This window comes from Tursiops truncatus, chromosome 11 (genome assembly GCF_011762595.2).
Source record: "Tursiops truncatus isolate mTurTru1 chromosome 11, mTurTru1.mat.Y, whole genome shotgun sequence".
In the NCBI taxonomy this organism is placed as follows: Eukaryota; Metazoa; Chordata; class Mammalia; order Artiodactyla; family Delphinidae; genus Tursiops; species Tursiops truncatus.
Window position 1 is genome coordinate 24,782,286 of NC_047044.1, and position 121,896 is coordinate 24,904,181.

Here is a 121,896-nt window from a genome sequence, read left to right on the forward strand (position 1 = left end):
GTAACATCATGGAAATAAACTCCTATACTTTCTTCAAAGAGTTTTATAGTTTTGGCTCTTACATTTAGGGCTATGATTTAATTTTTAAATGTAGTATGAATGGGGTCCAGTTTCATTCTTTTGCATGTGGATATCCAGTTGTCCAGCTCCATTTGTTGAAAAGACTCTTCTCTCCCCCATTGAATTGTCTTAGCATCCTTGGCCACATGCCTTTCTACTTCCTCAAACAGACAAGCAGATTCCTGCCTCAGGGCCTTTGCACCATTAGTTTCCTTGGTATGGAACCTTCTTTCCCTGATTTTCACTGGCTGGCTCCTTCTCATGCTGCAGGTCTCAGCTCAGAAAGGCTAACCCTGAACACAGTGCCCAAAGCAGCCCATCCCCCACTCACCCAGCCCCTCACCATCTTTATTTTATTTTATTCTTAGTACTTAACACTGCCTGAACATATCTAACTTTTTAATAAAGTAGAGTTCCTTAAACCCTTTAAGTGGATGGATTTTCAAATCAAGGTAGTCCAGGAGTAGATAGTAGACACTGAATTTAGAAACAAAGGATTCATGTAACTGTTGTGTGTATGTGTTTGGGGGGTGGGGGTGGGTATGACTGAGAGAAAGACCTGTGGATGAGGGTGAGAAATGAGTGGGTGAGTTCCAGGGCAATCTGGGTGAGCATCAGAATCAAGGAGCTATTCCTACACATTAGTCTTGGCAATGATTTCTCAGATTTGACACCAAAAGCACAGGCAACATAAGCACAAATAAACAAGTGGAACTAGATCAAACTATAAAGTTTCTATACAGCAAAGGAAACAATCAAAAAGATGAAAAGGCAATCTATGGAACGGGAGAACATATTTGCACACCATATACCCAATAAAGGGTTAATATACAAAAAATATAAGGAACTCATACAACTCAATAGCAATACAAAACAAAACAAAACAAAAACCCACTGAAAAATGGGCAAAGGGGCCTTCCCTGGTGGCACAGTGGTTAAGAATCTGTCTGCCAATGCAGGGGACACGGGTTTGTGCCCTGGCCCGGGAAGATCCCACATACTGCGGAGCAATTAAGCCTGTGTGCCACAACTACTGAGCCTGTGCTCTAGAGCCCAGGAGCCACAACTACTGAGCCCATGCTCTAGAGCCCAGGAGCCACAACTACTGAGCCCATGTGCCACAACTACTGAAGCCCACAAGCCTAGAGCCCATGCTTCGTAACAAGAGAAGCCACCGCAATAAGCCCATGCAACGCAACAAATAGTAGCCCCTGCTCGCCACAACTAGAGAAAGCCCGCATGCAACAACAAAGACCAAATGCAGCCAAAAATAAATAAATAAATTTATTTTTTTAAAAAAAAGTTTAAAAAAAAGAAATGGGCAAAGGACCTGAACAGACATTTTCCCAAAGATAGCAAACAAATGGCCAACAGGTATATAAAAAGATGCTCAACATCACTAATCATCAGGGAAGTGCAAATCAAAGCCACAGTGAGATATCACCTCACACCTGTTAGGATGGCTATTATCAAGAAGTCAAAAGATAACAAGTGTTGGTGAGGATGTGGAGAAAAGGGATCCTTTGTACACTGTGGGGATATAAATTGGTATAGCCATTATGGAAAACAGTATGGAGGTTTCTTTAAAAATTAAAAATAGAAATACCATATGACCCAGCAATTCATTTCTACATATATATTTAAAGGAAATAAAATCATCATCTCCAAGGTATACTTGCATTACCATGTTCATTGCAGCTTTATTCACAATAGCCAAGATATGGAAACAAGTGTTTAATGACAAATGAGTGGATAAAGAAAATGTGATATATATATATATATATATCACACATACAATGGAATATTATTCAGCCTTGAAAAAGAAGGAAAGCCTGTCATTTTTGACAACATGAATGACACTGGAGGACATTATTCTAAGTGAAATAAGTCAGTCACAGAAAGACAAATACTGCATGATCTTATTTGTATAAAGAATCTTAAAAAAAAAAAAAAGTTGCATTCACAGCACAGAGAGTAGAGTAATGGTTACCAGGGTCTGGGCAGCAGGGTGGAAGAGGGAAGGAAAGATGTTGATCTAAAGGTACAATTTTCAGCTATAAGATGAGTGAATAAGTTCTGGAGACCTAATGTACAGCATGGTGACTATAGTTCATAATAATGTATTATATTTACTTGAAATTTGCTGAGAGTAGATCTCAAATGCTCTCACCACACACGCAAAAAAAAAAAAAAAAGGTAAATATGTGAGGTGACAGATATGTTAATTAGCTTGACTGTGGTAATCATTTCACAATGTATATGTATGTCAAAATATCAAGTTGTACACTCTAAATATATATAACTTCTGGTTGTCAATCAAACCTCAATAGAGCTGGGGAAGAAAGGTCATCATGTTATACTTGATTCAGAAAGCATCATCAATTGGATTCTAAAATTAGTAAAAGTTTGAAGAGGAAGTACCTGACACTTATTAATAAGTACCTGCACTTATTAATTACAAAGAGAAAAATAGTTATTTTACAGTAGAGAAACCTGGCAGACACCATCTTCATGATCAAAGTTAGTATCACCAGGAATGGAACAAACAGACATGATGTATCTCATGATACTGAAAAGAAACAGTATCATTTCTGTGGTATTCCTGCCAAAAATACATTGCCTGAATGGGAACCAGCAGAAAAGCTCAGACACACCCAAACTGAGGAACATTTTACAAAGTAACTAGTCAGTACTCCTAAAAAATGTCAAGGTCATGAAACAGAATCTGAGGAACCCTTACAGATGAAAGGAGACTAAAGAGACATGATAACCAAATGCAAATTGTGATCCTAGACTGGATCCTGGACCAGAAAAATAAATTGTTTTTGCTACAAAGGAAATTACTGAGACAGTTGGTGAAATTTGAATACGGACTGTAAATTAAAAGCTAATATTGTATCAATCTCAACTTCCTAATGTGAAAACTATACTGTTATCACACTGTGAGAGAATGTCCACATTCTTGGGAAATACACACTGAAGTATTTAGGAGTGAAGGGGCATCATATCTGAACTTACTCTCAGAAAAAATAATATACACACACACAGTGATACAATGATAAAAACAATTAGGTAATTATTAACAACTGGGGTTTCTGAATGAAGAGCATATAGGAGTTCTTTGTATTTTTGCAACACTGTTATAAGTCCAAAATCATTTCAAAATAAAAAATTTCAAAACTAGAAATGAAAATGGGTATCTCACGTCTCGTTAATCCCATATAGGGATCTCCACGTTGGTGTCTGTCTTCCACAGTTCATGGAAGATTTATGATTACTTGGTAAAAATGGGTTGATGATTGTTGATTGGCAATCAGAGTGCTTTACTCATTCTCTTTCAAGTCTTAAGGGATTTTTTGAAAAGCAGCTACAATTTTTAACATATAAAGTTAGATGCTGGGACAAAGATTGTCCAAGGAACAATAAGTAAGCAAAAATTGGTCAGCTGGAACTGAAAGATCTCCACCAGCAGACCAGCCCTTCCTCTAGTGGAGTTTATTACAACTGGTGTAAAGTGAATCACAGCCCAGAGGTTGCAGTAAGGGAGAATGAAAAGACAGCTGAGAATAGAGAACGTCATGAGACCCTGAAATTCAATACTGTTAGTTAGAGACTCTGGGTATGGTTAACACCAAAAATGAATACGTGCTATTTTGCCTTAAAAAACATTTTTTTAAAGAAAAAAAAAAGATATTTATTTGCAATATAAACAAAGTCCCATTGCTGCTTCAGGATATATATGTATATATTTGTATATTTGTAAGGGTCACACATTTTCCTTCATAAGATCATAAAACAAAACTAGCTACTTGGGCTTCCCGGGTGGCGCCGTGGTAGAGAGTCTGCCTGCCAATGCAGGGAACACGGGTTCGTTCCCTGGTCCTAGAAGATCCCACATGCCGCAGAGCGGCTGGGCCCGTGAGCCATGGCCGCTGAGCCTGCGTGTCCGGAGCCTGTGCACCCGCAACGGGAGAGGCCACAACGGTGAGAGGCCCGCGTACCGCAAAAAAAAAAAAAAAGAACTAGCTACTCTCTCATCATACCCTCATTTACACAAATCTGATGCACCTTTCTGGGTTTTTTTTTTAGCGGTACACGGGCCTCTCACCGTTGTGGCCTCTCCCGTTGCGGGTGCACAGGCTCCGGACACGCAGGCTCAGCGGCCATGGCTCACGGGTCCAGCCGCTCCGCGGTATGTGGGATCTTCCCGGACCGGGGGACGAACCCATGTCCCCTGCATCGGCAGGCGGACTCTCAACCACTGCGCCACCAGGGAAGCCCTCTGGGTTTTTCTTTTGACAAGTAAAAAAGAAAGAGAAAGAGAATCACATACAGCAGGGAAGATTTTTGTCAATTTCTTGACCATAGCAAGATTTTAATCCAGTGTGTTAAAAGAATCCCTGAAAACCACCCCTGCGAGGTAAGATGCAGTGCGGCAGAATTTGATTTGCTAATTTTACTTAAAATATTCAAATTATATGAGAAAATTTTAAAGATTATTACATAAACCACGTTTTTTTACATACTTCCAGCTGCCTCCGTTTAAGTTTTTTTTTCTAAATCAATACTCTCTGATATTAGTTTTGAGTTTAGCTCAGATATATCTAAACATGAACATTGAATTTCTATTTCCTTTTCACATGAAACTTGTTAATTATATATTGTACAAATATTTTTCTCATAGATGGACCCTGAAGGCATGTTGCTAAGTGAATAAGTCAAACAGAGAAACACAAATACTGTCTGATCTCACTTATATGTAGAATCTAAAACAAGCAAACAAACAAACAAAAACCCCACCAAACTCAGAGAAAAAAGAGATCAAACTTGTGGTTACCAGAGGCATGGGGTACCAGAAGTGAGAATTGAATGAAGGCAGCAGAAAGTTATGAACTTCCAGTTATAAGATAAATAAGTACTAGGGATGTAATGTACAACATGATGATGATAGTTTACACTGCTGTGTAATATATAGGAAAATTGTTAAGAGAGCAGGTCCTAAAAGTTCTCATCCTAAGGAAAAAATTTTGTTTTCTTTTTATTGTATCTATATGAGATGACGGATGAGAACGAAACTTATTGTGGCAACCATTTTATAATATATGTAAATCAAACAATCATGCTGTATACCTTAAACTTATTCAGTGGTGTATGTCAATTATTTCTCAATAAAACTGTAAAAGCTTTTATTTCTATTGTGTCCAAAAAAAGAAAAAAAAAATCAAGGAGCTGTTCTGTTGCCCAAGGCTGGTTTTGTACATTCTCTCCACAATGGATTGAGCGATATAACTACTTCCATTTCCATCTCATATTTGTAATGCTACAATTCTAGCCTCTATTTCCATCAAATTCTAAAATTGCCAGAGGTTCTCCCTGCCCTGACCCAGTGGTGGGGATCTGGACCCCTCAGAAACTCCTATCCCTTGGATCAAACTTTATCTCCCTGTTTAGACCTAAGCATTCTTCACGAGGCCAAAGCTCAAGGGGCCCCTGAGAGCACTAGGAGGCAGCCATTCTCTTTCCCTGAAATGCTGGTGACAGTCATTCTTTCTCACCAGGAAGTTGTGAAATCCTGTTGATCCTGCAGCACCTGGGAGTTGGAGGGAAGTGGATGAGTGAGGGGCAGAGGATGTCTGGCCCACGTTATTCTATCTGCTGAGCTCCTCACCACCAAGACACAAAGGAGCGTGTCCGAGCGCTTTTCTTGGGGGCTGTGGGGGAAGACAGTGATGACAAGCTCTAGGAAAACAATCCAATGGAAATTTTGTTTTTAAGGTTCTTGAGTGAGAGTTTGGCTTTTAGTTCTTGTTTTCATAGAATAACTCCTTGGAGGAAGTTTTAAAAATCATAAGGTCATGGGGCTTCCCTGGTGGCACAGTGGTTAAGAATCCGCCTGCCAATGCAGGGGACACGGGTTCGAGACCTGGTCCGGGAAGATCCCACATGCCGCGGAGCAACTAAGCCCATGCACCACAACTACTGAGCCCATGAGCCACAACTACTGAGCCTGTGTGCCACAACTACTGAGCCCATGTGCCACAGCTACTGAAGCCTGCGCACCTAGAGCCCATGCTCCACAACAAGAGAAGCCACCACAATGAGAAGCTCACGCACCACAACGAAGAGTAGCCCCCAATCGCCGCAACCAGAGAAAGCCCACATGCAGCAACGAAGACCCAACACAGCCAAAAATAAATAAATTAATTAAATTAATTAATTTTAAAAAATCATAGGGTTATGAAATCAATGTAGTGGGCTATAACCATCAATTTTTTAAAAAATTCTAATAGAGGGACTTCCCTGGCGGTCCACTGGTTAAGACTTCGCCTTCCAATGCGGGAGGTGCAGGTTCGATCCCTGGTCAGGGAGCTAAGATCTCACATGCCTCATGGCCAAAAAACCGAAATAAACATAAAACAGAAGCAATGTTATAACAAATTCAATAAAGACTATGAAAATCATCCACATCAAAAAAAAATCTTAAAAAAAATAAAAATGTAATAGATTGTATTAGAATAGACAATATCAAAGTGCAATTAACCACGGACTCTGGAGCCAGACCTGTTGAATGTGAACCTGCACTGTGTGGTCACTTACTAGCTCTGTGGCCTTGAGCAAATTATTTAACTTCCCCAAGCCTCAGTGTCCTCACCTGAAGAGTAATACCTACATACTTCATAGAGTTAGCGTAGGATTAAATGAATTCATATACATAAAGTATTTGCTCGCTCACCTGTGGGTCAGTTGAGGATTGGGTAATTTAGGTTGGGCTCAGCTGGGCAGCTTTGCTTCAAGCTGCAGGTCCTGCCAAGTTTGGCCCCTTACTGCTGCACGCAGGTCTGTTCCACCTGTTGTTCAGTTTGGGGTCCAGGCTAAAGGGGCAGCAGCTGCCTGGGAGTAGTCCTTCTCATCATAACGTTAAAGGCACAAAAGAGTAAGCCTCATCCCATAAACACATCTGAATCCTCTGCTTGCCTCATGTCTCCTAACATTCCACTGAAAGGCAAGATGCAGTGAAATGCACAATCCTATCGACCAAAGCCAGCCACACGACAGAGCCCAACATCAGTTAGGCAGGGAACAATAATCTACTGAACTAAACTGTTGAAAAAAAACCCAATAGTCATAGTGGAAAAAGCTTGAGGAGCACTGCTCTAAAGCAGGCCAAATCTGACCTACTACATGTTTTTTAAATAAAGTTTTATTGGAACACAGTCATGCCCATTTATTTGCATGTGGCAGCTTTTGTGATACAACGGCAGAGCTGAGCAGTTGTGAGAGGCCATATGACTTGCAAAGGTTAAAATATTTACTCTCTGGCCCTTTATCCCAAAAGTTGGCAGATCCCTCTTCTTAAAAATGAAAAGTTTAGGAATTGAGGAGAATTCAGCATCAAATCAAGTTACATAGTCACTGCACTCTTTCTACGCGCCAGACACTGGCAAGTGCTGCCCAATGACTATGCGGTTTGACCTGATGCTTGATTCGTAACCACTGCAAGAAGCGAGTACCTTCCTGGTTTGCAACAACTGTGGTGTGGTAAGAGACAGCCCCGTCCAGCTCTGGCCCTTGGGTCTGTAACAGAGCCTCATAGCTGGAATTTATACACTCACTTTCCTATTCCTGTCCTGTCAGGAATTCAGTATTGTGACTTTGGTTAGAAGACATATTACCTTTGGGGTAACGATCCTCAGGATGCTCCAAAAATTTAAGCCTAAAGAAAATGATGCCATCGTCCAAATAAAACAAGATATTTTAGAACTTCATTGGACCCCAAACCCTCAGACCCTGAAATCGTAGGCAGAAGCCCCCCACGAGTGCATGATCTACATGGAGCTGCTGAGGCTCAGCGTGGATGGGAGGAGGCTGGGCTCCGGGCCAGCCCGCTGAGTGGGCTTCTTCACTCTCTCACACCACAGTCCCCTCAGAAGCCCAGCGGCAAGTAGAAAATGCCAGGGCTCCTTGGAAATTAGTTTTGTCTTTGTGAGTTTTCTAATACACCAGAGGACAACTTTGTTGTACAAAAAAGATTGCTTTGGGGCTACTTTTTTTTTTTCCTTGTAAGCCATATTTGATTTACTGGAGTAACAAATTTGAATCCTACTCCTTCCTTTAAGCTTTTAAGCCACTTTTATAAATCTCATTGTGTTATTTATCAGGAAAATCACAACTTATTTTATGGGAGGCTTTAATTAGGGGTTGGTCTCAATTAGACTTAGTTAATTAAACTTTAAAGGTGTTTAACTGCATTTGTAAATTTGATATATTTGATTTGCTTTTCAGTGACAGCTAACACAGCCCTTACTATGCTCAGAAACTGTTCTAAACAATTTACATTGTTAACTCGTTTAATTCTTACAGCAGTTCAAGCAGATATCTCATGGTATTATCATCTTTGTTTCAAACACAGGGAAACTGAGGTACAGAGAGTAATTTTCAAAAGGTCATGTAGCTAATAATACCTGAACTACTTTGTGAAACATACAGTTTGGCTTCAGAATCCAGGTTTTGACTCTTATCCTCTATGTTAATTAGCTAACTCTGAATTAACCAACTTTAAAAAAGAAAAACAAAAAGAATCCTGGCTGCTTCAGTCATTCTTGTAAAACAATAAAATTAAACTTATAAATGTAGTGTATGTAACAGGTTCAGAATTCTTTTAAATGTTCCATAGTTGATTATAAACTTACATAATTGATCACTCTTACAAAAGCCTCTTAATATAGCAAATTGTCCTCCAATATACCAAATATACCAAATTCATTTAAATGAATATCTAAAACATATCTAAAACATCAAACACAGATTATTTCCAACTTAACATAAAAAACTTAATGCTACGGATGTGATTTACTTCATCATCTCTGTATTTAATTCCAAACCTTCCCTCGGTTGAAGACATTACACCACCAAGGAAACAACCGTGCTCCCCCGGGCTGTTGGGAGTGTGTCAAGAGGGAAAGAGCCTTGGGATCGATGCTGCCAAACGCCTCAATGAGGACTGAAAATTAACCATTGGATTTGGTCAAGTGAAGATCACCATGACCTTGACAAGAATAGGTTTTGGTGGTTTGATGGGTGAGAGTGTAAATAAAAGGGTTCAGGATAGAGGAGGAGGTGGCAACTCTTTTGCTGTATGGTAACTGGAAACTGGGGCAACAGTTGAAGGGAGATGTAAGGCCAAGGAAGCTTTTCTAAAAAATACCGAATGTGTCGTAAGTAAGTTTGATAGAAATAATCCAGTTGAGGGCTTCCCTGGTGGCGCACTGGTTGAGAGTCCGCCTGCTGATGCAGCGGACGCAGGTTCGTGCTCCGGTCCGGGAGGATCCCACGTGCCGCGGAGCGGCTGGACCCGTGAGCCATGGCCGCTGAGCCTGCGCGTCCGGAGCCCGTGCTCCGCAACGGGAGAGGCCACAGTGGTGAGAGGCCCGCATACCACAGAAAAAAAAAAAAAGAAAGAATCCAGTTGAGGGAGTGAGGGGAGCATGAATCCAGGATAAAGAAGCAACGATGTCCGTGTGCTGGCAGAGGGGGTGGAATCTAAATTTGGACCCGAGTGACTGGAAGGAAAGAAGGGCAAAAGGATACAGATGCTGGTATATGTGATGGAAGCGGTGGAAGTGTCTTCTGATTGCTTGTTTCCTCGGGGAAATAGAAAGTAAGGTCATCAGTCTTGAGTGATGGGGAAGGGGATGTTGGAGATTTGAGGAGAAGGAAGATGTGAAATGATCCTCCAGGGAAGCAGGAGAGTCAAAGGACTGGGGAAATGCACTGGGATTGCCTGTTAGCATGAAGGGCTGCTGGTCTGTGGAGAGGATGAATGCCTCGGGACTGGATGAGAGCACCAGGCAATGAGTGAGGACAGCGGAGAGGACGGGGTGGGCAGAGCTTACTGTGGAGAGAGCCGAGACCATCGGATCTGTGAGCGACATTATTGATCCAGGGAACCACCAGGGTCAGAGTCCCCACTCCTCCAAAGTGAGTTAATAATTAACCACTTTCTAAGAGGATCAGAGTCAGTGTCTAACCACTTGGATAGAAAAATGCTTTAGGTGCTGCATTTCCCCACCAAAATGGATGTCTGGTACCTGCTCCCTTCCAAGACTATTATCTATATTTCCTGAAAGTCAAAGCCACAAGGGGCTTCAAATGCTGTTACTGGCAACACTGCAAAGTCCAACACAGCTGTAGCTACTCTTGCTGGGAGCCTTTCAGAACCAATAAATAAATTTTAATATCTCCACAGAGCTAATTTAAAATAGGCAAATTGCATTTGCTCATGAAAAGCGTTATTTTTAAAATTCTGGTTTTCATTCTGATGCCAAATCCTTCTCAGCACAGTTGCTTCTGGTGGATCTTTTCCTCAGATCAGTCATCCCCTCCATCATGATCCTGTCCACACAGATTCTCACTCCATTCACTTCACTTCACTTTCTCAGTCAGAGGTTCCCATCTACACCAGGATCTCTCAGCCTCAGCACTACTGACATTTGGGGCTGGATATTCTTTGTTATCCGAAGAATTGTGGGCGCTGTCCTGTGCGTTGTAGAATGTTTTGCAACATCTCTGGCCCCCTCCCACTAAAGGCCAGCAGCGCATCACCACCACCCCTCCACACACACACACACCCAGGCTGTGACAACCAAAAATGTCTCCAGACATTGCCAAATGTCCCCTGAGGGTCAAAACGGTCCCTGGTTGAAAATGATTTGTCTATTAGGACTGGGGAGAGTGGGACCCACTGGTAACCCAAATTAGAGTTTCATATGATAACCCTAACAGCATAAATTAAGTCTCTGGTAGAACAGGACAGGATCTGACAACCTCAGAGGTAAGAAATTAGATGCTCTCACTTCTGTACAGAATGTACAATTAGCTGGTTAATCCTTCTTAAAAAAGAAAAAAAGAACTTGTCACATTTCCAAACTTCTCACCAACTGATGTGAAGATTCCCAGGAGATGGTAATTAGTTACCAACTACATGAAGGATACAATGCATAGAATTTTTGAATTGAGAAAATGCAGGGAGAAAGTAAGAGAGAAGGGAGATGGGGAGGGAGGGAAGGAAGGGGGGGAGGGAGGGAGGGAGGAAGGAAGGAAGGAAGGAAGGAAGGAAGGAAGGAAGGAAGGAAGGAAGGAAGGAAGGAAGGAAAAAACGCATAGCCCAAAAGCAAAGTAGGAGTTCAAGTTTGTACCAAATTGCACTTTGTACTCTTGTATTCCTACATTTAACTGTAGGAGTTCAGTTAAATACCAAATCTTAATCTACGACAGCAAAATGATGTCAAATCAGCCAACTCCCCATCGCCAACAGGATAAAATTCAAATACCCCAGGCTGGCAAGCAATGGCCCTAAATAATCTGAGAGTCTGTAACCTGCTCCTGCTACTGTGAATGCTTTACTCTATTCCTTCTTGTCCACTCACATTTCTACAGAGACACCTGGCTAATTCCTGCTGCGGGGCCTTTGCACACACACTTGCCCCATCCTCTCCAATATTTAACCTGCGAGGCCCCATCAATCCCTATCTCATTCATTTGCCCGCTCACTTTCACACACCTCAGAGCTGGGCTGGGGGCAAGAATGATAGCTGTTTAATAGTTCTACTGCGGTCACCACGGACCAGACACTGTTCTAAGCCCTCTTTGCTCTGGACGCTGAAGAGGATTTCCTACTTTCCAAGGCCACCCAGTGTACCACCCACTGCTACCCCCACGAAACAGACACAGACCTACTGGGGCCAGTGCACATCTGCCATCCTGACAGTGGCCTTTGGTTCCCTTTGAGAGCAAAAGTGCAAAGACCAGACCCCCCAGCCAGGACAGAGATGGGTCTAAAGACTGGCCCGATTCAGCTGAGAAGGGACAGTGAGGACAGGGGTGGGGCGAGGGGAGCCGGACTCAAGTCACAGGGTGTGGGGGGAGCGCTCGCCAGCCCACAGTGACCTTCAGGGCTGGAGAGAGGAGGGAAGAGGAAGCACATTTTTGCTGCTCCTTGCTCAAGGCTTCCTGAAGGCGGGGCTCCCTGTCCTTTGCCGCAGGTCGAGCTTTCCTCTGGGCACACGGTTCTCACATACCCGCACGTGGGCGAGGTTCAAAGCTTGCAGCACCCAAGACGCCGCTAGTAACTCTGTCCCCAGATTCTTCTGGATGCCGAAAATGAGGCCTTGATTCCTATGTTGAGACGTTGGCTTCATAATAACTTCATTTCCCAGACTTGGAACCAAGCTGTCAGAACTGGCCCCAAACCCCAGCCTGCGTGAATGCCTCTAGAGTTTCTGGCTTCAGTATCAGGATTCACTTGAAATATAAAACGGCTTTGTTGAATACAGAATTGTCTCTCCTCAGCTTCCTTTCCTCTCTCCTCATTTCCTGTTTCTTCTCCTCGTCTCCCTCACATCTGCTCACTTATCAGAAAACTACAGCACTACTTTCAGGACTGTCCTCAGGCCCAGCCAGTGGGATGAGCCCCAGGCCTGAGCGTTTTGGGGTGTCCACAGCCAGGTCGCACCTCTCTCCCCAAACCGAGCATGATAACCTTGACCTTTTAGGGCAATCCTAATCCTCTTATAAAGGAACCTTGTCTGTTTGGGTTGTATGTGACTTTGCCAATCTGGTCCAATTCCCACGCTCCGACGAAACAAGAGTAAGAAATATTAACCCTAAGATTGTGGAGGTGTAAGTCCCTGGAAACTAGCATCTCTGGCAAAATCAATATCCTTTTATGGACCCAGTTTCTGACTCTGTTCACTTTCCCTGCCTGCCCTCCCAACCCCTCTCGTCCCCAGATCCAATTAGAGTGGTACTGCGAAGCAGGATAGAGTGGCTGAGAATGCAGATTTTGGATTCAGACAGTGTTGCTCTTAACTCTTAATGCCATCACTTGGGCTACTCAGTTTCCCCATCTGTAAAATGGGGACAATGATAGCTATGCTGGAGGTTTGCTAGGAGGATGAAATGAGACGATGTATATGTAAAGAGAAGAGCATTTTATTCATCAGAATTCCTCTTAGGAAGGTAGAGCTGTGTTTGTTGAGAAAATACTTTGCTAGAAGTAAAAAGTGAGATCCTTAGGGCCGGAGGTGGGTGGAATGCTCCCAGCAAGACAAAGGGAGGATTTTGTTTGCAGCTCCAGAGAGGAAGTGTGTGGGGGGGGGGGGAGGGGCGGAAACCCTTTGCTCCAGAAGTGACCCCTCCTCATGACACTCACCTCCATCCACCAAAATCTTAAGTCAGGTTTACCAATCCATGGAATACTTGAAGTAATGAGGAAAACAGAGAAGGGGCTGAGTCTTGTCTCCAGGGAGCTGTGGGGCAAAACTGTGATAGCATTTCAGGATGAGACAGGTGAAGGCAGAGAACACCTGAAGACAGAAGACTCAGGGACCCTCTTGGGAAGGGACCATCAAGGGCCATGAATCTCAGAACCAGACTTCTCAGGGGTAGGGGGTACCCACTGACAATCTGGTTGAGCAGGCAAGAAATTGTAGCTTAGTGTTATTATTCCCTGGGTCTTCCCTTGCTGACCTGCAGTCTCAGTTTAGACATCACTTCCTTCAGGAAGCCCACTCTGATTTCCCAAATGTGGGTTACAGTCTTTAACTCTGAGCCCCTCCTGTGTGTTCTCATCATCGGAGTTTTCACCCTGAGTTATAATTGCTTATTTGGATGTCTGGTCTCCTACAACACTATACACTCTATCTGGTTAAAGCTAAATCTTTTACACCACTGTGTTCCCAGACCTGGCATAGCACCTTACACATTGTACGTTCTCAATCTGTGTGCAGGACATGATGGTATAGTAGAAAAAGCAGAGTCTTTGGTAATCCTTCAAAAACTAGGTTCAGATCCTGACTCTAATACTTAAAAGCTGTGCAACTCTGGGCATGTTACCTAACCTCTCTGAGCCTCACTCACCTCCTCTGTAAATAGGATGGAAGGTCAGCGTCAGCGTGAGGATGGAATGGGAAGAAATGTAAAAAGTGGTGCCTGGCCACACTGGGTGCTTAGCAGATGCTGGTTCCTTGATTCAGTCTCTGACATTTGGCCCGTCTCTTCCATCCAAACATCCCCACCAAGTCAAAGCCCTGAACACCTTACAAACTCCTACTTTGTCCCCCTACTTCATACTGTTTCTCTAGGATTTATTAAGCTCTTTCTCTGTACCAGACAATGTTCCAAACTGGGAGTTAGCAAACTATAGCCTGCAGACCACAGCTAGCCCAGCACCTGTTTTTATACTATCCTTAAACTAAGAAAAGTTTTTACATTTTTAAATGGGGGAAATTTTAAAAAAGGGATATTTCATGACACATGAAAATTATTTAAAATTCAAATTTCAGTGTCCATAAATAAAGTTTGATTGGCACCCAGCCACACTCTTTTTCCTATTGTCTGTGGCTGCTTTTCACAAGAGTGTCAGAGCTGAGTAGTTGTGACAGACTGTATGGCCCACAAAGCCGAAAACATTTACCATCTGGCCCTTTGTAGAAAAAGTTTGCAAACCTGTGTCCTAAGCAGTTCCCACACTAGGTGATTATTAAGCCCTTGTAAGTGCGACATGAAGTCGGTACTATTACTGCTCTCGCTGTGCAGTTGAGGAGCATGAGATGGGGAGAGGTCAAGGGGCGTGTCCAAGGTTACACAGCATGTTATTAGAGTTGGGATCAAACTCCTACTGCCTCTGCAGTGGTCAGGTGACTGGGGACAACTGTAGACAGTCTGTATACCATGCTGAGGAGTCTGGCCTTGAAGGTTCTTGATCAGGGGAGTGACAGGGTCCAGTGAAACCTGAGGCAATCACTCTGGCCAATGAACTGAAGGAGAGGGAGGGATGGGAGAAATAGCACAGGGTAGGGATTAAGAATTTGAACTCTGGAGCTGAGCCTCCTGGGTTTGACTGCAGCCAACCACTTATCTGCGTGACCTGGGGCAAGTTACTCAAACTCCTTCTGCCTAATTTCCTCATCTCTACAATAGGGGGAATAATAGAATCTAGACTCTCCCCTAAGGAGTTGTTGTGAAGATTGGAAACTGTTTTGTTAATCTGCCTTTGAGGCACAGAGCCGCCCCTCAGTGTTGGCTGTTGTTATGCCTATAATTCATCCCAGCAAGAAGCTGCTGTTCCTACTCTGCTCCAGGCACCATTCCAGGCAATCAGGATACAAAGAGGAAGAAAGACAAAATAATCAGACCAGTCTCCAGCCCATGAGGAGCACCCAGTCCACTGAGGGGGACAGGAAAGTAAATCAATACCTGGGAGGAGGGTCACGGTGGGCTGTTAATGGGAGCAGAGACCAGAAGCGCCTCATTCTGGCTCTCCCCTCCAGGGCTCAGGTTCTCACTCCTTCCTGGACACGCTAGGCATCCTGCTGGGTTTGCCTGTCCCCTTCTCCCCAGGCTCTCGAGCTCGCCTGAACGGGGAATACTATGAGCCCAGGCAGCCATCCAGCGCCCTGGCACGGGGCTGCATCTGGAAGACGGTAACGCACAAATCAGCTCAGGGTACAAGGCCACTGGGAGAACCTGGGCAGAAAAACAACTTGGCCACTTCCACCCACCAAATCACAAAGCAACAAATTCACAGCAAGAGCGATTGATGCTGAAAAGCCTACCAGGTTCCAACCTGGAAACTGTCTCACTGATGTGCCCTGAAGGTACAGTAAGAATCCAGGGTAATTAGGAATTTTATCATATTATGTGCCGGCATCTCTTGCTTGCCCTGGTATTTGTTTTTTACAACCATTTGTTTTTGATTTGTCATTTATAAGTGTGTATTTATGTGTATACATATGTAGCTATGCATAGAAAAAAGATTGGAAAGACACAGTAGTGGCTTTCAGTTGGAATGGAGGTGGAACATTTGGAACGTGGAAGGGAAGAGGGGAGGCTGTTTATTTCAGTATCACCTAATTTTTTCCACCAGATCTTCATGCTTGCCCCTCCCCCTTGGGTAGAATACTTCAAGCATATGCGTTTTTTTAAAAGCTCTCCAAATAATTCTGATATATGCCCCTCCCTTCCACCCCACCCTCTGCCTGATTTATAATCATTAATATACACCAAATGTTAAAGTAGTTATATCTGAGTGTTAGGATTATACTTAAACATTTTTTTCACCTTTTTGCTTTGCTGGTGTTATTAAAATTCTACCTCGAACATGTAGACTAGCGTAGTAAAGTGTGTTCGTTCTGAAACAAAACTACCTGAATTTAAACCGAATGGAGGCAGGTCACTGTGCCTCAGTGATGTCATCTGTAAAAGGAGAAAAATAATAGTAGCTACCTAACTGGATTGCTGTGAGAAGTAAATGATTTAATAAAGTTCTTAAGAACTACATATAAAGACAGCACCTGGCACATGTGATGTTCAGTATGAGTTACCCATTATTATTAAGACATAAGGAAAGAATAGCAATACAGCTTTTAATTATAGAAAATTTTAAAAATAAAACAATGGAATACTTGAGAGTAAGAAACACTGGCAGAAATAGATACTTGTGATACTTAGGATGAGTGTGTGTGCAGAGGTCTGTACTCCGGGAACCTGGCTGGGGAGCGGCTAACAGGTATCCATTTATCCAGTTTACTGTTACAAATATTTTTAGGGTCTAAGATATGAGGTTTAGTACTTTTGTTTTTATTTGACTGTGACTTTGATACAAAGTATACCTCTAACTAAGTTTCATAAATTTCCCAGGTTCTAGGTCAATGGGGGCATCCACCAAATATGTTTACGTTGACCCTCTGAGAATCAGGGCAGAAAAGCCAGCCCCTAGAGAAATCAGGTAGGTGTGTAGTTTGCAAACCATGCCCTAGGAAACTCTAGGGCAGTAATTAGAAAGAAAAAAAAAATACACACACACACACAATAAAGGGGCCCTGAGACTATATATATGGTATATATATATATACTATACATATATATATGGGGGGGAGAATTCACGATATTTGCATGTTTTAAATATTATTGAAGCTGGAAGGCGAGCCCAAGCCTTGTTCTCCCCATCTGTGAAATGGGAAAACAATAGACTCTACCTGATTCTGTTTTGAGCATCATTTTGGAAGGGCTCTGCAAACTTTAAAGTGAGGAATGTAGTTATGATTAGGAGGAGGATTAACGCAGCATAAAAGAAAAGCCACATAGGCTGCTGGCCGCAAAGTCTATAGCGGCAACAGGAAGGAGGTGGCTGGGCTTCCCCTTCCGTCTTGTTGGTTCCAGCCCAGAAACTCCACCCTGGCTGGAGAGGGAAGATTGAACCTTGTCGAAAGGCACGCCAGCCACTCTCTTTTTTGTCAGACATTCAGCGGTACTCTCTGCTTCCTACATGCATTTCTGTTTCTTCTCTCCCAACTCATTTTGCTTTGGTGTCTCTGCATCATTACTTACTAGCAAGTTACAAGCAACCTAATAGCTATTATTCGTGGATGCCAGGCACTGTTCTAAGACTGCCTGTAATAACTAATTTCTCCTCCAAGTAACTCTAGGAGATATAGTTGGGTTTTTGTTTGTTTGTTTTTTGGGTTTTTTTAGGCCACGCCGTGCAGCATGCGGTATCTTAGTTCCCTGACCAAGGATCGAACCTGTGCCCCCTGCTCTGGGAGCGCAGAGTCTTAACCACTGGACCACCAGGGAAGTCCCAGAGATAGTTTTTTATTATCTCCGTTTTACAGAGGAGGAAGCTGAGGCATGGAGAGGTTAAGTAATTTGCAGTCTTTCGCGGTGGATCTAAGATGCAAACTCCAGCAGTCTGGCTAAAGGCTCTTGATGCTTTCGGTCACTACACTAGAATTCCTTTCAAACTTGATGACGAACAAGACAATTGGGGGGAACAGATTCCAGGAAGCCCACCATACAGCAGTCCTCTGAGATCTCAAGCTAATACCCTGTGCAGAGGATTTACTGAGACTGGAAAGTGGGGCCCCTATCTGCCAGCTGAGCTCAGCCTTGAGACCCCTTTTGGGTTCACCAGCCCTGGGGAAGCAAGGAGGGCAGCCCAGGTAGCCTCACTCCACAGCCTGTCCTGCTCATCGTGAACCTAAACTGTATTGAAAGGAGCACAAATTGGTAAAAGATTTTCAGAAACAAATGTTGAAGCAGGATGTTGGTATTCATGGAGACTCCCCATTCAGAATCAGTTTCCACCCACTGCTTCCGGCAATTGGTGAATATGACCGTAAACACATCACTATCCAGAAGCAAGCTGCCAAAGACCCTCTGTTTCAGGAGGAACGCCCGGCCCCCACCGCTCAGGGAGGAGCTGAGGTCATCGGATGCCCCGTGATGTTGACTGCTCTGACAGTTCCTGGGATCCATTCCTCCAGGATTTTGGACAGCGTATGCTCTGAAGGTGGCCTCTCCTCCTCAGAACATGATGTAACTCTCCGACCCTAAGCCTCAAATGGTTTGCAGGTTTTCTGGGGTGACTATTTCCTGTGTTCTGAGATCCCAGGTGGTGAGAGCATTCTGCCTGAGAACTGTGGACAGCGTTTACATGGAAAGCGGCTCGTGTCAGTCAGGAGGTGCTTGGTGGCCCAAAATGATGTACACAAGAAAGGGGAGTTTGTTGGCTTGTGTAACTGAACATCTCTGGAAAGATTTCAGGTGAGGATGGATATAGTGGCTCAAACAAGTAACAGGAAAAAAACCCAGCTTTCTTTTTATCTCTCTTCTCTGCTTTCCATGATGTCAAGTTCATTCTAAGGCTGGTTCCTATCAAAGGAACAAGAGGACTACTGGAAGCCTCAGGGAGCCAAGTTGCTTCCTCGTTCATTTCTAGCAGGAACAGCTGTCCCAAATTATTAAATGAAAGCCCTGGGCCTCTGATTGGATCATCTAAGGTCATATGCCCAACACTGAACCAATCACTGTGGCCATGGGCAATAAGCAGACCGTGATCTTTTGAAAAATTGTTGCGTGTGTGCGTGTGTGTGTGTGTGTGTGTGCCCGCTTGTGCACCCGTGTGTATTTTAGTTGAAGGTCCCTTGCAGGTCCTGCTTCCAGGAGAGGCTGCAAACATGGGAAAGGGGGAGGGATCATCTCTTCAACTTTCCCTTTATACACAGAACTAAACAGACAAGCACAGCATCACTACTGTGGTTAGAGGTTTGCAGTATGGGAAGGGGGAGGAACAAGTGGGGAGTCGGGGGTGTCGCTGAAAAAATACAGACCCTCCCTGAACTGCAGTGCTGCGGAGGCATTTGGTTTGCTTCAACTCAAGAGGAATCAGAAGATCAGAAGTGGTTTAGGATGGCCAGATCACCAGGGATGGAGGGAGGAGGAAGGTCCATGGGGTGCGGGGCCGTTTGCAGCTGAGTGAAGAGACTGCCCTCCCCCTGCTGGAATCCCCCAAATCCCTCGGGTCAGGAAGGGGGTAGCCTGAAACCCCAGTGGGTAGGTCTGGGGCTGCCAGATGCTCCAGGCAGGGGGCCGGGGTTCTCACAAAGGCTGTCCTCCAGGGAGAAGCAGTACCGTCCCTCCACCCCCAACCCCGCTGCTTCTCCGCCAGGGCACAGCGGTCCTTGACTTCCTGCTACCAGTGTGCTTGTATTCATACTCGATACCCTTCAGCTTCTTCTTGATGGGGACCTTGGAGCTGGCATAGCTCATTCTGCTCTTAAGGAGTACAGACTCAGGGGTCCAGAAGATCAGTACCAGGTCCTCCTTTCACTCTCCTCGGTCTCCTAGTTTACGTCATAGAGGGCATAGCGGCAGTCCTTCTCCGGTGGTGCCCTGACGAAGTTGGCAAGGGGTCATCGTCAGCCTGGCCCTCCTCCCAGAGGATCTTCCTGTCCTCACTCAGGCAGAAGAGCACCACCTTCTTGCAGTTCTTCACCTTAGCAGCTTGCGCACCTGCATGGCACTGAATCCCTGATGCCACCATCAGAGACAGCCACGTGGGAGGTCATGTTTCCAGAAGGGAGAAGGACGCGGCAAGGTGAGCCAGAGAAGGTGAGAGCCCCTGCACTGCTGCAGACATCCAACTCAGACCATGATTGCTTTCAATCAACCTACCCCTGCATCTGGGAAGCAAGCACCACATCCCACCCCAGGACACTGTTCCTTTAATTTCTGACATGACTTTTTCTGAAGTCATTAAAAATACCAAATATGGTTCATGAGAGCAATAAAGTAAGTGGCAACTGCATTCTTCTATCTGCTCAAGTCAGAACCTTGGAATCATTCTTGACTCCTTCATTTCCCTCACCCAGACCCATTTCCAATCAAATATCAAACCCTATTAGCTCTACTACAAAATATATCTGGAATCTGACCCCTTCTCACTTTATCCACGGTGTTACCCCAGGCTAAGTTATCATCATCTTCCATGAAAATATTGCAATGGCCTCCTACTCGGTTTCCTCTTACTTGCCCCTGCCCCCACCACCTCATCCACAGAGAAGCTACAGCAATCTTTTTTAAATAGTAAGTCCTATCATGTCACTCCTCAGCTCAAAACCCTCCACTGGTTCCCATATCACTCCAAAGAGAAGTCAAAAGGCTTAACAATTGCCTGGGTGACCCTACATGTTCCAGCCTGTTACCTCTTCAACCTCATCTCCTACTACTCTCCCTTTGCTCACTCTGCTTCAGCCAGACTGGCTTCTTGCTGCGTCCTCAAAATAACAGGTATGCCCCTGCCTTAAGGCTTTTGTATGTGCTATTCCCAAAGGCTGCGACATCCCTCTTCCCAGTATCTTCTTAGTTCATTCCCTTTGTTCAAAAGTGATATTATCAGAAAGGTGCTATATGACCACCCTGTGTGAAAACATACCTAGCCTCTCTTTAAGCCACTGACCTTGCTTTATTTTTCATAGCACTTACCATTATCTAAAATATTTAAGCATATGTTTACATGTCATTTTTCTCCCCTCCTAGAATAAAAGTTCTATGATAGCAAGGTTATTCACCATGATAGCCCCAATATCTAGAACAGTGAAGGCATTCAATGAATAGTTATTGAAAATGAGTGAAAGATTTTGAACAAATAAGGCAGAAAAGAGGAAACGGCTAACAACAGATGAAAAAATGTTCAACCTTTCCAATAAGCAAAGAAATTGGCCAATTTCTTGTTGGCCAAGATAATATTTTTGCCTATTAAATTGGCAAGAACAATCAAATAATAAATTCACTGCTGTTGATAAAGCAACTGGTTTTTTCATGTATTATTAGCAACCAGCCTCTCTGATTTATTTACAAGATTTTTATTGGGTACCTACTATATACCAACCATTGTGCAATTTTCCAATATATACTCTAATCCATAATAAGGTTCAAAGTCTATGTATTGGTCAGGATAAACTAGGTTAGCTGTGGTAACAAATTAACTCTGCAATCCTAGTAGATTACCATAACAAATTTGACATCTTGCCCACTCAACAAACCTACCCCAGATTGGGAGAGACGTAGTATTTACATGTCACTTCCCTTCACATTTCATTGGCCAAAACTAGTCACACAGCCCTACCCAACAGCAAGGAGGCTAAGAAATGAAGATTCCCACATGCCCAAAAGGAGAAGAGAAACAGATATTGGTAAATATTATTAATATCTACCATAACTTTTGATCAAGAAATCTTACCACCCTACTGGAATAATCTAAAACAGTTAAAGAGCCACATTAAGAAAAAATGTTCATTGATGTCTTATTTATTATTTTGATAGATTGAAAGAATCTTAAATGTTGAATACTGAGGAAATAGATAATGGAACTATGGTTCATCCATATAATCGATTATTATGCAGTCATAAAAATGATAGTTAATGAAGAATATATATATAATTATTATAAAAAGTAAAAATTAGGAAGTAAATGAAATGGATAATGTGATTATACCACCATAAAAATATACCGAATAAAGAATATTCTAAACAAATACAGTAAAATGTATTCATTTAACAAATATTCATTCTACAAATACCTCCTAGATGTTAGGTTCTATATATTCAGAGATTAAACATACATACTGTTTGGCCTGGAGATGCTACAGTCTTATAAGAATATTTAGGGTGGACTAAAAGAAACCCCTGCCTAAACTCAGAACAGTTATTCTAATAATGTTATGGTTACACCTAAGGATGAATTTTTATTCCATTTGACTTGACATTTTACACACACACACACAGAATGAAATATTACTCAGACATAAAAAAATCTTGCCATTTGCAATAACATGGATGTAGCTAGAGGGTATTACGCTAAGTGAAATAAGGCAGCCAGAAAAAGACAAATACCATATGGTCTCACTTATAAGCGGAATCTAAAAAACTAAACAAAACAAAAACAGACTCATAGATACAGAGAAAAAATTGGTGGTTGCCAGAGGAAAGGAGTGAGAGCTAAATAGGTAAAGGGGATTAAGCGGTACAAACCTCCAGTTATAAAATAAATAAGCCTTGAGAATGTAATATACAGCATAAGGAATATGGTCAATAATATTATAACAGCTTTGTATGGGGTTACTAGACTTCGTATGGTTACTAGACTTATCATAGAGAGCATTTCATAATGTATGCAAATATCTAATCACCAAGTAGTACACCTGAAACTAACATAATATTGTAGGTCAACTATATCTCAATATAAATAAATAAGGTACAAATTAAGAGAAGGTAATCCATAAGAAAATATGTATTTTAACATTCAGGCACAACTACAGTGGAAGTCAAAAACATCTCCATGAATTCCAAAAACCATTCACTATGAGATGGTACCACCCCACTGAAAACCAGTGACCTTCACCATCTGGTCTCTGACCTCAGCACCAACTAGCACGCACTTCACTCGCTCTGCTCCAGCCATGCTTGTTCTCCCTACTGTTTCCAGACCGTGCAAGCCATGTTTCCAACTGAGGTCTTTGCCATTGGACTCTTTCTTCAGGGAGCCTCGTGGCTCACTCCCTCACTCCTTCAGGTCTTTGCTCAAGGGTCTCTCTCTCAATGGAGACCATCCCTGACCACCCTCTTTCAAATACCAACCTCTCTCCCCACACAGCACTCCTGTCCGCCCCCTCCCTGCCACGTAGTTTTCTCCATACCACTTATCATCTGACATACTAGGTATTTTACTTATATGATATTGTCTGTGTCTTCTCCATGACGTCAGAGATTTTTACTCTACTATCTCCCCATTATATAAATGGGTATCTGAAACATCGTGGGTGTTTAATAAATATTTGCTGAAGGCATGAAAACAATGAATGAGGGGTATACATTGAGCAGTTGAATGGATTGCTAGACTCTTAGCAATCACGGCACTGTTCCTGGATGAATGACTGGCCTCCACGCCCCTGTATCTCACCCCTCCCCCAAACTTCTCCTCTCCCACATGCTTTCCACTGGGTACTTTCTCCATCCGTCAGTTTAATGCTTGATCTGGCTTCCTTCAACCTTGGCATCACATCTGGGTTACGGATTTGTCTCACTCCTGGGTATGATCATATTGTGACAGCTTCCTGGCAACGCCCATCTTGTCCTCCTTTCACCTTCTGTCCTGTCTCCCTCCCCTCCACCTTCCCAAACACTCCATAGCTCTGTCCACAAATGTACTTCCCTTAATATGCCCATCCTTCCAGAGTAGGTTCAAATGCCTCCTTCTTCCTCAAGGAAGCTCCACCTTCCTTCCAACTTCCACCATTCAGAAGTTAGTTTCATGTTCCAGAGACCTCATCATTATTTGTAACCCTTCTGCCCCCATTATAGCCTGTGCTGTGTAAAATCTTGGATTCACCTTATCCTTCCTGCCAGAGTTTAAATTAAGGGCAGGGAGTAAGTCTTACTTGCCTCTTGCTTCTCCCATGGAACATGGTAGACGGTCAATGAATATTCAGTGAGATAATTTATGTCAAGCCCTTATTACAGTTCCTGGCACAGGATGAATGTTCAGTCAATGCTGGCTGCTAATACTAGTCTGTACATGAGGAAGGCAGAGTTTGGTCCCACCCAGAGGAGAGATACGATATTTGAGGTCCACTAGGTGGGTTTTGAGAGGCTGTGATATGTCTGGGTCCTTATTTCTCACTCCTTGTGCCTCTTCCCACCTGTAGCAGGTACCCCAGCTTCCCTGGGTCACCCGAGTTCCCCGGCGGCTGTGGACAGCTCCTGGGCCAGCTGACAGCTTCCCATCTCAAGTGCCTACAGATGTCTTCTTCTATGCCTGTCAACAGGAGCTTGCTAGGCTATATGTAAATACAGCCCATAGGTTGGGGAGAGGGTGCTTGATGCTCCTGGGGCCAACCATCAACCAACACAGATGGGGGTTGTTGGGGAGACGCCCCAGCCTCCTTGACTTCCAGAGGGACAGTTCTGAAGCATGTTCCACCTTGTTTCTCAGAAGGTCCCCACTGGGATTAAGCTGCCCCTGACAGGAACCTACTTCTGGGTTTTCTCTCTTCTCTGACCTACCTCCCCTACTTCCTTCAGTGTGCCTCCTGGATCACTCCCCCAAAGCTACATATGCCCTCAAGTCCTGCTATGGGGGAAACCACCGCCACTCAACGTTTCTGAAGGAATGGCTGCCCAGCCCCTTAGTCTGACAAAGCCGGAAACGCCTCGCATCCTGACACTCCTTCCCTGTGGTCTATCAGCACCAGCTCCCTGGCGCCAGACACACTGATGGGCGGGGGGTGGGAGCAAGGAATCCTTGGGTTATCTGCAGAGACGAAAAGTGGAGGCAGGAGGTACATGTCGAGTTTACCCCAGGTTTGCCTCTATCCTTATAGAAATTGTCCCCAGGAAATGGTTGCAGTGACCTACCATTAAAAAAATAAAATTAAAAAAACCCAAAAAAAACACCTTACTCTCACTCTCAGGTGTGATCAAGCACTTAGACCTCTGTAAGGACACGTCTGTACCTTATGGAGACTATCATGCTATGAAGATGCAAAGGACTTCCTGGTTTGTGGCTCAGTTTTCTTGGTGTTGTATGTGTTCGTCAAAGAGGCGGTCATGTGTTCACCAAAGCCCGGTCCTTCTCACTGAGCCCATGGCTAGATTATATCCCTCAGCCACCTCTGTGTTAGATGTGGACGTGACTGAGCTATGTCCAATGGAATGTGAACAGAAGTGATGAGTGTCACTTCCAGGACTGGCCATTAAAACCCTCCTATCCTCTGTGTCTTTACTGATCTACTGACTGGAAGCAAAGGACTCCATGCCCCCAGGGCATGGCAGGCCTCCAAGTGGCATTAGCCTGAGAGCGTGAAGCATCATGTAGAGGGTGCCTACACTGGCTTGACTGTGAGAAGAAATAACTTTCATTGGATTAAGCTACTGAAATTCCAGGGTTTGTTATAGCATCTAGTTACGCCAACCAATGCACAATTGGCACCTATAAGTGGCATACTGCCATAACAAAACCCGAAAATAATACGGCATTGGTGAGGAAAGTGCTAATAAACTTCTGGGAAGGAGACTTGTTTCTATAAAGTGGCAAAACATCTGGTAAAACTGTTGTCTTCAGTGGCAGACAGCATGCCCACTGAGCCTTTAGTTTCAGGGGAGGCTGTTAGGAAGAGTCAGAGCAATAGGGTGTGTCGACCCTTCCCAGGGTGGGGACTGGGGTGAGCTGAGGGAGGCACCTGAGGCCCAAGATTAAGGAGGCAGCTACTTGCACGACTCTGCTCTCAGCAAGGAATGACGGGGAAGAGGTGAGTTCAGAAAATACTGGCTGGTTTTCAAAAGAAGTAAAAGAGGCTCGAGAGTCCAGAAACACAGGATTGCGAGGGTTATAAAAGCCTACGACTACTCCTGGGTCCCACATGGTAAGATTATTTGAGAGGCAAAGGCCCTTTATGACTCAGACCTGCTAACGAAGATCTGAGTAAGAATGTGATTTTCCCATTTGCCTATTATTTCAGATGCTCTCGAGACAGGCAATCACGAGAGAGGCATGCATGAGAAAGCAAATAAACAGACGAAACTTGAAAACTATGTGTAGGAAACAGCTTTGGGGATGAACCTCTGCTCATGGAATTGCTGAGAAGCAAAGAGTAGAGCTTTCTAAGTTTTTAGGGAATTATATTGCCAAAGAAAACATGAGCCTAGATTTAAAGGCCTTTGACAGTTAGAACCTGGAACCAAACCTTGAGTCTCCAGACTTACTCAAGGAGGAAGCGGGCTTCAAAAGCCGCGCAGCCTTCTAAGAGAACGGGCTCCCCAGTGCCCCCACAGGCTCATAGGTGGTCACGGAGGATAACAGTTAAGGAAGAGCCTTCCAGAGTGCAGAGGTGGACCACAGACAGTAAAGGACAGGAAGCTCTTCCTGGAGGGACAAATCAGGGCGCAATAAGAAGGGTGCAGCGGAGGAACTTACTCCTACTCCTAGGACAGGGTCATCACGTAACGTCGTCCCATTAGGACTCCACCATCGGCCAGGTGTGTGTGCTGTGTGTCTCCATTCTTCCCTTTCCGAATGGGCGTGTGAATCACTTTATCCCATCCTCGCCCAATACCTTATATTGGGTATGAATGGAGTAGAGATGGCAGCTTGTCCTTTCAATTCAGAGGTCAGTGGACAATGAGACGAACACCCCAATCTTGATGGAAAAAGCCCCGTATCGCCCAGAAATCCTGGATTTTTAGCTGAATGTGATAACTGTAAAGGACATTGGGTTGTCTCCTTTGGGGAGGGGATGAGTGTTTCATCTTTGCGGGAAGAAGGGTTAGGTGAGTGAGGTTATTTGGTAACCGAAGGGCAAACTGTGGCAGATATACAGTTCACCAAAACTATTTCCTGTTTTACCTGGAAATACAGCCAGACCGTATTTCTTAAACACTTGCAGTTAGATGAGGCCATGTGTCTGAATTCTGCCAAATGTCATGGCAGAAGATGTGCACTGCTTTCCAGCCTCACCAACGGAAAGTGGAAAATCCTCCTTTTTTTGTTTTCCAGTTGCTGGCTGGAAGAGAAGGACTTTGGGGCTCCTAGGGTATCGGAAAGCTGCAAGATGAAAGGAGTTTGGGTCCCTGAACCTCCTACCAAACACCTGCAGAGGAGTTATATGGGAGGAGAAATAACCATCTCTTGGATTAAGCAAGTAACATGTTAGGGTTTCTTTGTTACAGAAACTATCATTGTCCTCATACAACTTACAGATTTGTTATCAGGATTGAGTGAGTTAATATGAAAAATGGTGCCTGGTGCCAAACATATGAAAAAGGGTGCTATATAGGTCTTGGCTACTCTCATTCACTTGAGAACAGGCAAACATTTGTCATGGACTATGGCTTGGCAAACAGCAGCAGCAGCAATGGAAAGCAACCTAATTCAGCATAGTATTCCAGCTTTAAGTGGAAAGTCCTGGAGTCTACGAGAGCCAGACCCTAATCTGGGGGCACATTCGGGTATTTATAATACCTAGTCTAATCCATCTCCTGAGTCAACCCTAATTTCCACTCCTGTAGTGCCATGTAAGTTTGAAAGCCAAAAAACTGTTTACTTTAGAATCCCTCAAACAAACCCAGGACAATGTGTGTTATGCAAATATAGAGGTAAGTTAAAGCACTTAACTTCATAGAACTAAAAGAAGGGTGAACACTTTCAATACTGCCTGCCACTGCAGCAGAAAATGGAAATCCATTTCTACCTGTAGCTGCCGAACTTGCTGAGTTTGGTCCCTTACCAATCTAAGAAAAAAGGTAAGGCGTGCTATAATTATTTTGAACACATTCTAAAAGGAAAGTCAATTATTGACACATTTTGCTTACATTCTGAAACAAGTTTTTAAGGTAAAACTTGCTATTTCATATCAGAATTTGTAGCTTTGTGATATTTTGAGAAGTTTCATTTCATTCAGTTTGACAGATACTTACTTATTAAGGGCCTAGTATGTGCATGGCTGTTCTTATGCATTTCTGCAAAATGTCATGATAATTACAGAATATATTGTTTTTAATATACAATATGCTTACAAGTGCTATAAGGAATGTTGTACCATGTGAATAAGCAGAAAGGGAACCATTACAAAAGAAACTACTGGCATAAGAAACAAGAACAATGTTAAAGTCCTGTGGTCTTATCAACCAATGACAGCTATTTGTGGATCTAAAATTATTTGAATAATCAGACCCCAAGGTATTAACTTAAAGACTCCAGTTCTATGAAAGGACAAGATTATTGTCAGCATCCAAGGCCTTCTGTAGGCCTTTGGACAACCTCTCCCAATTCACCCAGCCGTCAGCTCTGATCTGGTTTATTTACTGCCCTTTCCAGTTAGGATTTCAAGGTCAGAGATGAGCACCACTTCAAAACATCATGACCCCTTGACTTCCTACCACACTCCCCTTCCCAATTCAAGTGACAGTCAAAGTCATTCACTGCCCTCTTCTCCTGTTTAGGTTTCAGAAATATAAATGACCTAGTCCTTTGTAACATAATTGAATGACAAAAGATTACTAGCCTTACTAAAGAATTCCTACTAATCAATAAGAAAATGAAAATATTCCTAAAATATGTAAAAGACCCAAACAGCAAATTCACAAAACAATTAACACAATTAGTGAATAAACATTTGAAAAAAATTGCCTTTACTGGTAATCATTAAAGTTAAAATAACAGATATGATCTTTCTCCTCTCAAAAAGAAAAAATTTAGAAGAGGAAAGTATATAGTACTATGAGGGAGTTCAGAAATGGGCACTTCTATAGATTGCAGAAGAAATATAAATCAGCACAAAATTTTTAGAGGTCAGCGTGGCTATATAAAGCAAATGAATTTAAATAGCACATGTCTATGACATAACTTTTCTTCACCTAAGAATTTTTTTCTAGGGAACAGTCATGGCTATGAGAAAACTTTAGTTAGAAAGAGGGTTATTGCAGAGTTGTTTATCTTTGTTAAAAGTTGGAAATATAGGTACACCTCAGAAATACTGCAGGTTCAGTTCCAGACCACCACAATAAAGCAAATATCGCAATAAAGTGAGTCACATGAATTTTTTGGTTTCTCAGTGCATATAAAAGTTATGTTTACACTATATTGTAGTCTATTATGTATGCAACAGCACTGTTTTTAAAAATGTACATACCTTAATTAAAAAATACTTTATTGCTAAAAAATTCTAACCATCATCTGAGCCTTTAGCGAGTTATAATCTTCTTGCAATAGTAATATCAAAGATCACTGATCACAGATGACCATAACAAATACAATAATGAAAAAGTTTGAAATATTGTGAGAATTACCAAAATGTGACAGAGACGAGACATGAGCAAATGACATTGATAAACTTGTTTGATGCAGGGTTGCCAAAAACTATTAATTTGTAAAAATAAAAAAAGAAGTATCTGTGAAGCTCAATGAAACAAAGCACAATAAAACAAGGTATCCCTCTAAATTAAGTGTCCAACAAGATCAAATAAATAAATGAAGCTACGTCATTTTACAGACTACCATGCAACCACTCAGAATAATGTTGTAGTAGAACACGCAGTGACCAGAAAGGTGTTCATGGTACATTACTAAGAGAGGGAGAAAGCAGAGTAAAAAGAGATGTGTCTGCTTTGTATGTGTGATTGTGTCTGCTTTGTATGTGTGATTGTGTGTGTGTTTCTAGCTATAGGTTAATAATCTTCACATCCATATTTAGAAGGATGTTCCCCAAAAGTTAACTGGTTATCCTTGGGTGTTAGGATAGGCTCATTGATATTACCTTATTTAATTCTCACTACAACTCTATGAGCTAGGTTCTATGTTCTCCTCTTTTGCTGTTAAGGAAACCAAAGAGAGGTTTAGAAACTTCCCCAAGATCACACAGCATGTAAGAGGCAGAGCTAAGCTCAGATTGTTTGACCCTAAAACCTGCATTATTGTTGTATGAAGGAAGATGCAGTGAGATATCTGTGATTACTAAACTTATTCAATATAAATAATAAGTACTATACTATTTGAGATCAGCTCCTTCCTGCCTTTTTGAGATTAAAATAACCATTCTTTAATGAAAAGGTGGAGATTATAAATAGTAACTTTCATCTTTTAATATCTTTAGTTAGGACAATTAAAAGTTGATAACCTGATGTCAATCCTTTCCATTCTATTTTTAATTGCACTGGTACTGAAATTCAAAAGTTAGGGAGCCATGGATGAATACAGGGGGTCAGTATCTGTGAACCTCATGAAACTAAATGTAAAATGATGGTTGTGTAGCTACATGCTTTTTTCTGGGGAGAGTCTCCATAGCTTCCTGGCTGATTTTCAGACGCACCCAGATTGAAGAGATTAAGAGCCTCTATTTGATTTTTTCACCTTTCATAATCCAACACACACTTCCACCAGGCCATGGCATCTCATCCCCTCTCCCTTTTCTGAAACCATCCTTCATGAATTATCTTCTCTCTCTCCTCTCTCTCCCCTTTATACCCTCTTTCTTTCTTCTGGTGCCGTCTCGTTATCCTACAACTATTCTCTAGTGTCCCTAATTCTTCAAAAAATCCCCCTGAGATCCTACCTCTCCCTTAAACTATCCTCCATCTCTTCATACAATAAGAACATACTGAGTATCTACACAGTATTCAACCCCTGGAAACATAATCATGAACAAGACAGACAAGGTCTCTGTCCTTATAGAAAATCATCTTTAGAAGAAGATATGAAAGAATTACCTTATCAGTTAAGAATATTTTGAGCTGCAAGCACTGGAAACCCCACTAGGTATGGCTTAAGCTCTTCTCACATGACAGGAAGTCCAAAGACAGGCAGTTGTTGGCACCAGTTGCCACCAAGGACCCAAGCTCTTTCTGTTTTTCTGCTCTGGCATCTTTAGCATATTGACTTTTTAATACCGTGCTTGTCACTCATAGTCATGAGAGGCCACAGCAGCTCCAGGATTCCACTTTCAAGGTAGAAAGAAGAAGGAAACAATAGAACAACAGTGTCTATCTCTCTTGTGAGGAAAGCAAACGCCTTCCCCCAAACATACCAGACTTCCTTCTGTTTCATTGCTAGGAGGGAGACAGGAAAATAGGCCTCTGACATTCCTGCATCTGCCTGGAAGCAGCAAGTAAGAAAGAGGCTGAGAGTGGCTGTGGGATAGCCCAGAATGGTGTCATCCAAAATGCAAAATTGAATAAATAAATACAACAACTTAAAAAACAACAAGGGCATGACGTCCCACTCCTTAAGTGTGGGCTGTGCACGATGACTTCCTTCCATTCCTATCAAAATGAGGGGAAACGAGTAATTTTACAGAGAACCTGACAAGCACTACCTCAGGCAGGTGATCAAAGTCAACATCAACATTCATAAATCAAATCAGATCATAAGTCATAATGTGATGAAAATGACACTTACCTCCATGGTCTTTCTCCCCAAAATCCAGAACCCCAGAATGATGAGAAAAACACCAGACAAATCTCAATTGAGGAACATTCTGCATAATACCTGATGTGTACTCCTCAAAACTGTCAAGGTAAAAAAACAGAACAAAAAAAAACAACTGTCAAGGTCATCAAAAACATTCTCACAGCCAAGAAGAGAACTAAGTGTACTGTGGTATCCTGGACTGAATCCTGGAACAGAAAAAGGACATTAGTTTAAGATGTATCAATACTGGTCCATTTATCATGACAAATGTTCTACATGAAAGATGTTAATAATATGGGAAATTGGGGACAGGAGCAGGAGTAAGGGGAACTCTTTGCACTATCTTTGGAATTTTTCTGTGAATCTAAAACTATCTTAAAAAATAAAGTTTTCTTTTAAAGTAATAAAGGCTATACGTAAATAAAATAAGGTAATGGGAGAGAGGAGGGTAGGAGGGCGACCTCCTCTTGGTAGGAGGTCCAAGAAAATCTCTAAGGAGGTAACATTTATGCCAAGACCCAAATGCTTCAGATAAGCTGGCTATGTGAAGAGTGGGGCAAAGTGCATTTCGGGCAGAGGGAACGGCAAATCAAAAGCCTGAAGAAGTTTAAGGAAGAAAGAAGACCCAAAGTAAGTGAAAGGAAAAGGTCAGGTGATGAAGTTGGGTGGGCAGACAAGACTGATGGAGTCTGCAACCTCCTCAGGTTGAGTTTTGCAATCGACAGCATACAAATATTAAATAATAATAATAACTGTATTGGTCTCCTATTGCAGCCATAACAAAGTACCATATACGTCAAATTAGTGGTGTAAAACAACCCAGATTTATTCTCTTGCAGTACTGTAGGTCAGAAATCAGACACGAGTCTCACTGGGCTAAAATAAAGGTTTAATGGGGCTCTGTTCCCTCTGGAGGCTCCAGAGGAGAATCTCTTGCCTGTCCTTTTCCAGTGTCTAGAGGTCGCCTGCATTCCCTGGCTCATGGCCCTTTTCTCCACCTTCAAAGCCAGTGATCCCGGTATTCCAACCTCTGTTTCCATCATCACATCTGCCTCTGCCTCTGCTTCCCTCTTTCACTTATATGAACCCTTATGATAACACTGAGCCAAACTGGATAATCCAGGAAAATGTCCTCATTGTAAGACCTTAATCACACCTGCAAAGTCCCTTTTGCCATGTAGTGCTCACCTGCTGCAAGAATTCAGATGGCCATATGATCATCTCAGTAGATGCAGAAAAAGCTTTTGACAAAATTCAACACCCATTTATGATAAAAACCCTGCAGAAGGTAGGCATAGAGGGAACTTACCTCAGCATAATAAAGACCATATATGACAAACCCACAGCCAACATCGTTTTCAATGGTGAAAAACTGAAACCATTTCCACTAAGATCAGGAACAAGACAAGGTTGCCCACTCTCACCACTATTATTCAACATAGTTTTGGAAGTTTTAGCCACGGCAGTCAGAGAAGAAAAAGAAATAAAAGGAATCCAAATCAGAAAAGAAGAAGTAAAGCAGTCACTGTTTACAAATGACATGATACCATACATAGAGAATCCTAAAGATGCTACCAGAAAACTACTAGAGCTAATCAATGATTTGGTAAAGTAGCAGGATACAAAATTAATGCACAGAAATCTCTTGCATTCCTATACATTAATGATGAATATCTGAAAGAGAAATTAAGGAAACACTCCCATTTACCACTGCAACAAAAAGAATAAAATACCTAGGAATAAACCTCCGTAAGGAGACAAAAGACCTGTATGCAGAAAGCTATAAGACACTGATGAAAGAAATTAAAGATACAGACAGATGGAGAGATATACTATGTTCTTGGATTGGAAGAATCAACATTGTGAAAATGACTATACTACCCAAAGTAATCTACATATTCAATGCAATCCCTATCAAACTGCCAATGGCATTTTTCACAGAACTACAACAAAAATTTTCACAATTTGTATGGAAACACAAAAGACCCTGAATAGCCAAAGCAATCTTGAGGAAAAAAACAGAGCTGGAGGAATCAGCCTCCCTGACTTCAGACTGTACTACAAAGCTATAGTAATCAAGACAGGATGGTACTGGCACAAAAACAGAAATATAGATCAATGGAATAGGATAGAAAGCCCAGAGGTAAACCCACACACATATGGTCACCTTATTTTTGATAAAGGAGGAAAGAATATACAATGGAGAAAAGATACCCTCTTCAGTAAGTGGTGCTGGGAAAACTGGACAGCTACACGTAAAAGAATGAAATTAGAACACTCCCTAACACCATACACAAAAATAAACTCAAAATGGATTAAAGACCCAAAATTAAAGTTTTATAGGCCAGACACTATAAAACTCTTAGAGGAAAACATAGGCAGAACACTCTATGACATACATCACAGAAAGATCCTTTTTGACCCACCTCCTAGTGTAATGGAAATAAAATAAAAAATAAACAAATGGGACCTAACAAAACTTAAAAGCTTTTGCACAGCAAAGGAAACCATAAACAAGATGAAAAGACAATCCTCACAATGGGAGAAAATATTTGCAAATGAAGCAACTGACAAAGGATTAATCTCCAAAATTTATAAGCAGCTCATGCAGCTCAATGTCAAAAAAAGAAACAAACAACAAAAAACAAACAACCCAATCCAAAAATGGCCAGAAGACCTAAATAGACATTTCTCCAAAGAAGATATACAGATTGCCAACAAACACATGAAAGGATGCTCAACATCACTAATCATTAGAGAAATACAAATCAGAACTACAATGAGGTATCACCTCACAGCGGTCAGAATGGCCATCATCAAAAAATCTACAAACAATAAATGCTGGAGAAGGTGTGGAGAAAAGGGAACCCTCCTGCACTGCTGGTGGGAATGTAAATTGATACAGCCACTATGGAGAACAGTAGGGAGAGTCCTTAAAAAACTAAAAATAGAACTACCATATGACCCAGCAATCCCACTACTGGGCATATACCCAGAGAAAACCATAATTCAAAAAGAGTCATGTACCACAATGTTCATTGCAGGTCTATTTACAATAGCTAGGACATGGAAGCAACCTAAGTGTCCACTGACAGATGAATGGATAAAGAAGATGTGGCACATATATACAATAGAATATTACTCAGCCATAACAAGAAACAAAACTGAGTTATTTGTAGTGAGGTGGATGGACGTAGAGTCTGTCATACAGAGTGAAGTAAGTCAGAAAGAGAAAAACAAATACCATATGCTAACACATATATATGGAATCTAAAAAAAAAAAGGTTCTGAAGAACCTAGAGGGAGGACAGGAATAAAGACTCAGACATAGAGAATGGACTTGAGGACATGGGGAGGGGTAAGGGTAAGCTGGGATGAAGTGAGGGAGTGGCATGGACATATATACACTACCAAATGTAAAACAGAAAGCTAGTGGGAAGCAGCCGCATAGCACAGGGAGATCAGCCCGGTGCTTTGTGACCACCTAGAGGGGTGGGATAGGGAGGGTGAGAGGGAGATGCAAGAGGGAGGAGATATGGGGATATATGTATATGTATAGCTGATTCACTTTGTTATAAAGCAGAAACTAATACACCATTGTAAAGCAATTATACTCCAATAAAGATGTTAAATAAATAAATATCTTAAAAAAAGAATTCAGATGGAACATATTTGGGGGGCCATCGCTCAACCCATAAAAATAACAACAACAACAACACAATTCAACCCATAACATTGCTTTTATGGAGATTATCGCTTAGGCAGGAGCTGTATGGTAAATGTATCATCATACAATTAAGTATGAAAATACCATTTGTGGTAAATATTCTAATGGTAACAAGAAGAATAAGAAATTCTAGGGCTTCCCTGGTGGCGCAGTGGTTAAGAATCCGCCTGCCAATGCAGGGGACACAGGTTCGAGCCCTGGTCCGGGAAGATCCCACATGCCGCGGAGCAACTAAGCCCGTGTGTCACAACTACTGAACCTGCACTCTAGAGCCCGCGAGCCACAACTACTGAGTCCACGTGCCACAACTACTGAAGCCGGCGCGCCTAGAGCCTGTGCTCCACAACAAGAGAAGCCACCACACTGAGAAGCCCCTGCACTGCAACGAAGAGCAGCCCCCGCTCGCCGCAACCAGAGACAGCCTACGTGCAGTAAGGAAGACCCAATGCAGCCGAGAATAAATAATTAATTAATTAATTAATTAATTAATTAATTTTAAAGAAAGAAATCAACTCCTAAGAAAAAAAAAGAAATTCTAACAGGAGAAGCTGAGCTAAGGTTGAAGGAGGTGGTCAGCAAAAATTTCTGAGGAAGGAACACTTAAACTGAAGCCTGAAAATCCTCCAGGCTGGAGCCTTCCTGGGCAGGGGAATGACAGATAGGGAGCCCCAGGCTGAGGAGAAACTTGACAAGAGGCACATAAAACACCCTCCACAAAGGCTGGCTAGAGAAAACCTGAGAAGAAATAGTCTCTCTTGTATCACTTCAGAAATCTGAATTGTGTTGAGTAGGAAATTCAGTTAGTCCAGCGGAGCCTCTGAAAGAAGGAAGGTCTGTCTTATCATCAGGTTCTCCTACTATTTAAGGGGTTGTTTTGTGTAGTCGTTTTAAGGACCATGTTGAGTGAGTCAAATTTCACTTACACTCTTCTCCCCTCGGGATCTGGCTGAGGCCGACGGGTGTTGTGTCTGACTGGGCAGATGTGATAGAGTCACTTCCAGTTTGAAACATTTGAGAAAAACATGTTGTATTGAAGAGATTTCTGGCTTAGTGGAAATCGATGCAAGAGTAGGATTTCAGTCGCTGCTGTTGGAATCACTGTGAGTTTTCAGCATAACACCGTTCTGTGAGCAAACCTCTGAAAGTATGCTTTTATACTTCCCACCACCCCCCTCAAAAGTCTCCAAAACTCAGCTATCCTAAAGGGAGTTAAGACTTCCTGAAGCAGGAGACAAAGCATTGAGTGTTAGGAACCGCTAGGCCAGGTTCGGATTACCTACGACGGCGACTGGGTCACAGTCTGTGGCCTGTATTTTCAGAGCTACGTGGAGAGAAGGCACGGCCGTTGGCCCTGGAAATGCTGTGCTGGGCCTGGGTGTGGTGGGAAGTCACCCTCCCTCTTTGGGGACAAAGTGTCCCACCCTAAGCCGGATGGTGGCATATCACAACTCGGCCTCCCAATTTCACCCACTGGCCCCCGTTTTCCATATCATCTGAGGTCAGAGAGACCCCAGCCAACAGACATGACTGCACAGCCTCACAGGAAGCGAAAGCTGTGAGCGTAAGGCTGGGCCGCCCCCGTGCACGGACCGGAGGAGCTGTCTGTGCACCTGGCCGGGGCCGCTTCCGGGCCAGCGTCCAGGTCTGCTCCTGAGGCCCAGGTGGTGTTGGAGTTCGCCCACCACCCCTCCTGCGTCACACTTTCCAGGAAGGGGCGGGTGGGGACGGGTGGTAGGTGGGGACATTGTCGGCAGCGAATGTTGGTGGGTTTTTTTTGAGCCAGGGCCAAAGCATTGTGTGTTTCAGGGGGTCTGGCCAACTGCCTCCATGAGGGAGACATCCATGACAAGACTGCTGCCCCAGGCTGCTGCTTGAACTTCGCAGGGGAGGCTGGGCACGGGTGTGAGCTCCATCATGAGAACCAAGCCTTTTTTTTTTTTTCTCCTTCAATCTTCAAGCAAATGAAGCACCGGGGCTGAATGGTGGACTTGATGAAGTGGGAGGGTGCTGTTTATTACCAGTCTTGCCAGCCATTTGCAGGGGTTAGAAGCCGACAGAGATTTCTTCTCTTGCTAGTGTCTGGTACTGGGGTCTAGGTCTGAGCCGAGGTCACTGGGCCTTCATAATGGCTGTCCGTCCAGCTTGCAGTCAGGGGAGCGTCACCAGGCTGTGCTGAGTTCCTAACTATTTAAAAGAACTTTCCAGCGCGGTTAGACTTCTTCCTGACATCACCTAGCACTCATGGCCTAAGCATAACCAAGGAGGACAAAAGCAGGAGGAGAGTGTCAAAATCCAGGGTGCCCAAGTTGCAGCAACTTTCTGGGAAGTTTTCCACCAGAAACTGGTTGGGCTACCACAGAGCTCTTCTTAGGAGCTGCGCTGCTGCTTAGAAGTGGGTTGAGCTTGACCCCCTTCACGTCCCACCTGATCACAGCTTATTTCCATTTGGAAGGTTCGTTGCTGCAGGCGGCTTCCACCTGGTGCAAATCGTAGGGGCTATTGCTGCCAGCCATTTGTTACAAATTTGAGGCTTGTGGTACTTGAAGCTGCATAATCACTGGGGAGCCTGAGCTGGCGGGGAGATTGCGTGTCCCTGGAGGAGACTGTCCATTTTCTGAACACACAGCCTGGGTCGTCTGTAATCCCATCAGTTGGATTTAGCAGATTTAGCAAATAAAACTGCAGAACGTCCCATTAAATTTGAAATTCAAATAAATAATGAGCACCTTTTTTTTTTTTTAGTATAATTATGTCCCAAATACTGAACTGGAGATACTTACACTTAAAAAGTATTTTTTCTTGACCTGAAATTCAAATTTGACGGACACCCTGTATCTTCTCTGGCAACTTGAACCAGATGCAGGATACCTCCAGAAGCTTCCACGGAAGGCAGAAGTGGAAGGCAATCCTCTGCGAATTCTGCCTTCTTATTTGATAAGCAGCCTTTAAACTCTTCTAGGGGCTGGTTCTCAGACTCCAGAAGTGTTTGTTTATGGGATGAACGATTTAATGCAGGGAACCCTAATGGCTGGTTATCACCAACCCAAAGGGACTCTTCACAAAAAAGAAATGCTGTTGTCATTCTATAATGACGAAACCTTCAGGTAGCATTATCTCAACAGCAAGCTGAGGCCTGAGTGATGAAACACGCAGCCCAGCCCAGTCCTTTCTACACCACGGGGCTGTACGTATGCCTGGCAGGCGGCCGGCTGTGTTTTCTCTGCTTTCCTTGCCCTCTTAGCCTCTGCCTTGGAGCCTGAGAAGGGCAAGCCCCTCTAGCTCCCCGTTCCTCCATTTACAGTATTTCCCTGAACCTGTTTGCCTGAGAATCTGGGCCAATATTTGGTGGGAAAAGCAATTTAATTTTTTACTGAGGTGAAATTCACGTAACATAAAACTAGTCTTTTTAAAGTGTACAACTCAGTGGTATTTAGTATATTCACAATACTCTGCAACCACCACCTCTATCTGGTTCCAAAGCATTTTCATCACCCCCAAAGAAAACCCCAAACCCATTAAACAACCTTGGCAACTTACTTTTGGTCTCTTCAAAAATGGTGCGCTTCCCCCGTGAGGCTTGGGTGAGGGGAAGGAGGGAAATGCGAGAGCCGCGCACAGAACCGGCTTACGAGCCTCCTCGCACGCTTTTAATTGGCTTGCGCAATGGAAGGCTTCACAATTAAAGGGCTCTAGAGAGACAGGTGTGAGGATGAATGTGTCTCCAGGTGATGGAAGAGGCTGCACATTAGGCCAGGGCTCACCAGGTAGCAGGCAGGAGCTGCCAGGCTGTGAATCAATCGGGAAAGGAGTCACCGGGCACCAAAGGGTGTCTTGCGAAAGGTGTAGACGTGCTTCTTGGGGAGAAGGGGAAGGGAAGGCCTCCCAGGAAGGTGCCCACCTTCCGGGTTCAGTGGGAGCAAATAAATCACTCTGGGGAGGTACTGGGCCTCCCCTTGGCCAGTGACTGCTTTGAGGTTTCCTGATTTACGGAGGGAGTTAGTTCCTTCTCAAAGGAACCCTTGACTCTCCTCTCTAGAGGGGCTGACCCTCTTTATTGTTTAGAAAATCTGGTGCAACTGCATTTTTGGAGACAGCTGCTATTTCCTGCAGTGACTTGCGGCAGTTTTATTTTCCAGCTGGTTCCCGCTTCCTTTATTCTTTTGCTGCCAACAGGGGTCCCCAGCTCACCGCTAAACTAGAAGCTTCCCAGCTTTGAACAGAGGTGGGAGGGTTGGCCCCTTTGTTCAAGATTTGGGGGTCAGGTGTTGAGCTAATGCCCCTTACAGTAAAGGACGCAAGAAAAAGAATGAATAAGAGGAAGATTCTCCTGAGACTGTTGGAGCTGCCAGGGTGGCACAGAGTTTAACAGTCACTCATTCAGCAAATGTGCATTGAGTGCGTGTTTGCAAGGAGGCACTGCACTAGAATGCAGGTGGTAACCGCTGCGCTTTGGGCATCGCATCCTATGTACCAGGCACTGTTTTAATGGCCTCACTTTTACGAACTCACTGAAGTACAACAGTCCTGAGATTTTATTTGTGTGAAAATGGGCTTGCCTCAGGGTGGACTTGTCTACAGTGTGGTTCATCCTGGGTCCAGGTCTAATCCACCACCCCAACTGAAGCTGAGTCCCCCCAGAACCAAGTTCCCTTACTGAGTTTATGATTAATCTCTCTATCCCAAACTTTATTCCCTTTCTTGCCCCACCCCTGTTCCCCTCAGGATTGAGAAGTATCAAAGAAAACGGGGGTTTGAAACCCAACAGGACCCTATGGGGCCTTCCTGGGTACAAAAGCACCTCCGTGTTCCCCATTTCTTGTTTTCAGAAAAAAAAAGGCTTTAGTCTCCTAGGCCTTGCCTGAGTTGCAAAGAGCAGGTTCAAGCAGTTAATGATTAGGACAATAGAGTCACGGGACTCCTAATTCCTCCTGCAGGGATATAGATGACAATTGGACGCACATCTCTGAGTTGTTCTGCAGAAACTAAGACCCCCCCACCACCACCGCCCCTCAGGTGGAGGATGGTGACGACATGCTGACCACAAGCCTGTAGACCCCAGACTGGTTGGAACCAGAAGGTTGATGATTGAGATTCCCAGAAACATCACCCTGTTACCTCCCCACCACCCCATCAGAAGAAGGTCCACGAATTGATCACTCATCCTAAAACTGTCTTTAAAAACCCTTGCCTGAAAGCCATCAAGAAGTTCAGGTCTTTTAAGCATGAGCTGCCCGTTCTCCGTTTGGTGCCCTGCAAATGAACCTTAACTTTGCTGCAAACACCCGCCGTCAGGGTTTGGCTTTCTGAGCCTCGGCACACGAGCCGCTGCTCTGCTCGGTAACATAACCATCAAGGGGAATTCAACCTCCCTTCACTCTTCCCCATAAACACTAATCATAGAATGCAAAGAAGTTGTGGTCGTGACAGCAGAGAAGTGGTGGAACACAAATACACTCACCGCTCTGTGCACAGAGCCCGCCCCACAGAAACCTTCACCCTCCAAACACCTCTCCATTGCCCACAGGGTCCACGGAGTTGGAGCATCTGTCCACTCGGCCCAGCCTATGCTATGGACATTTTGCTCAGGGTATCAGAGAAGACACAGCATTCAAATGGATATCCTGAACAAATACATCTACTTCGGCCATCAGGCAGATGTAAAGGTGAAAAACCCTAGTACAAATCACAAGGTTGTGTTTCCATAAACAGAACTGGCCCAGCCTGAAGGTAATCATTCATCCTGGGTTTGGGGGATGAAGGATCTCACAATGTAATTATACTCCTTTCTAATAAAGATAATTTGTTAAATTAACAATTGGTTAACTTAACAATTTGATTTTATGCTCATGAGATTTCTTTCATCCTAACAAATCCATAAATTATAAAAAAGTCTTTATTGTGTCCTGCAGTGAGGATCAGGAAATATAGGTACTGTGTTTTTCCTTTCACGCTGTACTTAAATAGAATTGTGTTCTCTTTAAATTAGAATCCATCTGAAATTATGTCTCACTTTTAAGTGCATTCTTGAATACTGCATCCTCTCACCTTGTTTCCTCTCTTGGATCAGGTTGTAAATGGGGTGTGTGTGTATGAGTGAGTGTGTGTGTGTGTGTGTGTGTGTGTGTGTGTGTGTAATGGAAGTCTTTCAAGGAAGGGTTAAAGAGTCATGTGCAAATTAGTTTCTCCCCCAGGCGGGCACTTAGAATCACAGAGTTTAGAAGAAGTGGGATAATGAGGGGGTCACTGGTTGTGACATTGCTTCCCTGAAAAGTTTCAGGAAGGGTGAGGAGACTAATTGGCTGGTCTGGCAAACAATTCGACATGAGTCCAAAAGGAGGAGCCAGCAGCTGGCAGGAAGTGAATGGAACTTCACCTCCGCACTTGCCCTTCAGTGGTTGGTGCACAGATGGTGAAAAGCAGAACCCCTGGGGAGAGAGCAGAGGCCTTTCTCTAAATCATCTGTCCAGAGGGGAGCAAAGGGATTTGCCTTCCCCTCCAGGGAACAGCCTTTGCTCTCCTTTCAAGATCATCTAAGGAGTTTGCCCACCTCGCAAACCTGTTAGTATAAACTTAATGGCTTCAGGGAGTGTCCAGGCAGTGCAAATGAAGGGCTATGGGTGAGGCTTTAGTGGCAGCAAAGTAAATGGAAATAACTAGTTTTAGACGCTGTGTGGGCACCCTCTAATCTGGGATGACCCAAATTCTTGTTATGCCACTTATTACGTATGTAACCCTGGGCAAGTTACTTTCAACCCTCTGAGTTTCGTTTTTCTTGTCTATTAAGTGAAGCTATTAATACTATCCACCTCTTAGGGTTATTTTGAGGATTAAATGAGGTATACTCCTTAGCTACGCACCAAACACATAATTGTCTCTAAATAAGTGTTAGCTGTGTTACAGCAAAAAGCGCTGGACAGCGAGTCAGAAGTTTTTCATTCAAGAAACATTCGTTGCGCATATACTATGTGCCAAGCTCAGTTCTAGATACTGGGCATTCTGGAGAGTCAGATAACTAAGACATACACTCTGTCCTTAAAGGGACAAGTTCAAAGGGGTGGCCCTGGGGTGCAGTGGGGGGGAGTGGGAAGATGAATATAACCTGGGTACAAGTCCTGGTTTAAGCCTACAGTTTTCTTTTCAGCTTTTGGATCGATGCCTGGCACATAGTAGATGCTCAATAAAATATTTGTTGAATGAATGTCTCTATATAGTGAGAATAAAAATTTTGACTCACAAAAATGTTTTGAACTACAAAATCCTATGTAAATGTCAGTGAAGTCAGGAACACTGCTAATCATTTGTCATTATCAAAATAATTGCTTTATATGCAAATTAACACTATCAAAGTTTCTTCAAGTGCTTGGATGCCGTTTGACTTCTTAAATAGATTGAAATCTTATTTACATTATTTTCCTACTAAACTCATTCCCCCATGGACTGGAAAAGAAAACTTTGAACCAATTAATATCCAAATCATGGCAGATATAGGTAGGCTCCAAATGAACAGGATTCCACTAGGTAATTTTTCTGTGTTTTAAATTTCTTTAAAGTTATGTTAAATTCATTGATTTCATCTACAAAAACAGAGTCAAATTTGTTAGAACTTGTTTTGGTTGAAAAAGTGGAAGCAGAGTAATAACAAATGACAGTCTAACAAATTCTAAAAATTATTGGTGACAAAATTGAGTCTGTTCTCCCAATTTCCTTGTAATTATGTTATTCTGACTTTTACTATATATTTTTTTTAGAGAATCAAGCTGTTTCCACTTAAGTTACCTCTAAATCTTCAAATGTAGCTGCATTTAATATAAATCAGGGGGCAATTGAAAGTTTGAGAGAAAACAGAGGCCCAAATTAATGTCATGCTGTAGGGGAGGGCTGCAGGGACTATTATCACATGCCTTGTTTCTCTAAAATGTTTAATTTAAATCTGGGAAAATAAAAAAGTAAAGTGTTGTTGAATGCCCAAGGCCAGAAGTGGAAAAAGCAAAGGTAAGCTATACAGAGAACTAAAGTTGGCAGGAAATTGCAAGATGAGATTTGGCTTGAAAATGTAAGTTTATTTACCGAGAAGGAAACTACGAAAAGATCAAAGCACCCATTCCCCCTTGCACATTCTCCCAGTTGATTCTGGGTATGATTTGTGAGATTAGGGTAACCACTACTATATTAAAACTAGAGGAACTTTGAATTTTCCCCTTGCTACTTTGCCTGAAATATGGGTCACTGTCCCGAGGTGTACGGCAGTGCTCAGTTTATAGCTTCTGCCAATTAGATGGGTTTTTGCATGCATGGATAACTGCATTTCTTTTTTTGCCCTATGCTCCATTTATATGTTTTTTATTCCATTAAAAAGATCTGTTGAAAGAAGAAGCATAAATCGTAATCACTAAGAGTTTTTTACATATTCAAAACAAAGTAAAAGCTAGATCAAGGGTTAAAGTCACACAAATGAACAAGTCTAATGGAGTTCCTTCCTCATTAAGTCAACTGTTAACATTATCTGGTTGGGCCTCAGAGGATGAGTTAGGAATTCATTGTGAATCTCTGGGACAGAAGTCTTTTATGAGAAATTCTTCACCATCAGAGATTATTATATATAACAGAAACCTTTGGAGGATTTGCCACCCATAGCCCCACCTTTGTGGCCACAGCTTCTGTTGGGCGGCCTCTTTGTGACCCCAGCTCTCAGTGGTCTCCAGTGACACCTTGTCCTTCAGGCCTCACGATGGTACCAGCTTCCTGCTATTATTAATCCCTTAAAGCGTCCTCATCCCTTTTTTGTGCTCTTACCCCTGCCCATACCAACATAAAATATAATCTTTAAACTTTTGTTACTTAAGCCCTATATGTATGCCACTTGTTTCCAGCAGGGACTCTGACAACCACATTCCTTGTAGTATTTCCTACTGCTGTTCTAACAAATTCCCACTCTTTTGGGTTCCTGGACCCAATTTCAATGTGTGTATACCGGAGGGAGGGTCATTCTCCCACACCAACAAGCCATTCTCCAGACACCTGCTGGGTGTCCTACAATTCAACTCAATTCTGACACTATCTACCCAGAAATAGAATCAGGTCCCACAGGTTAAGGGCTCAGTCCCACAATACTGACCACCCCTCTTCAGATACCAGTGGCAAGCTCAGGTTATCACCTGTGCTTCTGACCCACCGGCTACAAATTAGAGATTCCAACGGCTCCCTTCTTGGATTTGATTAATTTGCTAGAGAGGCTCACAGAACTCAGAGAAACATTTTTCTTACTACATCACAGGTTTATTATAAAAAGATATAACATAGGAAAAGCTAGATGGAAGAGATGCATGGGGTCAGGCATGGGGAAAGGGTGTGGAACTTCCATGCCCTCTGCAAGCACACTGCCCTCCCCAGTCTCCCACGTGTTCACCAACCCAGAAGCTCTCTGAATCACACCCTTTTGGATTTTTATTTTTATGGAGGCTTCATTACATAGTTGTGATTGATTAAACCATTTGCTGTTGGTGATCCATTCACCCTCCAGCTCCTCTCCCCTCCCCAGAGGTAGGGTGGGACTGAAAGTTCTCACCCTCTGATCACAGGATTGGCACCACTGGCTCATCCACAGGTAGAAAGCCGCTCATTAACACAACAAAAGACACCTTTATCGCAACACTTGGGCAATTCCTAGGGTTTGGGGAGCTGTGAGCCAGGAACTGTGGAGGAAGACCACAAGTATGTGAGAAATATATTTTGCTGATCTGAATGCCCAAATATACATTTTTCTTGTAAATCTCAATATCACAACCATAAAGTTGGTGGAATTTATTATCTTACAGTTCTGGAGGTCATAAGTCCAAAATGGGTTTGACTGGGTTAAAATCAAGGTGTTTTATTCCTCTGGAGGATCTAAGGGAGAATCTATTTCCTTGCCTTTTCCAGCTTCCAGAGACTGCCCACATCCTCACCTCACGGCCCTTTCCTCCCTTTTCAAACAGCAGTGTAGCATCTTCAAATCTCTCTCCCTCTCTCTCTTGACGTCTGCCTCTGTTGTCATATTGCCTTCCCTGACTCCCATTCTTTTGCTTTCCTCTTTCCCTTATAATGTTAGGTAGCTAGTCAGACATGTGCGTGTGCTGCCCGCCCCATCCTGGATGGGGTCATCTTTCCCTCCCCCACCTGGACACTGGTGATCAGAACATGCCCAGAGATCCTCCCTCTCGTAGTCACGGACCACCACCGCTAGGTTTCCAGCCGTATCAGCACCAAGCAAGATAAAACCGCCAGCACAGGCTGGTGCAGGCGCATCAAGACCTAAAACATGACTCAGAGTGACCCAGGGTTCATTATGCCGTAATTATAATAAATTAGCATTGCAGTTATGTGCCTCCCACCCCCGTGGGTTTCACTTGGATGCTTATGGGTGAGCGCCTGTGCACTAGGAGAAAAGTTACGTAACTTAAAGCTGTCAATCAACTTGTCAGTCAAATGATGCAGGATACAGGGAGGGACCACCACTCTGAAAAACCCACCTCTACCCCATTGCAGGGCTACTTCTGGTTTCCAGACAGCTCACTCTCATCCTTTCTCAGGAGTGTACTTTTGCTCTGCTTAATAAAACTCTCGCTACTTAAAACTGCTCTATGTCTCTCTACTGAATTCTTTCTCTTTGAGAGGACAAGAACCAAGGAATCGCCGTTCTGCTGGTGACAATAAGGCTCACTGAGATTAGGTTGAGTCTGTCCAAATAATCCAGGATAGTCACCCCATCTCAAGATCCTTAATCTGCAAAGTCCCTTTTGTCATGTCAAGTAACATATTCACAGTCTGGGGATTAGGACATTGCCATCTTTGAGGTGGGAGCAGTATGATTCTATCTACCACACCTTCCTTCAAGGCAAAGTTTCTCTCTGTTTTCTTTCCCAGTAATCTGTTCCCCCATACTCTATTTTACCTATCTCCCTCACAGCATTCCACCAAATTTTATCTGTCCCGTGTCTTAGTGCCTCAATGAAGAGAACAATAATGGGGCTTTCAGGTAGTCAGCGAGGAGATTATACAAATGGTGTTTTAGAGCCCACTTGACTGTCCTTCAAAGCCCAACATAGGATGTTGTCTTCCTGGAGATTATGAACTTTTGCAGGAATATGACATTATTGTCCAGTTACTGGTTAGGAGTTTGGGCTCTGGATTCAAATCCTACCTGAGTTTAAATCCTTTTATTGCCACTTACTAGCTGTGTGGTCTTGGGCATGTTTCTTAACCTCTCCATATTAGTAACAATATAGGCTAAGCTGCTGTAACGAAGACACCCCAAATACATTGGTTCAAGTAAGATAGAAGGTTATTTCTCATTCACATAATAATCTAAAGGTAGCTTTAGGGTAGGCATGTGGCTTTGTCCCATAAAGTCACCCAGGGACCAGGTTCCTTTTATGCTCTTCCCAGCCTTGCTCTCATGGGCAAAGCTGGCTCACTACTGCCCCATCCTTGTCCAAGCCTGGGAACAAAGAAAAGAGGACGCAGAGAGCAACCAGCTTCTTTGAAGAATGGAACCCTAAACTCGTAAATGTCATTTCTACTCACATCCAATTGGCCAGAATTTAGTCACGTGGCCACATCAAACTGCAAGGGAGGCTGAGAAATGTGACTATTCTTGGGCAGCCCTGGACCTGGTCGAAATTCATGGGCTTCTATTATTTAAAGAAAGGAAGAGAAAATGAAAATTAGGTAACAGTTAGGAGTCTCTCCCACATTCTCTGCAGCTTAGTTTTCTCAACTACAAAATGAGAGTGTGGTTTTAATGAGTAAATGTAATACATAGAGAGGGTCTAGAACTGTGTGCAGCACATAGTAGGTGTTTAGTAAATGCTAGCTTATATCATAATACTATACACCTCCCTTCTCCCCTTCCATGCTTGGGTTCTAATGTCTGCTCCAAGGTAAGTGTAGACCATGAATGATCCAAGGATGTTGGAGGCTCATTCCATTGGGTATCGGTCTCTTGGATGTGGAAGGACTGGCTGGTTTAAAGATGCAAGGATAGGGTGCACCATCTGGCGCTCACACAGAGCCTGGCTCCCCCAAGGTACTGAGCCAACATATGGTGTCATGAATTACATCATCTCTTTATGAACATGGAGCAGGTTCAGCCTGAAGAGGAGAGTAAAGGAGGAGAGAAGCCAAAGAAAGAAAGTGATGGGGAGGAAGGGAAGGAAGACAATGGAGGGAAATGAGGGAGGCCAACACTTTATGTGAATTAGAAAAACACTTCCCGGGTTTCCCTGGTGGCACAGTGGTTGAAAGTCCGCCTGCCGATGCAGGGGACGTGGGTTCGTGCCCCGGTCCGAGAAGATCCTACATGCCGCGGAGCGGCTGCGCCTGTGAGCCATGGCCACTGAGCCTACGCATCTGGAGCCTGTGTTCCGCAACAGGAGAGGCCACAACAGTGAGAGGCCCGTGTACCGCAAAAAAAAAAAAAGAAAAAGACTTCCCTTCGTCAAGACATGTTACTGCCATTTGTCTCAGCACGGTCATAATATACGAATATATGCTGAGTATGATATGAATGGTGCCCCCCAGAGTTGTTCAGTTTACAACCTGTACAACCAATCCTAGAAAAGCCATACAAAGGTTGAGGGATGGGGATGAGGATAGGAAATAAGAAAGAAAAGTCACATTGGTAAGAAGTACAAAAATAGAGATTAGAAATAAACATGATGTTATGGACTGAACTGTGTCCCCCCCAAAATTCACATGTTGACTGTATTTGGGGACATAAGGAGATATGGCCCTTAGGGAGGTAATTAAAGTTAAATCAGGTCATAAATGTAGGGGCCAAATCTAATATGACTGGTGACTTTATAAGAAGAGGAAAGATACCAAGGATCTCTCCCTGTGTGCATGCACAGAGAAGAGACCATCTACAAGCCAAGAAGGAGGCCCCACTGGAAACCAACCCTGTAGACACCTCGATCTTGAACTTGTATCCTCTAGAACCATGAGAAAATAGACGTCTGTCACTTAAGCTACCTAGTCTTTTGTTACGGTAGCCCGAGCGGAGTAATACAGAAGGAAAAAGAGAAAAGGTTCATCACAGTAGAGACAGAGCAGAGATTAGAGAAAAAGGAGGGGCAGGAGAAAGAAGAAGTTCAGTTCTTTTCTTCATACTGTGCATCTGGGACTTCCGGAGGGAGTTTCAATGAAATCTCTCCAAGCACAGTCCCTGGGTTTTGGTTCAATCCCTATTAGTGAGGTACTACTGCCACCTGGTGGCAACATACTTAATCCAGTCATTCATTCACTCAGCAAATGTCTATTGAACACCTGCCCCGTGCAAGGAAGGGTGATAAGCAAAGGGAATATTAGTAAATACTGATTAACACCTACTATGTGCCAAGCTCTGTCTCATTGCTTTACACAGAAAAATGATTTAAACTTCATTACAACCCTCAGGGTATTGTTATCTCTGTTTCACAGAGGAGGAAACTGAAGTACTGAGAAATTCGGTAACTTGCCCAAGAACCTACAGCTAATAAGTGAGACAGTCATCTTGAACAAGGGAGTCTGGCTCCAGAACTCTTTACAGACATGTTCTCTGCCCGTACAGTTTCTTCTTAGTAAGAGATAAACAACCAGTTTAAAGGAGTTGTGTAATATACTAATAATTTAAAATGTCAGCATATTGTTTTATTACAGATTCTGTTTTTGATTCACCATCAAGAATCCTCTTCACTAAAAGAGGTGACATTTAACTGACTCATTGTACATCCACTGGTTTAGGGCACTGGCCCAGACTGGAAGGGTTTTAAAAAATAGAAAGTCCACATTCCACAGGAGCTATTTTAGCAAGAGGGAGACGGATGGGCCGGAATATAAGTAGAAGGGAGAGAGAGAGAGAGAAAGAAACTAGAGAGCTGAATTATCCAACAGGGCAGCCACTAGTCACTGCTTAAATTTTAACTAATTAAATTAGACTGAATTAAAAATTCAGTTCTTCACCTGCACTAATCACGTCTCAGGTGCTCAGTAGACACATGTGGCTGACGCTGCCATAAAGAACTGCATAAATATAGAGCATTTCCATCATCACAGAAAGTTCCCATTGGACAGTTCTGCTGTAGCTCCCTTGTCCTGGAAAGTGGGGTCTTCCCCATGGCCGATCCATGCATGGGTCACAGAAAGACCTCACAGCTGGGAGTCTGCAGATCAGTGACAAAGTCGGAGAGCAGAAGTGCAATAATCCCAAAGCAAAACAGACAGTGCCTCTGCATCCTGCTGACCTGTCCCAGGGTTGGGCTGAAAGTGAAGATGTTGAGTCTCTATAGGATTCAGCTCCCTTTTTTTTTTCCCCAATATCTTTATTGGAGTATAATTGCTTTACAATGGTGTATTAGTTTCTGCTGTATAACAAAGTGAATCAGCTATATGTATACATATATCCCCATATCCCCTCCCTCTTGAGCCTCCCTCCCACCCTCCCTATCCCACCCCTCTAGGTGGTCACAAAACACCGGGCTGATCTCCCGGTGCTATGCAGCGGCTTCCCACTAGCCATCCATTTTACATTTGGTAGTGTGTATATGTCAATGCTACTCTCTCCCTTCGTCCCAGCTTCCTCTCCCCCCACCCCTGTGTCCTCAAGTCCGTTCTCTATGTCTGCATCTTTATTCCTGCCCTGCCGCTACATTTATCAGTACTGTTTTTTTAGATTCCATATATGTACATTAGCATACGGTATGTTTTTCTCTTTCTGACTTACTTCACTCTGTATGACAGACTCTAGGTCCATCCACCTCATTACAAGTAACTCAGTTTCATTCCTTTTTATGGCTGAGTAATATTCCATTGTATATATGTGCCACATCTTCTTTATCCATTCATCTGTTGATGGACATTTAGGTTGCTTCCATGTCCTGGCTATTGTAAATAGTGCTGCAATGAACATTGCAGTACATGTATCTTTTTGAATTATGGTTTTCTCAGGGTGTATTCAGCTCCTTTTTAAGGAGATGGGATAGAAGAAAGAGGGGCCTTGTTCCTCCTTTCCACTGGATCCTGGAGGTGGTTGGAGGGTGTTGTTATTCATAGCTTTCATGTGTCTCCTTCTTGGCTGGTGGATAGAGAAAGCAAGGGCAACCTCACCTCCCAATCTCCATTTCACTCAGGGCCTTTGCTTGTAGTTGATGCTCCATTAAATTGTCCAGGAGCTGCCTGTCACTGCAAACTGAGTTCTGCAGGCCTCTGAGCTCCTGGCCCTGCCTTTATGAAGACCTGAAGGTGTCTGTTTAGTAAAAGCTCTTTTTTTGTGACCATCAGGCTTATTTGCTCATAAGCGAGGCTCTGATTCTCCAACATTTATTTTTCCACTTGCGATAAACTGGCAGAGATGCGTGCTTTAGACAGGCTAGTAAAACTCAATGTTAATTTAGGCCAGAAAAAAGCTTACTAAAACAACACAGACACAAACACACCAAATGGGGTAGCACCTAAGCTAACTATTGTTCCACCCCACTCTGTATCATTGCCTTGAGAATTCCTTATCTAGTATCTGTCCCTTCCCTTTCAATCCCACTCCAACCTGACTGAGTCCCTTGATCACATCTTGCACCAAGTTCCTTATCCTCCCTAAAGACGTCCATGCTCTTGGGCTTCCCTGGTGGCGTAGTCGTTAAGAATACGCCTGCCAGTGCAGGGGACACGGGTTAGAGCCCTGAGCTGGGAAGATCCCATATGCCGTGGAGCAACTAAGCCCGCGCTCCACAACAAGAGAAGCCAACGCAATGAGAAGTCCGCACACTGCAGTGAAGAGTAGCCCCCGCTCGCCGCAACTAGAGAAAGCCCGCATGCAGCAACAAAGACCCAATATAGCCAAAAATCGATTAATTAATTATTTTTTTAAAAAACGATGTCCCTGCTCTAGAACTATATTCAATATCTTGTAAGAGCCTATAACGGAAAGGAATCTGAAAAAGAATATATATATTCAGTTATATGTATATAATTGAATCACTTTGCTGTACACCTGAAACATTGTAAATCAACTACACTCCACTTAAAAGAAAAAAAGATGTCCCTGCTCTAGGCTCAGTCCCCTTCAAAACACTCTTCACTAAATTCATTCAACAAATACTCATTGAGCATCTACTGCCCTCAAAGAATTATGGTCAAGTAGGGAGACATATTGATATAATGAAATAGATATGAACATATAGATATATAGTGGAATATATCTGTTGGTTAGTATTCCTTTGGTTGCAAATGACAGAAAACTCCAACTGGCATAAGCTGAAAAGGGGAATTCATTGGCTCAGTAGACTCCCACTCTCTCATTTCTTTCTCGCTCTCTTTATTTTGGTGTCATTCTCAAGCACAGCATGACGACAAGAAGGCGGCCAGCAGCCTCAGGCTTACGGTGGGAATGTGTAATGCAGCACAAATTTGGTTTAAAAAAGATCACAACAAAAGAACGACAAAACTTTAGCTTTCACGTGATCATTTATACAGGTGACATTATATATTGTATATAATCCCATTCCTTCTCATATAAGAATTGGCCTCTATCCAGTCATACTGTTTGTCAAAGCTGTTATCCCACGGTTCCGCATTTTATAGGAAATGTAGTTTCTCTTTCCGGCTTTTGTTTCCTAAGGTCTAATCTTACAGACTTTTTTAAGCAAAATGTTGCTCAGTTGAGCCCACCCAGCCACATGAGACAACAATGTAACCCAAACAACCATGAAGAAAAGGAGTTTAACAGAATGTACACACAACCGACTTTCTGCCTGTATACGTTTTGTAAATGATAGGGTCTGAAATTGGGCCAATGATCTTGTTATTTGTCGTCTGTGTGTTACATCTTCTTAATTAATTAATAAATGTGTACACATTAGTGACTTTGGCCAGATGTTTTCATTATATTTCATTCTTTGGAAACCCTCCAACCTCCACCCTGAAGAAACAATGACTTTCAAAATGGTCTAAGCAAAAGGAAATATACCTTATTCCCAAGGTTTGATGCAGTGGGGGAAAGAAAGGAAGTTAGAAAGAGGCTTGTGGTGAGGCCAGAGTATTGGGTTGTGCTCAAAAAAGGATGTGCTCTGGGGTCACACTGCCTGGGTTTGAACCCCAGCTCTGCCTGTTGCAAACTGAGTGACTCGAGCAAATTATTTATCAGAGCCTCGGTTTCCTCCTCCATAAACTGAGGGTGATAATAATGCCAACCTCATGGTAGTAGCCAGCCCCCCAAAAGGCCCGCAACAATCCCCACCTCCTAGTATTTGTGGCTTTCTGTAGTTCCTTCCTATTGTATCAGGGGTTTTCTATGTGACCAACAGAACATTGCAAAGTGGTGGTATGTCACTTTCAAGGCTCAACGATGCTAGCTTAAAGCGGGAAAGATAGCTTTCCAGTGGCCGCTAACTTCTCCTCTTCTAGGACACAGGAAACCTCAATGAATCCCTGCCCTGATCACCAAGACAGGGTGGAGTGGACAGTCCCAGGTCACATAGTCATCTCGTGTAAAATGCAGTGGAGCTATCCTTTGGAAATACATCTGGAGGTTGAAGAAGTGTGTTATTTTTCTGAATTTGCCTTTGGTATCTGACTTTCCTCTTAATCATCAACCTTACTGGGAGTACTTTCCCTTTCAATTACCCATCCAAACTTTACACATTCATCCAGAAAGGGTTTCCAGAGTGGGCTGAACACATACACACGGCAATCATTTGGGTGTGGGCAGAAAATATTAAATCTCTAATATTATTTATGTCTCTGCTCTGTTTCATAAGCATGACTTCTGAGATGTAATCATATGCAACAACATTCTGTTCTTCTACTGTTTCTTTAACTTCTCTCAGTGGGTAATGTCTCCCCTGCCTCTGGTTAAAACCTCCTGCAGACTTCTGACTCTTCTGGATACTCAGGTCACTCAAAGTTCTAAGGTCACGTTTCACAAATTGCAGACTCAAAGCAGAAGATAGAATGTAGCATAAATGAGCCACAAGAAAATGACAGAACTAAAGATTCTCCTACTCCAAGATGAAGTAGGCACATTGACTTAAGGAACAAAACAAAACAATGATGATCAAAATCAGATCTGACAAGAAGGTATCCAACCCCCCCTGCCAAATCAAGATGGTTATTTAAAATAAATGTTGATATTCATGATCCCTGACAATGAACTTTGCCCTCAGTGTATTTTGTGCCTTAGTCATTAATTATATTAACCCATGTAGAGAAGTTATAAATGAGCAAACATGTATTGAAGGTGTGCCCCGAATTTTTACTGATATTAGTTATCAATTAAAAAATTTAGAGACCCCTGCGTTATGGTTCAATGCAAGCCTCACTGCTTCCAGGAAGATGCCCACTGATCTCTCTGTTGAATTCCTACAACATTTGCAGACTGGTCCACCTGCATGCCCGTTAATTATTCAGTCTCCCACACTGATCTTTAGCGGTTTCACTTCATGGTCTCCATTTTCCCAATAGGTTTATGAACTTCCCAGGGACAAGCAGGCATCCATGCTGCTTGGTGCCCACGAAAGGTGTCTTATGTTGCTGCCAAGTTGTGGTTATGCCTGCCGTGAATACCTAAGTTTGGAAGTTCTGTGGTTCTCTCTCTCCAAGTGAAGACCAAGGTTGGGGGGCGGCGCGGGGGGGCAGGGAGGTGAGGAGAAGGAAAATAGAAAAACTCAAAAGAATCTGGAAGATTTGCTCTGTTTGATTCCTTCAAGAACAGAAATAAAAGTCAAATCTATCACAAAATATCACTTAATTTCCAATTTTATATTATTCTAGTTTAATGACTCTGCTCAGAAATAAAGAGGAAGCATTTGAGGACTGAGGGGACCCAAAGCGTCTTAGACAAAGCAATAACTTCAGCTTCCTTGATTAGGGCTTTTCTTTCTGTCCTTCTCCTTCCTTTGTTCCTCCCCCCCTCCCCTCCCTTCTGCTTCTCCTTCCACATCCACTGAGGACCCACCACGTTGTTTGTACTGAGCTGGGTGCTGTGAGACAGTTAAGGTAGACTTGGAAGAAGCCTACCAGCTAACCCCTCTGGGAACAGAGGAAGAGAAGTTGAAACAAACAAATGCAAACTAGGGCTTCCCTGGTGGCGCAGTGGTTGAGAGTCAGCCTGCCGATGCGAGGAACACGGGTTCGTGCCCCGGTCCGGGAGGATCCCACATGCCGCGGAGCAGCTGGGCCCGTGAGCCATGGCCGCTGAGCCTGCGCGTGTGGAGCCTGTGCTCCGCAACGGGAAAGACCACAGCAGTGAGAGGCCCGCGCACCGCAAAAACAAAACAAAACAAATACAAACTAACTGAACTACGAGAAGTATATACAGCTGATTGATTCTCCTTATCTGTAGCAATTATGTTTCATAAAGTCACCTTGAACACTGGATTAGTGAATTCTGAACCATGGCTCCCTGGGGAAATACAGCAGGTTCCTGAGAGCCTCTGATCATAACATTTTCATCAGCCAGTGAATATATACCCTTGTTTCATGTGTGTTTCTGTCTAAAGTCACTACTATACAGTTGATTCATTAACATTGAACTCACGGCCAACAGCACTTGAACTCACACCTGAACAAAGTTCATCTATAACACACGTGCGTCCCCCATGGGGCACATGGCAGCCTTCTCGCACTTAGGAACACGAGACAGCACTCCAGCATTGGCTTGGAGGATATTTTAAAAAGCGAAATCACCCACAATAAGCGCGAAAATGTGAAAAACGTGAGACTAAATAAACCACAAAAATGACAAGTATTCACAATATAAGAAGCAGAAACAAGAAAGCTGAGCTCAACCTCAGCTGTGCAAGTCGAAATTTTTACAGCTCTGTTTGTGTGCACAGATGACCGCAAGTATTGATTTGGGGGCAGAAAAGAAATTTTAGCAAGTAGGCAAACTCACAAATACGAAGTCTGCGACCAATGAGGGTTGACGTGTGTGCGTGTGTGTGTGTGTGTGTGTGTGTGTGTGTGTGTAACATTTGCACTGAGAAAATTTAAGGACCCAAAGGGAAAGGAAAATACATTAGGAAAATATTCATGGAGAAAGGGGGCGGTGAACAGAGGTGAGAGAAGGGGGTCTTCTAGCAGGGACCTGGACGAGTACAGCTGAGCACGGTGAGGTGTGTCTGTGGGAAAGGAAGTGGGGTTTGACTGGAGAAGTTGGCTGCGCTTGGGAGCCAAGAGGAAGCAGCTTGGAAGGGTGGTGGGAACCAGGTGGAAGAGGAAGAATGTGCCTCAGCTTGAGAAATACCGAGACACGTCTGCGGGAGAAGGTGAAGACTGTCAAAATTGTGAGCTTCTTACACGAGTTGCTCAACTCCAAATACTAAGTAAGAGGGGCCTTTGATAAGAAATGACAGAATAATAGTTAGTTCCTCAAACACGGATTTGTAGATGAGAAGACTGTTTAGGAGGAAAGCCATTGGGGCGGGGGGGTCTTTGCTGAAAACATATTTCACCAGCAAGTAGTAATAACAGGCTCTGTTGGCAAAACAAGAGAAATTGGGCTCAAAGCCATCCAATGTCAGACAGAAATTTTGCTTTTGAAAACGCAACCTTGTAGACACTTGTCAAATCCAACTCATGCTTTAGAACAAAAGGTGAAAGTACCTGTTCTGATGAAGTACCACTGGCCTCTTTGTAGGAAAAATGTAAGTAGAGCTGGAATCTCTGAGTCAGGAAAAAAACCCGGTAGAGCTAAACCTTGAAATCAGTCGCACCTAGAAAAGAAACAAGTGACTGAGGGGGAAATAAAGTATGATCTAAACCAGTACTTGCGAAGAATTCTATTCTTATAACTTGAAAACAACTTCCCTCCCTGCCTGATCCACCTTCACAAGTTGGAGGGTTGTTGGGTTTGCGTCCATGACTAGAGATCCTGTGTTACCCCAGTGACTGATTTTTTGCTTGGTGCAGGGGTCCCACGGGAAATTTCCTGGAAAAACGCTGTCCAAACTTCAAAGCAGCACATCAAAACCTGGCTACAATATGTTCACCAAAGACATGTTCTGGAATGTCCATAGCAGTGTCATTCCCAGAACTGAAAATCACTCTGATGTCCATCCACAGTAGAATGGATAAATAAATTGTGGTCTGTCCACACGTGTCATACTACACAGCAATGAGAATGCACAACCTGGAACTGCACACAACAGTATGGAGGGTCCACAGACGTCACGAGCTAAAGAAGTCAGGCACGAGTGGACCTCCTGCACGTTTCCATTTATATAAAGGAAATATAAAGAGCAGGACAGGTAGAAGTAATAAGTTACTGCAAGTCAGGCAGCAGTTACCCCTAGGGAGTGAGATTTATAGAGACTGGAAGGGAATTTGACGGGGCATCTACTGGGGTGGTGGTCATGTTCTGTGTCTCATCTGGCTACTGCTTGCACCGGTGTGTTCAATTCATAAAGTTCAGAGAGTTATACACTTATGTTAGGTGCAATTTTATGAATGGATAGTTTGCTTCAAGAAAAATGTTTTTAAAGTGTATACCATTAGCAAGAGGGTGGTAAGCGCATTCCCTGTTGCAAGCAAACGTATTGCCTGGTGACATCAGAGGACAAGGAAGTGGTCAGAGGGTAGTTTTCTCTCTGCCCCATAGTCAACACAGAGCAACGCACCAAGTAGAAGGAAGCCTGGAACCTCATATGAAATCTCATTCATTCATTTACACATTTGTTCATTCATACTACAAACATGCTGTGAGAGAGAAAATATACGTCTGGGACTTATATTTACTGACAGTTGTGCACAGTGCGGTGGAGTGCTGTGCTGGGGATGGCATTAAGGTGTTATGGGCGTACTGATTTGAGGGTCCAGGGCTGTGAACTCCAAAAGAAGGAGTCCTGCCAAGTCTGATTAACTCTGGAACTGAATTTCCTCCAACTTCCAAAGTATCCTTTGAGCCTATAAGGCCGTGGTTTAGTTTAATGTGCCCATGAATCACCTGGGGATCTTGTTAGAATGCAGACTGTGATCCCCTAGGTCTGGGATGGGGGCGGGGCTGACAGCTGCTGGTGTTGGAACCACTCTGTGTGGGTTACCAGAGACTGTCACGTGACCAGAGTGATTCTTGGGCTCGAACCCAGGAGAGCTTGACAATCTCTCTTGTTCAGGCTGGTCTCTCCCGAGGGCACAGACAGAGAAACAAGACAGGCCGTGGTGGGAGACCAGGTAACTGATGAGGCTCTCCTGACCCTGCCTGCTTCCAACCGTGTGAGGGACAGAGAGAGAGGCGGTGCAAGGAGAGGGGGCAAGTGGAGGGGCAGGTGTTTTACGAAACTGGAAGGACTTTGTCTCGTGTTCCTTTCATTTCTGCCTCCCCAGCTGCCCAAACCTTTTCTTGACAGGAAGAACAGACTGGAGATGTGAATGTAAATCTAAAATTCTTACAGAAGGCTGAGGAAGCAAAACCAGATTTGACAGAAAAATGCAGAAACGAGTCAGGGCTGCCTCAACCCTTTGGGGAGCTAAATATAAAAAGAGGTGGCTGAAACCTTCTGTTTTCTCACCCACTGGAAGGAGGTTGTGAAGGGCATCACATATACCTCATTCCATTAGGGAAAGAGATCCTACTAGACTCCCACCCAGACCCAGGCTGGAGGGAAGGGAGGAATCGTCCTGAGAAGGCAGGGGAGGGCCCTGCTGTGGAGCAGCGGGGTGCCGGGCAGCGTGAAGAGGCTTCCAGATCAAGGGAGAGCAAGGGAGAGCGGAGATCTCGGGCAAGTTGTGTTCAGCACGGCTGAAGCGCGGCAGGTGGAGCTGACCGCAGGGCTCCAGAGCCAGGGAGCTTCACGTAAATAAGAAGTCACAGATGGCTGTTTTGGGTTCTGCTTGCAGGTTTTGGGTCTGGTGACATTATTTTTTTTAAATATCCACAAATCACTTTTTTTGAATAGGTAATATGTTCACATACATCAAAATTCAAAAGGCTTAACAGGTTACTTGGTTGAAATATCTCCCACTCACCTCTGCTTCTTAGCCACGTCACTTCCCCTCCCCACAGGCAAACCATACCATGAGTTTTTTGAGTTTCCTTCTGGAATATTTTACATAGGTATGAGCAAACTTTACATATATTCTCCTTCTCCCTTTTATATAAAAATAGGCAGTCATCCATAATCTTATTCTGTCGGACTCCCTGACCACACACAAGCCCTTATCTTTCCAGTTATGGACCCTGATTCCAACCGTCCTCTGGCCCGCCAGGAACTCTAATCCGCTGCCTCTACCTCTTCATGGTCTCTCACACCTCTGGTGTCTGCACCTTGCCACGCTTCACTAAACCACCCCTAGGCAGCCACGTCTACCCAAAAGGTAGAGAATATCTAGTGCAGATTAGATTAGAAAGAATGCTCTAGCAGAAAACACAAGAGAGGGGGAAGAAAGCCAATCTGATAACTTTTTCCAAATTTATGCAATAGTCCACAATAAAGTGGTGACAAATGGATGGACAAAAGTAAGTATCTCGGGCAAAACTGATAAACCCATCCAACAGAGAGACCAGGTGTCCTGGTAAAGACTGAGTTCCCAGGAGATGATAGAAAACCCAAAATAACTGTCTTAAACCGAGTGGAAGTTATTTCTCTCTTAAGGAGAGGAAATCCAGTCCACAGGGGCCTTCCACAATCACCAGAGACCTGGCTACCTCCAGCCCATAGCTCCTTCTATGCTGCTACTTCACCATCCTCGCAATGGTTCCAACCTCATGATACAACGTGATAGTTAGAGCTTTAGCCATCAAGTCCGCATTCCAGATAGCAGAATAGGCAAAGCATTTATTAAAGAAATCCCTGTTAAGGACACTTCCTAAAAGTCATAACTGACAATACTGCCTACCTTCCATTGGCCAGAACTTAGTTATATGGCCATAACTTCAAAGAAGTCTGGGAAACGTAGTCTTCTGGGAGGCCACGTATCCAGCTAAACATTGAAGGTTTTACTACTAAAAATGAAAAGAAATATATCCATTGGGGAACAGCTAATGGTCTCTATCATGTCAGATGTATTACCTGGATTTTAGATTCTCTACCCCCAGAACTGTTCTTTCCCAAACACATCTCTGCTTTTTGCCCCATGACTTGATTCTTTTTTTAAATTAATTAATTAATTAATTTTTGGCTGCGTTGGGTCTTCGTTGTTGCGTGCGGGCTTTCTCTAGTTGCGGCGAGAGGGGGCTATTCTTCGTTGCGGTGCGTGGGCTTCTCATTGCCGTGTCTCCCCTTGTTGCGGAGCGCGGGCTCTAAGAGTGTGGGCTTCGGTAGTTGAGGCGCGAGGGCCATGCCTTGATTCTTGCTACTATTTCTACCTGGAAAGCTGCCCACCTCCCATTCCCCATGCTCAATCCTACAGCCCTTACCACTTTTCCTATTAAAATCCTGCTTGTCCTTCAAGCCTCATCTCAAATGCTACACCATCCATGTTGTTATTCTTGACCTTCCCTAAAGGGAAAGAACCTGTCCCTCTAGAACTTCATTTATAGTTCTCCTTGGGCCTTGGCCTTCATCTCAACATCATGCTATCTTAGGTCATTGGCATAGCTTATAACAGAGTGTAAATTATCCAGCAGGTAGGACAGAAACTCCCCTCACTCTATTCTAGGTAACCCAGTGTAGTAGAACACACTTAATATCTGCAAACTGTACTGACTATTTAAAGAAGGGAAAGGTCTATGTGAAGTAAGGGGGAAAAGAAATGAGAAGTCTTTATACCCTTTTAAGGAACGTGTTAATGCACCAATTGCAATTCCCTGAATTTCCTGAATGTAAATGCATTTCAAAACATATGATCATTGCTAATGTTGCAGACTCTTTTTAGAGGCCTAATTTAGTGTGATTTGCTTCTCATTTCCCAGGTCTTCCTAAAAACTCATGCTAACAAAACAAGGGGAAAATACGTATTAAAATTATCAAAATAGACAAAATAAAAGCCAGCCGAAATAATGGTACTAGCTAACACATAACAAAGGATTATTCTAGGCCAAGCACAGTGCTGAGCATTTCACAGACATGATCTCATTTCATCCTTTCAACAACCCCATAAGGCAGAGGTATCTCAATTGTCCTGAGGGGACTGAGGCCTAGAGGGATTAAGTAACTTTTCAAGGTAGAGTCGCAGGGCAATAGAGCTGAAATACCTCCTGCTCATATGGCTCTGTAAATACATGTGCATTTCTTTTCATAAAACTTTATGTAACTCATCTTTTTCATCCTTAATAAAATCTCCTTTTGATGGGAGTTTGGGATTAGCAGAGGCAAACTACTATATACAGGATGGACAAACAACAAAGTCCTACTGTATAGCACAGGGAACTATATTCAGTATCCTGTGACAAACCGTAATGGAAAAGAATATGAAAAAGAATATATATATAAAACTAAGTCACTTTGCTGTACAGAAGAAATTAACACAACATTGTAAATCAACTATACTTCTATAAAGTTAAAATCTCCTTTTGTAAATACACCCTGATATTATCTTTATTTTATAGAAGCATGGAAAGCTTCATTCTAAAAACTCAACCCACCATTGGATATGAATAACCCTCCTGTTGTGTGTGAATTGTCAATTTTGTACCCTCTATATTTGGGAGTCAGTGGCATCTTAGAAAACAATTCCTATTGCATATCTATCTTTTGATTCATCTATTAATCAGTTTGAGGAATTCATTTGTGGTTGTCTGTGGATATCTCTTCTGGAACACAGAGGCGTAAACTCTGTTGGTTACTGGTAATCAATAATGGAAGATGATGATATTGACATTCTTTTATTAAAACAAACAAACTATACTTTCTCCAGTAGGAAGATAATTTGATTGTGTATTCTTCTACTAAATCAATTCTACTGCATATTTGTCACCCTAGATTTGGTGACACCAGGAACACTTTTAGGCCTCAAAAAGTGTTTGCTAACGTCAATCATGCCACGGATTCTTAGGTCCTATGGAATTAGGATTTATGCACGTGTAAGGTATTCCATGTCATAATTTTGGATGTTTTTATTTTGTTTTCCTCTGGCTTACAGGGGCCACCACAAGGATACCCAAATGTATAGCCTCTCTTTCTGTTGCTGAGGTCAAATTTAATTGTTAGATCACTTTTATATAGAATGGAGTGACGCAGCACTTTCCAACTGCTCAATTCATCTTCTCTAGAAATCTTTCACCTCTAAACATGTTCAAGTTTCCCTCTCCCTAAAAACATAAAAAATGCTTTCTCAGCACCATACTCCTCCCTATTCCTCTTTTTTTCTTCCCTTCTCACACTGGCCACACGTCTTGAGAGAACAGCCTCTGCCCTATTTCCTCTCTGCTCTTTTATTGCTCAGTCACTGTTCTGTGGCGCCCACCTTCAACTCAACCACAAAAGTCAACAAAACCACCATCTTCCCACCTCCATCCCACTGCCAAATCCAAGGAAGACTTTTTACTTCTTATTGTAATAGTCCTCTAGGCTGTATTCGACATTGCAGCTTGGTTCTTTCTAGTTTATTTCATGAGTTCCTCTTACTCTAGCACCACCCACCCCCCTTTTAAATAAAATTTCAGCTTTATTGCGGTATAAATGACAAATAAAATGTTAAGATATTTAAAGTGCGCGTCGTGGTGACTTGTTATACGTATACATTGTGAAAGGATTTTTCCCATCCTCTAGCCTTTTTTTCTTAAATTCTGGTGTTCTCCCAGCTTCCCACCTGTTTTCACTGCTCTTTTTACACACTGTCCTTGGGCTGAGTTTACCCACTGTCATAGTTTCACCCACCACATTATGTGATACTCTCATATCTACCTGAAACTTCCCCAGAGCTACTGACTTAAATACCCAAGTGTCTCGAGGACATCTCCACTCTGACTCCCATACATTCTCAAACTCCATTTGTCCCAAATTAAACTTAGAGCTTTCCCACCTAAATCTGTCCTCTTCACGTAGTCTCTTCCTTTGTTTAATGATTATCCAGCCACTGAAGCCAAGAATCTGAGAAATCATCTTAGGCTCCTTCTTAATGTGAAATCACTTATCTCTTAAGTATTCCCTCCATTCCTTCCTCTCTATCTGTACTTATTACATATTACATATTACCTATGTCAGGCCCCCTTCAGCATCTTCTTCCTGGACTATTTTAACAGTGGTTTCCCAACTCTCCTGTCTCTGGTTTTGATACCGCATACCCATTCTCTGAACACTACCACTGTTCCTTTGATAACATGAATCTGACCACGTCACTCCCCTGCTTAAAATTCTTCAATGAGTCCCCCATTCATGCATTCAAGATTAAAGGTCCAGCGGTTTAAGGTCCTTTGACACGCGTGCTTTTCCAATTTTGCCAGTTTCAACTCTGAGGTCCCACGTTTTAGGCAAGTCGTCCTTCAACCCTTCCTCACTTCCAGGATGTCCCAGCTCTGCACTCCCCTTGCGGCCACTGCACACTCATATCATAGAATTCTCTCATTACAGTATGCTGAGGTAATCCTTCTAAGTTTCTAAGGCGGGAATGTGGCTGATTTCCATTTTAGATCTCCAGGGCCTGGAAATGTACATAATGAGCACTAAATAAATACTTGTTGAATGACAGAACTGAGCTCACTTGTACTGGGTTGCCAACATGGAAGCAGTAACAAAACAGCTTTAAAATCTAAATCTTGACGTTGACTCTTTCTTTCACAATTGCTTTTGAAATGTTTGTATGAACATTTTCGTTTTATTAGCGAGGGGGAAAAAGAAAAAACACTCCAGTGCCTCCCCGTCGGGGAATCGAACCCCGGTCTCCCGCGTGACAGGCGGGGATACTCACCACTATACTAACGAGGAACTGCACGAACGCTGGTTTTCTGGGAGGCCACTTATCTCTTTTCACCCCGCCCCTTCCTTGCCATTTGCAACTACCAGTAGGCCTGATATTCTTCTACTGCTATTGCAATTTCCAGAGAAGTTGAATGGAACTAAAATGGAAGCGTTCAGTTTGATCTCCCCGCCGCACTTAATTCCATCGGCTTACCCTTCCTCTAACTTCTACTCCCTTCCTTTTCCTCCCCCTCCTCTTCCTCCCCCTTCGGGAGCAATATCAACCCACCTCTGCACCCCTCAACACACACACTCCCAGAGAACAAAGCGCACGCCTTGTCGCGCTGCACCACGGGACTTGTAGTTCCATCCATGCCGTACCGCACTCTCCTCCGACTTTAAGGAACTTCCTTTCCCGGCGGGCGCCGCCGCTGCTTTACCTCCCTCCCGCCTTCTCTCGCTCTCAGTCGAGTAGTCAGTCTGGCAGCTGAGTGTTGGGGTGCTGATCGCGTGCAGCGGGACTCCGCACAGCCATGCCCGAGGTAGTGGATACGTGCTCCTTGGCCTCCCCGGCGTCCGTCTGCCGGACCAAGCACCTGCACCTGCGCTGCAGCGTCGATTTTACTCGCCGGGTACTGATCGGGACCGCCGCACTCACCGTCCAGTCCCAGGAGGACAATCTGCGCAGCCTGGTACGGTGGGACAGGCTCCCAGTGCCCGCCTCTCCCCGGCCACCTGCCTCTCGTCTCTCACCCCGCTTCGGCCCCTTCCCGGTCCCACACCCCCGCCTGCTTTGCGCATCCCTCGGTGCTCCTCCGCAGCCCGCAACCCATGTTCTGCACCTCCTCTTCAGCCCACACTCATTTCTCAGCGTCCCCTTCTTCAGCCCCCACGCACCCCATATCGATCCCTCCCAACCCAACTTGAGTCTCTGCAGTCCTTCCTCACCCACTACGTATACCTGCCTTCTCCTCCACCCCTTCCCCCAAAGCCTCCTTCCCAGTCCCTGGACACATCCCAGGGCCCATTCCACGCCCCGCTTCTCACCCAGCGCTCAAGTTTCATTTTAGCACGAATCCCTCTTCCCCCGCTAATCCTAGTTCCCAGCGCTAATGCCCCCTGTGGTCTCCCCATATCCTCGGCCTGCAGCCCAGAACTCCCTCCTCAGGCCCCAGAATTCTTCCAGTCCCCAGTGCACCTTCCTCAGTCCACAGTCTCAGCTAAGTCTCGGGCCCTATATCCTGCCGATTCTCAGTCCCACCTTTCCCTCCCAGGCCCCTTTATTTCAACCCTCAGGTCTGCCGGATACGACCGATCACCGTCTCCCTGCCAGTTCTCAACCGCCCTAGAGAATTCCCAGCCCTGCTTTGATACTTGCAGTCTCTACTTTCTAACTCCAGATGCACCTCTCTCCGGGTTCATGGTCCTTCCTACCTTTGATTCTTATCACTCTTCTCTTCTAATAATTTAAGCTCTTCAAGCTTCCTAAGGATGTCTCAATACAATTTATTAATAGTTGGTTCCCAGAAGCAAATAATATTGCGCTTCTTAGAAAATGACTTCTACAAGCTCTCTAGCCACTTGAATGACGAAAGACTTGTTTAGATTTGTGGAATGTTATTAAATTATTTTATCTGTACAACATAACCTGTTTTCAGTGTTCTTACTCAAATTGTCTGATAGTATTTGGATTGTACCTATCACCTGAAGAATTTCATAGATAAGTATTTTAGAAATAAGAGGAACAAGAAAAGGCCAGTCACAGTGTATTTTGCATAGAGTAGTATGGCGATAGCTACCAAAGCCCAGCAATAAGCAATCAGATAAGGTATGTTGTAGACTTGATGGAGGGAAATGAATAGAGTCAGTTAATTGGGCGTAATAAGTTTAGATAAGAGTTGGCGGTTTTCATGATTTATTCCTGCTTGAGTAATAGGCCTGTATTTTGAGTTCATTAATATGAACTAATATAGCATGTGAACTTTCTTACTTTGTGATTTAGCAATTTGCTAGACTAATTATGATTTGAAAAATAGGTTGACTCCTCTATGTATTGATTTGGAGTCACCACAAGTACTATAAGGAAAATAAATAATTAAAGCATTATAAGCAAGATGATAACTATTTCCCTATAGGCTGTACTTTGGTCTGCTTCAAGTGCCATGCTATCGTTTATTGCAGACAGCTTTGCCCAGGCAGGATCAGCTGGACTGAAGTCCTGTTTCAATGCAATATTTCTTTTTATTACAAGAAAGTGAATTTTGATAGCTTATCACTGCTTAATATGACCTTGCACTCTCACTTATTTATAAAAGTAAAACCTTTACCTCTGTTCCATGAGTAAGCAAGGGTCAGGGCGCTTAAATTTTGAAAAGAATGTCCCTTCAGTGTCCCAGTCTAAAAACCTGCCTGTTTTTGCATTCCCCAAATCTCAAGAGAAGATTTTTAAATTGCTAATTCCAACTTGTCAACTATCCAGTTTCCTTTGTTTTTCTTTCTTATTACTATTATTGATCAATTGCTTAATAACATTTATCAGTGAAATTTGAAGGGAAATTTCTTAAGTAATTTGGGAGTGATAGCTGAGGTCAGGACTTGAGATATACAGCTTAAACATTGCATCTTCTATTTTCTCTGGGTCCAGGACTTGCTTCATGCATTACTTGGCACGTGCTGTTTCTCCGGCACTGTGTTAAACCCTGGGAATGCAAGCCTAAGTAACTTTTTAAGTAACTTTTTAAGAACCCTCAGTCTAATGGAGAAATAAATCATTATAATGTGGTACAGTAAGTGCTACTGGAGAGGGTCGGGCCAACTGCTATAACAAACACAGAGAATATGAAAATGGTTTCACAAAAAATAGGTATAGTAGTCTTCTGATTCAGAACAGATTTTAAAAGTTTAGGAAATACAGAAAATAGGATGTGTTCCACTGGGAAATGACCCAAATAATTCACCCTTATGGTTATGAGTAGTATAAACGTAAGTAGTTTATATACATAAGATACTCCAAGTTTTTACAACAAATCAGATATTCAGAAATAGGTGCCAAAATATAACAAAGGAGTAACTTATTCTTAAGCTATAAAATCTAATATTTCTGAATATGCAAATGCAGGAAGATATATCAGTCTAATGTAGAGTAAGGGCAACAGTTGAGGGACCCCCAAAAAAGAGAGTACCCCAAAAGAAATAATTGCCCATTGGGAGGGAAACAGATGATACTCATAACAAATTTGGCTGCTCTTAAAAAAAAGAAAGGGAAAGAATAATACAAGCAGGATGGAAATTTCTTCCCAACCAAAAATTGTTGCCTCTAGAGAGATAATAAAATTGTTAAAATTTCCTGAGCTTATCGCCACAGTTAACTGATACAAAAGAAAGGTGACTGGAAAGTGGCTGTTTCTTGGCAGTCTAACTCCTCATGCTATTCCAGGCCAGATTTCAAGGGAAAGATGCCAGAGGTAGGAAGGTTAGTGAGCAGTTCTAATAGTCCGGGCCTGACCTGGGGTGGTGATAGAAGAAAAGAAAAAGCATGAGGACAGTGTAAAAAACTTGTTAACTGGCTATGCAAGATTGGGAAGTGGGATCAGTTGTGGATTAGTTGAATGTTTCAAACCTCAGGTAAGTTGAGGAGTTCCATCAACAAAATAGAGAAATCAGCAGAGAGAGCAAACTTAGGGGACACAGTGGTGGCTTTGTTTTTAGAATTTCTAGAAGCCTATTGAATATGAGATGACATTTCCCATGGAAATGTCAAGCAGGCAGTTAGAGATATCTGCTGAAGTCCTGGGCAGGGGATGAAGCTATGAAATAGATGGGTAGTCATCTGCACAGAGGTTCTAGGTGAAGATGTGGGCATGAGTGAGAACTAGGGAATGAAGAATACGGTAAGAAAACCAAAAGGCCAAGGCTAGCGCATAGGGACGTATCCATATTTAGGAGTTAGAAAGGAGGGGGAGGGAAAAAGCATTAGACAAGGAGGAGAACCATTGATGTGTAAAGTCAAAGCAGCCAAGGAGAGTGCTTCAAACAGATGCTGCGGTCCATTAGGGCTATGAGCGGCAGAGGTCAAGGTTACTGAACAGAAAAGACCTGTTGTTCAGGAGGACTTCCCTTTCTGTGGCAGAGGAGCTAGAAGACAGATTGAAGAGGGGGAAGGGAGGAGAGATTGATGAGGAATTGGAAGTAGCAACCATAGATTGCCCTTGAAGATTAAGAAAGGAAGGAGAAAAATAGAATAATTAGAGTGACAGAAGGATTGAGTGAAGTTTTAAAAATAAGGTGGAAGGCTGGTTTAGGTTGATTGGAAACAGTCTTGTGGTGTAGGAAGATTGAAGATTCTAGAAAAGTAGTTGAGAGATAATGAAAGGGTATGGTTTCTAGGGCACAGATAGAGGATTATTGGGATGGAAAATCCTCAGACACTTGCTGACCCTCCCTTCCTTTCCAGAGCAGTTGTCTTTAATCGGCCATAGCAAGTAGATATGCTCTCCCACTCCTCTATAGGGTCATTTGGTTAGAGTTGCCATACCAAGTTGGGCTTTTTCTAGATACACAACAGCAGTGAGGTACAGTCTACTTATTTGCCTAACAGGTTCCAACGTTTGTTTTAATTTGGGGATATATGAAAGTAGTACAGAGCAGTAGGACTATATGAATTCCAGGTAGAAATATATGGTAAGGTATATTGAGGAGTCATGATGAAAGAAACAAGTTATAGATGGATTTTTTCCTAGTAGAGAAGTTAAGTTTTAGGAGACAGAAGCAAAGGCGTTTTAATTTAGATCTGACTTTTACTTAAAGCTGGAAATGTGTGACTGTCCCAGAATTACCTAACGATATATATGCAAATCTTAGAGCCTCCCAAAACTTTAAGGAAGTTTAAAGTCCCATGAATTGGGACCTATGCTAACTTTCAACTCCTTTAATTTCCTGTCTTTCACTATCTTACTCTCCCTAAGCAACTAGTTCTACTCTGTAGTCATTGCATTAGCCTATATGCTATATTAGTTTTCTCTGGTGCCTAAAACTATATTCTTATCATATAAAAATATTAATTTAATTCTAGACTCTGGATACAAAGGACCTTACAATAGAAAAAGTGGTCATCAATGGACAAGAAGTCAAATATGCTCTTGGAGAAAGACAAAGTTACAAAGGATCACCAATGGAAATCTCTCTTCCTATTGCTCTGTGCAAGTACGAATGTTCTCATCTTTCTCTTTTATAGCTAAGTAAGGGGGATACATATTTTTATTGAATTTAGATTTTTTTTCATTTCCTATTTTCAGTTTGTGTGTATGTAGTAACTGATACACCACTCCTACCAATCTGCTGTTCTGATTGAAGCTTATAGTGAAAATTATATGTTCTTAAGATATTAAAGAAATTCATCGTATAAGATACTCCAGAATAGGACTTTTGATAACTGTTAACTTCTTTACTCATCATTTTAGTGATACCTAGAGTGATGGTGGGAGCATGCCACCTAAGGAGGCATTTCAGGGTCACCTGGGAAGCTTGACAAGCTGCACGCTTTTCACCTTCTCCCAGAGGCCAGCCACTTTTATTAGTGGAATAACAACAGTGGCAAACATAGAACCATTTCTATGTACTTAAAAAGTGCTGGAAATGTATTCTTTCATCTAATCCTTATAGTAACCCTTTGTGGTATGATCTGCATTTTACAGACGGGGAAAGGGAACCTCAGAGAGAGAAGGTAACTTATTTAAGAAAGTGGTAGCCAGAGCTGTCATATTGGGAGTATATCCCACTCCAAGATATACTGGGGAGGGAGAAAAGGGTGGGAAACCATTGGCCTAGAACAAGGTCAATCTACCCCATCTTTCAGCGGTCAGTGTTTTCATGCATTCTCTTCCCATTTAAGAAAAAGAAAGGAAACTCTCACACATAATTTGTGAGATCTATCATTAACCATATTGTACAGATGAAGCAGCTACCGCATAGGGAGGTCAAATAATTTGTCTAAATTCACAGCACCAGTTAGTGGTAGATTCAAGCACAGGCACAGCCCCTCCAGGGCTCTTGCTGTTTCCTCGTTAACGGTGCCGCCCAATCTATCTGGGGTGAAGGACCAGTTTTTGTTAGTTCCAGTCCGCCACAGGCTGATACTTTTGTGAAATGCAATAAGAATGAATTCCTAGGAAGAAGAGATTAAATACAAACACATACATCTTACTATAAGTTCAACAGACATAAGAATTTATTCTCAAGTTCTTGACTTAACTTGTCCAGTAACAGTTTTCAGACTAGCACTGCCCTATGTTATGCTCTGGCACCCACCACGGTGGTAGCTGAAGTTCCAAAATTATTTCTTCTACCTTCCCGCCACTATAAAAGATTACATGATATCACAGAAAAAAAGTTGGGGTATTCAACTAATATTAGTTCCTGTTACATCTTCATAAGCAGTTACCATGTAGAGAAAAGAACCCACAGGCTGGCATTCAGGTAGGAATATGTGAGGCAAACATTCCTAAAACTTACTCTCAATCAGTGATGAGACCTCATAAAATATTATTTATATTATTTGTGTTATTTATGTACTATGAATTCAAATTTTAGTTAGATTGAATTGTACTCTACTAATGTATTTGTTCCTTTCATACAGAAATCAAGAAATTGTTATAGAAATTTCTTTTGAGACATCTCCAAAATCTTCTGCTCTTCAGTGGCTCACTCCTGAACAAACTTCTGGGAAGGAGCACCCCTATCTCTTTAGTCAGTGCCAGGTAAAAAGGACGTGGAATGATTTATTATCCCCAGTTCATGCAGTTGAATGAAGCAAAGTAGACAGTGGTCTTATGGATACATGGGTCTTACCTAAGATAGTACTTTATTTTATCTTATATTATTAAAACTACATATATTTTCATTTATACCTGTCATTATTGACACATTCATATATTACTTTTAAAAAGAAACTTCCTTCAAATTTGAAAACATGTCTACCTAGATTGGACCATCTAGGTCATATTTATATTCACATCCTCAGCACCTAGCATAGAACTTGGCATAGAGTGAGAACTCAATAAATGGTCATAAAATGAAAGGAAAACACTGTTAAACAAAGTAGGTACCGGTTATGAAAATTGCTAACAATAAAGAAGGGGAAAGGGAAAGATCACATTTCCCATTCCTCTCCAATCACCATTGCCCAGAGGTAACCATTGAGTTGGCGTGTAGCCTTTCCAGATTTTTCTTATACATTTACAAGTGTACATATTATGTAAATATATTGAATGTACCTTTAAAATATGATATGATTTAGACTACATCTGTTTTCTGTTTAACAACTAAGAATAAAGAACCACATACAGACAATCTGTCACAAGGATAATAAGTATCAAACTTTCTTCTGAAAAAAAAGACTAATTCTTTTAGTAATCAAATAGTTTACAATTAAAGGAACTCGCTTCATTAAACGTTGACTGTATTTCCAAGCACTGTATAAGGTACTTCACATATTTAATCCTTTTACTATTCCTCTGTGATAGATACTATGGTAGGCTCACATTTGAAAACAAGTCTATCAAAAAGGAAGCAATGTTGACACCTGTATAGACGTGTTTACTTTCTATTGCCAATTGAAATTTTTTTTTTTCTAAGAAACTCATAGTTCACTAATCTGGAAGAGATATCATGTTCTAGGCAAGAATGTACCAATTATGTAGTCTCTGTCTCGTACCTGATTTTCATCAGTAATTCGTATGGAATGTCCGTTGGCAAGAAATGCAAGATTTGTGAGTCAGAAGAATGCGAATTTTGAACATACTATTCCATTTCTTGTTGGACACAGTTTTTGAAACAGAGAAAAGAGATTTCAGTTAAATGAAGAAATTACTATAGTTGATAGGAAGCAGGTAGACATGATTTTGTGTGATGAGTTTGCTTACAGCCGTTCTCTATGCATATTTTTCTGGGTTTGGTCTTATCGAGTGAAATACATATAAACCCCACCCCTGGCATTGCTGAGCCACATAACCAGGGACCTTTAAGGAACCCTAAAGGCATATGGTCTTGGAAACTTATTTTGGGAGAGAGAACCAGGTGGTTCTTCTAGTTCTACTTAATCCAGCTAGAGGTCATTTGGGATTTCCTATCTATAAAGAATCTATTAGATTTGAAGTGAAAAGGGCTGGAGTTTGAGGATAGAAGGAAGTTTGCAGAGGCGTGAAGTAGGTCTGGGATTTATAACAACTTCAGAGAGAGATGTTAGTATCAGTGTTCCTTTAAGCTCAGTAGACCATCTCAGTGAGGCTGGGATTCCTTTGCTCACCAGCAATAGATGCAGACTTATCTGTAAACAGGCCAGGGTATAAAATCATAGGTACTCTGGTCATTCTTAATGGAACTGATCTTTATGACAGATTGATACGGAAGCAAAGAAACACTCTACATATTATGTGAATGAATATGTCTAGATGGTATCGAAAGAGACTTTTCTTTCTCCTTCCTTGTCTTCCTAGTGTTTACTTTCAAAGTTTGCTGCAAGATCAAAATGTCAAGACTCTAACCACATTTCCCAAGCAGAGTTCCTTACAACACTGGCGCCCCATTAGACGTTAATAATTAACCAGAGGAAAATGGGTTTTGTGTTGAAATAAGTATGAGAATTCGAACAGGTTTCCTTATTATCGGTCTTTTCAGAACCTTCAGGAGGCTAATGTTCCTAGTGACTCTCCCAGGCGTGCAATATGCCATGGTTCTCAAATTTACTTCACCGAAGAGCCCTTTTTTGTCAGGGTTCCTAACAGCTTCTCACTGGGCACTACTATTGCTCAGGAATCACTGCCTAACATTGCTTCATGCGTCAGCTGAAACGTGAAGGTTGACCGTTACATTAAAAGGGAAAACCAGATTTTTTTAATCCACAGATCTACTTTTGCTACTTTAAAAGAGCTGAGGAAATGTGAGACATTTTGATCTTTAAAAAGAATGTGTCTAAGAACAATGCTGCAATTGTAATGATTTCTTAATGACTTGATTTATGAGACAGGGAAATAGCTGTTTCTTTTTTTTCCTCCCTCTCCCAGGCAATCCATTGTAGAGCAGTTCTTCCCTGCCAGGACACTCCTTCTGTGAAATTAACCTACAGTTCAGAGGTAAACATCACTGAAATTATTCACTGAATTAAATGATCCATACAATTATTTTAATAGGGATTACATTAAATCTGTGGATTTCTTTGGGTAGTATGGACATTTTAACAATATTAATTCTTCCAATCCATGAACACGGGATATCTTTCCAAAATGATCCACGTAAGTAAATGTGGTATAAATGATAAGCAGAGATAAGAATTGAATTTTTTTTTTTTTTTTTTTTTTCTTTTTGCGGTACGCGGGCCTCTCACTGTTGTGGCCTCTCCCGTTGTGGAACACAGGCTTCGGACGCGCAGGCTCAGCGGCCATGGCTCACGGGCCCAGCCGCTCCGCGGCATGTGGGACCTTCCCTAACCGGGGCACGAACCTGTGTCCCCTGCATCGGCAGGCGGACTCTCAACCACTGTGCCACCAGGGAAGCCCAGAATTGAATTTTTATAGCTAGAAATACTTTACTTAATTAAATTCTACCTGAAATATGTTAGAAAAAGGCTATGGGGCTTCCCTGGTGGCGCAGTGGTTGAGAGTCCGCCTGCCGATGCAGGGGACACAGGTTCGTGCCCCGGTTAGGGAAGGTCCCACATGCCGCGGAGCGGCTGGGCCGCTGAGCCTGCGCGACCGGAGCCTGTTCTCCGCAATGGGAGAGGCCACAGCAGTGAGAGGCCCGCGTACCGCAAAAAAAAAAAAAAAAAAAAAAGAAAAAGGCTATGGATCCCATTTTGAATCTCTGTTTTAAAGGCAGTTGCAAACATAAGTATAAAAAAAAGGGGTGTCAGGGACTTCCCTGGCGGTCCAATGGTTAGGACTCCACAGCCGGGGGTGCAGGTTTGATCCCTGGTCGGGGAACTGAGATCCCACATGGTGTATAGTGCAGCCAAAAAATGAAATGAAGTAAAATAAATCATTCTGATTTTAAAAGGAATTCAGAATTCTGGACCTAAGAACAAGAATTTGGGAGCAACTCTTTTTAACTTAAAAAAATTGACATTTGTAGGATTAAAGTTTCTATAAATGTACTTTACAGCCTTGTAAATGTCTATCTAGGTATCCTAATGGGCATATATTGCAGACTTATCTGTATACATTTCCAACTTATTCTTGTTGTAGGTACTGCTAATCCTTTTAGGAAAAGGTAGACTATAATTAATAAATAAATACTATCCCAGAGGCTAGACTTACTTAGACCAGGCAAATAGAATTGAGGACCAACCTGTATTTATGGGGCCTTCTTGATTCCCATAATCGTTCCACAACCAAACCACCCCTAGCTGCAGAAAGCTTTACTTGGAGGCCAAGAATCCCTGGACTCTGGTGTTTTGTGACCACCTAGAGGGGTGGGATAGGGAGGGTGGGAGGGAGACGCAAGAGGGAGGGGATATGGGGATATATGTATATGTATAGCTGATTCACTTTGTTATAGAGCAGAAACTAACACACCATTGTAAAGCAATTATACGCCAATAAAGATGTTAAAAAAATTTTTTTTAAAAAAGAATCCCTGGACTCTTCTCAACCACTTAATAACTGCATGACCTTGGGCAAGTCTTATGACCTCACAACCTCAGTTGTCTCATCTGTGTAACCTATCACTGCCTAAATGAAGGGAGGAAGCAGAACCAAGTTCCTGAATAGTTTTTAGCTCTAGGATCTATGGTTGTTGCAGCACTGATTCTGGAGGTCCTGATTCTGTGCCTGCCTCAGTAATAGCCTTGAGGACTGGGCCATGCAGGAAGAACATGAAAGCCTAGCCTTGTTGGAATGGATGTTTGCTAGATCATTAATACTCAGGTGATGGTCCTTTATTCTGGCATTCATTAGACGTAAGACTTGGAGAATCATGGAGATACGGTACACACTTAAGTGACCATACAGTTTGCCCCGTAAGGACGTTTTCCATACAAACTTCCAGAGAAAATTATTTCTCCTTTCTCAGCAATAAGTTTAAAAGCTTCTCACACTCATGACCCTTAAAAAGTAGAATTTGTAACTCCAAGTTTATGTTTTAAATATTAAATTTTTCAGAATTGTATTCTCTGATCTAAAGTGAGTATAGCATCCTTTTGAATCTCTTCTGAGGGTGTGGAGGGGAGCAGGGCCGGTGGCTACCATTGCCAGGCATGGTGCTGAGCTCTTCATTTATATTATTTATTCCTTGCAACAGTCCTATGAAGTATTACCCTCATTTGATGGAGGAAACTGAGGCTCGGGGAAGTTATTTGCCCAAGTGCATGAAGTTAGTAAGTGCAGAGCTGGGATTTTAACCTAGTTTCTACCAAATGCTCTTAATATGGATGGATGAATGGATAGGTAGATATGTCACCAACATTTTTAAAGAAGCCAGTTTTACATATTGCCAATTCTATTTATAAAAGTGTTACAGAGGAATGTATTGGGTTCATAGTCTATGGTATCGATAGTCAAAAAGCGGGGGGAAAGGTTATTTTACATAGAACTTTTCATGTATATCTTTATTTATATCTTTTCCTTCTCAATTAGGTGTCTGTCCCTAAAGAACTGGTTGCACTTATGAGTGCCATTCGTGATGGAGAAGCACCTGACCCAGAAGACGCGAGCAGGAAGATATACAGATTCAGCCAAAAAGTAAGATCTTAGGGTCTAGATTTTGTTTTAGTTGGTGGTGAACTACAAATAGCTTTTACCCATCCAGAGAGCAAAATGGCTTTTGAAATATTTCAGAATTTAGAAAGCAGCTCCTGCTTTTTGTTTTCTTCATTTCTTTTTCTTTTGTGCTTTTAAAATATTTGGTTCTGCTCGCAGCGTTGTACTGAAGTAGGAGGGTGCTGGATAGGCACGGCAGGAGGCGTGCCTGATCCCATTTCCCTACATCCCAGTCAGTAGCAGGTTTCCTGTTTCTAAGTTACACTTTGACCTGCCCTGGTACCAGAGCTCGGGTGTGTGGTGGTGTATTGTTTACAGATGGAAGAGTTGTCTTAGACCAGAAAGCACTCTGTTACAGTACTTTTAAGTTAAAATTTCTAAGTAGCTGGTAGTTAGACTTGTATCTTTGACCTTTAATGAAGTGTGTGTGTGTGTGTGTGTGTGTGTGTGTGTGTTTATTGATGCTTTTTATTTTTTTATATATTTTTATTGGAGTGTAATTGCTTTACAATGTTGTGTTAGTTTCTACTGTACAACAAAGTGAATCAGCTATATGTATACATATATCCCCATATCACCTCCCTCTTGAGCGTTCCTCACACCCTCCCTATCCCACCCCTCTAGGTCATCACAAAGCATCGAGCTGATCTCCCTGTGCCATGTAGCTGCTTCCCACTAGCTATTTGACATTTGGTAGTGTTTATATGTCAGTGCTACTCTCTCACTTTGTCCCAGCTTACACTTCCCCCTCCCCATGTCCTCAAGTCCATTCTCTAGTAGGTCTGCATCTTTATTCCAATCTTGCCCCTAGGTTCTTCAGGACCTTTTTTTTTTTTTTTTTTTAGATTCCATATATATGTGTTAGCCTACCGTATTTGTTTTTCTCTTTCTGACTTACTTTACTCTGTATGACAGACTCTAGGTCCATCCACCTCACTACAAATAACTTAATTTCATTCCGTTCTATGGCTGAGTAATATTCCATTGTATATATGTGCCACATCTTCTTTATCCATTCATCTGTTGATGGACATCTAGGTTGCTTCCATGTCCTGGCTATTGTAAATAGAGCTGCGGTGAACATTGGGGTGCATGACTCTTCTTGAATTATGGTTTTCTTTCGTCTTCCTTAGCAGAACAGGTAACTAAGCCACAGTGGACAATTTTGCCCCTATCCCAGCTTCTGGGATTCCAAAGCCTTCAGCACCCTCTCATTGCTGGATTGCTTTGTATGTCTCTCAAATATACCAGGAGTGGTTTTAAGAAGGAATTTAAAACAAAGTTTTTTAATTCAAGAGAAAATGACAAGAAACTTAAAAGCATAGTTGCCTTTTTATATGTTAATTTTTGTGAAATGCTTAAAATGTACCTTGTAATACTATGTGCAATCATGTTTTTCACATTTCAGAGTCTTCCCTTGCTAATGGGATAAAAGGGAAATAGACGTTTTGAAATGTCTTTACATCGCAGTTTTGAACTATTTGACCCCCTCAAAAATTTGAGAAGTACAAAAGGAAAGTAATCCACACTAATGTTTGGAGATTTGAAAGGAAATTTACTGACTTCTGAATACGAACTGTCTTATTCTGTAATATTTTTAAACACTAATTCGAGCATTTGGTGTGTTTTTTTGCCACCTTTAGGTTCCGATCCCCTGCTACTTGATCGCTTTGGTTGTTGGAGCTTTAGAAAGCAGGTGAGCCTCTGAACACATTTTGAAGTTTATGAAAAGATTAAACCTTAGGTGTCTTGAACCTCTGTCAGGATTAATTGGTAGATCATTTTTGTATTTCTCAAGATATCAAGCCAACAGCTCTAGAAACATTCAAATCTAATCATGAAATGTAAGCAACAAATTAATTTTAAATCAAAAAAATCTTTACCACTCACCCCTTAGATTTCCAAGTATTATAGAATGAGCATGGTCTTACCTACCTTTATAGATCTGGAATCTAAGTTTGAACAAGTCACTTCTCATAACCTCCATTTCCTCATCCTTAAAATAATAATATCCCCTTTCCTACTTCATTGGGTGGTTATGTGCAACAAATGAGATAAATTATTTTAAAGCACTTGGAAACCTATAAATATCACAGAAATATAAGATATTTTGTTAAAATTTTACCAGCAGCTAGAGTGCCCTTCTTTCTTAATTTCTTGTTTGTTCTTATTTCTAAACAACTGAAAATTAAGAATGGCTATAGTAATCACATTCTTTAAATTGCCAGGGATGTGGACACAGTGGACAAATCAGGCAAATATAGATTCCAGGGCTTCCCTGGTGGCGCAGTGGTTGAGAGTCCACCTGCTGATGCAGGGGACACGGGTTCATGCCCCGGTCCGGGAAGATCCTACATGCCACGGAGCGGCTGGGCCCGTGAGCCATGCCGCTGAGCCTGCGCATCCGGAGCCTGTGCTCCGCAACGGGAGAGGCCACAACAGTGAGAGGCCCGTGTACCGCAAAAAAAAAAAAAAAAAAAAAAAAAAAAATATATATATATATATATATATATATGTAGATAGATAGATAGATAGATAGATAGATATAGATTCCAGTTCCAGCTGTAGCAGTTAACTATCTACATCCTTGGGCAACTCACCTCTCTGAGTTTAACCTTCTTCGCCTAAAAACTGGAAATAATCATGTTTACTTCAAGGGATTTTTGTGAGGATTAACAGACCTAACATATGTAAAGGTCCTGGCCTATAGGAGGCACTCAAAAATGATAATTATAATCATTGTCACAGCAGCTGACAGTTATCAGGTCTCATTAGGTACCAACTCCAAGGCATTATGCCCTTGAATTCTCACAACTCTGTAGAATGGATACAATTACTCTTTCTCATTTTACCAATAAAGAAACTGATGTGTGGTGAGTTTAAATAGCTGGCTCAGAGTCACAGAGCTAGGAAATGTCAGAGCCGGGACCCGTCCTAGACCATCTGACTTTAGAGCCCATGCAGCATAGCACTCTGCTGTCTGGAGTGGCAGCCACTAACCACATGAGGCTTGAGATGTGCTGGAAGTGTGAAATACACACCGGATTTCTAAAGACTTCATATGAAAAAAAAGAATGCAAAATATTGCATTAATAATCTTTCATGCTGATTACATGTCAAAATGATACTATTTTGGATATATTGGTTTAAACAAAATATATTATTAAAATTAATTTCATCTGCTGCACTTTGCCTTTTTTAAAAAATGTGGCTACTGGACAATTTATAATTACACACGTGGCTCACATCTGTGGCTCTCATTCATTTATATTGGCTAGCACTGGCTACCACTGCTACTCACTGTGGTCTACAAACCAATAGCTTTGGCATCACCTGGGAGCTGGTTAGAAATGAAAGTCCTTGGGTCCTACCCCAGACCTACTGAATCAAAATTTGTATCTGAACAACCTCCCCAGATAGTTTGTATGCACACTGAAGTCTGAGAGGCCCTGCCCTAGAATCCACTGCCTCTCTGGGCCAGGATATCAAGGCAAAGACTTATTGTTTGGGGTTTGGCACTGCGTAACAGTTTTAAGATGAAATTTACATGAAAAAAATATTTTTGCGTTCTAGTCCTATACAAGTGATATATAGTTCTATTTGTTTCTTCTTTTTTTATTGTGGTTAAAAAAACCCCACAAAATTTACTGTCTCAACCAGTTTTAAATGTATAGTTCAGTAGTCACTAGTGTTAAGTATATTCATGTTGTTGTGAAACAGATCTCCAGAACTTTTTCATCCTGGAAAACTGAAACTCTGTACCCTTTAAACAACAACTCCCATTTCCACCTCCCTCCAGTCCCTGGTAACCATTGTTCTATTTTCTGTCTCTCTGGGTTTGACTACTTTATGTACCTCGTAAGTGGAATCGTAGAGTACTTGTTCTTCTGTAACTGCCTTATTTCACTTAGCATAATGTCCTTAAGTTTCTTCCATGTTACAGCATGTGACAGGATTTCCGTCTCTCTCTGTTTGTTTCTTCTTATTTAAAAGTGTTCAACCTTTAAGTGCATAACAGAGTTTACATCCACCCCCTTCTGGAATAATCTCTTACTGAGCCGTGACTGGGTTTCTATAGTTGTAAGATTGAGGGAAGAAACTAGATCCCTACAGGTCTTACCAGAGCCAGTAAACTAACCTTTGGGGGCGCTTCACGTCAAGTTTTCATGTGGCCCAGACTACACCCCCTTATAGACATGCAGACTTATTACCTCATTTACAACAGGAGGTTTGCACCTCAGAGAAGCCGCTTAGCCTCACCTCCTCCCCATAAGCACGTAGTACATCACACTGCTTCTGTAAGGATTTGTGTACAACAGTTTAAATCGTTCCTAGAACCAGGTGAGTAATTTGCTTTGAATTTCATTTTTATTAAGCTTTTCCATTTTGCAGGCAGATTGGCCCAAGGACATTGGTGTGGTCTGAGAAAGAGCAGGTGGAAAAGTCTGCTTACGAATTTTCTGAGGTTCGTCATAAAGTTACCCTTTTTAATAACTGTGGTAGATGGTAGATTTAAGATTTTGAGTATGAAATGCGGTGCTTTTAAGTAATGTGGTAAAAGAATCAAATAGTATATCTTATTTTAGGTGTTTGCAGTTGATGCATTTTTGGGTATCATTTTCATTTAAAATAAGCATCATTAATTCATAGCCTTCACAGAAAGCAATGTACACTTTAAAGAAATTTATTATGGCAATTTGTAAGACATACAAATATATATACATTAATTTTCCAGACTGAATCTATGCTTAAAATTGCAGAAGATCTGGGAGGCCCATATATTTGGGGGCAGTATGACCTATTGGTCCTGCCACCATCCTTCCCTTATGGCGGCATGGAACATCCTTGCCTCACTTTTGTAACTCCTACTCTGCTGGTAAGTGTACAGTTTTCTTCATTTGAAGTTGACTTTTCCTCAAACATAAACCTAGATATGAAGAGCCTTAGACTCCTAATAATAAAAAGACTTTTTAAAATAATAAAAGTCTTTTATTTATGTAACCCTTGTTTCTTATTTGACGCTTATTGTGGTTATTATCATCACCTCAACTTTCTAAAGAAAATAATTTGGCCATTTGGGAGAAAAGAACATAGTGTTCAAGGTGCTTTAGGATGCTGGGGGAGGAGGGCTATGTAACAACAGTCTATTGATGAATTGTGTGTCCAAAGAAACTATACCATTTACACTTGGCATATAGGTACTGGTTAAAAAACAAAGCAAAACTCAGTTTACCATAACTAGGAAAGAATTAGCCCACAGTATATAGCTATATTTTATATGCCTTTGTTCGCTACTTTAAACCCTTCCTAGAACCAAGTGAGTAATGGATTAGCAACTAAATAAGTAAAACACACTATAGGACACTACAGACTTTTCTTAAATATACTGCAGGTAATAAGGAGTGAATGAAGGTACCTAAGAGTGAATAAGAGCGGATATAAAAAAGTAGAAGAGGAGGGCTTCCCTGGTGGCGCAGTGGTTGAGAGTCCGCCTGCCGATGCAGGTGACACGGGTTCGTGCCCCGCTCCGGGAAGATCCCACATGCCACAGAGCGGCTGGGCCCCGTGAGCCATGGCCGCTGAGCCTGCGCATCTGGAGCTTGTGCTCCGCAACGGGAGAGGCCACAACACTGAGAGGCCCGCGTACCGCAAAAAAAAAAAAAAAGAAGAAATGTTTCCTGCAAGTTAATTAGAGACAGGTATACTGGCTCCTGTGGTATTGGAAAAATTCCCAAGATTAGGGAGAGAAAGAATAATGCTATGTTTTAATCCTGCATTTTAAAAAATTTCTTCAGTACATGTTGCTTTTGAACTCTTTGGAGTGCCACAGCAGAAGTACAGTGGACCATAAATGCTGGAATACTATGTCTTGACATAGGCAGTCTTTTAGATATAGTCTGTAATTTGATTTCTGAAATATTAAGGTAATCTTCTTCTTTTTTAGGCAGGTGACAAGTCACTCTCCAACGTAAGTTAAAATTTATTATCATGGTCTTATCCTCAAGAAGTATTAAGTCAAGTGATTTTAAAATACCCATTGTGTCATTATATTGAAGACATGATTATAAAAGATAACTTGGGGATTCTAGTTGCAAGACATTACTACATAATCAGTAGGATTTAACAGATTTAAGAACATTTTATGGTTTGATCTCTTCATATGTTTATGAAGTATTTTTTAATGATGTATCCATTTATTATTTTCTAAATAATATTTTGTTTCTAATTTTGTAAACTATACTATACTTTTTTTTTATCTTTGGCTAAATTGTGATTTTTTTTTTTTTTTGCTGAACTGAATAATTCCTTGAATATCTCAGCTAATGTTAAAAAAACTTGAACAATGTGGAAAAAAATAAATTGAACAACGTGGAATTGGAAGAACTAGAATGCTTACATAATGAGTTATTTTAGGTTAAGATAATCAATTTCACCATTAATCACTTCTATTTCCTTTAGGTTATTGCACATGAAATATCTCATAGTTGGACAGGAAATCTAGTGACCAACAAAACTTGGGATCACTTTTGGTAAGATTTATTATTATTTCTTTATTGGTTCTTGTTATTGATTTCTTTCCCTGCCTTCCACCACCTTGAATTGTTTTGTTTGTATACCTTTGTTATCATCTCTTTGGTAGACAGGGATTTTTAAAAAATTCTGTAATACTTATCACAATGTCAGGTAGAATAGAGGTTTTCAGTTGATGCTGTTTAGTTCCTGGTATGGTCACATTTTAATACATGGACACATAAAACCAGAGCCCTGGCTTCATTTGCCCTGCTTCCATCTTCTGGGCTGGGCTTCCCATTGTTCTGAACTGAATGCAAGGAAGCCACGCAGAGCAGTCTGCTTAGACTTGAGTATTCATACTTTACAGTTGCTTTGCTCTGTAGAAACACCAAAAAGAAAATATCTTGTTGATTGCAGTGCCTTTTTCTCTCAGCTGTGTCAGTGTTTTTATTTTTCAATTATTTTCAGGTTAAATGAAGGACATACTGTATACTTGGAACGCCACATTTGTGGACGGTTGTTTGGTGAAAAGTTCAGACATTTTCATGCTCTGGGAGGATGGGGAGAACTCCAGAATTCGGTAAATGAGTCATACTTTTAAAAGCATTCATCCCAAGTTGTGTAGGTGTTCAAAAATTCAGTTTGTAAAGCAGCTTTACTAAGTAGCAGTAAGAAAGTCATTTTTCCCCGTGTGGGAAATCAAGCAGATACTGGTATGATGTTCTCTTGTTACCTGTTAGTCATTATCCTGTGTAAGGTCATGTTCATGACCAGTAGGACCTCACTGGGGCTTTGCAATAATATAGTTGGTGACTCTGTTTGAATTTTATTTGGTGTATTTACGTCATTTTTAAATGCTCTCTCCTGAGAGCTGAATTTGCTAACCAGACATTAGAACATTTTTCTAGTCTTCTATTGAGCAAGAAATATCACGGAACCTTGCGCTAGTAGGCATTCCATTAATAGACTTCCAGAAATGTATACTAACATATCCTACATGTATACTACATATGTAGTGTGTAGTATATACATACTACATACTACATACTACATGTATACTACATATCTAGTATGTAGTATACTACATACTAGTTTGTAAATGTATACTACATATCTAGTTTAAGTTCTCAATTCCCCTAAAGTTATGCCATGGAGTGTAGTAACACTTCTTAGTAGCTTGTGTACATGGTGGTAACCAGACTTCATATTTGAACATTCCTCTAATTTTGCGTCTCACAGATAAAGACTTTTGGAGAGACACATCCTTTCACCAAACTTGTGGTTGATCTGACGAACGTAGACCCTGATGTGGCTTATTCTTCAGTTCCCTATGAGAAGGGCTTTGCTTTACTCTTTTACCTTGAACAGCTTCTTGGAGGACCAGGCAAGCAGTTGGCATTTTCTGATTTTTTTGTTTTGAGGGTAACAAAGAATTTAACTGTTGCTTTTGCTCCATTTTATTCTTCCCGTTCATTTTTTATGTAGCTGCTAAAGAAATCTGTATCGTTTTCTAATGTCGCCTCTCTACTTAAAACCTTGACTAACCTCTGCATTCTAAATTATTCTGCTTGACTTATAAAAAGCTCGTCAGTATTTTAAAAATTAGGAAACTAGTATGTGCTCATTGCAAAAAATTTTGTGTGGTACAGAAATTTGTAAGAGTCATAAGTGAGAGTCCTTCAGTTTGGTGTGTATGGCTCCAGATCTTTTTCAAAGTGGAAGTGGACAGACATATATAGATATATATACATATAGTTACTTTAATTACAGAAAATGGATCATACTATATATTTCTTCTACATTTATTTTTTAATTCAACAATATTTTACATACATCCTTCCATGTCAGAACTTACAAATCTATCTTGTGCTTTTTAATGCCATCATAGTATTTCATTATATATGTGTGCTGAGTTTACGTAACCTTCCCCATTGATGGGCATTTAAAAGTACTCTCCTTAGTCAATGGACTTTGAATGCCCTCCCTCATCTGGATCCATTCTGTCTGCCCAATCTTATTTTCCTCTTTTCAAGTTATGCAAAGATCGTTGGTCTTGGAACTTGTGTTGTGTATTCCTTTTTTTGTGTCTTGTGTCATCCCCTTACCTCTAATTAGGATTTCTCTTCTGCCTTCCAACAAATTACGTATGTTCTTCAAGGTACAACTTAAGTCCTACCTCTGTTTTTGAACATTCTTTTACTCTTAAAGTCCTCATTGGTTTCCCTATTTTCTGAATGTTCTCTGTTCTCCGTGGTTTGGTACAATGCAAGGCACCAAAAAATGTGTTAATTACCTTTCTATTAATTGACTTCTTTTTTCTTTTCTTCTTTTTGAAAAACTCTTAGAGGTTTTCCTAGGATTCTTAAAGGCTTATGTTGAGAAATTTTCCTACAAGAGCATAACCACTGATGACTGGAAGGATTTCCTGTATTCCCACTTTAAGGATAAGGTTGGATTCTAAAACCTTTCTTATTGTGCATGTTCAATATATCTTTATTTAATGGCTATTTGTTAGGTTGATTTGAATTACTTAATAGTAGTATTAGTTTAGAATTTAAGATTCAATCTTTCATTCAGTGTTTTCCTGTTTAAATGTGATCTCACCAGTATGAACTAATGTGTAGAATTTTCCTATTTCAGAGCAATCTACAGTGGTATGTTTCAGAAATTTGTGTGTGTACTTAATTTTCCTATTTTATTTAAAAGAACATTACTGATTAACATAAATTTATTTTAGAAAAGAGACTTAGAAATTATCTTGACATGTCAGTGTAGACAAAGTTATAGATTTGAGGTCCTAAAAGTCAGTTTTAGATTTTTTTTTTTTTCAAGAGAAAAGATTGTTCTGTAGCAAACTGGGTGTTCCTTCTGTTCTCAGGTTGATATTCTAAATCAAGTTGATTGGAATGCCTGGCTGTACTCTCCTGGACTGCCCCCTGTGAAGCCCAAGTCAGTACTTACCTACTAATGCTTTTCCTTCTCATTCTCCTAAATCCTAGAGCTCCTCAAAATATCTGAAAGGGTTTTATGCCTTCCTTAAGCTATTACTAGTTTGTGATGAGAGTTGAGTTCATAGGAGTTAGAACCTTAACGCTGAGGTCCAAAAAGTCATTTCCATGATATTATAAATATAAATTAGTTCAGTTCATTGCAGGTAATTATTGAGTGCCTCCTTTCTGCACAAGGATGGTGAGAGATACAGAAAAGAAAAAGATATTGCCCTTTCCTTAAAAACGTTTGCAGTAAGAAAAATAACATAGAAGCATCATGTCCCTCATTACAACAGTGTCATAAGTTACCACCCTCACTTCCAGAGGAGGCACATGAGGCTTAGCTAGGGTAACGTGTCTTGCTGAACGCTGCGCAGCAAGTCATGAGAGTTGAGATTCAAATCCTCGTTATCGTAAGCGCTCCATTACACTGTCCTTTAAACGAAACACCTTCCTCAAATCAGGGACCTGAACCCTGGTCTTCCAAGAATCATATTAGGAGATGCTAACTACTCCATGTTGCAGCCAGGGACTTGCTGTTCCCTCCACCCTGAGTACTCTTTACCCACTTAATTCCAATCACAACTCAAGAACCACTTCCTCATGAAAGCATTCCTTGACCTCTCTAACTAGGCCAAGTCTCCCGTTTCGGGTTTCTCGGTGCTGTGTGTCGCCTCTTCACAGCTCCACAGTCGTAATCTGAGATTTGTGTGAGTGAGTATTAAGTCTTTCTCCTTCACTACATTGAAGCACTATGAGAAACAGGGCTCATACCTGATTCACTCATAACTTTTCTTAGGACCCTGCCCTAAGTAAGGGTTGCTTCCCCTTCCCTGGGCTAATCCTTATTTAATTGTTTTCATTACAATGAGAAGGAAGTTTCAGGCATGAAGAAACAGACCAGCCAAAGGTGTTTTTTTTACTCTCCTGGTGTTCCTTATGAGATCAGTGCTGTCATGTTCTAACTGAAGGTGAGGAACTGCCTGCACAGTCAAGGACCTCTGGTCCCACTTGGTCTTGAGGGTAAACAAAAGGGCTTGCCTACTGTCCACAGCCCACTTCATGAAGATAAACTGGAAGCTGATTCAAAGAAGGTCACTGCTTTGACCCCTTTATTATCTCCTCCAGGGCACAAACTCTCTGAAAGCAAGTTCAGTGGTCACTTCTAATCAAAACTTACCTCATTTAGGCCCTGCAGGGCAGGTACCCCTCTGTTCTCTAACAGTAACGTTTCACAGCAAGTAAGCATGACTTATGGACAAAGAAGGATGTTTTACAAGAATTTTGCACACATTACATGGTCTCCTGCATTGCTGCAAAATGTATGACTTGTTTTCCAAGTTGAGAACACATAAACCTTAGCACAGCTTGCTTTGCTTAATGGTCAGAGTTCGTGAATTCTGCTTTCTTCTGAAAAGAGAGGATCAAAATCACATGATTTCGGAGTCTCCCAAGGGTGTCACCGTTATTTCCCCATTGTCTAGAACAGTGCCTGTCACACAGCAGTTGCTCACAGATCTGTTGGATGTTTAGATGGTTGGAACGACAGAAAGGAAAAGGCACGAGAGCAAGGACTTTGTGGTGTTTACCACGTTGTCCTGAGTGCCTGGAACTGTTCCTACCATCCGGGAAACAATACGCTCAACTCAGCCCCAGCCCCTTCAGCATACACTGCAGAAGCATGTGATGGTCTCTGCTGAGATGTTTCGGCATTCTCTCCAAAGAATAATCCAGGGTTTCATTAATTTGATATCCAGTTGGATTTCTGTGTTTTTAGAGGAGACCAGTAATCTTTAAGTCAGGTAGAAGATTTCCTATTTCCATCACTCTGGAGTTGTTGATCTTTATTTTCAAAGAACTTTGAAATTTAAGTATGTTCTGTAAGTTCAAAATGGCATTGATGCAAAAGCATGTGCTTCTATAAAATGTAACCTCTAATATTCTGAATCTTTGCAGTTATGATATGACTCTGACAAATGCTTGTATTGCCTTAAGTCAAAGATGGATTACTGTGAGTAGTAATGTATGATTTTTGACTCCTTTTTGAATTGTACAAATGTGTCTCTACTCAATGAAGTGGGGGAGTGGTGCTTTACTTATGAACTCATGTATTTGGAGTTACTATTCCTAAGTCAAGTTTATCCAAAATGATATTATACCAGCCCTCAACGTGCAAAGTTAAGTTTGAGGGGGAAAACAAATGGATGTTGATGGTATTAGTTCTGATTTTTCTTGCTCTTAAAAGGGAAAGGGGTGGAGGAATATAGGCCTCTTAGAGGAGAGTAAGTGATTCTTAAGAAAGATGAATGGGCTCTTCGAAGAATAGATAGGGAGGTATGATAGTTTGCACCAAAGTTTGTCTGGGTGTGGAGAATAAGAGAGAGGAGTAGAAAGCTCCAGGTATTGGGAGACCCATTAAGGGTCAGAGGAAGGAAGAGAAACCAACTCACGAGTAAGGCAAATTGGGAAAATGGAACAAGAAACCATGGCAAAAAATACCCTAATTTTAAATAAAATATAAACATCTTTTTGGAGATTCTCATAACATCATAACAAAGTTAGAGCATTACTGACTTTTTAGATCTAAGTTCAAGACTTTTTTGTAAGCAAATATAAAATCTAACAACTTCTGGGCTTCCCTGGTGGCGCAGCGGTTGAGAATCTGCCTGCTAATGCAGGGGACACGGGTTCGAACCCTGGTCTGGGAGGATCCCACATGCCGCGGAGCAACTAGGCCCGTGAGTCACAACTACTGAGCCTGCGCGTCTGGAGCCTGTGCTCCGCAACAAGAGAGGCCACGATAGTGAGAGGCCCGCGCACCGCGATGAAGAGCGGCCCCCGCTTGCCACAACTAGAGAAAGCCCTCGCACAGAAACGAAGACCCAACACAGCAAAAATAAATTAATAAATTAATAAACTCCTACCCCCAACATCTAAAAATTCTAACAACTTCTTATCAGAGCAGTAGGCTGGTTGTACACATATGTACCTCCTCTGTCAATACTTTGCCCTCCCCACCTCATCCTCTCTACCCACCTTGCCCTGCCATGTAACCATGACCATGAATTTTGGTTTATCATTCCCCTGCTCTTTGTTTTTACCACTAATAAATATATCCTCAATAGGTAGTTTAAATATGCATGTTTTTGAGCAGAGAATGAGATCTGTAAGTTTTAATATTTAGGTGAGGTTCTTAAGAGGGAGGAAGTTCTGATATTAAGGGTGTTTTGAAGGGGGAGGAAGATGTAAAATAATGATTCTTTACAAGGATGTATATGCATACATTAAATTTTCTGGAAGGATATACATATTAATATAGGTTCCTGAGGAGTGGGACTTGGAGACAGGGAGCAAAAGCAAAGGAATTTTTCATTTGGTCCTATTTGATTTTTTTTTAACCTTTGCATATATTTCTTTTAAAGTTAAAAGAAACCCTAGTTTAAAACTATTTTAAAAGATTTTTAAAATGCTTATTTTGATAAGCTTTTTTTAATGTTCCTCAATCATTTCCTCAAAGATAATTTGCAATGAATCCTAAATTGAAAAGTACAGACCCACTTTTCTTTTTCCTTAAATGATTTCCAAGATTAAGTGGGGAAAATAGAATGTGTGAAGATGAAGGGAAAGATCTGTTTGTGGCCTTACGAGTTCATTAGTGTGATATTTAAAAGAATATGCAATTTGATTATTTACCCACATTTTCAAATTGGCCTATAAACAGTTGACATGTTTTTTTGTAGCATTTCTTTGCTTTGGAAATCTATATATCGTGAATTGTACAGACGTTGGCTAAAGCTTCCTCCACTGTTACTATTAATCGTCTAATTTGTCTTAAGTAATATAGATTTAGGAGTCATATCAGCTCTTTAAGTTATAGTTATGCCATCTCAGAATGATTAAAATAGCTAATGTTCAAATTTATTTTTTATAATCTTATACATCCTTGTATTTCTCTTTCTTAACTTCTACTTTTATGTCAGATAAACCAATACATACTATTGAATCGTACACGAATGGCAGTAATCAGGCAACATTTATTTCAGGGCAAAGAAGATGATTTAAATTCGTTCAGCTCAGCAGACCTAAAAGACTTCTCTTCTCATCAGGTGAATGAATTTTTAGCACAGATGCTCCAGAAAGTAAGTACTAGCTCAAAATATTAGAAATTAAAATGGGCATAAAGGCACAGCATTCATGGTTGAACCACATGGTTCATGGAAAAAATATCCATGTGGAAACTAACAGAAAAAATGATTTGGTAAAATCCATTCGTTTAAAAACATTTGTTGAATGCCTGCTATGTTTAGCATTGTGCTGAATATAAAAATACGTAAGAAAGAAATATGCCGGGTCCTCAAAAAGTTTATAATCTAGTAGGAAAGGTCTCAAGTGCAAAATTTAGCACTAAAAGGAGGGATTTTAGGTGTCATTTGAGAAAAAAGCGAAGAAGGACTCCCTTGCAACTGGGGTAATCAGGAAGAATTTCGGAGGAGTGGGGCTTGATTTGAGAAGAGCAGAGTCAGCAGGGAGATAGAAGGAGCAGCAAGTGACAGAGCGTGGCAGGAGGAGGAAATCGTGGCCCTGGGAAAGAGGTTAATGAAGAGAACGCTAGAAACACTGCTGGGATCTGATGTGCTGTGTCTTGAATGCCAAGCTAAGAATGTTAGATTTGATTCCAGGCAGTCGCAGAGGATTTAACATTTTTAAAAAGAGAGTCATCTGGGCTTCCCTGGTGGCGCAGTGGTTGAGAGTCCGCCTGCCGATGCAGGGGACACGGGTTCGTGCCCCGGTCTGGGAGGATCCCACATGCCCTGGAGCAGCTGGGCCCATGAGCCATGGCTGCTGGGCCTGCACGTCTAGAGCTTGTGCTCCACAATGGGAGAGGCCACAACAGTGAGAGGCGCACATACCGGAAAAAAAAAAAAAAAAAAATGAGAGTCATCTGATGAAATGGTGGATTATGAAGACCATTCCTCTGGTGTTGCGGAGGCTGGATTGACATGAGGAACGCTGGGGGTGAAGTTAGTTGGGAGACTCAGAGGAGTACAGGACAGGCTGGAGGGAGCTGGCGGGAAGGGAAAGAGCGGGACAGTGAGAGGGAGAACACATAGGATGGAGCATGGGGTTTGGGGACTGACTGGGTTGGGGGTTAACAGGAAGGAGTCCAAGCAGATTTGAAGGTTTCAAAGCCAGGTGACTAAAAGAACATGCGAAGCTGAGAGGAGATGCTGTATGTTGAGAGGGAGATAGTGATGGGGTCTTTACTATTACATGACAGGGAGCTCTTAGGTCTAAAGACCTTGAGAGGGATGGAAGAAGACTTTGAACAGAATTTCCTATGGAACTGATGCAAAATGAGAAACAGGAATTTAAAGCAACGGGAGGCTTAAGAGAACCCATTAGTGCATGAAGCCATCTCCGCGGTTTCACACATCTCTCTAGCCCCGCCTGCCGTGTGGCCTGGAGCCACGAAGAGAGAAAGCATGATGCGCCGACTGGCGAGCAGGCACAGCAAACAGGGGAAAGTAACGAGGTGACCTAGGAGGTGACCTTAACCAGCCGGCCTACCCGGCTGGACTTGGAGATTGGTTGAAACGAAACAATCTGGGAAGGGTCCAAGCAGTCAGTGAGAGCCGAGTGTGGGTGAGCGTCCTGTAAGACGCGGAAGCGGCTGGAGCGGGAGGTTTCCATCTACCGCCGATTCCTCCGCCTGCATCCCGCGGGCACCGCCGACGCTCCGCCTGCCCAAACTGAGCGCTGCTTTCTCTCCTTCACCCAAGCTTGTGCTCCCTTTAGCGCGGGTCAACCTGGGCACGGGAGTTTATGAACCCCCCGAAACTGTACATACAACTTGGTGTTTATACGGTAACTGTATCCCACCCGCCTCAGGAAAGGGTCCGTATTAGTCATCAGATTCTGAAAAGGGTCTGTAATATAAAAGTTTAAAAACTGCTATTTTGTAGGGGTATAGATCATTCAAAAGGGATTTCGGAGGAAACATACAAAGATAAAGCTGGGGGGAATCAGTGAGGGAAAAAATTAACTGTGATTGAATCTGGAGAACAGAATAAATTTAAGATATTTCAGGTATAAGGAAGAACTTGAAAGACTCTGGAGAGGTTCGGAAAGTTAGTGCTTACATATACCAGAAAGTCTGAAGAGAGTACTTCTCATTTACCTCTCCACGTACCTCGCAAATTAAATTATCCCTTGGCTCCTAGTAGAATATCCTTATTCAGAATAAATTTGCACAAAATTTATTTTAGTGTGCATTTGTTTCTTTTATTTTTATCTAACTTATTTCTATTTTATAAAATATTGAGGATTTTAATCTGGCTAAGAATTTCTCTCCAGCTCCTTTCTTCCAAGGAATCCTGTTGAAATGATACGTTATACTTCTTTATTTTGCTCTAGGCACCTCTTCCATTGGGGCACATAAAGCGAATGCAAGAGGTGTACAACTTCAATGCCATTAACAATTCTGAAATACGATTCAGGTACATCATTTTAACTTGTCTCTGTGGAAGAAAGTGGAAAACTAGTTTCAAAAGTGGAGAAAGGGAAAGCAGCGTATGAGACATACATGAGTCTTGAAAAATCCTTTTCAAATTTACTGCATCTATATACATAATTATAATGGTCTTTAAGGAGTAGTTGCAATATCTGTAAGATGATAGTACTAATTTTTTTGTTAGAATTTATTCTAAGCTTCTCTTGCCTTTAAAAAAATTAGAATTAAAGATTCATTGGTAAATAGGCATTCTTCCTCTTGGGCTCTGAAATGGGAATAGTTAGAAATCTTTGATTCTGTTCATCTTTTTTAATTCAAATTTGTAGCGTGAGCTTAAATCAAAGTTTTATTCCTTCCGAAATTGCATATGTAAGGTCTATAGGCACCTACATAATCCAAACCCTTGAAAACGTATGATCTTTTTCAAGAACCAACTATTCTTCTTTCTCTTCTCCAATTATTGAATGGTATGTATAAGGATTTGAGATTCTCAGAATAAAGACATAACATAAAGTGGTGTACAGTGTAAGTATAATGGGATTATTCATCATTACAAAAGTAATTTTCAGATATACCTGTCATATCCTGCTTCTTTCTCCTCATTTCCTACCCCATACCCCCTAAAAACCCTCCTTTTAGATGGTTACGACTCTGCATTCAATCGAAATGGGAGGAAGCAATTCCTTTGGCTCTAAAAATGGCGACTGAACAAGGAAGAATGAAGTTTACACGACCTTTATTCAAGTAAGAACCAAGTCTCACTATGCTTTGACTTTATATAAGGAATGGGGAAGAAAAATCTTAAACAGATGTTTTTGATGTTGCTAAAATACTTTGAAAAAATGCAAACTAAAAATAATATTTTTAAATTTGTTAAGGATTATAGATACAATTTTAGAATAGGAATTAACACTTCTAAATATTTAAAGTTTGAGATGATTTCATTAGTTTTTTAGAAGGATTATATATGGATTACCTATTATGGGCCAAATAGGGTTAGACCCTGGTGAAAAGGAAATAAATCGAAGATAATCTTATATACACAAAAAGATCTTTAAAAGCAAGTAGAAGATGAGTAGGGAAGGATAAGAAAAAAGTGTCTGAAGTTAAATGAAAGAAGGATCAAACAGGTAAAGCCAAACCTTTTTGATTCAAATGTTGCAATAAGGTAGACTAGGTTGCTTGACATATATTAAAGGAATGCTTGATAAAAGTGAAAAAAGTTGTATCTTGGCAACAAGATACAATTTAAGAATATCTCAGTGAAGTTGTTTTGACTATGAATTTGGCAGGAATTCTGAAAAAAATATAACCAAGACATAAATATCTATTATTAATCTGTTTGCAAGTATAATAAAATTTGCCGAAATAAGTCATTATCCATCTTTCTTTTTTTTTTTTTTTAATGCAGGGACCTTGCTGCCTTTGACAAATCCCACGATCAAGCCATCCGTACCTACCAAGAGCACAAGGCGTGTATGCACCCCGTGACTGCCATGCTTGTGGGGAAAGATTTAAAAGTGGATTAAGGACCTGTCCATTGCTGATTTCAGACATTTCTCTTTTTAAAATTGAATTCATAAAGAAATACAAAATTTCAGCTCACATTGTAACTAAAAATGTCTTTTTAGTTTTGGCTTTTTATTGTTTGGTCAGTGATTTTTTTTTTTTTTTTCATAAATAAAGCTGATCTATCTCCCCTCCCACCCCTGGTGGCATGTTCTTTGTAAAGAGAATTTTAGCAAACTTTAACCTTTTGATTTATAAATGTTGATTTTTTCATTAATTTCATATTCATTTTCTCCCACTATGGTCACAAGATATGTCAACATATTATTTACCTCTTATTTTAAGCTCTTTAATTTGCATCCGTTGCACACCAAAAATTCAACATAATTAGGATTTTGCTTTTTAAATAACCTTAAAGATAAATACTTGGTTAGATTTGCTCATCACCCAGCTGGTGGACATAGGATGAATTCCCTTACCAAAATGTATAAACTAGTGGGAGCGCTCTGCTTCTCATACCCGGATCCACCTGCTGTCCTGTTTTCCTGACCGTTAGGGTCAGATGGCCAACCTGAATACCACTGCTTCTCCCCTCAGTTATACCTGACAGTCTATTCAACCAGCCTCATCTCCTTAGTGGTCAGCAAACTTTCTCCATCCATAAACAGCATACAGCACAGAGAAAGAAAGAGTTAAAAATAACAACAACTTTATCCAAGTGAGAGAGTAACAAAGAACCCCTATGAGTGTAACGCAGTGCCCCAGCACACAGTTTGGGAACCACTGTTGTATTAGTTAGGATTCTTTGATTGTAAGTGACAGCAACCCCAATGACTAGAAGTCAGAAAGGGAAAAGGAGGATTATACTAAGGATACAGGGGAGGGGGAGGTTACCAGAATCAGGGACAGACAGAAGGGAACTGACACCAGGACAGCAGAGACATCCATACTCTTATCTCCCATTTCTGTCTCTCTGGTCTACATTGTATAGTCTGGCTACCCCAGCTTTACTGCTGCCAATAGTTCTTACCACATGGAGAGACTGTCTCAATTCCAAACTCCCAAAGGTGAGGCTCTGACCTAGCTTTGGTCCACCCCTGGCCAAATAAACTCTAGCAAAGAGAAATAGTGTCTTAGAGCGTAAATGTGGGTGGGGGCATATCATCGCTAAATACCCTCCAGAAGTGCTAATGTAGTATTTAAAAAAAAAAAAAAAGTCTTAAATAGGAGGAAACACTCTGGCCTTCCTGTAATCCTGACTTCTCCCCTGTTCTCACTCTCCCATATGCTTCTCTCCTTTTGGACATGTTTCTACACTGCAGTGTGCTTCTATTTCTCAGGCTCTGCTCTCACTTGTCTCCATGCCAGGAATATCAGAGGAGAGAGTGCAGCTCAAATCCCTGGTATATAATCACAGTCGAAGTGACTAGACTTTAGCAAATCCATGGACCCAGATGATGCTTTTGGAGGCTTCCCCCCCCCCATAAGTTTGCCCCATACTCCAAGCTAATGTCATTTTTCAGTTACACTGATTAGTGATACTGAAAGTGAATTGGGGCAAGGGATGCTTGAGGGTGGTCTTGAAGGACGCTATGAAGGAGGAGGAAGGCGCTACAGACAAATGTTTGTAGGAATTCACCTGGGGGCCACTAGAGTCTACACTTACTTCAGCTAAGGAGCATATGTTGAATGTCTTTGTACCAAGCTGGATATACACATAATTTCTGGGTGAACAAAAATAAGTAATTTATACATAATGCTAAAGAAAAAGCACCCCAGAGAAGGGCCACTTACCCCAACTGAAGCATTTAGGGAATGCTTCCTGGAGAAGAGAAGGCCTAAACTGAGTCTTAAGGAATAAGAAATATCTAGCCAAGCAAAGAAAGTTGGAAGTGTGTTCCATCTGGATGAAGAAAGAATAACATAAGTAAAGGTATTGACTTATGGGTTTTTTGTGTCATGAATTTGGACAGAGCCAGTGGAAATAGCTTGTCTCTGCTCCACGGTGTCTAGGGCCGGAGCTGGGAATCCTCAAACAGCTGGGCATGACTCAAATTGCTGGGGGCTGGTATGATCAGGTGGCTTCTTCCCTCACATGTCTGATGTCTGGCCTGGGATTACTCAAACTGGGCTCAGCTGGGGCCAGCAACTGGCGTGCCCAAGTAGTTTGGGTTTTCTCATAGCACAGGGGATAGTTGGACTTCTTACTAATCTTTATACATCTGCATTCATCACCAGAGAGTAAGCACCATGAAGGTGGAAGATGTATCTTATTTGTTTCATTCCCGGCACCTAGCATAGTGCTTGGGACGTAACAGGCATTCAAGAATTATGTGTTGGATGAGGTAACGGAGGAGGACAGAAAGTTAAGGTGCTTCACATCTAAGGGCCTCAGTTTTCGGAGACGTAGTTGGTAAGGGCTTCCTCTGAGAATTAGAGGAGGTAGCTATTGAGAAGGTCCTTGAGGAGGGGGATGACTGTTTGGGGAACTCTCTAAGGGGGAGGGGCATTAGGAGGCAGGGCCACCATCTACCCATCACAAGACTTTCTGTAGCAGAGCCTGCCTCTCCGGGTGAACACAGATGGAAGTTTGTTGTGATAACCCCGGGGGTGGGGGATGGGTGGCGGTTTATTCAGAGTGTAGGAATAGGGTTAGGGTTATAAAGGAATTTCAAAGTGCTGAAGAAAGTGGTGCAGGTGAGTAACTAGGGGACCAGCTTCCAAGGAAAGTAAGGGAGAAAGCCAGTGGGAAGTGCAGAGAAGAAGGCACTGACCGGCAGCCAGGTTCAAGGTCGGAGATGACTGATGTAAGGGGAGAACGGGAAGGCGAGGAGGCTGTGGTCAGAAGGTGGGGTACCGGAATTTAAGATTTCTTATGTGGATGAAATTCAGGTGGTGACGAATTCCAGAGTGTGGTCAGGGTGTAGGTGGCTGAAGTGCAAGTTTTAATGAAGCTCAAGGAGGGGCAGCTCTTTCTTTGTACACTTACTTCCCCGGTAGGGTTTCAGAGAAGGACGTTCTGGGTGTGGGTGTTTTCTGTGATATCACAACTGTGTCTCTATTCCCAACAGAAGTCTGTTTCAGTGGAAACAGACTTTTCAGGATTTTTCCACTGGAATAATCCAATCTCTAGACACTGGCTTACTGCCAAAATGCTGCCTAGTTAAAACAGTGCCAACACTTCCTTGATTCCCTTTTCATGCTTTTCAGAGTTCCTTAATACTACTATAATGAATCGGGTGCAGGGAGCAGTAATCTGTGTTGAAGAAGCTTACTTGGATTAGGGATATCCATTCGGGATACCGTGATGAAAGAACATTTATAAAGCAATATAGGTATATATTAAAGTCCAAACAACAGTCATCACAAACCCTTCCATAGCATTTCCATTGCACCAGGTGCTGCTCTAAGGGCTTTACATATACGAACTCCTTAATCCTCCCAAAAGCCCTTTGAAATAGGTACTATTATCATCCCCATTTTGTAGGTGAAGAAACAGAGGCCCAGAGAAGTCAAGTAACTTGCCCAAATGTCACACAGCTGGGAAATGGCAGGACCAGGATCTGATCCCAGGTAGATACTGCAAACACTGCAGTGAGGAAATTAGCCCCTTTGCCTTTTGATGAGGAAACAGAGGCTAATCAATAACTTACTGCTCCAGGCTAATAAGCAGTGGAGCTGGCGTCCAAGCGCGGTGGCTCTCACCAAAATGGTGACCTTTAGTTGTGAAAATGATCTCTGGCCTTGCCCTCTCCCTTTGTGGAGGGACAGCTTCAGAAAACCTTCATAGTGGTAAGGGCGGAGTTGCTCAACACGTATTTGGGAATAAACAAATGCATGAAGATTGCCACACTCCCTGGTGTCACAGTTGGCCAGTGAAGAGCATTTTACGGTTGAGTAATTCCAGATAAAGACAGGAACATGGTGTTTATAAGCTGCCCTTAATGGAGGAGAACGCAGACAGAAACCAGGGGAGGGAGGAATCAGGGCCCCTGCGGAGACAGGGCCAGCAGCAGGGTCGGCAGGCTCTAGGACCCGAGGGCGGGAGAACCCAGGCCTTGCTGGCAGCAGACCTGGAGGGCAGGTGGAAAAGCGGCCTGCATCCCACTCTCCTGCCCCACGCTCAGCTGCAAAAAAATCAAAGGGACACCATGGGGCGCTCAATAAATATTTGTCCGCGTGAATGAGTAAAGGCAAAGGAGGGGGCGTGTTTTGAAAGCCCATCCCACTTCTCCCTATCAACCACACCTCGGTAGTCATTCCCGGATAAAACTCTCCCCTCCCAGTGACTGTCGCCAGCGGACGACCATGCCCAGGTATACGGTGCACGTGCGCGGAGAGTGGCTGGCGGTGCCCTGCCAGGATGCGCAGCTCACGGTGGGCTGGCTGGGCCGGGAGGCCGTGCGGAGGTACATCAAGAACAAGCCAGACAATGGTGGCTTCGCCTCGGTGGACAATGTGAGCTTCCTCGTGCGCCGCTGCAAGGGCCTGGGCCTGCTGGACCACGAGGACCCGCTGGAGGTGGCCCTGGAGGACAACGAGTTCGTGGAAGTGGGTGAGTGGACGGAGGGAAGGGGTGCGAATCACTCGGCCGGGAGGGACGGTCCCTTGTCCTCCCCAATTGTTGGGGGGGCGGGGACGGGGAAGGGATTCTCGCACACCCCTGCGAGGAAGGCAGGAGTCTTATCCACCTTTTACAACGAGGCAGCCGACTCGGAAAGGAGGAGACTTCTTACTAGTAGCAAAGACTAGATTTGAACTCAAGACCGCAGGGCTGAAGCCTTTTGCAGTTACCGAATCATTTTGAAAATCCCTTTGCCCTTCAAAAGAACCTCACCAGACTGGAGACCAGTAGCATAGATTTAAAACAAAATTAAATCTATTTTGTTTAATGAAACTATCAAACAAAAGTTTGATAGCTTCCATGGTGGCGCAGTGGTTGAGAGTCCGCCTGCCGATGCAGGGGACACGGCTTCGTGCCCCTGTCCGGGAGGATCCCACATGCCGCGGAGCGGCTGGGCCCTTGAGCCATGGCTGCTGGGCCTGCGCGTCCGGAGCCTGTGCTCCGCAACGGGAGAGGCCACAACACTGAGAGGCCCGCATACCGCAAAACAAACAAAACCCCATAGATTTAAATATTAAATATATTTTAAATATTAAAACAATAGATTTAAAACAAAATAAAGCCAGTGATGGGGATGGAGGTGGGGCTGGATCTTGAACTTTCATTTAAACCCTTTCATGCATGCCTGGCGCCTACATCTCTGCCTTTTGCTCTCCTCCTTTGTAAATTTTAAAGCATGAGAAGTCGTTTTAAAGCAGCCATTTCTGTAGAATTCCGAAGGCAGTTGAAGAGCCCTTTGCTTGGTTTAGCAGTAACGCCAAAAGTGGCTCTCCACTGTGATCCCTAAGGGGTCTCTCTTGCATTCTTGTTTCAGTTATAGAAGGGGATGCCATGTCTTCCGACTTCATTCCATCGCAACCAGAAGGAGTTTACCTGTATCCTTTCCTGCAGGCTTGTTGGTCTGCTCTGGGGGCTACTGCTACCAATGATGGGGCTGGGGCTTTTCCACACTACCCAGCATTTTCCTTTACCTGGCTACAGATACAGCAAATACCGGGAACCCGAAAAGGTAAGTTTCAAACCACTTCCTTTTTTTTAAGAAAATGAAGTCCCCCCACCCCTCATTTAAGGAGGGGGAGGGCTAGCAAAATTTATGACCAAGCACCATCAGTGAGGACAGGGCTTTATCCAGCTCTGTGTAATAGGGAAAGGCATTACGCTTTTCCACTTCTAATTTTCCCTCCTCAACCTCCTCTTCAGCAAGCTGTCTTTGTAACTAGCACATGAGTGTTTGACAGCAGTGATAAAATCTCTGACGGGTCAGAGCTTAATTCTGCTTCAGGCTTCCCTACTCTTTTGTTTGAGCGACTAAGCTGTTTCCACTCACGGAGATTCCCTTCTTTTGTGCAGTACATTGCCTTAGATGGGGACAGCCTGACCACAGAGGATCTGGTCAACTTGGGCAAGGGACGCTACAAAATCAAGGTATGCTGGAGGGAGGGGAAGGACATCCTCTGACCTTTTCCGCGGCACGTGTAAATCTTTGACATGTTCAGCTCTGACCAATGTTTTCCTAGCTCACCCCCACTGCTGAAAAGAAGGTGCAAAACTCCAGGGAAGTCATAGAAAGCATCGTGAAAGAAAAAACCGGTATCCTTTTCTCTTTGTATTACGCAGTTCTTTTTATAGGCTTAAAAGATGCCGCCTGTGTCTAACTGTATAACGTCTGGTTTTTATTCTAGTTGTTTACGGCATTACTACAGGTTTTGGGAAATTTGCCAGAACTGTAATTCCTGTCAGTAAACTAGAGTAAGTTTGATTCCTCCCCACCAAACACACACACAGTCACATGCCACTTATTCTCATTTTGGAGATTTCTTTCAACAACAGAAATAATTAACATTTGCCCCAATTTACAGATAAGGAGGGTGAGGCTCGGATTAACTCACACATGAGTTGATACAGAAAACACAGACTTGCGGGTTTCTTCCAGTGCCCCATCATGCCTATTCTGTCCCTCCAAAGACTTAACTATGTTCCCAGCTGAGGGAACATTTTCACGGTGAGGTATCTAAGAGGGTTTTTTCTCTTTCTCTTCCAGGGAGCTCCAGGTCAACCTAGTACGTTCACATTCTTCAGGTAACTCACTCCAAACATTCAGTGCCTCCTAGATCTTGTTTGATTTGAATGAAGTGCAGTCGGTCCTCGGTATCTCCAGGTTCTGCATTCCCAGATTCAACCAGCCTGGGATGTTGGCTGAATCCACAGATTAGGAACCCGGAGATCCTGAGGGCCGACTGTACTACATCACTTTACATAAGGGACTTGAACATCCGGGGATTTTGGTATCTGCAGGGGGGTTGGGTTGGGGGCCCTGGAACCAATACCCGGACGACTGCGTAGCGCAGTGCCAGGCATCCTTTAACAGCGTCCAGAAGCTAGCGGATTCCAAGGAGTAGGTGCCAATTCTGCTGCCGGGGTGGGGCAGAGAGAGGGGAAGCAGAAAGCATCACACAAGACCACCTTCCAGCTGAATCTCAGAAAAAGGAATGGGCCAGGTGGAAGGATGGGGTTGGCATGGGAGCGTGGATACCGTCGTGCCAAGAGAGTGATGCAGTCAGGGGACGAAATTAAGGCTGGAACTCAGGGAGGGGTTGTTCGGGACGAGGTGAGACGGGAAAGTCTGTCAAGAATCCCATCAGACTGCAAGACAGCTTGTGCTGAGGAGTCCAGACGCTATTCTAAGGGTATTGAGGAGGGCGGGGCGTTCACTGCCGCTTCCAAGAAGGGCAAGTGAGAAGGCAGAACTGGATTCTCATATCTGTCTGGAAGATGAGACTTGAAGAAGCAAGAGAATCAGGAGAGAAAGTAGTGCAAGTATCTGAGCCAAGACGTGGCGAGAAATCTGAGATGGAGACAGCTGGGAGAAGGAAAAAATTTCGTTTTTCTTGGAGAAAACATCAATTCTGTTTTGTAGGTGTTGGGAAGCCACTAATCCCTGAGAGATGTCGGATGCTCTTGGCTTTAAGGATCAATGTCTTAGCCAAAGGATACAGTGGCATTTCCCTGGAGACTCTCAAACAAGTTATTGAAGTATTTAATGGTAATGCAACAGATACCCAACTGACCCTCTGATGAGGCTGTGTGTGTACCACAGGTAGACTTGATTGATGGGGTGGTGAGAAATTGGTGAGAAAAGAAGACATAAACTAATGCAGATGAGTGGGAAATGAGCTTGGCAAGAAGGAGGTTAGCTAGATGGGGGTGCAAGGTAGGAGTGAGGCAGAGACTCTTTCTCCTGTGGACTTTCACCCATTCTCTATCAGCCTTCACTTAGCATTTGGCATCTTTAAGACTAGAATAAGCCCCTTAAGTCTGGCCTTAAGTTCAGGGCTGGAGGCTCACGGGCCCAGCCGCTCCGCGGCATGTGGGATCTTCCCAGACCGGGGCACGAACCCGTGTCCCCCGCATCAGCAGGCGGACTCTCAACCACTGCGCCACCAGGGAAGCCCTTCAATAGTTTTTAATGGCTACATACACCAATCAGTCCTATGAAAGTCTCTTAATTCCTATTTGGATCATTTTAAACTTTATGTTCTTAGAAAGAAGGCAGCAAAGAATAACAGCTAGCTCCTGATCACATCTTTAAGATACATTGCTAGAATTTCTAGAAATTTCTAGGTCAGATTAGAACATGCACAGTAACAGTAAACAAAGGGACAGAGGACCAAGGAGAAGGAAGAAGTTAAGGGCAGAGGTAGTCATTATGGGGGTTCGGGCTCCAGATCACCTTTCCTCCATGCAGTCTGATCTTAATTCTTTATGTACAGTGTTCTCCCAACCCCTTCACACAGCATATCCAAGCATGTCCTGGCTAAAACCTGTAACGCTTCCCGTTGTCCTTAGGATAAAGTCTAAACTTAAAGTGGCTTCCAGAGAAAGCTTTGCTCCCGGGAGGGTCCTCCTTCCTTCCCTCCTTTCTTTCTCTCTTCCCTGCCTTTCTTTCTCTCTTTCTCCCCCTCTCCTTTTTCTTTCTATAGCAGTTCAGCCAGGTCCCTTAAGCATTAGTTGCGCTTGAGGAATTGTCTTTCCCTAAAGCGAGGATGGCCAGAATGAAGTATTCTTGAAGTAACCGGTGCCTCTTTCTCTCCCAGCCTCCTGCCTGCCCTATGTTCCAGAGAAAGGAACTGTTGGTGCCAGTGGAGACCTGGCCCCACTCTCTCATCTTGCTCTCGGCCTAATTGGGGAAGGGAAGATGTGGTCTCCGAAGAGTGGCTGGGCTGACGCTAAATACGTAAGATTTTAATAACAGCTTCCACCTGCAGTAATTTCCCGAGGCTGGACACCAGGTGTACTTGCATGCTTTCTAGCACTCCATCCTTACAGCAGCCCGACAAGGGAGCCAGCGTTATCCCTATACTATGGCTGTGACAACCGAAGCTTAGATGCGTGGACAGAGCCAGGAGCCCAGCCTTAGCGCAGTACAGATGTCAAACTAGGCAAGGCTCTTAGCTTCCATGTGCAACTGTCAACCTTCTGGACTTGGTGATCACCTTGGTAAAAAGGTACAGCGGCCAGTGTTAATTGCGGGAATTTATTCTGCATCTAAAACATTTCCAGTGCCTGGCCAGGAGGTCACATGTTGTTGCAGGTTTATTTACTTGCTGGTCTAATAGGTACAGAGCTGCGGATCATAGCACTGACTTATAACCTCTGGAAAGGAGGCTCCACTCCCCCCTCCCCGCCCAAGCGCTCATCTGGTGGCCAATCGGAAAGGCTTGTTTTTGATAAAGCTTTAACGTTTTCTTCATTCATCTCCAAATTCATCAGAGCAGCCCAAAGAATTGTTTGAAGCGTCGTCTCTGATCTGTTGCTGGGAGGTCCCCTAACAGTAACTGAAGGGGCAGAGGACCAAGGAGGAAGAAGTTAAGGGAACAGATAGTCCTTCGGGGGTTTGGGTTCTAGATCACCTTCCTTCTATGCAGACTGGTCTTCATTACTTCTCTATGTACAGTGTTCCCACAACCACCTTCACTCAGCAAATCCAAACGTGTCCTGGCCAAAACGTGCAATGCTTCTCACTGCCCTCAGGGTGATGTCTAAAATTAAAGTGGCTTACAAGAGTCTTGCTTGTCATATCCACACGCCCCAGCCAAATCCTTCCCCAGCAACATTGTACATCACAGAAGCGAGAGGTGGCCTGCGGCTGGAGTGCCCTGTGTCCTAGGCAGAGGGACGAGCCATGTCCCTTCGTCTCTTCCTGCTTCTGATAAGTCCTCTGAGAAACTTCCCTCTCTGCTCTTCTGGTTCTTTTCCCTATAGGCCCACCCCGTCAAGTCCCTTTTGCCCCTCCTTTGTGCCCTCCCAGCATCTTATGTGATTATTTTCCACGGAACCCTACCCACTTCCTACCTCCAGTTACACTTAACATACTATGACTGTGTTTGCCCTTGAGCTTGTCTGTCTCCATTTTTCCTACCCTCAGCCCCACTCCTGGGACAGAGTTAATCATGTGTTAGATATTCTAATAAGCTTGTGAAATTGACGGAGTCAGTGGTCCTGCCTCTGTGTCTTCCTTCTCCCCTAGAGGGACCTTAACCTAGTGATTGCTTTCACTTCTTTTATTTCAGGGGAAGATCATTCTGCCCATTTCCCCTCAGGATTCTGTGTCCATCTCTTGGGCCCATAAGTCCCTCTTCACTGGTGCTCACACATTTGCCATACAAGTGAGAAGCCCTGCTCTGAGGCTCTGCTAGTGTTCAGACAAGTAGGACGAGGGTGGAGGACTTTTTAGGTCAAGCTCTGGAGGCCAGGGAACGTGGACAGAGTTTGGAGCTCAGCCTTAGCGCACATGCATCTGGATGTGCATCTGCTCAGGAAGCAGCAGTAAAAAAAAAAAAAAGTGAATCACTAAAGTGGAAACTGAAAGCAAAGGACCTAGAAACCAACATTCAGGGTTGATTTTGTAGACACTAGCCCCTGATGTAGGTACAAAAATTACTCGAAAGCTAAGTCTGCTTGCAGACTAAAGAACGGAACTAGAGGATAGACCAGCGAAGATAAACAGAACCAACTCACGTAGGTCTAATCTTTTATAAGACAGACCTTTGGGCTTAAAAAGCCTTTTATTGGATTCCACATGAAATTAGAAATATGCTGATGTTTCATTTGATACCCATTTTTACCTTTTAAATCATTCTACAGGTCCTGGCAGCTCATGGATTGAAACCAATTGTTTTGAAGCCAAAAGAGGTAAGGAGACTAAGGAAAATTTGTTCGCTTTAACAAATCTTTACTTAATAGCTATCTTCAGTCTTAATATCAGCCTCACTGGTATCTTAAAATAAACATAGCTCCCATGTTTGCTTAAGTTGGGCACTGAGGAAAGGGCTCTGCCGTAAGCACTGAAAAGACTCTTCAGGCCACAGATGCCTGGGGGTTCTTTTACAGAAGAACTTAAACTTCAAATCAGGATCTCTAAGGACCCCTAAGAGATGCTGTAAGCCAGCGTCCCTTGGGATGCTCTAAGCCAAGAGTCTCGGACCAGAAATTGTTCAAGGTGTCTTGTCTATAATGATGAGAAGTTGAAGAAGAAATGCAGCATAATTAAGAGCTAAAGATTTGATATGCCATCTACATTGGAGCACCACTGCTGCCTTAATGACGGGGACACTTAACAGCTATTCCATTTGCTAGATTTACACTAATGATTTCACATATGTTAGCACTTCATCCTTGCATCCTTCAATAAGCATTACTGCCCTGCACTTTAGAAACCATGGATCAACGTCATTCAACTGACAGGCTAACTTTTCTCTTATGAAAGCAAAAGATAGGAAATCAACTTGCACATACACCTGTTACACCAAACAGCGTCTGGACACTTCTCTCCCCTTCTACAAGGGTCTGGCGCTCATCAACGGGACGCAGATGATCACCTCCCTGGGCTGTGAAGCTGTGGAGAGGGCCAGCGCCATTGCTCGGCAGGCTGACATAGTGGCGTCCTTGACCCTCGAGGTGTTGAAGGGCACCACCAAAGCCTTCGATACTGGTCAGCATGGCTCTTCCGTTGGTTTGCTATTCATTCAGGCAGAGCTCGGGTGCAGGGGGGGAGGGGAGGCTGGTCAAGGTGTTCAGACGCGGGAGTGGTGGGGGTAGGTGGTAGGGAAGAAGAAAATCCAAGTGCCTGTGCCTTCGTAGGACTGCTGCAGCTTCATCTAAGTTACGCCACGCTTGACCCTTGAAACGACCGTGTTTCACAGACAAATGCTGACCCAGAGGGTTAAGTGACCTGCCCCAGATCACCAGCTCTGACTCCCATCAAACTACATGTTGTCTTAAGAATCTATGGGCAGGATTTGAGAGCTAGAGTAGGATTAGCACTGATCCCCACTTGAAAATCGGGAGAGAAAAATTGTAGAAGTGGTAGCTTTTCTAGAAAATAATGACTTGGAAAGACTCCCTACTCTTATATGTAGTAGGACCAAAAAAAAACTATCTAAAAATGACTTAGTTAAATTAGGCCACTATTGAGCTCCCTTCCATTATAAGCCTAAGTCTTTTTAGGGTAGGCCCAGTGTCTTGAGTTGAATTCCCAGAGATCTCAACACATAGTTTGCACTCAGATATTTAAAGTAGAAAGAATAAAGTCCATAAGGAAAATCTTGCTTTGGAGTTAAGTTTCTAATCCTGAGTGATGGTTAAGGACCCCTGGACTTTTGAGGGCTGTGTCAGCACAGTGGATGGTTCTGTTCCAGCGATGGTAGTTCATTCAATATAAGAATTGCTCAGACTTTTCCTCTTTCATCAATTCTAGACATTCACGCTGTTCGCCCTCATCGTGGGCAAGTTGAAGTCGCTTTTCGGTTTCGGTCCCTCTTGGACTCAGATCACCACCCATCTGAAATAGCAGGTCTGGGCGTGCCTATGTGAGTGAGCTTATTTGCTTTTGGAAATTATTGGAAAGAACTGCTAACATGCCCCCTGCCATCCCCGTATCTTTTCCACAGAAAGTCACAGGTTCTGTGATCGTGTTCAGGACGCTTACACCTTGCGCTGCTGTCCACAGGTAAACAAAAAAGCTAACAAGTTTCTATTCTTTCCCCCAGTTTGTCGGGGTGGGGAATAGAAAGAGAGGAAGGTGTTAGAAAGTCATGTAATGGTCAATGGTAGTCCAGATTTCATTACTGCCTCTATTAAAAATGATGTCTGTGTAATAATTCGACTTTCCAATTATCGTAAAGTTTCTGTTCTATATGGTAAGCTGCTTGTTTCCCTTTGAATTACTTTGCTCAACCCCCGTGTAGAGAAGTCCGACGGACAGCTTGTTGTTTTGGTTTAGTGCCCTAACTTTAAAAAATTCTTAGTAATAGCATCATCCTAACCAGTTAATGGAGTTTTACTGGCTCTACCTGTTAGACAGAACTAGAACCAGTCTGCCAGGAACGTTCATGGGAAAATCTAACCACAATTCAAGGGCATATCCATGGTTAGATCTTATCTGCATTTAATAGGCAGACATAAACCATTATAAATGAATCTGTGAGTCATAAGTTTAAATATAAAATGCAGATGACCTGGGTTGGCATGAGGCAACCTACACTGCAGATGTTCCAACTCATTTGCAAATGGCAGTTAAGTGACAGACTAACATGCATCTCAAGAGTGAAACAATATTTCAGGTTGTACCAAGTTCCAATCTGTAGGGTACTAAAGAGTCCTCCCTAGCATAAATACCCTCTTTTCCTTGTTCTTAGCAAGTTCTGTTCTAGCTTAGATTTAAAATGTCTATGGGGAAGAATTGCCAAATTAGCTCCACAGTAAGAAGAATTCCCAGTTTAAGTGTTCTTGCTATTCTAATAAGAATATCAGACTATGTGACAGGGACCATTATCAGTGTCTTCCATGTATTAGCTCATTTGATCTTGTCTTCTAGATCCACGGTGTGGTGAACGACACAATAGCATTTGTGAAGAACATCATTACCACGGAAATTAACAGTGCAACAGATAATCCTGTATCTTTTGATGGTTTACTAAGCTGTGATTATAGAATTCCAGCTGGTCAGTTTAAGATCTAAGTGATCGTTTTGTGTAGGCTCTCTGTTGCTCCGTTTCATAGACTACGTACTTGGGCTCCGAGGTTAAATGCCTTGCTCTAGAGCCGAGCTGGTAAGCGTCAGAGGCAGATCTGTGAAGCTAGTCTCAGGTTCGGAGTCTAATGTGCTGTGCTTCCAAAACTGACAGATGAAAGATTAAAGGGGGTATTTCCAACATTGGCTGCAGAGTTTCACGAAGACCTCTGCCCTAAAACCCGCTGCTGAGGTTGTTGGTAGAAGGATGAAGATCTACATCACAAGTGTGATTGTAGAGACCCTGGGTAGGATGGCATTTATGTGAGCCTTCCTAGGGCGAGTGATACCATGGTGCACTAAACAGAGGCAACCTTTTAACACTTACCTAAGTATTGATCAAAGAGTTATGGCTTTCCTCATCCTGAGTTTATTTCTGACATGGAGTTTATTCAAATCAGCGTTGTTCCCATATTTGTACAAAGAAGAGTAACAATGCTTCCGTCTCTCAAGGATGGAGCCCTTCTTTCCCTTCACGGTGTGGGTATCTCAGCGTCATCTTGTTTTTGCTATGGAAGGTCCTGTGATGGCTTAGTTCCCCCAGAAGTCAATGTGGTCGGTCAGGAGGCACACAGGCAAAGTCTTCACAGAGACAATACTTCCTTTGAAGACCATCCAACCCCTTAGGAATCTATTTCTCCTACCCCACATCTGCCTCAGTTCTTAACATTGGAGAAAGTAAGCCCTGAAAGCCTTGCACAGCCCGGGCTGGCAGAGAGCAGCTGTATAAGGTTTCTCACTAGACCTTTTCCATGTGGCTTCTCTGACAAGCTTACTTCAGGAGGTGCGTTTTATGTCCTCTCAGGTTGTTTTACGGTTAAGTCAGACCCAAGCTAAATACCCCTCAACTCACTAACCCTCCTCAACTCCATCCACCCCCAAATGGAGAAGTAGTTTTCATGAACTCCGTGCATTCTTCTCTCATCTCTTATTTCTTGCACTGTAGAGCAGAGGTATCCATTCTACACTTACATAATTTAGACTTGAAAGCGTATCTTACAGAGTAATAAAAAGCAAAACAAATAAACAAAAATACCATTAAATTACTGGCCAAGGGAGGGAGGATCATTCCCTGCTAAATTCTTCCCCCACCACTTGCCTCAGCAGAAATTTCAGCCAAAAGTCCTTTACTTTCTCAGTGAAAGATTCTTAATTGTTGATGAATTTCCAGTTGGCTAATATTTGGGAGTTCTCCAGCAATACTGGTGTTACCCAAAAGAATATCTTTCTCAATCTTCTGTTGCATATGTAGACCATCTATTACATAGTTTATAGGAGTTAACTTCTAATTGCTATAACCTAGTAGCCAACAAACAAATTTGGAACAACTAGAGAACAATAGATGTTGCTTAAGTTGTAAATTGGTGCAGAGATCACTTGCTCTGAGGATTCAGAGAAAACCAAGGCCTGTCGTTGGGGGCGGGTCCATGGAAAAGGGCAGGAGCTAGGTCTAAGAGGCTCACAGTCATATGCACAGAAAAGGGTAATTCCAAACTTGTTAAGTTACACATGCACCTCTACCTCTTTGGAAGTCAGAACCTGTCCTACACAGAGTGAGTTCCTAGTTAGTAGGTTGTGAATAGTCTTTAGTCCAGTAGGTGAAAATTAGCTCTTTGGAAAGTCTTTTGCTGCCTCTGTCAGGTTCCTGTTGACTTAAGTAAAATACACGATGGAGTGGAATGATCCCTGAGAGTCTTAATGTTCGGTGAGTCCAAAGTTGCCACTGACTTCAGTGGGTTTGCAATGACCTCTTGGCCGCCGTTTGCTGTGAACACTGGCACAGGATCAGTGAGTAGAAGGTTTGAAAGTTTTCTCAGAATTGATTGTTCCAACGATTTGGTGGTTGCTCGTCAGCAAAATCTTCCATTCAGCAGGCTCTTCGATGGAGCACAAGCTCGCAGTGCCCATTGAGGAAACAGAATTTGCTTTTAAACTGGGGTCCTGATCTCTGTTCTTAGTTTCAGGTTATAAACTTTTTGAGGGCAAGTACAGACCACCAGATTAGTAATGTTATGGTGTTTGAGGATCTCTCATCCCAAGAGAAAACATCATTTCATGCTTCATGTTTCTTTGACCCCCAGTTGGGTGAACACAATCATCTTTAAGGTTTTTGTTTTGTTCTGTTTACCTTTGTACCCCTTCATGTCAACACCTGCCTGTGGAAAGACTCTCCTCCTTCTCTCCACCCTACCTTTGTACAAGGGCTACCACCTTAATGTTAGAAACGAGCAACTGGGGAAAGAGTTATACTTGAAGTGATCACCAAGTGTTATGTGAAAGCCTTAACCTGTTTTGAAAGATGGTCTTTGCCAGCAGGCGAGAGACTGTTTCTGGAGGAAACTTCCATGGTGAATATCCAGCCAAAGTAAGCTATTTAGAATTGCTCCTGACCCTGAAAGCATATTCTAATACAGGCCGACTGAATCGAGACACTCTTTCAGGCCCTGGACTATTTGGCCATTGGCGTCCATGAACTTGCTGCAATTAGTGAAAGAAGAATTGAAAGGCTCTGCAACCCCTCCCTCAGCGAGCTGCCTGCCTTCCTGGTGGCTGAAGGTGGTCTCAACTCTGGATTCATGATAGCCCACTGCACGGCTGCAGCCCTGGGTAAGGACACTGCACTTTGCCCAGAATGCAAGCCTAGTCACCTAAAGGCCTTTCCATTTTACCTAAAGTGTCACATTTTGTCTTTGAGATCTAACGTTTTCACCACCTTCATCACGTGCATCCTCAATACAAATGCAGCAGGTTTAGAGAAAAAAAATATAAAATAAAACCTAGGCAACATTATACTGAAACATAATAACACACTAATGAGGTTGTAAATAAGGAGGTTTCCACGATTTCTCTGTAGGAAGCAATGTGACTTCACATGTGAACTTCATCTATGTAGTTTTTTCACTAATCTCAATTTGAAGATTATCAGAAGGAAAAAAGCAAAAGATGTTTATAGCTACTGGTGAAACTTGAACTGATCCAAATGATTAAAGTTTGGATACATTCCGTAAGACATACCAACCACTAAAAATGTAAGGATGTGATTACAACATGCAAAAATGCTTATAAGAAGCAAGATGCCCTCTATGAGAATTGAGCTTTAATGTAGCAGATTTCTGACTCGAGACTGTAAGGGACAGAGAAGTAACATCGGAATAGAGACTGGCACAAAGGAAATGCAAAGGGCTTCACTTATATTTACTCAATCGTCAAACAATACCAAGAGGCAGGTACTATGATTTCCTCCACTTCAAAGATGAATACTTGAAGATCCAAGAAGTTAAGTGACCTACTCAATACTGCACAGCTAGTGAGAAGTAAAGCAGAATTCAGACCCAGGCATTTTGGCTTGCAAATCTGTGCTCTCACTTCAATTAATGAGGATTTCTTTTTAATCAATACTTAATCCTAAAATATGGTTGCCAAATTTAACAAATAGAAATGCAGGCTGCCCAGTTGAATTTGAATTATTCAGCATATTATCTGGTACTAAAAAATTATTTGTTTTTTTAATCTGAAATTCGAATTTAACTGGGCATCCGGTATTTTTTCTGGCAAACGTACCCAAGAGGCCGGATAGCATAGTGGCTCATAAGAGCATAGACTCTGGGTCCGAATCCCAGCTCTGCCCATTTACCAGCAGCGTGATATGGAGCAAGTCTTTTAATCCTGTTGACCCTCAGTTTACTCCTGTGTAAAATGGGGGTGATAAGTTTACCCAACGGGGCTGTTTTGAGGATTAAATTAATGAATGTGTGGAATACCTTAGAACTGTGCCTAGAGTGTCATGAGCACTAAATTAATATTAGTTGTTGTTACTATTACTACTCACCCCTTCCTCAGTTAAGTCTCACACTAAGACTCAATGCAGCCAACAAAGAGCCACTGAGTTCATTTTCTGTCCAGTATTTTCTCTTTACTCACTTACCTCCTTACTAAAATATCCCTCTAAGGGGCAGCAACTTCTCACATTAACATGGGGGGTGGTAACTGATTTTCAGAGAAGCGTTATGAATTTGGGAAGCCTCCTTTGGATGTGTTTAGCTGCCCTAGCTGTCATCTGAAGTTGGTCGGCTTGCTTTCATTGTAATAAAACTGGTGGTTTTCTTTTACTGGCCACTTGTAAGTTACGTTTCTGAACAAGCCCCACCAAACCAGGTGATCCACATAGCAGGTTCAGGGGCCCAGGACTTGCAGTGCTGAAACCTGAAAGTTCTGGGCAAACCAGGATGAGTGGATCACCATAGTTTATAGTATATTATCTCAGGATCCCCTATAGCATAGAAAAGAACTGCAGCTTCACTCAGAGCTGCTCTCAAAGTTCAAAAAAGAGGGGAAAAGACTCTTTGCGTTTGACCTTTCCCAGCTTCTGAAGCTGGGGAGAAGGAACTCTGTGATCTAGGTTCTTGCTACTTAAGGTGTGGTCCTCTAGCCCAAAATACAGCCATCACCGGCAATCTGTTAGAACAGCAGACTATCAGCCCCCATCTAAAACTCAACATTTGCACTTTTAACAAGACCCAGTGATTCATTTGCACGATAAAGTTTGAGAGACAGCAACCTAGGCCAACTCTAGACTTCCCCCCACCTCCCCAAGACATCCCCGCAGTCATCAAGCCCTTGCTTAAACCCAGTACATCCACTTATGTCATCATTGAACAGTCTCAACTGTAAATCTTCTCGCTCAAGATCTGTGGGTCCAGCCTCAATCCCCAAACGCCACACCTGAATTCTGATCCCACCTCCTCTGGTAACATAATCAGATTGTCCTCCAATACCTGGAAATGACCATCACCTTTTTTATCCCGAGTCTCCCTGTCATGCTAAATGCTTCTAGTGTTTTCAACTTGGCTTTGTAATATGAGGGTTCCCATCCCGGTCTTATCTCAGAACTCACTAGAGTTTTAGAGTCCTTCTCACTTTGGGGGAAAAAAAAAAAAAAAACCCAACCTTCTTCCTTTTCCCAAAGTAACTTTGGACCATCTGGTGCTTTGCTAACGACCAAGAGCTCCTGGAGAGGGTATCCCACGCAGAGGAGCACTTTGGGAAGCCATGTGTCATTTTGGCAATTTTTCTATTAGGAACATACGTAAGTATGTCCCTAACTTAACTTCTCTGGCCTCTTGCAGTTTCTGAGAACAAGGCCCTATGCCACCCCTCGTCCGTGGACTCTCTCTCCACCAGTGCCGCCACGGAGGACCATGTCTCCATGGGAGGATGGGCAGCAAGGAAAGCCCTCAGGGTCATTGAGCACGTGGAGCAAGGTAACCCCAGCCAGGCCGGGACGCAGGCCTCCCTCATAAACTATACGCCAGTGGTCCTCAGAGTGGGATCCCCACCGGCAGGATCAGCATCACCTGGGAACTCAGGGCCTGTCCCAGACCTGCTGAATCAGAGACCCTAGGAAAGACAGCAGAACAAGCTGGGTTTAGCAAGCCCTCCAGGTGGTTCTAATGCTCGGTGAAGATTAAGAACCACACCTGCTGGTGAAGCCAGTTCATCAGCTGGCTTCTTTTTTTAATATGAAAATTTTAAAACGTATTCAGAAGTGGAGAGATTAGTACCAGGAACCTTCATATGCCTCACTCTAATTCAACAGTTAACACATTTGCTTCATTTTTTTTTCTTTTTTTTACTTTTCCCAAATTATTTTCAAGCAAATCCGTGTTGTCATGTTTTCTTCCTGCATACTTTCTCTCTCAAATACAAACCTCCTTATCCACCATGATGCCATTATCACATCCGATAAAAATCAACAATAAGTCTTGGTATCAAATTTTCCCAAATTACCTCAACGTCTTTACAGTTTGTTCAAATCAGGATTCAAGACCCACCTTTCAAATTTGGTGGCCAAGGTTTTAAGCTTCTGTTCATTTACAACAGTCCCCTCTCCCTTTTTTTAAATTCATGCCATTGAGTAGTTAAAAAACCACGTCAGTTTTCTGACAGAGACTGACATTCTGGATTTACCTGTGAGCTTCCTCGTGGTGGTACTTTTGTTCTCTGTCCCATCATTTCTTGTGTGTTGCAGTTGGTCCTAAAGACTTGACGAGGGCTTCCCTGGTGGCGCAGTGGCTGAGAGTCCGCCTGCCGATACAGGGGACACGGATTTGTGCCCCAGTCCGGGAAGATCCCACATGCCGCGGAGCGGCTGGGCCCCTGAGCCATGGACGCTGAGCCTTCTCAGCAAAGAGAGTTCACAGGTGGAGCCCTGTTAAGTCAACCCCTTCCAGACTTCCTAATCGCTGCTTGTTTGGTTTCTTAAAGGGAAACTGCCTTCCTTTAGGCATTGTTCTCTAAATTCCTAAATTTTTGCAACTGTATTGGAAGCAATTGGCTGACAAAAGAATACCACTATTTTAAGATAAGTGTGAAAGAGTTGAGTATTCTTTTTTTGGTAACAGCTCTGTTGACATAATAATTCATATACCATACAATTCACCCATCTAAATTGTACAATTCAGTGGGTTTTAGTAGCGTTGTGAATATATCAGAGTTGTGAGTCAACACCACAATCAACTCTAGAACATGTTCATCAACCCAGAAAGAAACCTTGTACCCTTTACTATCACTCCCTTCTCCTCCCTGTCTGGCCTGGTTCGGGTGGAAAGGCATGCATCACTGAGCACAGTGGATTAAGTGGTGAATGAGGTATTCTCTGCCCTCTTGGGAATTAGAGTCTACCTAAAGAGGAAGACATTGAACAACAACTTGGCAACTCTTTGTAGCACTTAACAAAATCCTGACTAAAGAATTGAGTTATAGGAGGCTGTAACTGAACCTGACCTAGTTTGAAGGGATGAGAAAAGGCATTTCCAAAGGAGTATTTAAGATGAAGACCTGAAACGAATAGGGCCAGCAAACTGGGAAGAGGGGAGCAGTATTTAATAAGGAAAGGGGATGTGTGTGCACAAAATAAATTGTTCTGGGATGCGTCACAATGATGTACAGATGCCCACACTCAGGAAAGAACTGGGATGGATGATGAAGGGCAGTTCTCTACGTGGAGGCAGCTGACGGCTGCAGGAGGTCAGGTGAGAAGAATACCAGGAACAGAGAGGCGGTTGCACTCAGGGGAAAAGAAGACCTGAAATGTTACCAGCCCACTGGAGGAAGGAGGGAAAACTTTTCAAAGGGAGGAGCTTAAAAGACCCAGTGTGGGGACTTCCCTGGCGGTCCAGGGGTTAAGACTGGGCGCTTCCACTGCAGGGCGCATGGGCTCATCCCCCTGGCTGGGGAGCTAAGATCCACATGCCCTGCGGCGGTCCAAAAAAGATCAGGAGTGAGAGAGAGTCTGAAGCCCAAGCACGGACATCAGTCAAGGCCAGGGGATGGTGGGGAGGTGGGAAGGAAGGGGATGTAAGGTCAGGAGAAGCAGTGCTTTCTTAGTGAAAGGGACACAGGTATAGATTAGCCTCAGATGTCGATAAAATGAATAGCGTCAGTTTTGAAAACTTTAAGAAAGTCCTTGCAATATATCTAAGTAGAACTACTACTTATTTGCTCAGGATGGTTTTAGTTCATGTGACTCATACTCTGTTAAGGTGAAGAAAATATTCATGGGAAACTAGAAGGTATCTCCAGGATTCTTAGGATATATTAAGTGTATTTAAATTTTTGGAAGGGAAGGGCGAAGGTGGTTATTAGGCCACTGAATATCAGCTTCTTTCAAAATAAACGAGAATCGTATTTTTAAAAATCCAGGTAAATCAAGATACACTGAACCCTTTGCATCTGTATCAATGAAGTGTGTGGTTTTTAAATCCCATCTGATGGCATCAGGGAGAACTTATGGTTGTGAATAGCAACGAAGAGCAGTTCACAGAATGCTGAGAGATGGTTACTCAAGGTTTTCCTGACATGTATCACGTTTATCTTGCAAACCCATCTAAGAAGCTGTCTGTTATATGCACTAGCAAAATCTGCCATTTTCCTACTCACATGTCTCCAACCAAGAGGCCAGGTTTGTGTCAAGTGGGTGAGGGCGAATCAGGAAGGTTAGCCAGTTCTGATCTTGAGCTCCAGCTCCATGAAATAAGCATAAGCACTTATTTAATAAGATGCTTTACTTCGCAAAGTTTCCAGTTCCTTACGTGTAAAGTGAGGGGGCTGGACTAGAAGATATGAAGTTTCTTCCAGGTCCTAATAGATTCTGTAACTTCATCCTCTCCCATCGTGACCTGTCTGTACTCACCAGAGTTTGGAATGTGCTTTATAAATTTTAAGACAAGAAGTCAAATGTTTTTAATACTCCATTTTGGTTAACCACTTAAGTGGCCTGATCAAGAGACCACTTAAGTGGCCTCTAAGCTTCTAAATTAACTTCTTGGCAAATAACAGAACCCAAAGTGGTTTAATTTTGAATTATATTTCTATAAAAAATTCTTCATTAGACTATATCAAATGTAGAGAGATTTAGATTTCAATATTCAGAGTGGATCTCAAGGTATGGTACATCCCACAAGCGTTCATAGCTAGGAAAAGACAGTGTAGAGACTGTTTTATCAAGAAACTTAAAGTTGGCAAGATGCCAATGGCTAGAATTTCAGTTTTAGTGGATTTGGGAGCCTTTAAGTTTGAAGGTTTGAAACAGACACTGGAGAATTAGTTCCAGGGCAACCAAAGACTCATCTGCTCATTCACTGGCTCCTTCAATCCTTTGATGAAAGTCTATCTGCCAGGTATTTCAGGCCGTAGGGAACAGTAAGACTGAAAACAAATGAAAATTTACACAAAGGTGGAAATAGGAAACAGGCCATCCATCTTGATCAGCTGAGGGGAGAAGGGGAAAGCTGATGTACCTGGATGGTCCTACCTTTCTCACCATTAAAGGTGCAGCCAGGGGGTTAGAAAAGCACATTTAAGATGGTAACCAAATACCAAGGGATCTTCATTCTACCCATAGACTGGGAGAGCCAACCATCTGTTAGCTGGCTGGCGATGGCCGTCAGCTTGCATGGGATTTGTATCCCTCAAGCATGAAGTCAGACTCTAATCAGCCGTCCCCTCGTCCTTCCTTGTTTCAGTGCTGGCCATCGAGCTTCTTGCAGCCTGCCAAGGGATAGAGTTTCTACGTCCTTTGAAAACTACCACTCCACTGGAGAAGGTCTATGACCTGGTGCGCTCAGTTGTAAGGTAAAATCAGAACAGATTCCTGGAAAGTGACACTGTTTTAGAACTTTGAACCCTGGCAGCAGTTAACGTTGGCTCACGGTTTGATGTGCTGTCTCTGCAGGCCCTGGATAAAAGATCGCTTCATGGCCCCAGACATTGAGGCAGCGCACAGACTGCTCGTAGAGCAGAAGGTAAATTGGCTACTTGGCTTAGTTCTTAGTTTGGGGTCGTTATGGGAAAGCAAAGTGGGAGTGGAGAGTGGAAAAACATTCATATTCTTTTGCTTCCTGGCTGTTCCTTGGAAGTGAACCAAAAGTACTCATGCAACTTTCAAGGTCACTAAGAAACTATTCGATACACTCTTAAGTGTCCCATGTTGCACCCAAACATGGACTATCTAAGGATTAGAAGCTGGAATTAATTTTAAATGGAATTTGGGGACAAGTATTTGTGGGGAGAAAATGAGATGAAAGGTTCATGGATTCCTCCCCATCAAGAAGGTTCTCTCTTATTAAAAATACATTCTCTTTCTGTAATGCTATCGCCACCACCACCACCTGGTTCAGTGACTGCATAGACCTGAAGAGAAAACAAATTTCCCGAGTTTTTATTCAAAGGGATCTGGATGTGTCTAGTGCACTGGTGTGTCCTGCCCCATCACACTGGGTGAGATACAGGGTCTCTTTATTGCTTCTTCCCTCTGGCTACATTGACTGCAGACGCATCTGATAGGGACAGATGCATAGAATGCAGACTTATTTTTAAAATGTAGTTTTAAAGTTCTTTAGGCCTTTCATTTGTAGGTATCATGTTCCCTAGAATGGCTTGATTTTCCCCTGGAACCATTGCACTGCTCTTGGGGAACAATTGTTTTCCTTTGACCTTCACCCCTGTCATTTCAAAGTGTTCCCTGTACCCTTTGAGGGGAATTCCCTTGCTTGCTGCCAACTTTGGTGCTAGAAGAGAGGTGTGTGAGAGCTCAGCCTTTTTTTTAATTGAAATATGATTGACATATATCATTATATTAGTTTGCAATATAATGATTTGACATTTGCATATATTGCAAAATGGTCACCACAGTACGTCTAGTTACCACACACTACCACACATAGTTACCATTTTCTTCTCATGGTAAGAACTTTTAAGATCTATTCTCTTAGCAACTTTCAAATATACAGTGCAGTATTATTAACTATAGTCACCAAGCTGTACATGACATCTCCAGTATTTGTTTACTTTATAAGTGGAATTTTGTACCTTTTGACCCCTCCACCCACTCCCCCAATCCCCCGCCTCTGGCAACCACCGATCTGTTCTCTGCATCTATGAGCTCTTTTTTTTTTTTTTTTTTAGATTCCACATATAAGTGAGATCGTACGATATTTGTCTTTCTCTGTCTGACTTATTTCACCTAACATGATGCCCTCAAGATCCATCCATGTTGTTGCAAATGGCAAGAGTTCCTTCTTTTTTTAGGGCTGAATAAAATTCCAGTGTGTGTGTGTGTGTGTGTGTGTGTGTGTGTGTGTCTCACAATTTCTGTATCATTCATCCATTGATGGACACTTAGGTTTCTTCCGTGCCTTGGCTATTGTAAATAGTGCAGTGAACCTGGGGGTGCAGATATCTTTTCAAGGAGGCTAGCTTTTGAAAGAATACATTTTCTAAGGTAATACAAAAGAATAGGAAATGCTCCTTCCCTGTCAGCGGCCAACCAGATAAAAAGCAGCTATAATATAAACGAAAAGCCGGACTTTAGTTTGAGAAGATGTTATGCTTGAAAGGAAATAGGTTCGTGGGTGGAGGTAAACACTAAACAAGGCTGTGAAACTGTGCTTTTCAAACTGTAAAGTGCATGTGAATTTCTAGGGGATTTTGTTAAAGTGCAGGCTCGGACTCAGTAGGTCTGCAGTGGGGCTGACATTCTGACTTGTCCCAAGCGATGCTGACGCTGCTGGTCCAGGGCCCACGTTCTGAGTAGCAAGGGTCCAAAGAACAGAGGGCGTGTGGCATGGAAAGAGAGCAAAGAGAAAATCCACTGCCTCGTATCATTTAAGGCTTGCCTTAGAAAACACACAGTCCCATCCTTGAGCGACTTTCCTTAATTCCATCCACACTGAATTCTCTAGGCTTCGTTTGTTTCCTGGCTTGTTTTGCTTTAGAAGAGTAAAGCAGCTGAAAACCTTCACGGTAACTTTAGAAACATTTTGGACTTTGTATTTTTAAAGCTGTTAAAGCAACCAAAGGCTCATTGACAGATCATGTGTCAAATGGCTTATAATAAAAGCAAGCAAACAGCTGCTGTGTTATCTAGTCAGAGATAATGTTTTGACTTCACATGAAGCTGATGTTTAATGGCATGTGAAAACAATGTTGTCAACACTTTGACTTTGTTTTGTCCTTGCATTTCAGGTTTGGGAAGTAGCTGCACCGTACATCGAAAAATACAGAATGGAGCATATTCCGGAATCAAGACCTGTTTCTCCAACAGCATTTTCATTGGAATTTCTGCACAGGAAATTGACCAAAATCCCAGAGTCTGAGGATGTTTAATGCTTTTTGTCACGAATTAGCAGATCAGATGCTAGTTTAACAGCAAACAGTATTATGCTGAAGGAGAGACCTGAGAACTTTCTCAGGTGGATCAATCAATTATCTAGTTCGGTTCTAATACCTGCTCTGGTTAGGCTGGTGACAGTATTGCATTTACTAAATCTAGCACTGGTTACAGATGCAGCTGGTGTTTCCAGATTACAGGAGTTTTCTTGTTTCTTAATGAAATCTACAGGCCGCTCACTCTAAGGGTGAGAAGGCTAACCACAACTGCATGGACCTTTGACTCAATATTAGATGAACTCAAATCTTGAGACAGATTGATGGCATTGTTTTCCAAAAACGTTAGACTTTTGTGAATCTTTTTTTTGTTGTTTTGGGTTTGTTTGGTTTTTTTTTTTGTGCTTTGTCAAACTCTCCACTAGTTAACTTTGGCTGATGGTACTGTGCCATGCTATGATGAATGTTCCCTAATATGTCTTTGTAAACAACACTTTTTAAGTCATAATTAGTTCTTAAGCTGCTTTTTCTTTCATTCATGGAATCATACTGAAGAATAGTCAATAGGTCAACAAGAGATTCTGTGTAAAGGAGTTAAGGAATGAATATAAAGATTGCTGTGGGAGTGGTTCTCAATGAATCGTGCATTTCATATTTATCAGATGTCACCGCACATATCAGAAAAAGGATTCAGATGCTTAAACTGGAGTAGGAGGTTAGTGTTATTGCTACTAAATTTACCACGTGTTAGTACTCTATTCACATTCTTGTAATAACCCAGCTTAAGACGCCTCCTCATTTCACAGCTAAGGAATCTGATGTTCAGAAGTTAACCAACCCCCTCTCTATAAGAGTAATCATTAAAACAAGGCCCCGTTGACAAAGGTCAGATGCGCCCTAGGATGTTACCCAATCTGTTCCCTCCCCTCCCCGCAAAGAAGATAAAGAACCTGCTGGAAAGGCTTAAGTGTGATTGTCCCGATGAAGGATGGGTCACATGACTTCTTGGCTTCCCGAAGCTGTGACTTTGCACCCTTCTGTGCAAACATAAGCAAGGCGTTTCCAAGTGCAAGAATGTGACCCCACGGCTCTAACAACGGCAGCTGGTCAAGGAAAGGACAGGCACACCTGCCAGCTTGCCTACCCGATTACAGCCTTTTCACGGTAGAGTCTTCTCTTAGGTTGCAGCCTGTCCACAGGAAAGGTAGAGACAGGAGTGCAAACCAAAATTCAGTGAAGCAAAATGTGCTGAGGAACCTGTTCGCCGAAAGGTGGTTCTTCATGCTGTTCTTTGCTGAAATGTAAACACACAAATGAAGTTTATTCATTCTTATCCACGAGCTGCAGTGGAGCCAGTAAACCCAGCGGTTTGATGGCTGTTCGTCACTGGTACGGGGCGGGTTGGTTTCCCACAGGCCCGCGCGGTCCTCCGGGGCCCTCTGTCATTGAGTTTTCTACACAGCTCTGTACTATGCCATCAAGGGAGTTTCCAGGTAAATGTGGAATAAACTAAGTCTCAACTGTCTTATGTCATTGCTGTATTCTTAGATTTTTTTATAACAAAGTGTAACACCTTGTCAGGGAAAGGTTATTCTAACTGCAGTTAATTACATTTCTGAAAGATTTCGTCAGTGAATGTTCACACGGTACAAAGTGTCTTTATAAAATGTGATTGCTTTGGTATACATTCTCTCTCTTCCCCACTGAGCAGCCCAGAAGAGCTGGAGGCATCACGATTTCTGCCCCCGTGAGCTCACCTGGGCTTCTTCACCTGTTCTCTCGGGGCAGCCACAGAGCAAACCCCAAAGCGCAAGGGATTTTCAAGCTTCTTTTGTGCCACATTTGCTAATGTCCTGTTGCCCAAAGCAAGTCACGCATCAAGCCCAAGTGAGTTTGGGAGAGTAACACACAAGGGCGTGGGCGTGTGGTTTGGGGGCTGTAGCTGTCACAGTCTGCCGCATACATGAAATTCCACACATAACCTGAAAACTTCCCGGGAAGCTACTTCTCATTACTACTTTAAACTTGTGTCTCCTTTCTGAATCTGGTCCCTGGATGATTAGCTTTTTTATTAAACCTTCTAATTATCTCATGAATAGCATGATCATTTTGCATTTGGGGGTTTACTTTGGTTGAAGGTATTAACTTATTAAATGGAAACACTGAAATTATACCAAAAAACAAAACCACAAAAAGAGTTGGAGGAAATTCATTTCAGCTCAGGGCACAGGCCTGGTTTGTCTCAAGGGGGTCCCATTCCCTTTACTGGGTGATTAGTTCAAGAGACAGCAGAGGTTGCAATTTGGGCCAATGAGACAGAAGAATTTTACTGCAGGCTTGAGAAAACGCTTTCTCTCCTGAGAGCCGTGACAGCCAGGCTTTCTCCCTCTTCTGCTTGACCCCAGTGAGAAAGCACAAAGCCCCTCTGGCTGCTGCGAGTCAGCCACACCTGGGGGAACCTGGCCTTGGGGACGCTGCCAACACTGGAGGACAGAACAGAGGGAGGGAAGGGATCTGGGTCTTCAGGGTTACTGAGCGGCTGGGTAAACCACTCCTGAAGCCTGTCCTTCCTGTGAAATTCCGAGGGGGAGCTAATGAGCTTCCTTATTTTTTTTTTTAACATCTTTATTGGAGTATAATTGCTTTACAATGGTGTGTTAGTTTCTGCTGTATAACAAAGTGAATCAGCTATACATATACATATATCCTCATATCCCCTCCCTCTTGCATCTCCCTCTCACCCTCCCTATCCCACCCCTCTAGGTGGTCACAAAGCACCAGAGCACCGAGCTGATCTCCCTGTGCTATGCGGCTGCTTCCCACTAGCCATCTAGTTTACATTTGGTAGTGTATATATGTCCATGCCTCTCTCTCACTTCGTCCCATCTTACCTTTCCCCCTCCCCATGTCCTCAAGTCCATTCTCTATGTCTGCATCTTTATTCCTGTCCTGCCCCTAGGTTCTTCAGAACCATCTTCTTTTTTTAGATTCCATATATACGCGTTAGCATACGGTATTTGTTCTTCTCTTTCTGAGAATATTTACTTCACTCTGTATGACAGACTCTAGGTCCATCCACCTCACTACAAATAATTCAGTTTCGTTCCGTTTTATGGCTGAGGAATATTCCATTGTATATATGTGCCACATCTTCTTTATCCATTCATCTGTCAATGGACACTTAGGTTGCTTCCATGTCCTGGCTATTGTAAATAGAGCTGCAATGAACATTGTGGTACATGACTCTTTTTGAATGATGATTTTCTCAGGGTGTAAGCCCAGTAGTGGGATTGCTGGGTCATATGGTAGTTTTATGTTTAGTTTCTTAAGGAACCTCCATACTGTTCTCCATAGTGGCTGTATCAATTTACATTGCCACCAACAGTGCAAGAGGGTTCCCTTTTCTCCACACCCTCTCCAGCGTTTATTGTTTGTAGAATTTTTGATGATGGCCATTCTGACCGCTGTGAGGTGATACCTCATTGTAGTTTTGATTTGCATTTCTCTCATGATTAGTGATGTTGAGCATCCTTTCATGTGTTTGTTGGCAATCTGTATATCTTCTTTGGAGAAATGTCTATTTAGGTCTTCTGCCCATTTTTGGATTGGGTTGTTTGTTTTTTTGATATTGAGCTGCATGAGCTGCTTGTAAATTCTGGAGACTAATCCTTTGTCACTTGCTTCGTTTGCAAATATTTTCTCGGATTTTGAGGGCTGTCTTTTCATCTTGTTTATGTTTTCCTTTGCTGTGCAAAAGCTTTTACGTTTCATTAGGTCCCATTTGTTTGTCTTTGTTTTTGTTTCCATTTCTCTAGGAGGCTGGTCAAAAAGGGTCTTGCTGTGATGTATGTCATAGAGGAACTTCCTTATTTTTCAAACCAATTTTAGTCAGTGCATTCACATCTCACGGTGCCATTTCCAGAGCTTTCCACCCAGATTTCTAGCACCTGATACCTCCTACTGTCTCCACCAAAGGACTTGGTTAAGGTGTCTTGCCAGAGTCCACTCACACAGCACATACCTGAGTGCGTACTCTGTTCACTAAAACCAGATTAATCTTTCTGCCACAACACTCTTGTACTGGGCCTAACCTGTTCAGAAACTTGCAGTGGCTTCCCCTGACTTTAAGAATGAAGTTCCAGGACTTCCCTGGTGGCACAGTGGTTAAGAATTCACCTGCCAGCGCGGGGGACACGGGTTCGAGCCCTGGTCTGGGAAGATCCCACATGCCGCAGAGCAACTAAGGCCATGCGCCACAACTACTGAGCCTGTGCTCTGGAGCCCACGAGCCACAACTACTGAAGCCCGCGTGCCTACAGCCCGTGCTCTGAAACAAAAGAAGCCACCGCAATGAGAAGCCCGTGCACCACAACAAAGAGTAGTCCCCGCTCGCCGCAACTAG

General features: G+C 42.6%; 2 protein-coding genes and 1 non-coding gene across 5 annotated transcripts; 2 read left to right on the forward strand and 1 right to left on the reverse strand.

Moving 5' to 3' along the window:
• Positions 1-62,821: 62,821 nt before the first annotated feature.
• Positions 62,822-62,893, reverse strand: TRNAD-GUC (transfer RNA aspartic acid (anticodon GUC)). Its single transcript has one exon. It is a non-coding gene; the product is annotated as a tRNA-Asp (tRNA).
• A 431-nt stretch (positions 62,894-63,324) lies between these two features.
• LTA4H (leukotriene A4 hydrolase) lies at positions 63,325-92,333 on the forward strand. 3 transcript variants are annotated; one of them, XM_019918556.3, is made up of 19 exons: positions 63,328-63,558; positions 67,938-68,068; positions 69,501-69,621; positions 71,926-71,994; positions 74,491-74,595; positions 76,257-76,309; positions 79,006-79,078; positions 79,349-79,489; positions 80,558-80,581; positions 81,073-81,143; positions 81,595-81,706; positions 82,366-82,510; positions 83,472-83,575; positions 84,005-84,075; positions 86,073-86,127; positions 88,160-88,255; positions 90,531-90,613; positions 91,267-91,371; positions 92,039-92,333. In XM_019918556.3, exons 1-19 carry the CDS (start codon positions 63,400-63,402, stop codon positions 92,154-92,156), a joined length of 1,836 nt encoding a protein of 611 aa, XP_019774115.1. In that variant the 5' UTR covers positions 63,328-63,399; the 3' UTR covers positions 92,157-92,333. The 3 variants fall into 3 exon arrangements, with proteins under 3 accessions (XP_019774117.1, XP_019774116.1, XP_019774115.1); XM_019918558.3 differs by lacking the exon at positions 90,531-90,613 and having other exon boundaries at positions 63,325-63,558; XM_019918557.3 differs by lacking the exon at positions 79,349-79,489 and having other exon boundaries at positions 63,327-63,558.
• Positions 92,334-96,059: 3,726 nt separating this feature from the next.
• On the forward strand, positions 96,060-119,043 carry HAL (histidine ammonia-lyase). Its single transcript, XM_019918753.2, has 20 exons — positions 96,060-96,691; positions 97,575-97,635; positions 97,742-97,769; positions 98,111-98,185; positions 98,278-98,350; positions 98,443-98,509; positions 98,802-98,839; positions 99,678-99,803; positions 100,855-100,994; positions 102,905-102,952; positions 103,604-103,751; positions 104,517-104,612; positions 104,710-104,768; positions 105,636-105,716; positions 108,130-108,195; positions 108,272-108,437; positions 110,957-111,091; positions 114,854-114,962; positions 115,063-115,132; positions 117,354-119,043. The coding sequence occupies exons 1-20, from the start codon at positions 96,445-96,447 to the stop codon at positions 117,492-117,494; spliced, it is 1,974 nt and encodes a 657-aa protein (XP_019774312.1). The 5' UTR covers positions 96,060-96,444; the 3' UTR covers positions 117,495-119,043.
• Positions 119,044-121,896: the final 2,853 nt, after the last annotated feature.

Coding starts and splice junctions, on each gene's coding strand:
- LTA4H (XM_019918556.3), top strand. CDS start 63,400: ATGCCCGAGGTAGTGGATACGTGCTCCTTGGCCTCCCCGGCGTCCGTC. Junction 81,707..82,365: donor GGGGAGAACTCCAGAATTCG/GTAAATGAGTCA, acceptor TGCGTCTCACAG/ATAAAGACTTTTGGAGAGAC. Junction 83,576..84,004: donor ATTCCCACTTTAAGGATAAG/GTTGGATTCTAA, acceptor TTCTGTTCTCAG/GTTGATATTCTAAATCAAGT.
- HAL (XM_019918753.2), top strand. CDS start 96,445: ATGCCCAGGTATACGGTGCACGTGCGCGGAGAGTGGCTGGCGGTGCCC. Junction 104,769..105,635: donor CCTTGCGCTGCTGTCCACAG/GTAAACAAAAAA, acceptor CTTGTCTTCTAG/ATCCACGGTGTGGTGAACGA. Junction 105,717..108,129: donor ACAGTGCAACAGATAATCCT/GTATCTTTTGAT, acceptor CTGTTTTGAAAG/ATGGTCTTTGCCAGCAGGCG.